Below are 142,137 nucleotides of genomic sequence, written 5' to 3'. Positions count from 1 at the left end.
AGGTGGAAAAAGGCTGCCTAAGTATGGTTCCTAATCAGAGACAACGATAGACAGCTGCCTCTGGTTAGGAACCATACTCGGCCCAACACAAAGAAATACAGAACATAGAATGCCCACCCCACACCCTGACCTAACTACATAGAGAAACAAACCCTCTCTCTCAGGTCAGGGCGGGACACCTGTCTTGAATCCATCATTAACCTAGGCCTAGGTGTGTGGAGACACCCATATTATACAATATGAGGAGGAAATTATAGTCCTAAATAAGCTTTACACTTTCACTGAGTCACACAATGATGCACAGCTCACTCACCCGTGATTGCTGATGCCCTTATGTAAAACAATGCTGTTGAAATATTGTGAAAGGTGTCACGCTGTATAATGATAGGAGACAAGTGCAGGAATACGTAATAGGGTTTTTTATTTTCTCCACCCAAACAAAAGAGCGAGGTGTAAACCTCTAAATAATACACGGGACGAGACCCGTAAAACAAGTGCACAATAACACGTAGCATGGAAGCCGATACAACAGCACAGGTGCTCTCAAGACCAATGGACATGGTCAAAATAACCGATGGACAATGGGGAACAGAGGGCACATATATACACATACTAATCAGGGGGAATGGGAACCAGGTGTGCGTAATGAGACAAGACAGTCCGGGGTTGGTGGTAATGAATCCAGTTCAGTGACGCCTAGAAGGCCGGTGACGTAGACCTCCAGAGCTGGTGAATGGAATGAGCAGCAGTACGGGGATCCGTACATGATCAGTGCATGTTCACTGACAGATTTTCCACACTTTCCTAACTGTAGGCATACCTTGTGATTTGGATACACACAATTCACAGCTAGGATATTTTTTTATAATCTATTGATCCTCTGTGGCTAAATTATAGGCCTACTCCTGGTGTAGTCTTCTGAATTATTTCATTTCTCTCTTAACAGAGAGCAGTCATTCTATAACTTTGACAAATGTATTTAAATTTATCAGGGGTGCTGTGGCACCTCCAGCACCCTTCCCGTGGCTATGATTCTGTAAGGAAATAAATGAAGTGCAATGCTGGAGAGATGAGAGTTGCAAGCTCATGTCTATCAGAGAGAGCGAGAGAAAGTGAATGTAATTCTAGTTATGTGAGAGATACAGGCACGCTTCTCTCTCTCACCACAGCAATGGCCACACGTTGGTCTATAGGTATTTCAACTTATTATGGATCCCCATTAGCTGCTGCCTTGGCAGCAGCTACTCTTCCTGAGGTCCAGCTAAATTAAGGTAGTTTATACAATTTTAAAAACATTACAATACATTCAAAGATTTCACAAAACACTGTGTGCCCTCAGGCCCCTACTCCACCACTTCCACATATCTACAGTACAATCCATGTGTACGTGTGTTTATAGTGCGTATGTTATCGTGTGTGTATGTATGCATGTGTCTGTGTCTATGTTTGTGTAGGAATCACATAGGAACATAGGAATCACTACAAAACTTATTGTATGACCTCTTATACACTATATTAGGCCCAGCCGTTGGAACTTTGGTTTTCCTAGATATGGCTACTATATTGTGATCACAACATCCGATGGATCTGGATACTGCTTTCAAGCACATTTCTGCAGCATTAGTAAAGATGTGATCAAAACATGTCGATGATTTGATTCCTGTGCTGTTTGTAACTACCCTGGTAGGTTGACTGATAACCTGAACCAGGTTACAGACACTGGTTACAGTTTGAAGCTTTTTCATGAGTGGGCAGCTTCATGAAAGCCAGTCAATATTTAAATTACATACATTATCAAGCATTTCACAAATGTTATCCAGACACTGAGTGTTAGCAGCTTCCCACCAGAATGGGCTTTAGGTGAGGCAGATGAACCTGTAGCCATATTACTTCAACAGTATTTAACATGAGAACCTCTCTAATCTTTACAGGAATGTGGTTCTGAATATAAACAGCAACACCTCCACCATTGTACATTTTATAACCTTGTATTATTTTATTTATTTTATTTCACCTTTATTTAACCAGGTAGGCAAGTTGAGAACAAGTTCTCATTTACAATTGCGACCTGGCCAAGATAAAGCAAAGCAGTTCGACAACATATAAAAACACAGAGTTACACATGGAGTAAAACAACATACAATCAATGATACAGTAGAAAAAAATAAGACTATATACAATGTGAGCAAATTATGTGAGATAAGGGGGGTAAAGGCAAAAAAGGCCATGGTGGCAAAGTAAATAAAGTATAGCAAGTAAAACACTGGAATGGTAGATTTGTTATTTGAAGAAAGTTCAAAGTTAAAATATAAATAATATGGTGCAAAGGAGCAAAATAAATAAAATAAATAAATACTGTAGGGGAAGAGGTAGTAGTTTGGGCCAAATTATAGATGGGCTATGTACATGTGCAGTGATCTGGGAGCTGCTCTGATAGCTGGTGCTTAAAGCTAGTGAGGGAGATAAGTGTTTCCAGTTTCAGAGATTTTTGTAGTTCGTTCCAGTCATTGGCAGCAGAGAACTGGAAGGAGAGACGACCAAAGGAGGAGTTGGCTTTAGGGGTGACCAGAGAGATATACCTGCTGGAGCGCGTGCTACAGGTGGGTGCTGCTATGGTGACCAGTGAGCGGAGATAAGGGGGGACTTTACCTAGCAGGGTCTTGTAGATGACCTGGAGCCAATGTGTTTGGCGACGATTATGAAGCAAAGGCCAGCCAACGAGAGCGTACAGGTCGCAGTGGTGGGTAGTATATGGGGCTTTGGTGACAAAACGGATGGCACTGTGATAGACTGCATCCAGCTTGTTGAGTAGGGTATTGGAGGCTATTTTGTAAATAACATCGCCGAAGTCGAGGATTGGTAGGATGGTCAGTTTTACGAGGGTATGTTTGGCAGCATGATTGAAGGATGCTTTGTTGCGAAATAGGAAGCCAATTCTAGATTTAACTTTGGATTGGAGATGATTGATGTGAGTCTGGAAGGAGAGTTTACAGTCTAACCAGACACCTAGGTATTTGTAGTTGTCCACAAATTCTAAGTCAGAACCGTCCAGAGAAGTGATGCTGGACTGGCGGGCAGGTGCAGGCAGCGATCGGTTGAAGAGCATGCATTTAGTTTTACTTGTATTTAGCAGCAGTTGGAGACCACGGAAGGAGAGTTGTATGGCATTGAAGCTCGTCTGGAGGGTTGTTAACACAGTGTCCAAAGAAGGGCCAGAAGTATACAGAATGGTGTCGTCTGCGTAGAGGTGGATCAGAGATTCACCAGCAGCAAGAGCGACATCATTGATGTATACAGAGAAAAGTGTTGGCCCAAGAATTGAACCCTGTGGTACCCCCATAGAGACAGCCAGAGGTCCGGACAGCAGGCCCTTCCGATTTGACACACTGAATTCTATCAGAGAAGTAGTTGGTGAACCAGTCGACGCAATCGTTTGAGAAACCAAGGCTACTGAGTCTGCCAATGAGGATGTGATGATTAACAGAGTCAAAAGCTTTGGCCAGGTCAATGAATACGGCAGCACAGTATTGTTTCTTATCGATGGCGGTTACGATGTCGTTTAGGACCTTGAGCGTGGCTGAGGTGCACCCATGACCAGCTCTGAAACCAGATTGCATAGCGGAGAGGGTGCGGTGTGATTCGAAATGGTCGGTAATCTGTTTGTTGACTTGGCTTTCGAAGACCTTAGAAAGGCAGGGTAGGATGGATATAGGTCTGTAGCAATTTGGGTCAAGAGTGTCACCTCTGTCGTGTCTTTGGGTTACCATTAAACGGAAGATATGTTTATCAATTAGCTCCCTGTAATTATTATCACGCGATTAAACTGATTAATCGTTTAATTGTAATTAACTAGGAGATCGGGGCACCAAGGAGAATATTCAGATTACAAAGCTATAATTTTCCTAATATAACTTTCCTGTACTATAATATTCTATTCTATTATAATATAGGCCGATTATCTTCTAGTTTCAATGGTGTATTTTACCTCTAGTCCAGTCTCATTCCAAACGTCGTAAATTGTTGTATCTGCACGAACCCAGTCTTTACTAAAATCATCCATACATCAATTGTCTTAAAATCATTTATTTACTACACTAAGTAATTAACAGAAAAACATACAAACAGTAATTATCGTCACAAAGGATTGGTATAGGAATGTGCCCTTGTGGGCTAAACAGGCAGGTCGGCCTGTTGAACAATGGATCATAAAAGGTCAGCTGTGGCAGTTACACAGAGTTCATTAATATTAACAATTGAAGGCTCACTCATTCGGGAACAATTGCAATCAATATATATTTACGCTCATGTGTGTTGTGATCCTTGTTCGAGAGTTCTGTTCTGTTGGGGAGTTTTGTCCGCGTTCTCTCTCTCGGTTAGAATGGATCTTTCAGAGCGACATTCATTAATGTCGTCATCGAATGGTTGTTTCGTTGGTCTTCGCGTTCAATGATATAATTTACTTAGCTGCCGACTAATAATTAATATCAAAGACTTGTTCTTATTCTGTCAGTATCAATAGTCTAAAAGTCAACCACGTGGTATGGTTCACTTTCAGTAGAGGAATTGGAAGGTAAAACCTATTAGCCAACGGAGTGTAGGCCTGGTCTGAAGAAATGTACATCAGGGGGTGTTTTATAGTGCCCATAGAACAGCTTGTCAAGGGACGCCTGGTCCTGTATGGGTCCCTGGGGGCGTGCCTATGACTGAGTTAGATTTGGTTACAGAAATACAATTCTATCACATTACATCAGTACATAGCATCTCAATGTCTTACAAAAGCTTTATCCTTATTAATACATTATATACAACCATTATGATGGTATTATATAAACAGTTTTATGGTAATATGGCTATATTGTCTCTTCTGAGTATCACAAAATTGTACCAAGCGGATCAGTTCGTAGCTGGATTCTTCACCAATCTTCCATACCTTCTCCAGAACACAAAATGTCGCTTGGCTCTCCAATTCTATGAGTTGGAAGAATTTCCTGTGTCTCTCTATGGGCCATGTGGCCAGAGACTCTCCTGGAATTTTAGAGTTTTTACGACCCTTTACACACAGGGTGGATTGGGGGGGGGGGGGGGGGGGGGGGTCGGGGGGGGTAGGTTGGGTGGTGCTGCAACAGGGAGGGGGTCAACTGTCCTCCCTGTACCAAAAGAGGCCAACGTCATGACACCTCCTTTGAAGAGGGGGATGACAGCAGCTGCTTTCCAATCTATGGGAATCTCAGACGACACGAAAGAGAGGTTGAACAGGCTAGTAATAGGGGTTGCAATAATTTCGGCAGATAATTTTAGAAAGAAAGGGTCCAGATTGTCAAGCCCAGCTGATTTGTAGGGGTCCAGATTTTGCAGCTCTTTCAGAACATCAGCTGAATGGATTTGGGAGAAGGAGAAATGGGGAGGCTTGGGCGAGTAGCTGTGGGGGGTGCAGTGCTGTTGAATGCAGTAGGGATAGTTAGGTGGAAAGCATGGCCAGCCGTAGAAAAATACTTATTGAAATTCTCAATTATAGTGGGCTTATCGGTGGTGACAGAGTTTCTTATCCTCAGTGCAGTGGGTAGTTGGGAGGAGGTGTTCTTATTCTCAATGGACTTTACAATGTCCCAGAACTTTTTAGAGTTTGAGTTGCAGGAAGGAAATTTCTGTTTGAAAAAGCTAGCCTTAGCGTTTCTAACTGCCTGTGTGTATTGGTTTCTAACTTCCCTGAAAAGTTGCATATCGCGGGGGCAGTTCGATGCTAATGCAGAACGCCACAGGATATTTTTGTGTTGGTTAAGGGCAGTCAGGTCTGGGGAGAACCAAGGGCTATATCTGTTCCTGGTTCTAAATTTCTTGAAAGGGGCATGCTTATTTAAGATGGTGAGGAAGACATTTTTTTAAATAACCAGGCATCCTCTACTGATGGGATGAGGTCAATATCCTTCCAGAATACCAGGTCCAGGTCGATTAGAAAGGCTTGCTCGTTGAAATGTTTCAGGGAGCGTTTGACAGTGATGAGTGGAGGTCGTTTGACCGCTGACCCATTACGGGTGCATGCAATGAGGCAGTGATCGCTGAGATCTTGGTTGAAAACAGCAGAGGTGTATTTAGAGGGCACGTTGGTTAGGATGATATCTATGAGGGTGCCAGTGTTTGAGGCTTTGGGGTTGTACCTGGTGGGTTCATTAATAATTTGTGTGAGATTGAGGGCATCAAGCTTGGATTGTAGGATGGCTGGGGTGTTAAGCATGTCCCAGTTTAGGTCACCTAGTAGCACGAGCTCTGAAGATAGATGGGGGGCAATCAGTTCACATATGGTGTCCAGAGCACAGCTAGGGGCCGAGGGGGGTCTATAGCAGGCGGCAACGGTGAGAGACTTGTTTTTGGAGAGGTGGATTTTTAAAAGTAGAAGTTCAAATTGTTTGGGTACAGACCTGGATAGCAGAACAGAACTCTGCAGGCTATCGCTGCAGTAGATTGCAACACCGCCCCCTTTGGTCGTTCTATCTTGTCTGAAAACGTTGTAGTTAGGGATGAAGATTTCAGAGTTTTTGGTGGACTTCCTAAGCCAAGATTCAGACACAGCTAGGACATCCGGGTTGGCAGAGTGTGCTAAAACAGTGAATAAAACAAACTTAGGGAGGAGGCTTCTAATGTTAACATGCATGAAACCAAGGCTATTACGGTTACAGAAGTCATCAAAAGAGAGCGCCTGGGGAGTAGGAGTGGAGCCAGGCACTGCAGGGCCTGGATTCACCTCTACATCCCCAGAGGAGCAGAGAAGAATGAGTATGAGTGTACGGCTAAAAGCTATAAGAATTGGTCGTCCGTGACGTCCAGAATAGAGAGAAAAAGGAGCAGGTTTCTGGGGGCGATAAAATAGCTTCAAGGTATAATGTACAGACAAAGGTATGGTGGGATGTGAATACAGAGGAGGTAAACCTAGGCATTTAGTGATGATGAGAGAGATATTGTCTCTAGAAACATCATTGAAACCAGAAGATGTCATAGCATGTGTGGGTGGAGGAACTGAGAGGTTGGATAAGGTATAATGAGCAGGGCTAGAGGCTCTACAGTGAAATAAACCAATAAACACTAACCAGAACAGCAATGGACATGGCATATTGACATTAAGGAGAGGCATGCTTAGCCGAGTGATCAAAGGGTCCAGTGAGATTCAGACAGCTAGCCGTGCCATAGGTAGCAAGCTGGTGGAAGATGGAGGGAGGTCTGTTTTTAGCCACCTCGTGCGTTTCCGTCTGTGGGTTAATGGGGTTCTGTGTGGAAGGGGGGACCAGTCCAAGCTGGCAAAATAGTTAGTTATAGTGGCCCAAGAAAAGTGTCCGATAGACCTATACAGATCGCAGCCGATAAGACAGCTAACGATTAGCGGGCCACAGATGGGCGATCAGGTTACGTCGCGACGGAGGGGCCAGGTGGATAACTCCCTCGGGTAGATAACGTCGGTGGTCCAGTCGTGAAGGCCCGATGGGGCTCCGCATCGGCAGTAAAACGGGTCAGGATAGGTGATTGTAGCCCAGGAGACACTTCAGCTGGCTAGCTCAGGAAAAGTCCACGAGTGGCTGACGGAACTCTTCAGCTGGCTAGCTCCGGAATAATGTGTGTTAATTCCGGGACCGACGTTGCCAATAGTCACTCAGGTAGCAGCTAGTTAGCTGCAAGATCCAGGTGTAAATGTCCAGAGCCTGCGGTAGAAATCCGGGGAAAGGAGAGAGAATAGGTCCAGTATGCTCTGGTCTGAGTCGCGCTGTACAAAAAACTGGTGATAGCTTTTCGAGCTAATGGATAGCTGAGGACAGCTAACCGTGGCTAGCTGAACTCCAACGTCAGCCAGTGAAAATGGCTAACCTCTGGCTAGCTTCTGTTGTGGATTTCAGATTTGAGGTAAATAATACTTTCTTTTTTAAATTGGTGAGGCGGGTTGCAGGAGAGTGCTTTGAGGTTGAGTTTGCAGAAGAAAAAATGTAAAAAGATATGCGAAGACAAATATGTAAATATATATATACACGGGACATGACAAGAGGAGGGTAAAGGACGTCTGAACTGCTACGCCATCTTGGATGAATTGCTCCCACTGTATCATCAAAGGTATTATCTAAGTGAGTTTCAGAGATAGTCAGAGTATGAATGCCATCTGTTACTAGCAAATTATTGATTTCATGAACATTGTTTCTTAAGCTATTAACGTGGGATATTTTGAGCAATTGTCTTCTGGGATGCTTACTTATCTTTATTGCTTTACTGGGAAGCTCAGCAGAAGTAGATATGCTCATGTTATTTATGTTAGTGCAGGGTAAGCTGCACACAGTGAACTTCCTCCTAGGGCACACTGGCTCAGTGCTAAGAGTATAAATCTGGTTCATAGGCACATGATTACTGCATACAATAGCTGTAGGATCGGCAGAGGCATTCAGGACAGTTAGAAGAACATACATTAGGTAATTTACATTGTGTCTACCAGTGCCTCTGGTGTAATGTACATTTGTTGAAGCTTTATGACAACTCTGCGTCACAATGGTAGGGATTAACTGAGCTGAGCTTGGGTCATTGATAAGTCATTGTCTCAACGCAGCCTTATAATGCTGTAAAAGGATCCAGGAACCCAAATTATTTGGGTGGATCCAATCCTCCTTATAATCACGTAGCTAGTTGAAGAGAAAGAATCCTACTAAAGCATTCAATGCCATGATTCAGAGAGGGCACAGGGACAGATATTATGGGTATTTTGTGTCTAGCAGAGTCAATCAGCTCTTTAAAATCCAGTTTCAACTGTTCAGAGCTGCCCTTCATAATGTCATTAAATCCCACATGGACTACGATAGAATCGATGTCCATGTCCTGATGTAATACATTCGGGAACAGCTTAGTAATGTAATTTACTCGCGCTCTGGGGTAGAACATTGTTTCTGCACCCGGAATGGTTACCATGTAGCTGCCCAAAATCACGGCTGGCGAGAATGACCTGGAAATCCGCCCACTCCCACGCTTCACAGGATTCGGAGAACTCTTTATGAACAGGTGAGCGGCAGGATAACTTGAGCCCGTCTCTCCCGGCACCTGGTGCAGGCCTTCCGACAGATGGAGAAGCCCCGCTCGAACCAGAGCAGGGACGAAAGGTTGCCGACGTCGACTTCGAAATCATAGTAATAGGCACTGCGGCCACAGACACAGGCACACCCAGTGACATGGGTGCAGGAAGATCAGGCTCCAGGACGGCGAAGCTATTCATTTTTTTTGTATCCGCTCTGGGCCACTCGTTGGGAGTGTAGACTGCTTTGCGAGAGGCCGCTGTCTTTCGGCTTCCACGGCTCGTGCCATGCAACCATCGTTGATTGCCTTTCTCCTCTTGCTGTGCTCCTTTAACCCCACTATCAGATGGGGGAGCTCCGGGAAACACCGGCCAGTCGGATAACGACAAACTACAAGGTGGAGATGCATCTAACAAGTGTGAACGCCGTCCAGCCACCGACATAGAAAATGTAAACATTCCACTCTGCGTTTTCCCCAGTTTTTTACGCAGGCTGGCGACCTGCATGATCAAGAAAGCCACTTCAAGCCTATAGAAATTGCTGCATTGGAACTCCCAGTGATGCGGTTTGTCCCGAAACAAAGCGCAGTAGATACAGCTCCTACAGTGTTGGAACCGTTCATTTATTTCTCCAGACAAAGAGGGCTCCATTACAAAACTCATCTGGTACCAACTTCATTAGCTCGATGGCTAGCAGCAGAGCGTCTCTGTCAAGCAGGCTTCAACCTGCCTGCTAAGTGGGATTCCGAGACAAGAAATAGCAGTCCTAGCTGTTAAAAGCTAACTGCGTCATGGAATCCATGCAAAAACAAGTTCTGTATTCGTATTTGAATGAATAACGGTTTTGTTTTAATCAAAAATAGTAAACCAAGTGTTTTCCAGCATACAATATTGAGCTGCACACTCTGATGACGTATGAATGACTGCCATAAAGAGATCCACCGGAGAACTCTTTATGTTGCGCAAACTGTAAACCCGGGCCGGCCCAACTCTAATCAATTCTTAGAATATCAGGCACATTTTCACATTACGTTTTTTTAGGGGGCTGGAGAACTACAGAGGCAACTTGAATTAACTCTGATTGCTTTTATTATAATTTTGACATTGCAAACAGTGAAAATAATTTTTCATGCCACGAAGGGTATTGGATCCTGGCAAATGGGTACTGGAACGAAACGGGTTGCAGCATCCAGCTTAAATTAAGCACTGTAGCTAGCAAACGTTAGCTGACTACCTTTGCTTGTACGGGAGCACTAAGTCTAGGACCAAAATGCTCCTTAACAGCTTCTACCCCCAAGCCATAAGACTGCTGAACAATTAATCAAATGGCCCCCGGACTATTACATTGACCCCTCCCCTCCATTTGTTTTGCACACTGCTGCTACTCGCTGTTTATTATCTTTGCATAGTCACGTCACCCCTACCTACATGTACAAATTACCTCAACTAACCTGTACCCCCGCACACTGACTCGGTACTGGTAACCCCTGTATATAGCCTTACTTTAGTTTACTTGGTAAATATTTTCTTAACTCTTCTTGAACTGCACTGTTGGTTAAGGGCTTGTAAGTAAGCATTTCATGGTAAGTTCTACACTTGTTGTATTCGGCGCATGTGACAAATAAAGTTTGATTTGATTTTAATTTGCTAAATTGTCCAGCAGAATTAATGTATCCAAAAAAGAAAAACAAATTGCATGGAAAAAATTACTTTCCCTCTCCCATGTTGACTTTTTTGACCTACAACACTTTGTTTCTTTCGCAGCAATCTTTCATGTCTGTATTTTACACACTGACCTTTTTCTCAACCCTGTTCTTTGCACACTGTTACTACATGATGTCGTCTTCTTCTTTGGTATTTTGGTGGTCTGAAAACACATATTATAGGTGCATGCCGCCACCTACTGTATTGGTTGTGTAGCCGCCTACTATTCTGTAGTATGAATTCATTACACTTTGTGAAAAATTGCCCTACTAACCCTGCACCCATTAAAACCTCACCACTACTGTACTACTTTAGCCCTATCTGATCCTACTACAGGCCAGCAGCCTGGGAGGACGGGACACTATTGTTCAAAACATCTTTTGAATCTTCTGCAAGGTGACTGCGATTGTAGTTGAAAACAAACAGTGCAGTTATTCCCTCCGTAAGGCAATCAAACATGCAAAACGTCAGTATAGAGACAAAGTGGCTCAGATAAGAGACGTATGTGGCAGGGTCTACAGACATGCGGATTACAAGGGGAAAACCAGCCATGTCACGGACACCGGCGTCTTGCTCCCGGACAAGCTAAACACCTTCGCCCGCTTTGAGAATAACACAGTGCCACCGACGGGGTCCGCTCCCAAAGACTGTGGGCTCACATTCTCCGTGACCGACGTGAATAAGACATTTAAGTGTGTTAACCCTCACAAGACTGCCGGGCCCAGACAGCATCCCTAGCCACATCCTCAGAGCATGTGCAGACCAGCTGGCTGGAGTGTTTACAGATTATATATATCAATCAATCAATCTCTCCCTATCCCAGTCTGCTCTCTCCACATGCTTCAAGATGTCCACCATTGTTCCTGTACCCAAGAAAACAAAGGTAACTGAACTAAATGACTATCGCACAGTAGCACTCACTTCTGTCATAATGAAGTGCTTTGAGAAGCTAGTTAAGGATCATATCACCTCCACCTTACCTGACACCCGAGACCCACTCCAATTTGCATACCACCCCAATAGATCCACAGATGTTGCAATCGCCCAATACCATCTGGTCAAGAGAAATACCTATGTAAGAATCTTGTTTACGCCTATAGCTCAGCCTTCAACAACATAAACAACACAACAACACATCATTAAGCTAGGGGCCCTGGGTCAGAACCCCGCCCTCTTCAACTGGGTCCTGGACTGCCTGACGGGCCGCCCCTAGGTGGTGAAGGTAGGAAACAAAACCTCCACTACGCTGATCCTCAACACAGGGGCCCCACAAGGGTGAGTGCTCAGCCCCCTCCTGTATTCCCTGTTCACCCATAACTGCGTGGCAACGGACACCTCCAACTCAATCATCAAGATTGCAGACGACACAACAGTAGTAGGCCTGATTACCAACAATGATGAGACAGCCTACTGGCGGAGTGGTGCCAGGAAAATAAACTCTCCCTCATTGTCAACAAAACAAAGGAGCTAATCGTGGATTTCAGGAGACAGCAGAGAGGAGCACGCCCGCATCCACATCGACTGTACCGCAGGGAGAAGGTTAAAAGCTTCAAGTTCCTTGGCTTACACATCACTGACAATCTGAAATGGTTCACCCACACAGACAGGTGGTGAAGAAGGTGCAACAGCGCCTCTTCAACCTCAGAAGGCTGAAGAAATTCGGCTTGGAAATTCGGCTTGGACCCCAAGACCCTCAGAAACTTTTACAGATGCACAATTGAGATAACTGCACTGCAACTGCACTGCACGCAACCGCTGCACTGCACGCAACCGCTGCACTGCACGCAACCGCTGCACTGCACGCAACCGCTGCACTGCACGCAACCGCTGCACTGCACGCAACCGCTGCACTGCACGCAACCGCTGCACTGCACGCAACCGCTGCACTGCACGCAACCGCAGGGCTCTCCAGAGGGTGGTGCGGTCTGTCCGACGCATCAACGGGGGCACACTGCCTGCCCTCCAGGACACCTACAGCACCTGATGTCACAGGATGGCCAAAAAGATAATCAAGGACATCACCCACCCGAGCCATGGCCTGTTCACCCCACTATCATCCAGAAGGCGAGGTCAGTACAGGTGCATCAAAGCTGGGACCGAGAGACTAAAAAACAGCTTCAATCTTAATGCCATCAGACTGGTAAATAGCCATCACTAGCTGGCTACCAACCGGTTGCTCAACCCTGCACCTTAGAGGCTGCTGACCCATGTACAGAGACATGGAATCACTGGTGTTGGATTCTAGCTTGAAATATATTTATTAATGTTACCATTCTAGAAATGATTGATTACTTTACATGTATAATGAATGTATACAGCTCTGGAAAAAATTAAGAGACCGCTGCAAAATATCTGTTTCTCTGACTATTGACAACATTTCTCCCAAATTCCAAATAAAAATATTGTCATTTAGAGCATTTATTTGCAGAAAATGACAACTGGTCAAAATAACAAAAAAGATGCAGTGTTGTCAGACCTCGAATAATGGAAAGAAAATCATTTCATATTCATTTTTAAACAACACAATACTAATGTTTTAACATTAGTTTTAACATCAGAAATCAATATTTGGTGGAATCCGAGGTTGTGACTAGGGGGGGGGGGTTCTAGATAGTATATTTCTATGTTGGTGTATGTGTATGGTTCCCAATTGGAGGCAGCTGATAATCATTGCCTCTAATGGGGATCATACTTAGTGTGTTCCTTTTCCCACCTGCAATGTGGGATATTGTTTTGTATGTGTGCGCTACGTATTTCACATCATTATATCTTTGTTGTTTTGAGAAGTTTCACTATTATTAAAATGTGGAACTCTACTCACGCTGCACCTTGGTCCAATTATTTATCGTGACAGAGGTCTGACAACACTGCATCTTTTTTGTTATTTTGACTTGTCATTTTCTGCAAATAAATGCTCTAAATGACAATATTTATTTAAATATTTTTATTTGGGAGAAATGTTATCAGTAGTTTATAGAATAATTATTTTACTCATACATACATATAAACAGTGTCTTCGAGTGAAGTTGTGTGTCTTCAAGTGTCTTCGCGGGAAACAGAATGGCTTACCTCTGGATTACATTAACGAACTGGAGGCAGTGGAAACCAATGGCTACAGCGGTCCGTCCATTTTAAATGACATCACCGTGTTGAAACCTGCTGGAAAAGGAAAGGCCTGTAGATGCTACCAGAGGAAGCATTTAGTGTGAATTAAATTCACAAGGTTATTTAGAGGTGATAAAGGTAAAACTTTTACATAAGACTCAATTATCCTGTTGTACCCTTTTGCAACATAATCAGCTGGAGTAAAAATGCCCTAGAGGTTAAAACAATCTGCACACTGGTAAACACTCCCATGTGTTCAGTGTATTAGTAAAAAATGTGAGCCATTTATTTTAGATGCGATACCAAATAAAGGACAAATGGATGACATTGTTTCCCTGCCTGGCATAGCATTTTGTTTCACCAAAGTTTCTCTATTTTGCTTGGGAAGCCTGACACACGTGTCAGATCTTTGTGGGCTATACTCGGCCTTGTCCCGGGATGTATGTTGGTGGTTGGAGACATCCCTCCAGTGGTGTGGAGGCTGTGCTTTGGCAAAGTGGGTGGGGTTAAATCCTACCTGTTTGGCCCTGTCCGGGGGTTTCATCGGATGGGGCCACAGTGTCTCCTGACCCCTCCTGTCTCAGCCTCCAGTATTTATGCCGCAGTAGTTTATGTGTCGGGGGGCTAGGGTCAGTCTGTCACATCTGGAGTATTTCTCTTGTCTTTTCCGGTGTCCTGTGTGAATTTAAATATGCTCTCTCTAATTCTCTCTTCTTCTTTCTTTCTTTCTTTCTTTCTTTCTTTCTTTCTTTCTTTCTTTCTCTCTCTCGGAGGACCTGAGCCCTAGGACCATGCCTCAGGACTACCTGGCTTGACTCCTTGCTGTCCCCAGTTCACCTGGCCGTGCTGCTGCTCCAGTTCCAACTGTTCTGCCTGCATCTATGGAACCCTGACCTGTTCACCGGACGTGCTACCTGTCCCAGACCTGCTGTCCCAGACCTGCTGGAACCCTGACCTATTCACCGGACGTGCTACCTGTCCCAGACCTGCTGTTTTCAACTCTCTAGAGACAGCAGGAGCGGTAGAGATACTCTCAAAGATCGACTATGAAAAAGCCAACTGACACTTACTCGTGTTACTGACTTGTTGCACCCTCGACAACTACTATGATTATTATTATTTGACCATGCTGGTCATTTATGAACATTTGAACATCTAGGCCATGTGCTGTTATAATCTCCACCCAGCACAGCCAGAAGAGGACTGGCCACCCCTCATAGCCTGGTTCCTCTCTAGGTTTCTTCCTAGGTTCTGGCCTTTCTAGGGAGTTTTTCCTTGCCACCGTGCTTCTACACCTGCATTGCTTGCTGTTTGGGGTTTTAGGCTGGGTTTCTGTACAGCACTTTGAGATATCAGCTGATGTAAGAAGGGCTATATAAATAGATTTGATTTGACATGTACTTGATTCGGTTGATAATGTGTTCTAGTGTTATCACTTATTCTTCAAGCTGCGGTAACAAAGGGTTTTCAACACTTCTGAATTAGTCAGACGAAGTTCTGCCTCCATTCATTTTCAGCGGAGGCATGGTGCTGCGAGAAAAGGTGCTGCGAGAAAGGTGCTGCAAGAACCCAACTACCAGAGCGTTTGAAAAAGTTCAGTTCTGCCAAAGATTATGGATATACTGACAATATACACGTTTCTCCACCCTAACAATGGGAGACGTAAAAAAAACGGCACGGCGGGCTGTCTAGCTCCTGCCTATCCTTTCTTTGGATTGGTGGATACATCTCATTATTGCAATCCTTTATTGAATATTTGATGAGGGTTGTTGATGTTAACTGCCGGTATTCAATGGAGAGAAACGCTATCCTACTAGCCTCATAACATTACAGTTTTTCCCAGTTGTTTACACACTAAAACTGGCCATGAGGCACAATGACTCAAACCTGCAACTTATTTAGCAGAACCATTGTCACGGATCCCTCCGGAACTTTCATTATGCACACCTGTCCCCTATTCCCACGGATTAGTGTTTGTATAAGTGTGCCCTTTGGTTTCCATTAGTCTGTCGTTTATTGTTACTATGTCCGTTGGTGCGTGTGAGTACCTGTGCTGTGTGTTTTGGGCTTTTGTGCCATTGTGGATTGCGCAGATGATTACGGGTCTTGTCCCGTGTGTTAATCATTGTGCGCGTGTTATTATTATTTACTCCTCGCTCTTTTGTTTGGGTTTCTACCCAGTGTTTTGTTACGTGTTTGTTTGGTCTTCGTCCCCGTGCCTTTACACTGCACGCCGTAATTTGGGTTTAATAAAAAAAACTATTAAGCATTACTGCGCCTGTCTCCCGAATCTGTTCATACCAACGTGACAACCATACACCAAATCTGCAATACTACTGGCACATATTTTACTTTACACTCAGATTGCAATTCTATAACAAACATTTGGCTTAAAACACACAATTCTCTACCTTTGGCACAACATTCACAACTAAACTCTATTGTGTGCAAATGAAAAGCAACACTGTGCAACACGCTAAGCTCAATTACCAATTGATCACTTTCTCTCTTCACATGTGCAAACACTAATTGCGTAAATGTTCACTTTGAAATCAGACTTTTGGTATGGATAAAAAGACTACAGGTTAGTACTCCTGTGTTTGGAGAACAATGGAAGTAAACTTAGCAGGGAGAGGTAGAGGTAGAGATGGAAGAAATCAAATAAAAAGTTATTCATCACATGCGCGGAATACAACAGGTATAGACGTTACCGTGAAATGCTTACTTACAAGGCCTTAACCAACAGTACAACATAAAGCACAGTAAAGACTGTAGATTCCAATACACACTATAACGGGATACAAAGTCAATGTATTACTGTATGTATGAAATTGGGAACTACACTATTTTGTAACATGTTTATCTTGTATACTGTATTACTGTAGTGTTTACTGTACTGTATGCTATTTTGTTTTTGTAGAACTGAATGACGACCACCACGTGATGGTAGAACACGTCAATTTACAGACGAAAAGGATGCTGCCATTGTGCAAATGGTGGCTGAAAATAATGCCATAAGACAACGGGAAATCCAACAACAGATTATTGAAAACCCTGCCATCTTCCATAACATCATAGTGAGCTTATCAATTATCCATTTCCGGATGAAGCAAATCTACAGAGTCCCATTTGAAAGGAATTCCCCAAAGAGTGAAGGATAAACTGTACAAATATGTGCAAGTAAGTAATGTACTAGTATTACACTCTTAAAACAGAGACTCATTGATGTTGCCAGTGCACTTTACTATACAGCAATTACAGTATTTATTGTCATTTCAGAGACTTGTGGAGTCCCGTCCCCCAGGAACTCATATTCATAGAGTAGGCTGGATTCAATTTAGCGAAGAAGAGGAGGAGAGGAAGGAACATCATTGGTCAACGCGCCGTCATTGAGGTACCTGGATACATTGGGGGAAATGTCACAGCTATGGGCCACAATGGAGCCCTCCACTGCCATGCCACCCTTGGACCATACAACACTGCCCATCTCCTTAATTTCCTGAACACCTTACATGACAATCTTTTTCAGCCAGAGCAGAGGGGGCCAGGTGAGGGCCATGTTCTAATTTGGGACAATGTGAGTTTCCGTCGGGCTGCTCAGGTCTGCAACTGGTTCCATGACCATCCCAGGTTTACAATTCTCTATCTCCTACCATATTCCCCATTTCTCAACCCTGTTGAGAAGTTGTTTTCTGCATGGCGGGGGAAGGTGTATGATCACAAACCCCATAAACGTATGGCCCTTCTTCAGGCAATGGAGGAGGCCTGTGGTGACATTACAGCAGAGTCCTGTCAGGGGTGGATGCATCATGCCGGAAGATATTTCCCCTGCTGTCTGGCCAAGGAGAATACTGCTGTGAAAATCTGTAGGTGGACCAAAACACAAGACATGAAGGATTTTGTTTTCGCAATGGAGTATTTGTTTCTTGACTTATGATTTTACTGTATTTTGACAGTTTATCTATTTCGTACAATTGATCTAACATATGGTACTGTAGTAAAAAAAATAAAAAAATAAAAAAGCCTATTTTTCTTCCTTTGCATATGCAAAATATATTTACTGTATTTTTGCATTGTTTCTGTATGTGTGCTTACAGTATGCTATGACATGTATTGAGTCATGTTGAAATATAAAACAAAACATGTTGCATTTAAGTTCCTTTCTTGTGTAAGTACACACAAACAATATACAGTATAACAACAAAATCTTAGTCTTTAGACTGAAATAGGTTCTGACTGTAGTGTTTTGATTATGTCACATTAGCGTGATCTCGGTTGCCGTTTTGAGCAGGGAGTACATGATTTTGATTGCTGCGTTTCATTTTGAAAGATGTCTGGGCTTAGGGGAAATTGCTAACTTTTGTGTTTAGAGTTTTGAGAACCTGAGATGAAGTTTCAGCAAACATGTGTTAACAATTGGGAAAAACTGTAATATGCATAGCCATCTCAATATATAAATTGTTTTTTTTAATCAAAGTTTCCTGGATGTCATGTGTCCTACTTATATCAGTACACATGTAACAACGTAAGCATTACGAAACATATATTCGATCAAATAAACATAAAGAAGCAAATAAAGCTTACATTTTTTGTTGACATCCATACAAAAACTCCTTGCTGGGTGCGAGAAAGAACGAAAAAACGCCACCTGCTGGAGGGAGACAGATTTTCCACTCTTCCTCTCTGGCTCTGCTGTACTTTATGAAAATCTCACTCGGCCACTGCAGTTAACCAATCAGGTGAGGAGCAGATGTTTGCTTGAACATCTACTGTTCATGTAACATAGTTCTTGCCTGTCATTACTTCTGGGCAAGCAAAACCAAAAGAGATGGAGAAAAGCCAATCGTCGCTGTGTCTGGTTTTCCAATTCTATATGATGTCGCTTTTCTAGAATACAGAGACAAAGTCAGAAGGTCAATGGTTTGGAGGATTGCACAGATTACTGGTGTTGATGGTGGGTGTGTAGAGATTTGCTCAACAATGTTTGCTTGTGCTGCTAGCTAGCTATGAACATCAATCAACTTCATCTCAAATCTGTGATCTAAGCAACCATTTGTGACTGATGACTAAATTAAATTGTGAAATTTGCCCACCAAAGGATAGAAAAATCACCAGTAACACACGTTATAGCATTGTAAATGATACAGTAAACTTACATTTCTCATGTTTTTTTTATTTGATTTTATTTCACCTTTATTTAACCAGGTAGGCTAGTTGAGAACAAGTTCTCATTTACAACTGCGACCTGGCCAAGATTAAGCAAAGCAGTGCAATACAAACAGTTACACATGGAATAAACAAACATACAGTCAATAATACAATAGAAAAAAATCTATATACACAGTGTGTGCAAATGAGGTAGGATAAGGGAGGTAAGGCAATAAATAGGCCATAGTGGCAAAATAATTACAATATAGCAATTAAACACTGGAGTGATAGATGTGCAGAAGATGAGTGTACAAGTATAGATACTGGGGTGCAAAGGAGCAAAATAATTAAAATAAATAACAGTATGGGGATGAGGTAGTTGGATGGGCTATGTACAGGTGCAGTGATATGTGAGCTGCTCTGACAGCTGGTGCTTAAAGTTAGAGAGGGAGATAAGAGTCTCTAGCTTCAGTGATTTTGCAGTTCGTTCCAGTCATTGGCAGCAGAGACCTGGAAGGAAAGGTGGCCAAAGGACGAATTGGCTTAGGGGGTGACCAGTGAAATATACCTGCTGGAGCGTGTGTTACGGGTGAGTGCTGCTATGGTGACCAGTGAGCTGAGATAAGGCATGGCTTTACCTAGCAGAAACGTATAGATGACCTGGAGCCAGTGGGTTTGGCGACGAATATGAAGCGAGGGCCAGCCAACGAGAGCATACAGGTCGCAGTGGTGGGTAGTATAATGGGCTTTGGTGCTGAAACGGATGGCACTGTGATAGACTGCATCCAATATGCTGAGTAGAGTGTTGGAGGCTATTTTGTAAATGACATCGCCAAAGTCAAGGATCAGTAATGTAATTGTAACATGCTATCAATTTGTAACGGTTTTGACTTGAGGTTATAATTTATAGGGGTGCCAGGTAGGTTGTGCCTACCAGAGAAAATATTCGTTTCTCCTTTTAGTTTGATAGGGAATGAGTCCCATCTGGTCCGTCAAGTCTACACCAATACAAAGGACTCATGTAAATGTCAGGATGGAAATACACTTTTCATGAAGCCTTAAAACAATGGAAATAACTTCAAAACAACTATTCTTTTGCGGGGATGTATTAACAACATAAAATGATCACACACACACACAACAATATAACAATAATGAGCTTTAAACAGCTCTGGTTCCTTCAGAAATGTCCTGTACCTCGGGCCTAAAAAGAGTCCAGCCCGGTAAACAAGTTCAGGGAACTCAACTGACTTTAGTCACGCAATGGTTGTCCGTCATACAGTGTAGCGTAAACCCAGTGTCAATCATACAATGAAAAGAACAAATATTTTACCACACATTTCAATAAATCCTCAACTAGAACTACATAAATCATCACAGTATACATCACACCAAAACAAATGAAATACCGTATACAAAAAAGGTTGTAGTCAGTCGGTCAGTCAGAGAAGCCAATACGCCGACAGATCTCCAGCGGAGAAAGGCCACGAAAACCAACGGAGAGGTGTAGTCCACAGATGCAAGAGTGGATCCGATCCTGGGTAGATTTTCTATTAGGCTACACAAAGCACACTTTTACAGCAACACAACAAACGGAAGAGAGAAGCTTCAGAACTGAGGGTCGAACACATCCTCATTCATGTTTCCATCACAACTCCACTTTTGCGCAGCTGATGCTGGCTATTTAATTGGGAATTAAAGGGGAAGCGCCCTATTGGAAGAAGCACTAATTAATTGAGAATTAAAGGGAAAGCGCCCTATTTGAAGGAGAAGCACTGAGACGGTTCAGAAACATTCAGGGCCGTCACAAATTGGATTATGATGTTTTAACATTATGATTCTTATATATTATAGTTAGTGGGTCTTTCATTGTACCTGTGTCATGACAGTGATGACTATAGCTGACTTCCTATAAAATATATAGGCCGACATGTAAAATGCACATGAATGGGTACTTTGGGTGAAGGAAATTGTGTCTTTGACTTGCAAACATTGTGGTGCAAGTCTCTCTTCACCCACCATCAACACTAACAATCTCTGCAGTCCTCCTCCATGTCATTGACCTGATTTTCTCTCTGTATTCTAAAATGATCCTCAGCAAATAAACAATGTATAATTGCACAACCTGTGGTGAAGTAAGCAAAGGCTCCACCCCTCAGATCAGAAGATTCTGTCCTTCAAGGGCCCATGAAGAGGGACCCCAGGCTGATCTTCTATTTTATTTAACCTTTATTTTATTTAACTAGGCAAGTCAGTTAAGAACAAATTCTTATTTTACAATGAAGGATCTAAATTAGAGTAAAGTTTAAACTGGGAATTTCTGAAGCTATACTTATTTCTACCAAGTGCATTGAACTATCAAATGAATACACCAACACTGACAAACATTTGTATTGGTTTTATTTCATTAAATCAGTGGACAAGACAAGCATCTGTAGGCTATGGGTAATTCATGTTAAATTGGCAACAGTAATGCAACACGATAGATCGGATGCTTTAAAAACGGATTATAAATAAAAAACATTTAGTCTCAGTAGCAAGTTGACATACATTTGCTACGATGGGTTTGTGTCACATCACACTGGTAGCTAAATCGTATTTTTTGTTTGGTTACGAGTGAGTACGTTTACATGCACAGTAATAATTTGATATGAAACTGATTGTGACAATATTATGCAATAGTCATGTAAACACCTTACTCTACTTATTTTAATCGGCGAAAGGTGAATTCGAAGTAAGCATATGCTGATTAAAACACCTGGTTTTCTAAGCAATCTTTCGAATTATTAGGACATGTTTGAGAAATCTTGATTTACCGTGGAGCAATTACAAGTGGCGAAAACCCTGTATAAAAAGAAGCAGTCAACAGCATGCCAAAAGCGCGGTCGCAATTCGAGGCGAAATTACGCGCATCCGAGGCTGTGTTTGGTTTCTGTTGGTGCTGACATCTTCAGGACAGGAATACCGGTTTACTTAACGGAGGAATAAACACACATGTTCATCATTGGTGTTTTAACCAGAACGGGGGAAAATGCACTTTATTTATTTTCGCACATGCGCAGTCATACATCTCTCATAGGGCATGACTGTACCAGTGTAAGAACACAATTCAACAACATATTAGTCCACATGCCAACACCCCCACTTGCTCTTATACTGTACAAGTCGTATTCAACCTAACTTTATCAACACATTTAGCTTACAGTTATTCATCTCACAAATGTCAGTTTATATTCCAAACATGTAACCCAAGAATTTTTCATTTTTGAACTTCGTTACAGGTTTAGTCAAAACATCTGCAGCCATGTCTGCCGTTGGACAATATTCAATACTTATTTTACCATCACTGAGTGCAGATCGAATGAAATGATATCTGATGTCGACATGTTTACATCTCTGACGACATACTGGGTTCTTTGACAGAGCAATTGCACCTTGGTTATCTTCAAAGATTGTTACTGGTGTATATTGGCACTCACTATCCATCTCGCCCAATAACTGTACAAGGTACAAACTTTCTTGTGTAGTAGCAGCCAGTGCCATGTACTCTGCTTCACATGTAGATAAAGCTACTGTTGGCTGCTTCTTAGACCTCCATGAAATGACAGGTCCACATTTAGTTAAACTAAAACAATACCCTGTTATGCTTCGTCTGTCACTTTGATCTGCTGCCCAATCAGCATCACTATATGCTACGAGGTTGAGTTTTTCCACCCCCTTTTTGTAACACAACTCCTGATTCATTGTTCCCTTCAAGTACCTCAACACATGTTTAGCTGTTATCCAGTGTTGCTCTTTTGGTTCTGATAGGTATTGTGACAGCTTGCTGACAATCCAACTGATATCCGGTCTTGTACATGTCATCACATATATCAAGCTGCCTATCACTTCACGATACCTTTTTGAATCAATAAGTTCACCATCACCATCAAAGTTTAGTTTTTGTTCACATGGTGTTGACCTTGTCTTACAGTCTGACATACCAAACCTTTCCAGTATCTTTGTTATGTACCTTGTTTGGTTCATCGTTATTTTCCCTTCACTTTGTGTAAAATCAATGCCTAGGAAATTTCCAAGCCTCCCAAGATCTTTCATCTTAAATTTTTCACTTAACATTTCTTTTACACTTGTGAGTGAGTCACTATCACTAGCAGCGATAATTAGATCATCGACCCAAATTATCAAAATGATCCTTTCTGTTGCAGTTTGTTTGTTATAAACACAGTGATCAGCTGGGTTCTGTGTAAAACCATTTTCACTAAGGTGATCATGCAACATTTTGTTCCAGTTCCTTCCTGACTGTTTCAGGCCGTACAATGACTTGTTCAGTTTACAGACTAGTTGCTCACCTGTATCTGACCTGACTTCGAAACCCTCTGGTTGCTCCATGTACACTTCACAGTCAATAGGAGCATGTAGATATGCTGTTTTGACATCCATCTGATGTAACTCTAAGTCATACTGAGCTGCTAGCTGCATCAAACAGCGTACTGATGTCATATTTGCAGTTGGAGAAAAAGTCTCCTTATAGTCTATTCCTGCCACTTGACTATACCCCTTTGCAACATATCTTGCCTTGTATGTCTCAGTCTCATCTGAATTGTTTTTGACCGCATAGACCCACCTGCCCCCCACTGCATTTTTACCCTCTGGCAGTGTGGTTAATGTGAATGTATCATTTTCCCTAAGGGAATCCATCTCCTCCTTCATAGCAGTAGCCCAAATCTCTGATTTTGGTGAAATCATTGCTTCTTTGAAGGTTTGTGGTGCATTGCACATTACTCTGTAGCAGTAGTCAACACTAGGTGATATCTGGTCATCACATTTCACTTTACACTCAGTCTTTTAAGTACTGGGGTTTCTTCCTCGCTCTGTCTGGATAGCGTGGACTCTGACCATCTGAAGTCTCAATTTGCACATCTTGTGTCTCTTCTGAGTTTTGATCTGCCATCTTGGCTTTCGGCATGGGGTTTTCAAATCTCTCCCCATGAAGATCATCACTGTTTTCCAAATCTGTCTGAGTTTGGTGTTCGACTACACCTTTTGTAACACACTTGACTAATCTGTTTTTAAGAACTTTCCCAGTGTCTGGGTAGTAGACTAGGTATGCTGGACTATTTTTATCATACCCGACAAAAATACCCTTTTCACATCTTGAGTCTAACTTTTTCTTGTTCTGTCTATATGCATAGCAAACAGATCCAAATTCTTTCATCTTTGAAAGATCAGGCTTTCTCCCAGTAAACATGTAGTGTGGAGTCTGTCCTACACGCTTATTGTAACACCTATTGCGAATTACTGCAGCAGTCATTACAGCATATGTCCACAAGTTCTTTGGTAGGTTGCTTTCAAGTAGCATGCATCTTGCCATTTCGAACAGTGTTCTCCAATTTCTCTCAGCGGTCCCATTTTGATGGGGTGAGTAAGGGGCTGAAGTTTCATGTCTTATGGCGTTCTTACTGAGCAGTGACTGGAACTCTTTGGCTGTGAATTCTGTGCCATTATCTGACCTGACACACTTTATTTTCCCATAAGGGGCCACATCAGCAATAAACTTCTCAGTAGCTTTTACAGTATCACTCTTTGCTTTTAGGAAATACACAAAAACTGCCCCTGAATAATCATCCGTAAATGCTAGAGTATATCTGAACCCATCTTTCGCCTCTGGCTCAATAGGGCCAGCCAAATCAGTGTGCACAAGCTCAAGAGCCGCTTTTACCTTTTCATCAGGCTCTCTGTTTCTGCTCTGAACAAATTTTCCCTGAGTGCAGATTTCACAGTTGAGGGTAGATTTGTCAATCTTACCTGTGATTTTCATTCCCTCTGTCACATTTTCTAACTTTGACACATCCTCAAAATTACAGTGGCCAAGAATTTTGTGCCATGTGTGAATATCATAGCACCCATGACATCCATCATCATTTTCATCACTTACAGTGTTAAGATAGTAAAGTCTATCGTACTCCTTGACGTCAAAAGTGGTACCGTTCTTGTGGATGAGCTTGTTACACCCCTGTCGAAAGTTGACTGAAGCTCCGTTGGCTGTCGCTGCTTTAACAGAGAAAATGTCCTGTGGAAACGACAGCACGTACAGCGCCTTCGTCAGCGTTGTTTTTACCCGACGACCCGTGTTGTCTCTCAGGTAAACCTCCGCTGCACCTCTCCTCTCCGCGACACCATTCGTTCTTGTTCCGTCAGCCAGCTCCACGGAATGTTTTTCCGGTTTGAAAGTCTCGTCAAACTCCTTAAACTTCCCGATGTCCGTGACTATATGTGACGTTGCTCCCGTATCAACCATCAGCCCTTTCTGTTTCAGTCCACTAACCTGACAGTCACTTATTCTGAATGCAAATGTGTGGCTTTCAGCATCTGTTGCTTGTTTCACATTGTCTCTTCTTTTTCGTCTGCAATTTGCGTCAGTATGAGTGGATCTCTTGCAAAAACTACACCACTGTCTCCGTTCTTTGCGCTCTCCAGTAACGGTACATTCCCGGGCCTTGTGCCCTTTCTGGCCACAGTTGAAGCAGGTTATCTCGGTCCCTTTATCTCTCCCTCTTGGCCAGCTAACTTTAATGTTACTTGCCTTCATCACGTTGTCGTCAGTGGAAATGGCGCTAAACTTCTCGGTGCTTTCATAGCTCCTCAACTTGGTTTTGAACTTGCCAAAAATTGTCGGCTCGTCACTCTGCGTAATGTGGATGGCAAACGGCTTAAATGATTCGGGCAAACCTTTCAGAATCATTGCAATCAACAGCCCATCACTTAAAGTCTCTTCAGCATTTCTCAGTGCTGTAATAGCCGTCTCAGCACGAATGATATAGTCCGTAACACTTTCGTCAGCGGCTTTCTGAAGAGAAGTTAGTTCAGTGTAGAGGCTAATCACACGTGGCTTCCCTTTACCTGCATAATGTTCCCTCAATATCTTCAACGCTTTTCTCCCATCATCTGCTGCTTCTCTCATTATCAGGGAAAGACTTTTATCATCCAAAACCTGTATCAATTCGGCGTAGGCTTCTTCATTTTTCTCTCCGTCTTCTTCATCTTCATCCACGCTCAATATGGCGGCCTTTAGCCCAAGCAAACGCAAGTGCCCCAAAAACTTTGTCTCCCATAACTCGTAGTTTTTTTTCATCTCCGTCGAAATATAATCTATTCCATCGGCTTCCATGTTCCCTCCTGGGCCCATAACCTGTTGGTGCTGACATCTTCAGGACAGGAATACCGGTTTACTTAACGGAGGAATAAACACACATGTTCATCATTGGTGTTTTAACCAGAACGGGGGAAAATGCACTTTATTTATTTTCGCACATGCGCAGTCATACATCTCTCATAGGGCATGACTGTACCAGTGTAAGAACACAATTCAACAACATATTAGTCCACATGCCAACAGTTTCACTTCCTCAAAGAACCAGTACTGTGTTCAGTGTTTTTTTCCACTCCTGACATTGTTTGAGACGAGACTAGATTCCGATTCAAACGGTCCTAGAGAAACGTTTTGTTATTATCCGGTCGTACGCTATTTAATGGTTTAATAACCAAGACTGGAGTTTGTTTTTGAAGATAGCCGTAGTTCCCGAGTTTTTCCGCCGCGGACTAGGACAGCGCGGATAAGAACAATGTTATCAAAGGTTCTGAAGGTATGTATAGGCAGCCCATATACGTATATCGTACCTGATAGCCATAGATTACTATAATGTCTTTTATCCGTACTGTTGGATCATTTTCTCCTAACTGATTATCTGACTAGAATTCCTTCTTACATTTATTTTCCAGTAAATGCAGGCAGCTGAAGCCATGTATATTATGGGCTCCAGTGCCGAGGAAGCCCGTTCTGGACTAACGGGCCATGTGTCCACTGTCCAAATGCTCACCTTGCACCGTGAGCTACTGGTTTCCCATGTGAAGAGCACGCAGTGCATTATGGATAACCTCTTAGAAAGTGGTTTTCTGTGTATCGAGGATGGTGAAATCATCCAGCGCGCAGCCACCAAGACAGACCAGGTAATTTACCATAGGAGGGTTTCAGAGAGCATACATGTCAATTTGGACCACAATATTAAATGACAAAGCACCCATCACAAAGACATGTTCTTGCATTCACAAGTAGCCTACTAGGCCCTAACTAAAATGGACAAATTGATTTTAAAATGAGAAAATATAAAGACAAGACTTGATTTTGCAATACAATGGCATTTGGTATGTTGCCAGTATCTTATCTGTGAAAAATCCTGTTCAGCCAAATTAATCAAAATGTGGGAAGTAATATTAATTAAATATGAATCACTGGTAAGTAAATATGATTGCCATCGTGCAGGTGTGTAAAAGGGGGAAACTGTTAGCTGTCAAATTATTATTAAATATTGAATCACTGTAAAGTAAATATCATTTACTTATGATTAACATTGCACAGGTGCGTAAAATCCTGGAATTGGTCCAAAGCAAAGGGGAGCAGGCATGTGAATACTTCCTATATATTCTCTACAAAGTTTATGATGCATACATAGACCTCCAACCATGGCTTAAAGAGATCAACTACCAGCCACCAGACTTCATACGGCACATACCAGTGAAGAACACGGACCCTAGTAAGTATGTCAGTAGACTGTATTGTGCAGCACTTCATATGTGTTATTGGAATTTTACATAACAATAAAATACAGTGCAACTACTGTATATTTTGGCTGAATATCAGTGGTTGAGAATGAGACTGCAGTGTATTCTCCCTACCCCCCTCTCAGTTAGTAGGTACTGTGAGAAGCTGAGGCACGAGCTGGGCCGAGACACACGCTTCATTGCATCCTACACCAAGCGAGAGGAAACCCTGCTGGAGGAGCTCTATACAGACACCCTGATGGAGCTCCTGAATGACCGCAATGAGAGCCTGGGCCAACTGGAGGGTCTGGAGCAGCTCTTAGGAGAGCAGGGTGTCTTTAACCCACAGGCAGAGACGGTGCTCATCACGGGGGACGCTGGGGTGGGCAAGTCCATCCTCCTCCAGAAGCTCCAGAGACTGTGGTCCAATAGGGAGCTGGAACAGACAGACGCCATGTTCTTCTTCAAGTTCCGTTGTAGGATGTTCAGCACGTTCAAGGAGACAGACGAGATCTCACTCAGGGACCTGCTTTTCAAATACAACTGCTACCCCGACCAAGATGCGGACAATGAGGTGTTCAGCTACATCCTCCGCTTCCCCAAAAAGGTTATCTTTACTTTTGACGGCTATGATGAGATCCATGCTGATCTGGACCTGGAGAACATGCCTGAGGTGGTTTCTCCAGAGGAGAAGACTCACCCTCTTCTGGTGCTCATTAACCTGCTCTGTGGGAAGCTGCTCAATGGTTCTCGGAAAGTCCTTACTGCTCGGACAGGCACTGAGGTCCAGAGTAGGGTGATCCGGAAGAGGGTGGCACTGCGTGGGTTCTCTCTGGCCCACCTTCAAATCTACACCAACCTGCACTTCAAGGACCAAGAGCACCGGGACTTGGTCTCAGTCCAGCTGGATGCCAGCCCCCACCTCTGTGGCCTCTGCTCCATCCCCCTCTTCTGCTGGATCGTCTTCAAGAGCTTTAAACACATGCACTCAGTCTATGACGACTTTAAGTTGCCAGAGGCTTGCGTGACCCTCACTAACATATTCCTTCTGCTTTCTGAAGTCTTCTTCAGCCGGGGGGGCGCTCCCCCACCGGGCCTCCTGAAGAGAAACACCAGGTGCCCCGCTGATACCTTCAGGGCAGGGCTGAGGCCACTGACAGCCTTCTCCAAGCTGGCTCTGCTGGGCATGGAGAGAGGAGGCTTTGTGTTCGACCAGGAGGAGGTGGCCTCCTGTGGCCTGACTGAGGAGGACCTTCAGGTGGGTTTCCTACGACCAGTCAGCTGCTACGATGCCTGTGGAAACCCTTCCACCTTTGAGTTCTTTCACCTCACCCTGCAGTCCTTTTTGGCTGCATTCTCCCTGGTTCTGGACGAACAGGCCAGCGTAGGAAACATCCTCAAGTTCTTCACCGAGTGCAGCAGGAGGGACAACACATCTTGTTTATTGTTTGTCTTCCCCTGCATCGGTGGCTCCTCCAAACCAAGGGGAAAGGATCCATTCAAGACCAACGAGCATCTCCAGTACACCAACCTCTTCCTGTGTGGATTGCTGTCTAAGACCAACGCCGGCCTGCTGGAGCACATGGTTCCTCCAGCGCTACTGAAGAGGAAGCGGGCGGTCCTCAAGTCCTACCTGTCCACCAGCGTTCGGTCCCACCTCCGTGGCCTGCCACTCCACAGCACAGAGCAGGAGGGCAGCAAGGTGCATGTCCTTCCCAACTTCCTGTGGATGCTGCGTTGCATCTTTGAGACAGGAAGTAAAGAGGTGGCCCAGCTGACTGCGAAGGGCATCACAGCTGACTACATCAAGCTGGGCTACTGTAATATGTTCTCTGGCGACTGCAGTGCCCTCAACTTTGTGCTGCAGCACCGGCGGAAGAGGCTAGGGGTGGACATGGACAACAACAACATCAGTGACTATGGGGTCAAGCAGCTCAGGCCTTCATTCAGTAAGATGACCGTGGTGAGGTGAGGAATTCGGAATACATGCAGATGGAAACAGTTTGTATTTGATGCCACTGTTTACATGAAAGGTACACTTGTTTACAAATAACGTAGACAAATCATTTCTTACTGCTATAAAAAGTACTAGTATAACTTTAAAGTAGAGGTCGACCGATTTAATCGGAATGGCCGATTTAGTTTTCATAACAATCGGTACCGGCCCTTTTGGGTCCTCCAATAATCGGTATCGGCGTTGAAAAAAAATCATAATCGGTCGACCTCTACTTTAAAGTATAACTTTTCATCTAAATTAGTTTTTCCATTTCAGATTGTGTGTCAATCAGATCTCAGACAGCAGCGTTGAAGTACTGGCTGAGGAGCTTATCAAACACAGAGTGGTGGAGGTTCTGGGGTGAGTCAGTGTCTATCAGGGTCAGCTTGCCTGTCAAACTTTAGTACTGTATTATGCTGTATGACAAATTCATATGACGTGACTGTATTTCTGTTGTCTTGATTTTGCAGACTTTACAATAATCTCATCACGGACATCGGTGCCAAGCTAATCGCTCAAATCATTGAGGAATGTCCTAAATTAAGAGTCGTCAAGTATGTAAATGAGTGTGTCCAATCAATTATATAATTACTTGTTTATAAATGTAAATGTTTATTTTTGGCACTTTGATTTGTACAAAGGGTTGGCAGCAACAAGTTCACCAGTGTGGGTGGCAGGTATCTGGCCAGTGCCATTCAGAAGAGCTCATCTATCTTTGACGTGGGGTAAGTGCACTATTACAATATTTTATTTATTTATTTGAGTGCATGGAATGGATTGTTCCTGTTTTTCAGAATGTGGGGGAACAACATTGGTGATGAAGGAGCAAGAGCATTTGCAGAGGCCCTGAGGAATCACCCAAGTCTTACCAACCTCAGGTGAGATGGATGGCAAGATATGTCATCGTTATCACTTTTCTTAATAAGTATGTGGCACTGATTGTGCCATGTCTTTTTCAGTTCTCCCACAACTGCGGTTGAGGTCAGAAATGAAGAAGCATAACCCATTGGTGTATCATTTTACTAACGCACATTCAGCTACAGTATGGGTTATTGAACTCCCTTACTCACAAACACTGAAACAACAGTATCTCTTTTACAGTATATCACTTTGCCTCATAGTAATATCATTACCTAAAGTAATACAGTATACTTATGTACTACTAAACGTAATTATATTTCTATGCTCTTCTCTCCCTTAGCCTCTCAGCCAATGGCATCACTTCAGAAGGTGGGAGGAGCTTGGCCGAAGCACTGAAAGGCAACACAATGCTCAGAATCTTCTGGTAGGACAATCTTATTCATACATCAAATTTCTGTGACAGTATTTGTCTCTGTATATTTAATGTGTATTTGAGCTTTGTAGTTAACACAGTTTAAATGTGTGTTGTGGTGTTCTAGGTTGGTGCAAAACGAGTTGTCAGATGATGTAGCACCAGACATGGCAGAACTGATCAGATCCAACACGGGTCTATCTCACCTCTGGTAAAGCAGACCCCAGTCTCAACACACTCCCAACAACCAATAATGAAGTTTAGCTTCAGAATGAATGAACCAAAGTTATTTCTGAATGTGAATAAAAGTTAGCCGGTTAACCTAGTGATCCCTCTGTTCCACTCTGCGCAGGTTAATCAATAATCAGCTGACAGTGGATGGAATCAGACAGCTGTCAGAGGCTCTCTCCCACAACACATCACTCAAAGAGATCTGGTGTGTGTACGCAATGTCGCTCACTTAAAGGCACATTACACCTTTTTTTTTCTATCAGGTTAATAATTGTCATAGGCGTCGTAAGGATTGGACCAAGGTGCAGCGGGTAAAGTGCTCATCGTCTTATTTTATTAACCTCTTGACGGTCGCCTAGGATAGGGGGCGCCACAGCGTATTTTGAAAAAAATGTGTGCCCATTTTAAACGGCCTACTACTCAAACTCAGAAGCTAGGATATGCATATAATTAATTACTTGTGGATATAAAACACCCGAAAGTTTCTAAAACTGTTTGAATGGTGTCTGTGAGTATAACAGAACTCATATGGCAGTCAAAACCCCGAGACAGATCGAAACAGGAAGTGGAATTCTGAATTGCGAACTCAAATTCATCACGTTGCCTATTAATCACACCGTGAGCTATGGTTCATTGAGCACTTCCTATTGCTCCCACTAGATGTCCCCAGTCTTTACAAAGTGATTTGAGTCTCCTACTGTGAAAACTGACAGAATGACACGCTGTGGAACGTGGTCACACGGAGAGGGCCATCACCATTATGACGCCGGCGCCCCTGGCTACCCTCCCCTTTCGAAACGTTTTGAAACACAATGCAATCGTCCCCCTCGAATCTTATTGGAGCTCTCGTTGAAAAAGGCCCTACAGATTTATGTTATACAACGTTTGACATGTTTGAACGAACCTAAATAAGAAAAAAATGCATTTTGTTGAAAGAGTAGCCCCGCGCACGTCGGAACTTTTTGTGAAGCCTTCAGAACGCGCTAACAAGAACAAGCTATTGGGACGTAAAGGATTAACTTTTTCGAATGAAAATACATTTGTTGTGGACCTGGGATTCCTGGAAGTGCCTAAGGATGAAGATAATCAAAGGTAAGGGATTATTGACAATAGTATACAAGACTAGATGTGATATGCGATTGTTCCAAGATGGCTAGCCTATTGCTAGCCTATTGTTCTGAGTATCGCATCCCCTTTTATCGCAAAGTGTGATTACCCAGTAAAGTTATTTTTAAATCTGGCATTACAGGTGCTTTGAAGAAATATTCATCTATAAATCTTAGAATGACAATATTACATTTTAAAAATGTTTTCGAATAGTAATTTAGTAAATTGTAGCACTGTTTCACCGGATGCATTTGAGGGAAAATAGTTAGTCAACGTTACGCGCCGATGTAAAATGCTGTTTTTATATATAAATATGAACTTTATCGAACAAAAGAATGCATGTATTGTGTAACATGATGTCCTAGGAGTGTCATCTGATGAAGTTTGGAAAAGGTTAGTGCTGCATTTAGCTGTTTTTTGGTTATTTGTGATGCATGTGGTTGGTTGGAAAATGGCTATGTGGCTACTTTTACGATATACTCCTCTAACATAATCTAATGTTTTGCTTTTGCTGTAAAGCCTTTTTGAAATCGGACAACGTGGTTCGATTCAGGAGAGGTGTATCTATAAAACGATATAATTTGAGAAAAAAATTGAAGAAAAAAAAAGTATTACATTTTGTTATGCTAATGGAGATATGATTTTTCGCTGGATGTCCGTCCCGTGGCCGCACAGGGGTTAAAGGAAAAACACTTAAACAAAACAAACGACGAAAACAGTCCAGTAAGGTGCACAGACTATACTAGAAACAACCACCCACAAACACAAGTGAAAACAAACACAACTAAATATGGCCTCCAATTAGAGACAACCACAACCAGCTTCCTCTAATTGGAGGTCATTGCCAAAACTCACATAGAAATAGAAAAACTAATGTAAACAGAAATAGGAAAACTAGAACCTAAACCCAAAATACCCTAACACACAAAACAAACACCCCCCTGCCACGCCCTGACCAACTATAATGACAAATAACCCCTTTTACTGGTCAGGACGTGACAATAATAGTATTTGATATATTCCTTAGACACGTTTTTATTTCAAAACATCTTTCACCATTTCCATTTTGTGATGGTTGTGGGTCTTTTATTGTATTGCTGATTATCATGTGCTCTGTCATCACCCACCCACAGTTTGAAAGGAAACTGTCTTTCTGAAGAGGAAGAGAAGCTGTTTGAGGCTGAGGGAAGGCTACGCTTCCACTGAGACAGAACTGCGCTGGAGCGTGTGTAGATTGGTCACGTCTGTTACCGAAACTTAAAGTTCTTTGTGCGTTTTATTGCATAATACATTTTGTAAATATTTGAACATGCTGTATTAGCTAGGTGATTCTGCCATATGAGTAAAAGCCTTGACTACTGGCTGTAAGCGAATGAGTGATGCGTGTTTGGAGCAATACTGGCTGTATCCAAGGCTCAGCCAATCGTTCACACAACAGAATGCAGCACGCGACGGAAGAGACGAGACAACCAAATTGCTAGTTACAGCATTAGCGCGCGCTCCCTGGAAAGACCGCAGAGAGTAGAAAGGCAGTTTGTCGGTTACAGCAGCACGTCCCCTGGACGATAAAGACGAGATAGGTGAGAAGCCTGACCACGGAGATGGGGGTGATAAGGTGATGAAGCGTACTTCATGAGCTGTAACAGAAAAACAGCTGTCATTTGGGAAGTTTGAGGTGAGGGAGAAAGTGTGATGGAACAAGTATTAGCATTGTTAAGTATCTTACTATCTGGATCGAAATCTCCGTTAGCTAGCCAGAGAAATGTTGAGCAACATTAGACAACTTAACTGATCAAATAATTGAGTTTATGGTGTGAAAATTTGCTCACTAATAAAGTCAGACAGCAATAGGCCTTCCCTGTAGCTCAGTTGGTAGAGCATGGTGTTTGCAACCTAAGGGTTGTGGGTTCGATTCCCACGGGGGGCCAGTACGAAAAAAAAAAAAATGTATGAAATGTATGCATTCACTACTGTAAGTCGCTCTGGATAAGAGCGTCTGCTAAATGACTAAAATGTAAATGTAACATCAGATGAACTAACGTTAACGTTAGTATTATAGCGAATTGGTTAGGTTACTAACTCGTATACGACTCCTTGCCGTTCAAGTTATAACGCGTTAGTTGCTTACTGGACCCTGGCAATCCGTGAAATGTTACTAGCTAACGAACTAACTGCTATCTGTGAACTAATGTTTTACCTCTACATTATGTGGTTCATTTTCAGAATGAGAGAATTAGGTGAAAATGAGGTGTTGCTTGTTAAACTGTTGTGTTGAACTTGATAGTAACACGTGAGTGAGGGGGATTAAAATGTTTACTCAGTGAACATTATTTTTGGAAGTGTGTAACCTTGTGCACTTGATCAATGTCTACTATAGTGGCCACAATAATAGAGTGAAAATAGAATGCCTGTTTGTTTCATTCTATTTCTACTTGAAGATGCTTTTTTTGTTGTTGAAAATGCAATATTTAGCTGTGTGTGAGGTCACAAATGTTCTATTATAAAGGCTGTCATGGCTAACTGCAATATTAGTGTGTTGTTTTTTCCCAATACTTGTTTGCAGTAAAGTCTAGGCAACAAATATGATTAAATTGCTTTCTTTACATTTTTTTAGCTGTGAGTTAGGTTCACATTAACCACTTTTTATTTTACACAGACTGATCATGTAGATCACATTCTTTGTAGTTTAATTAGTTAAACCCTGCATTTCCCCCTAGCAGGGATTTTTTTTGCATGTTTCAGTACAAAAAAAGTGTCACCTTTTTGGGCCCTCACCAGTTTGCATCCCTGATCTATGCATAGTCACTTCACCCCTACCTACATGTACAAATGACCTCTAACCTGTACCCCCGCACACTGACTCGGTACAGGTACCCCTTGTATATAGCCTCGTTATTGTGTTACTTTTTATTATTTTTAACTTTAGTTTATTTGGCAAATATTTTCTCAACCAACAGTGCAGTTCAAGAAGAGTTAAGGGCTTGTAAGTAAGCATTTCACGGTAATGTCTACACTTGTTGTATTTGGGTCATGTGACAAATACAGTTGGATTTGAAACTGCTTTTGTTGACCAAAGGAAATCCTTTACTGGTGCTGAATTGCAGTATTGAATTTCTCCTGCACCACAACAGAGCACAGTGTAAATAAACAGAATTGTATGCAGTGCCTGCAATTAACTGGAGACTAGGCCACTGCTCTCAAACCTCCCTTATCATTTGCCCTAACTCTCTGCCTCATTCCCTTATTCTTGTATACTGGCTAGAACTGTATCTGTATGACATATAACAGACAAGTGTAGACCTTACCGTGTTATGGTCAGTTTGTGGTCATGGTGACTAAGGAATAGGTTAGCAGGCGATGACAGGAACAAACAAACAAATAGAGGAAGACAGGACTTTATACAACTTCCTTATACACTACCTACCGGTGAAAAGTTTTAGAACACCTACTCATTCAAAGGTTTTGTCAATTGTACCGCAGAAATGGAACCTAAATCAGAGGATAGATGTTGTGGTAGCAGCTGCAGAGAAGTAACTGGGTGTATGAGATTGTACTGCTACCCCCCCACCCCAAAGAGATATATATATATATACACTGCTCAAAAAAATAAAGGGAACACTTAAACAACACTATGTAATTCCAAGTCAATCACACTTCTGTGAAATCAAACTGTCCACTTAGGAAGCAACACTGATTGACAATAAATTTCACATGCTGTTGTGCAAATGGAATAGACAACAGGTGGAAATTATAGGCAATTAGCAAGACACCCCCAATAAAGGAGTGGTTCTGCAGGTGGGGACCACAGACCACTTCTCAGTTCCTATGCTTCCTGGCTGATGTTTTGGTCACTTTTGAATGCTGGCGGTGCTTTCACTCTAGTGGTAGCATGAGACGGAGTCTACAACCCACACAAGTGGCTCAGGTAGTGCAGCTCATCCAGGATGGCACATCAATGCGAGCTGTGGCAAGAAGGTTTGCTGTGTCTGTCAGCGTAGTGTCCAGAGCATGGAGGCGCTACCAGGAGACAGGCCAGTACATCAGGAGACGTGGAGGAGGCCGTAGGAGGGCAACAACCCAGCAGCAGGACCGCTACCTCCGTCTTTGTGCAAGGAGGAGCAGGAGGAGCACTGCCAGAGCCCTGCAAAATGACCTCCAGCAGGCCACAAATGTGCATGTGTCTGCTCAAACGGTCAGAAACAGACTCCATGAGGGTGGTATGAGGGCCCGACGTCCACAGGTGGGGGTTGTGCTTACAGCCCAACACCGTGCAGGACGTTTGGCATTTGCCAGAGAACACCAAGATTGGCAAATTCGCCACTGGCGCCCTGTGCTCTTCACAGATGAAAGCAGGTTCACACTGAGCACATGTGACAGACGTGACAGTCTGGAGACGCCGTGGAGAACGTTCTGCTGCCTGCAACATCCTCCAGCATGACCGGTTTGGCGGTGGGTCAGTCATGGTGTGGGGTGGCATTTCTTTGGGGGGCCGCACAGCCCTCCATGTGCTCGCCAGAGGTAGCCTGACTGCCATTAGGTACCGAGATGAGATCCTCAGACCCCTTGTGAGACCATATGCTGGTGCGGTTGGCCCTGGGTTCCTCCTAATGCAAGACAATACTAGACCTCATGTGGCTGGAGTGTGTCAGCAGTTCCTGAGGAAGGCATTGATGCTATGGACTGGCCCGCCCGTTCCCAGACCTTATTCCAATTGAGCACATCTGGGACATCATGTCTCGCTCCATCCACCAACGCCACGTTGCACCACAGACTGTCCAGGAGTTGGCGGATGCTTTAGTCCAGGTCTGGGAGGAGATCCCTCAGGAGACCATCCGCCACCTCATCAGGAGCATGCCCAGGCGTTGTAGGGATGTCATACAGGCACGTGGAGGCCACACACACTACTGAGCCTCATTTTGACTTGTTTTAAGGACATTACATCAAAGTTGGATCAGCCTGTAGTGTGGTTTTCCACTTTAATTTTGAGTGTGACTCCAAATCCAGACCTCCATGGGATGATAAATTGGATTTCCATTGATTATTTTTGTGTGATTTTGTTGTCAGCACATTCAACTATGTAAAGAAAAAAGTATTTAATAAGATTATTTAATTCATTCAGATCTAGGATGTGTTATTTTAGTGTTCCCTTTATTTTTTTGAGCAGTGTATATACACAGTACCAGTCAAAAGTTTGGACACCTACTCATTCAAGGGTTTTTCTTAATTAAAAAAATTATAATTCTACATTGTATAATAATAGTGAAGACATCAAAACTATGGAATAACACATTTGGAATCATGTAGTAACCAAAATAGTGTTAAATCAATTAAAATATATTTTATTTGAGATTCTTCAAAGTAGCCACCCTTTTCCTTCGATGACAGCTTTGCACACTATTGACATTCTCTCAACCAGCTTCATGACGTAGTCACCTAGAATACATTTCAATTAACAGATGTGCCTTCTTAAAAGTTCATTTGTGGAATTTCTATCCTTCTTAATGCGTTTGAGCCAATCAGTTGTGTTGTGACAAGTTAGGGGGGTATACAGAACATAGCACTATTTGGTAAAATACCAAGTCTATATTATGGCAAGAACAGCTCAAATAAGCAAGAGAAACGACAGTCCATCATTACTTTAAGACATGAAGGTCAGTCAATACGGAAAATGTAAAGAAGTTTTAAAGTTTCATCAAGTGCAGTCGCAAAAACCATCAAGCGCTATGATGAAACTGGCTCTCATGAGGACCGCCACAGGAATTGTCCTTTCAACAGGACAATGACCCAACAGGCTGTGTAAGGGCTATTTTACCAAGAAGGAGAGTGATGGGGTGCTGCATCAGATGATCTGGCCTCCACAATCCCCCGACCTCAACCCAAATTGAGATGGTTTTGGATGAGTCGGACCGCAGAAGGAAGGAAAAGCAGCCAACAAGTGCTCAGCATATGTGAGATCTCCTTCAAGACTGTTGGAAAAGCATTCCAGGTGAAGCTGGCTGAGAGAATGCCAAGAGTGTGTCATCAAGGCAAAAGGTGTCATCAAGGCAAAAGGTGGTTATTTGAAGAATCTCAAATATAAAATGTATTTTGATTTGTTTAACACTTTTTGGGTTACTACATGATATGTGTTATTTCATATTTTTGATGTCTTCACTATTATTCTACAATGTAGAAAATAGTACAAATAAAGAAAAAGCCTTGAATGAGTAGGTGTTCTAAAACTTTTGACCAGTAATGCAACTTTTTCAATGACTGTTGAGAAAGCTTCTGCCATAATGCATTGAAAGTGAAACACTCATCCACCAAGACACACACTGTAAGTCACACTGGTACAATTAAAAGAATGTGCTCCAAAAATGTTGCTATTTTAATTTCAAATTCTGTACATATTTTTACATAAATGGAATGTTATAACATACTGTATGTCTAAAAAGTTTCTAAAATAACATTTCTAGTTATGTACTGTTGGCCTGTCTCTGAAGTACCTTGGGAGGTATTACCCAAATAAAAATAGTTTCCTTCACCTCTCAACTATTACATGAATGCCCTACTACACCTCCACATTCATTCAAGCAAGCTCATCCCCAACTAATAATCATCTACAGTATGTTCGCTGTCATGGTATATTATAGTATCATGAACGGAACATCAAGTATAGCTACCTGATGACATGTGTGTTCTCTAACACATCCCACATTCATGTATGTTGACTGTTTTCAACACTGCATCCTCACAAGTCCATCCATATGGAGCTTTTCAACACTGCATCCTCACAAGTCCATCCATATGGAGCATTTCAACACGGTAGATTTGGATAGACATCGATCCAATTGGATTGATATGGGCTCAAATTGGCAACTGTAGCATAAGCAGCAAAACCAAAACATTTACACAAAATTACCATTTAACCCCCCTCCTTTACCACTGGCCTGACATCCAAACCAATATTATCTACAGTAAAACATAACGAAATCAGTTTAGGTGCTAGGCTGCCTCCCCACTCGCCCCCCAAAGAAACTCAAATATCCAAAATAAAAGACTGACAAAACTGAAATGGGGGGCAAATGTGATTTAAAACTGATTCTAGCTACAGTAGCTCATATAAGGCTGTTCTGGTAGGCTAGCTAGGGAGGATCCTCGTGCTACACACATACCTATGACAATAAGGGCATATTGTACACATACAGTTGTATGCTTCACAATCGTGAGCCATTCGACAACATTTCAATACATTTACAGTACAGTAGCCATGGGACAAACCATGCAGTTAGACTAGACATTCTAGTTTCAGACCAGACATTCTAGTTTCTCCCTCACTGATGTGCAATGAGGAGAAACTTCCATCTGGATTTAGATGAAACTTTATTAGCTATAGTACATGATGACAAATGGGGAAACAGTCCATTTGGGTGTGGTATTTTTATTGTCCCAATTCCAAAGTGCTTTATGCCTCGCTGTACTTCTTGAAAAATAAATTGTTAGCAGCATGTTTTAGAGGCATGATGAGGGCTCTTTTGGAGAAACCACAGTTAATATGGTGTAACTGACCCAGTAGCCATGGTAACACTATATTTAGTATATCCATACCATAATACCCAGATCCCCTATTAATGCTCTTTGTTAATTTGTCTGACTGGTCGTTACAAGTTTGAATTGGGCAACCAATATAAACACTATTGATCTTATTCCTAGATATGTCATAATAATATCCTATAATCTAAAATCTCTAAACTGTGGAGATTGAAAATCCTCCACAATGATTGTGAAAAGCATAGCCAATAAATCCTTTTGTCTTATTCATTGAATTTGTCTATCAGTTTCTTACTCTGCCCTTATTCGCAACCCAATGGTGAAGATGGAGGTCTAGTATACTAATTAGCAGCGCATCCTGGGAAAGCTCTCAAAACATTAAAGAGAACAACATCAAGGCCTTGTTTAAATATTACAACACAGGGTTGCTGGAAGCTGAAATGTATTAGATAAGAAATGTGTATAACCTTCAAACACGCTGACAAAGTTTCAGGGGATCCAACATTCTAATGATAACTTTTTTGAAGACATCAGTCTTCCCCTTATTCTGATTGGCTTTGGCATGGAGCTCCATCAATCGCCTACCTCCTGCCCCGCCCTCTCACCTCTACTGTGATAGGTTGATTGGTAGATGATTATGATTGGGTAAAAAGTGTGCTAGCTCAGGCAGCTATTTGAAACAGCACTGAAATGGACAAACATGAATAGAAGACATAGTTATTCATGTCATTCTCTTGCATTAAGGCCTGACTTAGTTTCACGATAACTCACACATACATACACAGATATGCAATTACACCATTATGTCAAAACCGGCACACTTAAAATAAAATAATTTGCATAATAATAACTGCTAAGTCTCATAATGATAAATAACGATTAAAAGTCAAAGTGAGTGAGTGAGAGAGAGAAGAGGATGGGTGTGTGAACCCTGTAGAAGGCTAGAGTATATACACCACATAATGTCACCTGGCCCCTGGGGGAGGGGGATATCTGATCTGGGGTCAGCACATTGTAGCCTGGATCCCAACTGAATTGCTCCTCTTTACAATTGCCAAACTGAAGATGTACAGTAAAACAATTGTGAAACACAGTAATTCAGCTGCGGATTCAGGCTAAGCACAGAGGGCCTCATCTCCCAGTCAGACAGCTATTGCTGCTACAAAAACTAATTAACGTTCTCACTCCAGAGAAGTGCCTGCTGGGAGTTGTAGTTGCCACTAGCCGAGCCACACGCTTCTGGTAGCACAGTCCAGTTCACGTCTTGTTGCTACCACAGAGGCATTGAAGGTTGTGAGTTAGATAGCTAGTCAGGGGAAAGGAGAGAGTGAGAAAGAGAGAGCAGGACAGCATATAGCAGGGCACTTCTAATTTCAGTGTGGCTAGCAGCCAGGGCCAGTTCCAGTTCCAGTCATGTCCCAGTGGAGTAAAGGTTAGAGTTAAGAAGAGTTTCACATTCAGCTGAGTCTGACTCTCTGCTGGGTCTCTCTCCGTCTGTCGTCATCCAGTCAACAACAAACAGGGGGAAGGGTTAGGGAGGGAGGATTTAGTATAGACTGATACCTGACCTCCTGTCCTCTGTCCCCCACCCACCAATCACACTGTTCTGTTGTCCTGACTTTGCCCTGGTAGGCCATTAGGATCTGAAGGTGAAGGCACTGGTAGACACAGTTGGTGAGGATGGGGAAAGAGTGGGAGAGGGGTATGAGGACTGACTTCCCCTTGCCCCTTCTCCCCTCAGCTTGCTCCCCGAAATGTCCAGGTGTACAATCACTCAGACCAAACAGATGGGAGGAGACCTGAATCTGCTGTCCAATAACACAGGAGGAGGGAATTCCAAGTCACAGTAGCCCTGGAGCTCAGCCAATCACAGCAGCTGAATCACTGAGGCACGGCAAATGGGATGGAATGCAAAACGTCTGTGGGTGGCATATACAGCCGTTCCATTGATCCAGCAGAGAGTGAGAGGGCGTGTTGAGAGCAACAGCTTTTCCTGATTGGATAGTTGTGCAAAAAAGGTGTTGTGTCTTCCCCTCAACATCAGGCTGGCGGATAAGCATGTCTGTCTGTCTGTCTGTCTGTCTGTCTGTCTGTCTGTCTGTCTGTCTGTCTGTCTGTCTGTCTGTCTGTCTGTCTCTTTGAGGACAAAGCAGAGGTTGGTTGTGTTTGTGAGTGTGTATTTGTGTGTCTGTGTCTGTCTGGTCTTGGAGCAGATTGTGTGTGTGTGTGGAGATAAATAGATAGATCAGCATTAAATGTAGTTTCCCTGAAAATTGCTTTTAATGAGTTTTGGCACACTGCGGTACTTGACTGGTTTGAGTTGAGGTGTGTTGAGGGCTGTTGAGACGTACTGGAGGTGATGGGGGTAGAGGGGTAGGGTCAGGGTGAGGTGTGTTGAGGGCTGTTGAGAGGTACTGGAGGTGGTGGGGGTAGAGGGGTAGGGTCAGGGTGAGGTGTGTTGAGGGCTGTTGAGAGGTACTGGAGGTGGTGGGAGTAGAGGGGTAGGGTCAGGGTGAGGTGTGTTGAGGGCTGTTGAGAGGTACTGGAGGTGGTGGGGGTAGAGGGGTAGGGTCAGGGTGAGGTGGGTTGAGGGCTGTTGAGAGGTACTGGAGGTGGTGGGGGTAGAGGGGTAGGGTCAGGGTGAGGTGTGTTGAGGGCTGTTGAGAGGTACTGGAGGTGGTGGGGGTAGAGGGGTAGGGTCAGGGTGAAGTGTGTTGAGGGCTGTTGAGACGTACTGGAGGTGGTGGGGGTAGAGGGGTAGGGTCAGGGGTAAGTTCTGTACTGGCCACAGAGTCACAGTGTGTCTGTCCAGAAGTCTCCTTGGTCGACGGGGAAAGGGAGGGGATTCACATTGAGGACTGTTGTTATTGGAGCAGATCACTCTTCTTATCGAGGGAGTAAGAAACCTGCAGCTAGGAAAAACATCAGAAATCTGAATATACTGAGGGCTAACATGTGATGCTGAAACAGAACAATAGAAAGAAAGAACTCGACTGTACTAAAAGGTATAATACTGTAATCATATTTTTCCTGTTTTGTGTCAATACAGTACTGCATTTCCGTTTGGGGAATTCTACGGTGGAAACTTTTAAGTTTCCCACAGAATATTTAAGTGACTTATCACAGTAATGCATCAACATCAACAACACTCAGGAAATGTGGAATTTACCTGTGGAGAAAATACATATTAATCTAGAATTTACCTGTGGAGAAAAGTAGCGAGGCCCTTTAGTCTGAGGGATGTTCTGGACACGATCTGTTTACCTCAAACCACTCATCAATACAGCTGACAGAGAGAGAACATCAGACACAGTCAGGGAGAACATAGCACATACTACATACAGTGCATTCGGAAAGTATTCAGACCCCTTTTTCCCCCCAAAACGATTCCACGTTACAGCCTTATTCTAAAATGGATGAAATTATTTTTTTCTTCATCAATCTACACACAATAACCCATAATGACAAAGTGGAAACAGGTTTTTAGGGATAGGAGTCCCGCTAGCGGGACACCAGTCGACAACATCCGGTGAAATTGGAGGGTGCGCAATTCAAATAAATAATCGTAATATTAAACATTCATGAACATACAAGTATCTTATATCATTTAAAAGCTTACATTCTTGTTAATCTAACTGCGTTGTCCGATTTACAATAGGCTTTACAGCGAAAGCATACCATGCAATTGTCTGAGGACGGCGCCCCACATCAACATATTTTTCAACCAGCACAGGCTTCATAAAATCACAAATAGCGATTAAATAAATCACTTACTTTTGAAGATCTTCCTCTGTTTGCAATCCCAAGGGTCCCAGCTACAACATGAATGGTCATTGTGTTAGATAAAATCATTGTTTATATCCCAAAAAGTCTGTTTAGTTGGCGCCATCGATTTCAGTAATCCAGTCGTTCAACATGCAGACAAAGGAGTCCAAAAAGTTACCGCTAAACAAGTTAAACGATGTTTCTATTTAAATCCTCAGGTACCCTAAAATGTAAATAAACTATAATTTTTCATGCGGAAAGTAGTATGTTCAAAAGGAAAGTAAAATTAGTAAGCGGTGTGCTCGCGCCGAAAGACTGATATTGTTCCGGTGCCCTCTTCACCAAAACTCCAAATTCTTGCTTGTTTTTCAAGAAACAAGCCTGAAACCTTGAATAAAGACTGTTGACATCTAGTGGAAGCCATAGGAATTGCAATCTGGGAGCCGGAATTACATAGGACCCATAGCTTTCCATTGTAAGAGCCTGGGACCTAAAAAAAAAAAAAGACATCTGGGTTTTTCTTCAGATTTTTTCCAACCATATCAATTCTGTTATAGTCTCAGACATTATTTTAACAGTTTTAGAAACTTCAACGTGTTTTCTATCCAATGCAACCAATTATATGCATATCCTGGCTTCTGGGCCTGAGTAACAGGCAGTACTTTGGGCACGTCAGTCAGGCGGAAAATCAGGAAACTAGACCCTATCACAGAGAGGTTTTAACATAAATACCATTTACATAAGTATTCAGACCCTTTGCTATGAGACTCAAAATTGTGCTCAGGTGCATCCTGTTTCCATTGATCGTCCTTGAGATGTTTCTACAACTTGATTGGAGTCCACCTGTGGTAAATTCAATTGATTGGACATGATTTGGATAGGCACACACCTGCCTATATAAGGTCCCACAGTTGACAGTTGATGTCAGAGCAAAAACCAAGCCATGAGGTTCAAAGAATTGTCCGTAGAGCTCCGAGACAGGATTTTGTCGAGGCACAGATCTGGGGAAGTGTACCAAAACATTTATTCAGCATTGAAGGTCCCCAAGAACACAGTGGCCTCTATCATTCTTAAATGGAAGAAGTTTGGAAACACCAAGACTCTTCCTTCCTAGAGCTGACCGCCCGGCCAAACTGAGCAATTGGGGGAGAAGGGCCTTGGTCAGGGAGGTGACCAAGAACCCAATGGTCACTCTGGCAGAGCTCCAGAGTTCCTCTGTGGAGATGGAAGAAACTTCCAAAAGGACAAGCATCTGTGCTGCACTCCACCAATTAGGTCATTATGGTAGAATGGCCAGACGGAAGCCACTCCTCAGTAAAAGGCACATGACAGCCTATGAGAAACAAGACTCTCTGGTCTGATGAAACCAAGATTGAACTCTTTGGCCTGAATGCCAAGCATCACATCTGGAGGAAACCTGGCACCATCCCTACGGTGAAGCATTGTGGTGGCAGTATCATGCCATGGGGATGTTTTTCAGCTGCAGGGACTGGGAGACTAGTCGGGATCGAGGGAAAGATGAGCGAAGCAAAGTACAGAGAAGTCCTGGATGAAAACCTGCTCCAGAGCACTCAGGAACTCAGACTGGGGCGGAGGTTCAACTTCCAACAGGACAACGAGCCTAAGAACATAGCCAAGACAACGCAGGAGTGGCTTCGGGACAAGTTTTTGAATGTCCTTGAGTGGCCCAGCCAGAGCCCGGACTTGAACCCGATCAAACATTTCTGGAGAGACCTGAAAATAGCTGTGCAGCGACGCTCCCCATCCAACCTGATAGAGCTTGAGAGGATCTGTAGAGAGGAATAGGAGAAACTCCCCAAATACAGGTGTGCCAAGCTTGTAGCATCATACCTAAGACGTCTCAAGGCTGTAATCACTGCCAAAGGTGCTTCAACAAAGTACTGAGTAAAGGGTCTGAATTCTTATGTAAATGTGATATTTAAGCAACAATTTCCTAAAACCTGTTTATGCTTTGTCGTTAACAGGTATTGTTTGTAGATTGATGAGGGTGAAAAAAACAATTTAATACATTTTAGAATAAGGCTGTAACGTAACAAAATTTGGAAAAGTCAAGGGGTCTGAATACTTTGTAAATGCACTGTATACAGAACAAAAGAAGGGAGGGGGAGGGAGACAGAGAGAGAGAGAGAGAGAGAGAGAGCAGGATAGATGATGCATACATACACCGGTTGAGAAAAACAGGAGAGATCCCTCTTGTCGTAGGTTGTACAGAAACATTTTGTGATAGAGAGAGGGGGAGAGAGAGGGGGAGAGAAGGACAGAGGTATATAGAAAGAAGGGGAGAGAGAGGGATAGAGAGAGGGGGACTTACCCTTTGTGGTATATGCAGAGACAGGGCAGGCGAGCAATGGTGTCCCCCTGTACCAGCTCCTCTAGGCAGATTGCACATTCCCCTGCATCCTTACTCAGGACATCCTCTGGAGGGAGAAAGAGAGAGCAAGAGAGAGAGAGTGTGAGTGAGTGATAGAAAATAGAGCTAGACTGCCCATATAATCAACCAGGCCAAAGCTAGCTGCACTCTCCACCTCCACAGCATTGTCAAAGCCTGCAAACAGCCCTACTCACAGCCTGCAAAGAACCACAGGGCTTAAGCGTGGAGGCTGGAGAGAGAGAGAGAAAGATAGTGAGAACACCTATGAGGATCAAAACACACACCAACATGATACTGCCACGATTGGCTAAGAATGATTGCATTTACACTACATTTCCTGAAGGGGGAGCTCTATATCCATGGTTAAACCCTATTAGTCTATATGGACCAAACTGGCATTGGGAGTAGGCTCTAATGCAGTGGGACATGTGATGTGATGCTGAGAGGAGATGGAGAGGTGCATTTGGTCTTTCTTCCTTACAAACAACAACACACATAGTTTAAAGCAAGTGCTGTTCTGCATCAAGCTCTGTATAGTGTGGAACTATAGGAGGAATCCCACTACTACAGTGTCTATTATGGCTCCAGACTGACAACACAGCACTTCTCTGTCATAGGATCCCTTCTGAGGTCACGGAGCTGCATTACAACCATCTATTCTCTATATTAATCTATTTACTCTACTCAGGGAATAATTCACCCAGTCAAACTACACTGTCTAGCACAACCAAATCAATGGATTGTCAGTCAAGGTTAATGTTTAGTGGTTGATGACTGTTTCAGAATGAGCAAAGGGGATATTCCCAATAACTCCCAATAACTGTCGCCTAAAATAATGAATTTACTTATGCCTTCACACAACACAAGGTTGAGTCCAAAATGGCACCATATTCCCTATTAGACAGGAGACCTGGTCAAAAGTAGTGTACTATATAGGGAATAGGGTGCCATGTCAGACTCACACAAGTGCTTGCATACTTGTACCATTGTGTCTGCCTGGGTTAATAATTTGCATAATTCAACAAATCTCTCCATAAACAGAGCGACTATCTTTATTTCAACAGTTGGTTCTGTGGTTGTGTATGCCATGTTATCTACCGCCCTCAGACCAAATCCTGCTTCAATAATTGATTATTTACTCATGCTGGAAGGAAGTGAGAAGGAAAACTGCTCACATGCAGAGTTCATTGTGTGCAGTATGTGTACACGCACGCACCTACTTAAATACACACAAACCCACACACGCATACACAACAACTTGCGCAAACTTGCTTCCACTGTGAAGGTTAACCCAGGACTGAGCAAGACAGGGGTATGCGTGGGTCCAGTCAAAGGAGAACTCTCTCTCTCAATTGATGGTTATTTTTATCTGATGTGTTATAGAAACACATGTTACTGGCACAGCTGACAGCTACAGAAAACACAGATGAAGGGACTCACACATGTACACACACACCGGAGGGTTGTGGCCTCATTAAAACGCCAGGCTACTGTTCCTGTAAAAACTGATCAACACACAATGTGTGTGTGTTAAACAGAGAGCAGGACAGCAGGCATATATACACTGCTCAAAAAAATAAAGGGAACACTTAAACAACACAATGTAACTCCAAGTCAATCACACTTCTGTGAAATCAAACTGTCCACTTAGGAAGCAACACTGATTGACAATAAATTTCACATGCTGTTGTGCAAATGGAATAGACAACAGGTGGAAATTATAGGAAATTAGCAAGACACCCCCAATAAAGGAGTGGTTCTGCAGGTGGGGACCACAGACCACTTCTCAGTTCCTATGCTTCCTGGCTGATGTTTTGGTCACTTTTGAATGCTGGAGGTGCTTTCACTCTAGTGGTAGCATGAAACGGAGTCTACAACCCACACAAGTGGCTCAGGTAGTGCAGCTCATCCAGGATGGCACATCAATGCGAGCTGTGGCAAGAAGGTTTGCTGTGTCTGTCAGCGTAGTGTCCAGAGCATGGAGGCGCTACCAGGAGACAGGCCAGTACATCAGGAGACGTGGAGGAGGCCGTAGGTGGGCAACAACCCAGCAGCAGGACCGCTACCTCTGCCTTTGTGCAAGGAAGAGCAGGAGAAGCACTGCCAGAGCCCTGCAAAATGACCTCCAGCAGGCCACAAATGTGCATGTGTCTGCTCAAACGGTCAGAAACAGACTCCATGAGGGTGGTATGAGGGCCCGACGTCCACAGGTGGGGGTTGTGCTTACAGCCCAACACCGTGCAGGACGTTTGGCATTTGCCAGAGAACACCAAGATTGGCAAATTCTCCACTGGCGCCCTGTGCTCTTCACAGATGAAAGCAGGTTCACACTGAGCACGTGTGACAGACGTGACAGAGTCTGGAGACGCCGTGGAGAACGTTCTGCTGCCTGCAACATCCTCCAGCATGACCGGTTTGGCGGTGGGTCAGTCATGGTGTGGGGTGGCATTTCTTTGGGGGGGCCGCACAGCCCTCCATGTGCTCGCCAGAGGTAGCCTGACTGCCATTAGGTACCGAGATGAGATCCTCAGACCCCTTGTGAGACCATATGCTGGTGCGGTTGGCCCTGGGTTCCTCCTAATGCAAGACAATGCTAGACCTCATGTGGCTGGAGTGTGTCAGCAGTTCCTGCAAGAGGAAGGCATTGATGCTATGGACTGGCCCGCCCGTTCCCCAGACCTGAATCCAATTGAGCACATCTGGGACATCATGTCTCGCTCCATCCACCAACGCCACGTTGCACCACAGACTGTCCAGGAGTTGGCGGATGCTTTAGTCCAGGTCTGGGAGGAGATCCCTCAGGAGACCATCCGCCACCTCATCAGGAGCATGCCCAGGCGTTGTAGGGAGGTCATACAGGCACGTGGAGGCCACACACACTACTGAGCCTCATTTTGACTTGTTTTAAGGACATTACATCAAAGTTGGATCAGCCTGTAGTGTGGTTTTCCACTTTGATTTTGAGTGCGACTCCAAATCCAGACCTCCATGGGTTGATAAATTGGATTTCCATTGATTATTTTTGTGTGATTTTGTTGTCAGCACATTCAACTATGTAAAGAAAAAAGTATTTAATAAGATTATTTCTTTCATTCAGATCTAGGATGTGTTGTTTAAGTGTTCCCTTTATTTTTTTGAGCAGTATATATATATATATATAGAGAGAGAGAGAGAGATGTATATTGTTGTAACACTGTACATAGCCATAATATGACATTTGAAATGTCTCTATTCCTGTTTTGTGAATGTAATGTTTACTGTACATTTTGATTGTTTATGTTACCTTTGTTTATTATCTATTTAACTTGTTTGGCAATGTAAACATATGTTTCCTATGCCAATAAAGCCCTTTGAATTGAAATGAGAGAGAAAGAGAGGGAGAGAGAGACAGGGAGAGAGAGAGGGAGCAAGCGAGAGAGAGATGGAGAGAGAGAGAGCGGGAGAGAGAGAGAGAGAGCATTCCTTTATAAATAATCTACTACCACGTGGGTTTTTGATGTTGGTGACCTTGCACATACACGCACACACGTACACACACGTACACAAATACACACGTACACACACGTACACACACACACACCCATCCCACACACTGCAGGAGGTGTCTTGGGCTGGAATATGATGCAATTTTGAGAAAATTGTTATTCTATTATTTAATTAGAGTCCAATCCAAAATCTTGAAGAATTATGTATTGGAGATATCTGACCCCTTAAATCCCACAGTGTTAGTTTCCTTGTTAAATTGTCAGTTCTTCCTTAACTCCAGACAATTAGAGAAGAACAAGAGAGTCTTCACACACAGAGACACGTATAAAGCTCTCCCTCGCCCTCCATTTGGCAAATCTGACAATAATTCTATCCTCCTGATTCCTGTTTACAAGCAGAAAATTAAAGCAGGAAGCATCAGTGTCTCGGGATATAAAAAAGTGGTCAGATGAAGCAGATGCTAAACTACAGAACTGTTTTGATATCACAGACTGGAACATGTTCCGGGATTCTTCCGATGGAATTGAGGAGTACACCACATCAGTCACTGGCTTCATCAATATGTGCATCGATGACGTCGTCCCCACAGTGTCTGTACGTTGTGACGGCCGTGAATGTTTCTGAACCGTCTCAGTGCTTCTTCCAATAGGGCGCTTTCCCTTTAATTCTCAATTAAATAGTGCTTCTCCTTCCAATAGGGCGATTTCCCTTTAATTCCCAATTAAATAGCCAGCATCAGCTGTGCAAAAGTGGGGTTGTGATAGAGACGTGAATGAGGATGTGTTCAACCCTCAGTTCTGAAGCTTCCCTCTTCCGTTTGTTGTGTTGCTTTAAAAGTGTGCTTTGTGTAGCCTAATAGCAAGTTTACCCAGGACCGGATCCACTCTTTGCGTACGTGGACTACACCTCTCCGTTGTTCTTCGTGGCCTTTCTCCGCTGGAGATCTGTCGGCGGATTGGCTTGTCTGACAGACCACAACCTTTTTGTATACGGTATTTCATTTGTTTTGGTGTGATGTACACCATGATGATTTATGTAGTTAGTTGAGGACTTATTAAGATGTGATACGCTTTATAGTTGTGGTAAAATATTTGTTATTTTGATTGTATGATTGACACTGGTTTACGCTACACTGGTATGAAAGGACAACCATTGCGTGACTAAGGTCACTTGAGTTCCCTGAACTTGTTTACCGGGCTGGACTCTTTTTAGGCCCGAGGTACAGGACATTTCTGGAGGAACTAGAGCTGTTTAAAGCTCATTATTGTATATTGTTATATGTGTGTGTGTGTGTGATCATTTGTTAGTAATACAACCACGCAAAAGAATACAGTTGTTTTGTAAGTTCTTTCCAATGTTTTAAGGGTTTCTGAAAAGTGTATTTCCATCCTGACTTTTACATGAGTCCTTTGTATTGGTGTAGACTTGATGGACCAGATGGGACTCATTCCCTCCCAAACCAAAAGGAGAAACCAATATTTTCTCTGGTAGGCACAACTTACCTGGCACCCCTATAAATGATAACCTCAAGTCAAAACCGTTACAACGTACATACCCCAAACAGAGGCCATGGATTACAGGCAACATCCGCACTGAGCTAAAGGGTAGAGCTGCCGCTTTCAAGGAGCGGGACTCTAACCTGGAAGCTTATAAAAAAAATCCCGCTATGCCCTCCGACGAACCATCAAACAGGCAAAGCGTCAATATAGGACTAAGATCGAATCGTACTACACCGGCTTCAACGTTAGTCGGATGTGGCAGGGCTAGAGTAAGACCTTTAAACAGGTCAACATTCACAAGGCCGCAGTACCAGATGGATTACCAGGACATATACTGCGAGCATGCGCTGACCAACTGGCAAGTGTCTTCACTGACATTTTCAACCTCTCCCTGTCCGAGTCTGTAATACCAACATGTTTCAAGCAGACCACCATAGTACCTGTACCCAAGAACACGAAGGTAACCTGCCTAAATGACTACTGACCTGTGCACTCACGTCTGTAGCCATGAAGTGCTTTGAAAGGCTGGTCATGGCTCACATCAACACCATTATCCCAGAAACCCTAGAGCCACTCCAATGTGCATACAGATCCACCGATGATGCAAGCTCTATTGCACTCCACACTGCCCTTTCACACCTGGACAAAAGGAACACCAATGTGAGAATGCTATTCATTGACTACAGCTCAGCGTTCAACACCATAGTGCCCTCAAAGCTCATCTCTAAGCTAAGGACCCAGGGACTAAACACCTCCCTCTGCAACTGGATCCTTGACTTCCTGATGGGCCGCTCCCAGGTGGTAAGGGTAGGTAACAACACATCCGCTACGCTTATCCTCAACACTGGGGCCCCTCAGGGGTGCGTGCTCAGTCCCCTCCTGTACTCCCTGTTCACTAATGACTGCATGGCCACGCATGACTCCAACACCATCATTAAGTTTGTCAATGACACAACAGTGGTAGGCCTGATCACCGACAACTATGAGACAGCCTATAGGGAGGAGGTCAGAGACCTGACCGTGTGGTGCAAGGACAACAACCTCTCCCTCAATGTGATCAAGACAAAGGAGATGATCGTGGACTACAGGAAAAGGAGGACCGAGCATGCCCCCATTCTCATCGAGGGGGCTGTAGTGGAGCAGGTTGAGAACTTCAAGTACCTTGGTGTCCACATCACCAAAAACTAACATGGTCCAAGCACACCAAGACAGTCGTGAATAGGGCACGACAAAACCTATTCCCCCTCAGGAGACTGAAAATATTTGGCATGGGTCCTCAGATCTTAAAAAGGTTCTACAGCTGCACTATCGAGAGCATCCTGACGGGTTGCATCACTGCCTGGTATGGAAACTGCTCGGCCTCAGACCGCAAGGCACTACAGAGGGTAGTGCGTACGGCCCAGTACATCACCGGGCCAAGCTTCCTGCCATCCAGGACTTCTATACCAGGCCCTAAAAACTGTCATAGACTGTTCTCTCTGCCACCAAACGGCAAGCGGTACCGGAGCGCCAAGTCTAGGTCTAAAAGGCTTCTAAACAGCTTCTACCCCCCAAGCCATAAGACTCCTGAACATCTAATCAAATGGCTACCCAGTCTATTTGCATTGCCCCCTCCCTCTTTTATGCTGCTGCTACTCTCTGTTATTATCTATGCATAGTCACTTTAATAGCTCTACCTACATGTACATATTACCTCCAATTACCTTGACTAACCGGTGTACATATTACCTCTTCCAACATGTACATATTACCTCTACCAACATGTACATATTACCTCAATTACCTTGACTAACCGGTGTACATATTACCTCTTCCAACATGTACATATTACCTCTACCAACATGTACATATTACCTCAATTACCTTGACTAACCGGTGTACATATTACCTCTTCCAACATGTACTTTCTCGACTAACACATTGACTCTGTACCGGTACCCCTTGTATATAGCTTCATTATTGCTATTTTCCTGCTGCTCTTGAATTATTTGTTACTTTTATTTATTTCTGGGGGGTATTTTTCTTAAAACTCCATTGTTGGTTAAGGGCTTATAAGTAAGCATTTCACTGTAAGGTCTACACCTGTTGTATTCGGAGAGAGAGAGAGAGAGAGAGAGAGAGAGAGATGATGACATCAGCACTTTATATTTATTATCTCCTAGAGACAATTAATGTATAAGAATTACCAGGGGAACGGCAGGTGCCTGATAGACTGTGTGTGGTTGTGTATATGAGAGAGACACAGAGAGGGACGGAGAGAGAGAAGAGTGAGTGGGAGAGAAAGAGAGAGAGAAAGAAAAAGAAAGTGAGCGAAAGAGAGTATATGTGCAAGCAAGAGTATGTGCAGTGCAGTATGTACAGTATATTCCCTATATAGTGCTTGCTCTACAGTATATGGGCCCTTGTCAAAAGTAGTGCACTATAGAGGGAATAGGGTGTGATGTAACCAGAAGCTACAGTTCTTCATGATCTGAATAGGGTGTGATGCAACCAGAAGCTACAGTTCTTCATGATCTGAACAGGGTGTGATGCAACCAGAAGCTACAGTACTTCATGATCTGAACAGGGTGTGATGCACCCAGAAGCTACAGTACTTCATGATCTGAATAGGGTGTGATGCAACCAGAAGCTACAGTTCTTCATGATCTGAACAGGGTGTGATGCAACCAGAAGCTACAGTACTTCATGATCTGAACAGGGTGTGATGCACCCAGAAGCTACAGTACTTCATGATCTGAACAGGGTGTGATGCAACCAGAAGCTACAGTACTTCATGATCTGAACAGGGTGTGATGCAACCAGAAGCTACAGTACTTCATGATCTGAACAGGGTGTGATGCAACCAGAAGCTACAGTTCTTCATGATCTGAACAGGGTGTGATGCAACCAGAAGCTACAGTACTTCATGATCTGAACAGGGTGTGATGCAACCAGAAGCTACAGTTCTTCATGATCTGAACAGGGTGTGATGCAACCAGAAGCTACAGTACTTCATGATCTGAACAGGGTGTGATGCACCCAGAAGCTACAGTTCTTCATGATCTGAACAGGGTGTGATGCAACCAGAAGCTACAGTACTTCATGATCTGAACAGGGTGTGATGCACCCAGAAGCTACAGTTCTTCATGATCTGAATAGGATGTGATGCAACCAGAAGCTACAGTTCTTCATGATCTGAACAGGGTGTGATGCAACCAGAAGCTACAGTTCTTCATTATCTTAGTCTATGCCGCTCTGACATTGCTCGTCCATATATTTACAGATTCTTAATTCCATTCCTTTACTTAGATTTGTGTGTATTGGGTATATGTTGTGAAACTGTTAGATATTACTGCACTGTCGGAGCTAGAAACACAAGCATTTCACTTCACCCGCAATAACATCAAATTAAAATTATTTTACAATACAATGTTCTCTCTGATCTGATTCCGAGGTGATAAAATTGTTTTAATTTCACTTTAGTTAGAGTTACAGGGACATAGATATGTGAGGTAGCATTGGTTCTTAAATGGAGTTGAACCTAAATCCATGGCTGAGCGTTAGTGACTCAGTGTGTGTGTGATTTATCGGTGCCATTAGTCATGACAAGAGCTGAGTGTGATGTAACCTTTAAGCCTGCTGGAGCTGCTAACTGTTGGGCTCTAGACTCCATCCAATAGGAGATCAGTGACAGGGCAGCTGCTGTGGTGTGTACTGTATGTGTTCAGCTTAGCCTGGACTCTGTTTCCACTGCTACAGGAATAGACCGGGGCTGCATAGCTCCGGAGACCAGCTGTGTGTGTGTGTGTGTGTGTGTGTGTGTGTGTGTGTGTGTGTGTGTGTGTGTGTGTGTGTGTGTGTGTGAGAAAGATTTGGCACGGTGTGTGTACGTGCATGGTAAACAGAGCTAAACAGCAGTGTTTCTGGTGTACATGACATTGGAGCGGTGGGTATGTGTTGGGCTGCAGGCAGCAGGCTGCTCAGAGCTGAGACTGGAATGGTCAGTGCTTTAGACTGGATTTATGACATCCTCTCAGTGACCTTGACAGAGAGGGAGGGACAACACACACCGTGCACAGCACCACACACACACATAACCGCACATACACATTGTGTGTACAGTTAACTGCCAAAATAATGGAAACACGTGAGTAAATGAGGGATACAAAGTATATTGAAAGCAGGTGCTTCCACACAGGTGTGGTTCCTGAGTTAATTAACATCCTATCATGCTTAGGGTCATGTATGAAATGCTGGGCAGGCCATTATTTTGGCAGTTATTTGTATATACTTGTATAACAGCATACAGCATTGTTGTGTCCCAATCCAAAGGCAGCTGCCTGCAGCCTATTTGCTTAAAAAGGCACCTACCTTTGTTGGTAGCATTTTTGTCAGAAGGTAACTGAAAAGGAATCTAATTTGAGAGGGGATTTGAAGCCAGCATCACGTGATAACGCATAACGTTTGTTTATATTGTATCTACTGTAGTAGCGTGAACAGTACAAAGCCCTATGAGATCCTCAAAAGGTTATACAGCTGCACCATTGAGAGCATCTTGACTGGCTGCATCACCACTTGGTATGGTAACTGCTTGGCATCTGACCGCAAGGCGGAGTGCATTCGGCCCCAGTGAGCTCCCTGCCTTCCAGGACCACTATACTAGGCGGTGTAAGAGAAAGGCCCTAAAAACTGTCAAAGACTCCAGCCACCCAAGTCATAGACTGTTCTCTCTGCTACCGCACGGCAAGCGGTACCGATGGGTCTGGAACCAGCAGGACCCTGAACAGCTTATATCCCCAAGCCATAAGACTGCTAAATAGTTAACCAATAGCTACCCGGACTATCTGATTGACCCTTTTTGCAATAACTCTTTTGACTAATCACATACGCGGTGCTGCTACTGTGTATTATCTATCCTGTTGCCTAGTCACTTTATCCCTACCTATATGTACACATATACCTCATTTGTCGAACTGCTTTGCTTTATCTTGGCCAGGTCGCAATTGTAAATGAGAACTTGTTCTCAACTTGCCTACCTGGTTAAATAAAGGTGAAAAAATAAATAATAATAATAATAATAATTTACCTCTTACCCCTACACATCCACTCTGTACTGGTCAGGCAGGTCACCCGTGATTCAAGTCAGTATTTGACGTACATCCATGTCTGAGGACGTTGAGAGATGACATGGAAACCGGCTACTAGGGGCAACAATGATCGCTGTTACCTTCAAGTTGGTATGTCGGATAGGTGTAAGCATCTGCTTATGGTTCCAAAAGTTAACCCTTACCTTAACCATTCAGAGTTAATGCCTAACCTTAAGAATTCAGAGTTAATGCCTAAACTTAAGAATTCAGAGTTAATGCCTAAACTTAACCTTGGAACGATACAGAGAAGTAACCAAACACTTAGAAATGTGATATTTGAAACGACTTTGAAATTTGACATCTGAGAAACATGGATGAATGTCTAATTCTGACGTGAGACTGTGAGAGCTAGTTGGTACTGGTACCCTGTGTATTCAGCCAAGATATCCTTACTCACTGTGTATTTATTCCTTGTGTTATTATTTTTCTATAATTTGTTTTCTTCTCTGCTTTGAAGGGCCTGTAACTAAGCATTTCACTTAGTCTACACCTGTTGATTACGAAGCATGTGACAAATAACATTTGATTTGAAACGGACTAGCCAATGCAGGACCTTGGAGTGATCAGACCAAAGCACCAGCAGGGTATCAGACAATATATCAACATGACCTCTGACACTTTCCGACCCAACCCAGGTCAAGACTTCCTCTGCTCCCTTCCTGCTCTGGTTCCCTCAGTAGGGGACCTCAGCAGCAGGGTGGGAGGGGGAAGTGTGCAGGGTAAGCCTTCTTTCCTCCACCTGTTTCCTCCTCCACCTGTCCTCCTCCCTTTTATGATAACAGAGTGCTTTTCTCTCTCTCTCCTCTGCCCAGACTACAGCCCACAGCACAGCCCCCCATTTATACTGAACAAAAATATAACCGCAACATGCAACAATCTCAATGATTTTACTGAGTTAGAGTTCATCTGAGGAAATCAGTCAATTTAAATGAATTCATTATGCCCTAATATAAAGATTTCACACTGAGCAGGGGCGCAGCCATGGGGGAGCCAGCCCCAGCCAATCAGAATGAGTTTTCTCCACAAAAGGGCTTTATTACAGATAGAAATACTCCTCAGTGTCATCAGCTGCCTGGGTGGCTGGTCTCAGACGATCCCACAGGTGAAGAAGCCGGATGTGAAGGTCCTGGGCTGGCGTGGTTATACGTGGTCTGCGTTTGTGAGGTCGTTGGACGTACTTCCAAATTCTCTAACATTAAATTCTCTGGCAACAGCTCTGGTGGACATTCCTGCAGTCAGCATGCCAATTGCACATTCCGTCAAAACTTGAGACATATGTGGCATTGTGTTGTGTGACAAAACTGCACATTTTAGAGTGGCCTTTTATTATCCCCAGCACAAGGTGCACCTGTGTAATGATCATGCTGTTTAATCAGCTTCTTGTTATGCCACAACTGTCAGGAGGGTGGATTATCTTGGCAAATGAGAATGGGGAGGTTGGGGTCTGTATGGGGAGGTTGGGGTCTGTATGGGGGAGGATGGGGTCTGTATGGGGGAGGGTGGGGTCTGTATGGGGGAGGGTGGGGTCTGTATGGGGAGGGTGAAAGCTTTTCATGCAGAGCTAATCATTGAGACCCATTGAGACACTCCTCTCCTATTCCCTTTAAATAACACACCAGGGTTTCTTCACAGGATGGTGTATCTGTATGAGATGGCTGTGTGTGCCCTAGAAAAGCCTGTGTGTGGGACATGCTTGTTTTACTTAACACTCCATCTGTATTATGCCTGTTGATGGCAGTAGGATACCTGGACAAGACAAGACAATACAAGACATGCATGCAGTCTATACTTGTTTGCTTAAACAAAGAGGAGACAGTGGCAATGTCATGTGTTTCAATTCCAATAGTACTGATTGGTATGGTATGAGAGGATGGGGAGGAGGAGGGACGAGGTAGAGGTTGGGGGAGGGAGGAGAAGGATGATGGGGGAAGGAGAAGGTGAGAAGGAGGAGGAGGATGATGGGGGAAGGAGAAGGTGAGGAGGAGGATGATGGGGGAAGGAGGAGGTGGGAAGGAGGATGATGGGGGAGGGACAAGGAGGCGTGGGGGCTATTAGAGACGGTCCTTGAGGTGCACAAAGCAAACAGCTCAGAAGCACATGAACATGCTGATTAAACACTTTCAGGATGTGTGTGTGTGTGTGTGTGTGTGTGTGTGTGTGTGTGTGTGTGAGATAGCGTGAGTGAGTGCTAAAAGTCAAAGATTACAGCTTCTAAACTCTGTTAGTGCGTGTTGTCTGGACTGAGCTCAGCTAGTCATAGTCTCAGGACACACAGACAGGGAAAAGGCTCAATCAACATTAGACTACACAGGCCTCATAAAGACATTGTTAGCATCTCCCTCTACACAGACCACTGGCCACTCATTTCAATCACTTCCCGACACATGCAAGCAGTTGCACGCACGCAGGCACGCACACACGTGCACACACACACTAACCCTCGTTATCATGCGCAGCTGATTCACCATCTCTGAGTCTAACGACAGGTCAGAGGTGTCGTGATGGAGGACCATGTTACTGTGGTAATGGGGTTGGTGACGTTAGCGCGTGTCATGGGTCATCTATATACCAGACAGACACAGAACGGATGATTAGCAAAACAATCACTGGAAAAACTGGCTAGAAACTGTAGGAAGAAAACGTGACACTAAGTGTCTGCCCCAAATGGCAGCCTATTCCCTTACTTTTGACCAGGGCCCATTTGGGACTAGGCCTAATTTAAATCATGGGCGCTGACCAAGAGAAGGAATGGCATATTAATACAGTGTATTATTAACCTGAATGCACTCTAATGTAGGCGACAGATAAATATCATCATCAATAGTGTTCAGAATGTATTCTACTTCTCTCAAAAACACATTATCTACACCAATGTGACTGCATTAGGCTAGATAACGAATAATGTCTAGTATAATACATTCCCTGCATCCTTTCTCTACCCAGCTCATACACAGAGAGCACTAAACCATGGCTAAAGATGAATATAGACAATCCCACAGGATCAGTGTTGAGCCTCCTGTCATTCTAAACAGTGAACACAACACACCACTGAGTCCTGAGTCTAATCCAACAGCACAGAGCCTGGGCCACTCTAAAGCCACATGGGCCACTCTAAAGCCACATACATACACACACACACACTCACACATACATACACACACTCACACATACACACACTCACGCATACGCGCGCACACACACACACACACACACACACACACACACACACACACACACACACACACACACACACACACACACACACACACACACACACACACCGAAGTCCTGTCTGTGTGTCACGGGCTGGGCAGGAAGCCCCTATAGGCTAATTAAAGTAAGGACAGGGAGATAAAGCCATGATGATGAGTCACTGTGGACAGGTATCGATTAGTCCCTGCTTTTCAGGCTCTTCTGTAATGTTTTTGCTGAAAAGGAAGTTGGCAGTAAGTTGGAATGTGGAGAGAGTCCCAGCAGAGAACCCTGCTCTGACACTGAGCCAAGAGGACCAGCTTTAACATGCAGGGCAGCAGGCAGGCAGGCATACCCAGAGAGGGAAAAGAGAGGAGAGAGCAGAGAGAAAGAGAGAGGGGGGAACAGAAAGAGAGCCAGACTGCCCATTTAATCAACCAGGCCAAAGCCAGCTGCACTCTCCCCCTCAGCCAGCTGCACTCTCCCCCTCCACAGCCTTGTCAATGCCTGCAAAGAACCACAGGGCTGGAGTGTGGAGTGTGGAGGCTGGAGACAGCCCTCTCTTGGCGGTGATCAGAGAGTCTGTTGGTCTGACAGATAGAGATAGATAGGCCACATTTTCTACGGTTTGTTCCATGTTAGAATAGGGTTTCACTGTTTGATTTATGGTAATATTGTACCATGATTGAGACCTCCCACCACTCCTGTTTTTCTCTGTTATTCTTGGTTGGGACATGGTGGAAATACAAAGTTACAAAAGGGCGTGAGAACCTGTGTTTTGATCTTCTTTGCTGATGGAAAACACCTTTACTTGTGTGTGTGCATTTCCATGACTATAGAAATCACCTGCTGAGAAGGCGTCTAACAGTTCTGTGCTCACTAGTTTCCCTGTCCTAGCATTGTCTCCATCTATAGTACACTACTACAGTACACTTACACACTATTCCCTAATATACTAATACTAGCTAGGCTACCCCTGCCTTTCCCTCTTAGGTAGACACACACACAAAATGTCCCCCTGCCCCCCTCATAAAAAGACAGACAGACAGACAGACAGACAGACAGACAGACAGACAGACAGACAGACAGACAGACAGACAGACAGACAACCAGTCTCCATCACTAACAGCAGTACTGCAGTGTTCTCAGAGTTCAACACCAACACCCCTCAGCAGCAGTACATCTGGCAGGCTACTGTATTGTGTCTCTATGTGAGTGTGTTTTGTGCTGTCTTCTCCCTGAGTCGTTAGTACAGTGTCACACAACACAGGACTATGATACAGTAACACACAGACAGTGAGGGGGCTGGGCAGTAAATGCAGTATCTGGAGTGTCCAGTTTGAGTGCCTGGACTGTGGAGGGAGAGTCCCCTCTCTCACTATCATTGGTTGCTCAGGCCTACTGCTACTTCCTGTTTCCTGGTCCAATCAGAGTGTCTCAGGAACAGGAGAGTGTAGCGTGTTGACGTGGCCCTCTTTGGGTATAGCGAGTGCCTTCCCCCTCTCTCTCCTGTCCTACACCCAGGTTCTGTTATCTCAGGTCGTAAATTCCTGGAGGAGACTCTCCCCCTGGCCATGCAGAAGGAGACACATAGAGAGAACAAAGGAACTTCTTCTACATCACAGAACTGAACAATATCCATGTTTTGGAGAATGTGTAACCGGTCGGTGGAGAAGCCAGCTACGACCGGGTCCGTTTTGTTTCATGTTTGTGACCTCATGAAAGACAATACAGCCACATTACTATAACTCTGTTTATACAGGTGCTTCCATTATGAGGTTTGCGTCTAATTATTGTATAAAATGAATGCGTAAAGATGAAACTATTTGTGAAATGATGTAATGATGTTAATGTGAGAGAATTGTATTCCCTTTAAAGTTTAACTAAGTCATTGGCCCACCCCCATGAACACAGACATGATCTGGCTCATGGGACAGCCCTTTTCTACTGTTCTGAATAAAACCCTCACCTAAAGAAATCCTCTTCAGACCATGCATACCTCGGTCAGCTGAGGGGCAAAGGTTTGAGTAGCGACCACAAAAACCTCAGTTTAAGCTAAGGTTGTAATGGTTGTTGAATTCCTAACCATACCACGTGGAGCATTGGCTACACGGCAGGAAATGGTTAGGGAACCTCCCCTATCATTTCCTTGTAACCATATCTACTGTTTGTTTGTTTATGCATTTCTGTGATTATTTAGTTAGTTAGTAAATAAATGATTAAGACAATTGGTGTATGGATGATTCATTGTAAAGGCTGGGTTCGTGCAGATAACCAACAATTTACGACATTTGGAATGAGACTAATGTGAGGTAAAGAATAATTAATTAATTAATTAGAAGACTAATTGATCAGATATTAAAATATCTGAAGAGTTTTATTAGGAAAATTATAACTTTGTAATCTGAAGATTTTCCTTGGTGCCCCGACTTCCTAGTGAATTACATTTACATAATAATAATAATTACAGAGAATTGATTTGATAAAATAAGTCTTCACTTTAATGATGCCAAAGACACGACAGTAGGTAGATATTTCCTAGGGCGTGGGGTCACGTCATGTGACAGGGCTGTAGAGTGGTCCATAGGATGTCCTGCTGCAGCTCTGCAGCTCTGAGCATACCCTTCCCCTAGCACGTCTCTCCCACTGTGTGTGTGTGTGTGTGTGTGTGTGTGTGTGTAAACAGAATGCAGCTAGGTCCTCCCTGTCTGCAGTACAGTGGGGGGCATACAGTATGAACAGCATCACATTCTGTATGTATGGACGGGAGGGCAAGAGAGAGAGAGAGTACAGAGAGGGAGGGAGAGAAAGAGAGAAGGAGAGAGAAAGAGGGCAAGAGCGAGAGAGAGAGGGTAAGTGAGAGAGGTAATGGGATTCGCTTCGGGAGTAGAGCCAGTTGTGTGAAAAAGAAGCTTCCTCTCTCGCCCTCTCTTTCTCTCCCTGTCCCGTACGGCAGAGGAATAGAAGAGGTAGAAACACAGAGCTGGCTGTCAGAGTGGTGCTGAGAGAGGAGAGAAGAGAGGAGAGGTAGAAACACAGAGCTGGCTGTCAGAGTGGTGCTGAGAGAGGAGAGAAGAGAGGAGAGGAGAGGTAGAAACACAGAGCTGGCTGTCAGAGTGGTGCTGAGAGAAGAGAGAAGAGAGGAGAGGTAGAAACACAGAGCTGGCTGTCAGAGTGGTGCTGAGAGAAGAGAGAAGAGAGGAGAGGAGAGGTAGAAACAGAGCTGGCTGTCAGAGTAGTGCTGAGAGAGGAGAGAGGAGGAGAGGAGAGGTAGAAACACAGAGCTGGCTGTCAGAGTGGTGCTGAGAGAGGAGAGAAGAGAGGAGGAGAGGAGAGGTAGAAACACAGAGCTGGCTGTCAGAGTGGTGCTGAGAGAAGAGAGGAGGAGAGGGAGTGGAGGGCTCAGTGATAATCTCTCCTGTCCAGCTCCATTACACTCCTCCCCACATGACTGATGAGCCAGACCAGACCTGCACAAAGGGAACACTAACAATCATCTCTCTCTCCATATTCAGACACATAAACATACACACTCTTTACTAAAACTGTAGACTAGTGTATCTCTCTCTCTCTCTATTTTCCTTTTCTCTCCCCACCACCCCCCTCTATCCCTGTCTCTCTCATACTCTCCCTCTCTCTCCAAACACAGAGATTAGCTAGAGAGGAGTGGAGAGTGCAGAAAGCCTGGAGGACAGCATAGGACACAGTGCTCAGGAAGAGAATGACTGGCTGAAAAGGGGCTGTCTACAGGGGTACCAGGGCAGGCCAGGACGGGGAGAAACCTATTCAGAGAAGGATGGGAGGGGGGAGTAAAGAGAGTGAAAGTCATGACTCACCACTCATACCCCAGCCAGTCTTCTCTAAGGTCTATTAACATAGTAAATTGGCTTCCATTACTGGAGAATGTCATCTCCGATGACCAGCAGGTTTTTTTTTAAACGCTGTTGGGCTGTTTAAAACCTGGGGATTATCTTTAAACAGCAGCATTTGTCCTCTCTGTCAACTGGGTGTGTTAAAAAAGCCCTTCTTCAGGCTGAGGGAGACAAAACAAGCGGTTTAAAGTCCACATGACTGATACATCTGTCTGGGGCTTGACTCATACTTGGTCTCTTGTGATGCAGGCAGGCAGGGGAGAGATTGTGTCACAGACAGCACATAAACACAGACAACCACAATATCAGGAGTGAAGCACACACACGCAAACACACAGAACGGGCCACCACCCCTTAATTCATCCCCCCACTGTGTTTGATGATGGATGACTTTCCCTCAGTCTTGTTGATGCATGAGAAACCAGGTCTACTGACCTTCACCCATCATCAGCCCAATGCTGTTACATCACAGTTGCACTAAAAACAAGCAGACACAGAGAAAGTGCTGCTGCCACCCTTACCCACTCCTGAGCCATGATGAAGGCCTGTTTGACTAGGCTTTTACAGCAAGTCACTGTGGACTGAAGCTCCATGATCCAATAATATAACAGTTATAGAAGTGTCCAGAATTTGACCTCTGCTGAAAAATCTAATATTGGCCACATGAGCTGCCAGAGGCATGTGAGAGGACTGCTCAGAGAAGAAAAACAGACACATATTATTGCATCAGAAGTCGCTATGTCTCAGTGTTGAATGTACACTGGGCTATGTTGTTGATGTTGAGGAAGACATGGAGTATACAAGAGCTAACAATACATTTGTGTGATTATTATTAATCTTATCAGTAAACTTCAGCCAAATGGCCTTCTATTCCCTATTTGGTACACTACTTTTGCCCAGGTCACATAGGGCTCTAGTCAAAAGTAGTGCACTATATAGTGAATGAGGTGCCATTTGGGACGTAGACAACATGCAGTCATTTGTTTTCTGACTAACTGAATCCTACATGCTGACTTAGTGCTTAGAAGGGGCCACTACAAACTCCTCATTAGGGCTATTAGGCAATGACTTCCAGAGCCTGGGCCCAATGTAGGAAGTATTTCCCCATAGAGTTGGAGTGGAAAAGAGAGGCAGGGAGATACAAGTGTGTGAGGCAGAAATGACTCAGCCCTGAGTGTGTGTGTGGTGTGTGTGTGGTGTGTGTGTGGTGTGAGTGTGGTGTGAGGTTTGTTTGTGTGTGTGTGTGTGTGTGTGTGTGTGTGTGTGTGTGTGTGTGTGTGTGTGTGTGTGTGTGTGTGTGTGTGTGTGTGTGTGTGTGTGTGTGTGTGTGTGTGTGTGTGTTGAACTCTGCTTCTTCTCAACCAGGAATGTAAACAGGGCTAAAAGTAAGTTGGGGGGCTCCAACTTTCCCCTCTCACTGCTGTATCCTAGTTTACATCTCCCCTGCAGAGATTACAGTATCAAATACAGGACATGTTTTCACTGTCATTCACATAAACACTGTCCACTTAAGACTTGCGACCTGCTCAGTTTGTTTATGAAGATATGGCCCATAAATCAATTGGACCAGTCGTCAGAAAGAGATTAAGAAACCACGGGGAGATGCAATTGATTAGGAAACCTTAGATTACAATTATTTATGGAGTAGATCACTCATAACCATAGTAATATGACTTGTTCTTCCATTGAGCCCCTACCCAGCCTGTTATGATGTACTTGGCTGTGTGTTGGCATCATAGTAATTCCACTGTGTGTTTATATAGACTGACAGTGTCTGAAAACGTGCAAAGGCTGATTAAGGCATTAAAGCGGCAACACAATGGGAGACAAATGAAAGATATAGAGAGAGAGTTTGTGTTTGAATTGAACTGCAGCGAGAGGAGAGAGTTATTTTGATCAATTTAGGCAGACGGTATTGGACAGATCAGGGAGTCCAGTGACCGTCCCCTCTGTAACAGATCTGCCATAAAACGCTGTCTTGCCATTAAGATTACACAGACACAGAGCTAACACCTGCCGTGACACCAGTCACATTAGTCACTGACGGGGAGGAGTGGTATTTTAACTGTCAAACAACAAGCAGCTCATTCAGACACTGTCTGACAGCAACCATGTTGCAATAAATGAGCTTGTCAATGAATGTCAGACGGCCACGGCAACATCTTGTCTGGCCACACACACTAAGCCCTCCCCTTCACAAGCACCAGTTCAGCAAAGGAGAACAGTCTAGGGGTAGAGTTCGCAGTCTTACCGTTATACGTCACTCTGGGTTTGGTCAAGCACATGACGATGTGTAGATCTATCTCATCCGTGGAGACGAACTTGGAGCAGACAGGACACATGAAGCCTGCATGGAGGGAGAAGGGAGGAGGAAAGGAAGACAAAGTGGTAAATATCAGAAAACTAATTCTGTACAGGGTAATCATGAAGTACCTATACTGTTACCATAACACAGCATCCCACACCCGAACCCCTCCACCCAGCCATCACAACATTCTCTCTGACATTACAAACTGAATTCGCCCTATTACATTCTCCTGCAATTACATTCTATGAGTCACACTCAATAATCTCCCTGTGATATTAACAGCAAATATGAATTAAAATGAGGTGATATTTAACACTGATTACAAAGCTTGTCTTGACATTATCACTATGATGCAGCAGATTGCCGAGACGCCCTTTAAACTGAGATTATTCATGATCGTGTTTGGTAGCTCTGCACTAAACAGTTAACACAACTAGACAGCCAAACAGACTGACAGACAGGGTTAATGTTGTTATCGATGATGTGGTATGATAACGTGTGGTTAGTGTAGGACTGATTACACTATTACTGACTGGACTAGCAGCTGGGCTTATGACAACCACCTCTGGTGGGAGTGTGTGCATGTGAGTGAGAGTGTATGAGTGAGTGTGTATGTATGTGTGTATGTATGTATGTATGTATGTATGTATGTATGTATGTATGCATGCATGCATGTATGTATGTATGTATGTATGTGAGTGAGTGAGTGAGTATGCATGTGTGTGTGGGTGTATGTGAGTGAGTGTGTGTATGTCTGTGTGAGTGTGTGTGTGTATGTATGTATGTATGTGAGTGTGTGTTTGTGTGAGTGTATATATGTATGTGTGCGAGTGTGTGTGTATGTGTGTGTATGCGTGAGTGTGTGTATGTGTGAGTGTGTGTGTATGTATGTATGTGAGTGCATCAATATTAACACCTGCTCACCATCCATCCCTCGAGTCCAGCCAGGCCAAACTGATAACAGCCCTTTCCTGCTGTCAATGACCAAAAGCTCTTTGGCCTCATGGGTGGAATGTTATTAATAGTTTATCATTTCATCATTAATAAAGATAATTTCTAAAAACCAGACAGAAATCTGGTGTTTCTATGTGAAAGATGTTCTATTTCAGTCTTCTGTGATGTATATAAAGTGTAATATTGGGATGCAAACTCACAAGTTAATACATGTCAACTCTATATCTGACATGATACAGGTGTCTTCTTTTTAAAGCCCATAACCATGTGTGTGAGGTGGATACTTTGGTTTCAAAGTAGAATTGTTTAAGATTACCAGAAAACACCCTGTGTGACCCTGATTTAGCACACTGAAGTAAAAGGCTAATGCAACATTGTGTGTGTGTGTGTGTGTGTGTGTGTGTGTACAGTATGTGTGTGTGTGTAGTATGTGTGTGTGTGTTTAGTATGTGTGTGTGTTTGTGTGTGTGTAGTATGTGTGTGTGTGTGTGTGTGTGTGTTTAGTATTTGTGTGTGTGCTTGTGTGTGTGTGTATTGTACGTGTGTGTAGTATGTGTGTGTAGTGTACGTGTGTGTGTGTGTGTGTGTGTAGTATATGTGTGTGAGTGTGTGTGTGTGTCTGGACTGATCGAGTCTGTCACCTTGGTCTACAAGGCTCCTGGTATAAAGAGATTATTCAGCCAGTGGCCAACAGGTTCTCACCTCAAGGCCCTGTCCCCTCTGCCTATCATACCCATTATATCCTGCAGCTCACTATAGTATACACTGTGTGTGTGTGTGTGTGTGTGTGTATTTCCAGATTATTTCCTGTAAAATACATCCATATAATATACGAGTCATCCTGTTGTGTGCATGCAAACAGACCCACAGGCACATTAACCAGGTTTCCATCTAACCATTTCATGCAGAAGAATTACCTGTCGCATAAAAACGACAGTCATGTCGGTACAATTTGATACATTAGGACAGACCATTTGTTTGTTCCACAAGGTGGGATCTTGTGTCGGTAAAATGAATTATGTGAGAAATGGCGTTGGTAATGCCTTTATGTGCAAACATTGATATAATAATCATCATATCGAAATAAACGCATGATAGGCGCCCACCGTCACAACGTGAAAAAGCATTTCAAGTTCATAAGCAGATGAAATAAGTTATGATGTACTTCACATTGTGGTTAGGTGCATGTAGGCTATTATTTCAATGCTGTTGACATAATGATCGGTGCTTGGCTGCCAATTCTTAAATAAAATGATCTCGCTCTTATCAATATCTAATCATATAACCCCCTGTCCACTTTATCAGCCAAGTCTTGTCTAGAGAGAGAGCCTGAAGCAAAACTAGATTGTGCATGTTTGTGTGACAAAACCACCTGTAGTTGAAATTGTGATTGAAACCCATGTAACTTAAGTCTTTTAATTGGTACATGGGAACTTAACTGCAGAAGTAATTTTTGAGTGCACTTCGTCATCACGCAGCCTTTTGTCCACAACAAGTGGTTGGGACATGCACATCTTGTTTATATGCAGATTTTAGAATATTCGTATGAAAATCTGTCTCCAATTGGATGGAACCCCAGCTATGGACATACACACCAGGATGACTGATGTATTACGAGGATGCCCTTTCCAGGAAATGAATCTGGAAATACTCAGTCACAACACACACCCCTGTAGACCCTGCACTCCTACAGGCAACAATCAATCTCTAGCCCAACTCAACTCTGCAGGGGGTACAGTTACGTCTACAGATCTGAAGACAATACTGTAGAAAATTTGGGGGGGTAGCCCCATCATAGCTGGAGCCCCATCTGGGACTCACCTTAACCATTAGACCAAGAGGTCCGAACCTCTTGGCGAGGTTGCTAGGTGTTGGGTTAAGGTCGCTACATTACCCCCTTTCCTTCGGGAGAGCGTGTCCCCACATTTCTCTTTACCAAGTCTCTCACATCACATGTGCACGCCTCTTCAATGGCTTCACGGGCGCAATCCCACTTCTGACACCAATGTGTGTGTGTGTGTGAGTGTGTGTGTGTGTGTGGTGTGTGTGTGCGTCCGGGTATTTTCAGAATAATTTCCTGGAAAATGCCTCTTCATAATATATGACTCATCCTGGTGTGTGAGCGTACAAACAGACACCAGTGTGTGTGTGTGTGTGTGTAGATATTGGCTGTACTAAATGCTAATCCCTTTCTGTGGGGAGGGTATTGGAGAGGAGGAGAGGAGTGTCCCACTTCCAGCAGGGACTAGAGGAGATAACAAGAGGTGAGAAATTCAAAGCTGATCTACTACACTACTCCCTCAGCATAAGCCTCAACAGACCCATTCAAATTGGGAAAGCAATCCTCCTCTGACTAACTGAGGGGGTTAATCATCTCTCCTTTACTCACCTCCTCTTCCCTCCCTCCATTTAGACACCAAGCTGACACCCTGCTGCTCTGGCACAGCAGACTAGCAGACGAGGCAGACCATGACGGGGAGAAGGGCAGCTGTGACCGTCTCTGTGTCTGCCCAGTGCACACAGAGTAGGGAGGTGTACTAGCATGGTATGTCTGCCAACTAGGCCTATAGGGCAGAATGGAGCACAGTGGGACTGTAGTATGGCCTGTCTGGCCAGCTGTAGGGACTAGGGGTCAGGTCCAGCCAGTCTGGACTCTGGATGTACTGAGTCAATACAGACCATCTAAAGGTGACGCAGACCGTCACATACTACGTGTTAATGCTGTCTGTATGATTGTTCACCTGACATCTCCAGCCTTCGCAAGAGAAGCTATCTATCTGTCTGACCACATGCAGCGTAATAGAAACCCAACACGGCTGCTTGCTTGGTGTTAAAGGTAACACACTCCTATCTAATGACTGTCCTTTGTGTGTGTATTTGTGTGTGTGTGTGTGTGTGTGTATTTGTGTGTGTGTATTTGTGTGTGTGTGTGTGTATTTGTGTGTGTGTATTTGTGTCCTCTCTTTGTCTCTGGGTTATTTACTGTAAACCATGGCCACAGGAGGGGAGCAGCTGCATAATAACCAATGACCACATCAACACAGAGCAGGCCAGGGCTAGATCCAGGACCAACGGCCAGAGAACAGCAACTCAAACGTCTTACACCAACACACACAGACCCCAGTACTCCTACAGGCAACAACATACATCAAGCCTAACTCAACTCTGGGGGAGAGCGAGAGCGAGAGCGAGAGCGAGAGAGAGAGAGAGAGAGAGAGAGAGAGAGAGAGAGAGAGAGAGAGAGAGAGAGAGAGAGAGAGAGAGAGAGAGAGAGAGAGAGAGAGAATAACATAGTCTACATCTTTTCTCTGGGTAATTCGATTTCAGGGCTCTGATCTTGCGTCATGCTGCATATAAAAAACATACATTCTCAGATCACGGTGTTGTTTAATTGACTGGAATTAAATTCAATTATAAGTGAATGTTGAGAGAGGGACATTTAATTGAAGGAATGACTATGGAGGAATGGAGGAGAGCTGAAGTGGAACCTTTATCTTGATAAACAGACTAGAGTTAGTGACATCATCAGACCAATAACATGAGGTGACAGTTTGACAGTCAGATAATCAGCATGATAAAGTAATAAAATGATGGCAGGCTATAAAAGCCAGAGTTGGTATGCATGGCCTTAAGGGTGATGACGTTCACACATCAGCCTGATAGAGCCCATACAGGATGGTGGTAAGGAAGAACCCCCCGTCCCCTCTTTTATACATATGCTTAGTCGAGGTTACTAAAACATTGATCTCAATATCATATTTGGTCAAATACAAGTAAAGGAACAGAACAGAAAACAAAAAGTGGAAAGTAAAAAACATCCTCAAGCCAATGTTCTGAGAGTCAGTCAGTCCCATGGGAAGAGGAGAGAGGCCAGCTTCCATTTGCTCAGTGGAGAGGCCAGCACCATTAGCTAAAGGCAGATAAGGAGAGAAGGAGATGATGAGGAGGAAATGGGGAGTAAAGGAGGAGATGACAGGAGGAGATGGGGAGTAAAGGAGTAGAGGAGGAGATGAGAGGAGGAGATGGGGTAGAGTAGGAGATGAGTAGAGGAGGAGATGAGAGGAGGAGATGGGGAGTAAAGGAGGAGATGAGAGGAGGAGATGGGGAGATGGGGGGTAGAGGAGGAGGAGGAAGAGATGGGGGGTAGAGGAGGAGATGAGAGGAGGAGATGAGTAGAGGAGGAGATGAGGAGATGAGAGGAGGAGATGGGGAGTAGAGGAGGAGTTGAGAGGAGGAGATGGGGGTAGAGGAGGAGATGAGAGGAGGAGATGAGGAGATGAGAGGAGGAGATGGGGAGTAGAGGAGGCGATGAGTAGAGGAGGAGATGGGGAGTAGAGGAGGAGATGAGTAGAGGAGGAGATGAGAGGAGGAGATGGGAGTAGAGGAGGAGATGAGGAGATGGGGAGTAGAGGAGGAGATGGGGAGTAGAGGAGGAGATGAGTAGAGGAGGAGATGGGGAGTAGATGAGAGGAGGAGATGGGGAGTAGAGGAGGAGATGAGAGGAAGAGATGGGGAGTATGGGAGATGAGAGGAAGAGATGGGGAGTAGAGGTGGAGATGTAGCAATGTCACATAGATCATTGCATTTAATTTTCGACAAAGCCGTTAAATGAATACTCTCCCAAGTAAACAAATACTAATGTCCATTCATATTCAAATATTTGGTACTGCAGCAACAAATAGCATTAGGAACATCATGCTCTGTTTTGTATTAGGAACCCCTTCCTTATCTCAGGATCTCCTATAAACCAAACCAAAGTCCTGAGTCAGCATCGATCCCATCTAGCCCCCATCCTCGATCTTATTAAATCCCCTTTATGTATTACATTATCCCTTTATGGATCGGCAGGCTAGCTCTAAATGGGATGGTGCGCGGGGCCTGGCCTGAGAACGTCCTTCTCCTCTCACAGCCTTGCAGCGCTATTGTCACTATTTCAATAATTTATTTTGTTTTATCTTTAACTTTGCATTGTTGGAAAAGGAATCATAAGTAAGCATTTCAAGTTCGAATTTCATTGATTCGACTTGTATGTCACCAGGACACCACACACACACACACACACACACACACACACACACACACACACACACACACACACACACACACACACACACACACACACACACACACACACACACACACACACACACACACACACACACACAGAAGAGTGGAGAAGAGGTCCAGTCCTCCAGGGCCCCAGTCCAGCTTTTTCATCCTTGTCTGTTGACTATGGTATGAAGGGACAATCACTACATCTAGCTCCTAAACGGTATGACATTTGTTGTAAAACACATCTCAGAAAAAGGAGAACCCCCTTTCTCATGGGCTGTTACAGTCTTAAAATAAAATGCAGAAATAGAATTGTCTATGGTAAACAACAGCTTGTCATGAGCACCAAAACAATCCTTGTCAAAATGTCCCCATCCTTGTGATGTAGGTACCCATAATCAGTCACCAGACTAACACGCTGGACAGGACAGCCAAGCAGAGACAACCAACCTGACGATGACAACAAAGATGACGCAACACACAGTCAGTCTTTTAACCATCAGATTATTGCATGAAGAGACTAGGTTATGTTCTTTTATTTCAACGAAAAACCTTCAAAACGACAGGATTTTATGATGATACTGAACAGGGACAATGTCGTCCTATTCGTACAATATGCTGTGGATTATTTTCAAACCTCACCAAATACATAGTGACAGCAGCCTAAAATGTGGACTTTTCCATATTTATCATCGGCGGCCTAAAAAGCCTTCTAAAAGCCAGTGCTGCCATGCAGCCTGGAGTCTGCCACCAAGCAAGGGTCTGGCCAAGGAGCTGTTCTCCACTCCCCAGTCCCCTGTCCTAAACTCTCTCTGCCACATCAATGATTGATTCTGAGGGCTGGAGCCCCAGGAGAGAGCAGGGGGAAGAAGCATCTCTGCCTGGCGATGGAGGGAGGGATCTGGGCTGAGCAGAGCTAGCGTCCCTGGTCCCTGGGACTTCCTCGATGCTGCTGGTGATGATAACGTCACCATAGCTTTAGCATGATAAGCTCTGTGGTACATACAGTTCCTCTGGCTGGGTAGACCGGCTGACTGGTTGGGACATTATTACACAGACAGACATGAATGTTGTATGATTACTGCTAAAAGTATGAGTATAGACTGAGATAGAGAGAGAGTGAAATAGAAAGAGAATGTGTAGAGAGAGAGAGAGAGACAAAAATAGATTATACACTGAGTATACTAAACATTAGGAACGCCTACCTAATTTTGAGTTGATGAAAATGATTATCAGCTGAAGTTGAATTGAACAGTGTTAAACAATCAGAATGGAGAAAGACTCATTAAAATCAGGTAGAATGTATGTGTTGCTACTCTAGGGCCACACTACTCATACTGCATGTTTAGAGATTTTATTATTCAAAAACATCAAATACCATCAAATTACCGTCCTTTTTTTTTTATACCTGTGATTTGATATTTTGGCCATATCGTCCAGCGTTTGTTGACTCCATTGCTTCCCACAGTTGTGTCAAGTTGGCTGGATGTCCTTTGCATGGTGGATCATTCTTGATGCACACGGGAAACTGTTGTGTGAAAAACCCAGCAGCTTTGCAGTTCGGGACACAAACAAGTGTGCCTGGCACCTACTACCATACCCCATTCAAAGGCACTTCAATCTATTTTCTTACCCATTCACCCTCTGAATGGCACACATACACAATCCATGTCTCAATTGTCTCATGGCTTAAAAATCCTTATTTAACCTGTCTCCTCCCCTTCATCTACACTGATTGAAGTGGATTTAATAAGTGACATCAATAAGGGATCATAGTTGTTACCTGGATTCACCTGGTAAGTCTATGTCATGGAAAGAGCAGGTGTTTCTAATGTTTTGTATAGTCAGTGTAGAGCTTAAATATAGGGGCCAGGTTAACCCTGCCAACGGGCCTGACTGCTACATCAGTCAGGAAGTAAGGCATGGCACTGGGCTGTCACCACACACAAAGTTTTAGCTACTCTAGTTACAGAGAAAGATGTGATATCCATAAAGAGTCCAGCGAACCATTGTCTAATTACGCAATAAGGCACCTCAGGGGTTTGTGGTATATGGCCAATATACCACGGCTAAGGGCTGTTCTTATGTACGACGCAACGCAGGGTGCCTGGATACAGCCCTTAGCCTGTTTTGTCATTCCCATGGTATACGGTCTGATATACCACGGCTGTCAGCCAATCAGCATTCAGGGCTCGAACCACCCAGTTTATAATCTTCTGTTTGTGGCACAACCCTATTTTAGGGCATTTTTATTAGAGAGGTGAAGTGATGACACTCTTTGGACGAGCTCTCTGAGAGGAGGAGAGCGGAGAGAGGAGGGGTGAGGAGACGAGGAGAGAAGAGGAGACGAGGAGAGGAGAAAGATGATAAGAGAGGAGATATGAGGAAAGAGGGGAGGGTAATATTAGAGAGACACTATCACCAGCCACCCATCTGCCAGACGGCCTCACTCTCCCCATGTGTCACAGTCTGACGTGTCAGGGACTACAATTAAAATCAGAGAACAAGGACAACACTGATGGCACATCAGACGGGCTCTCTATTTACAGAAATATAGTATGGGAGGGAGAGATGGTATTAGGGAGGGAAGGAGGGAGGAGAAAGAGAAAAAGAAAGCCTGTAATTTCCTCTGTTTTTGCTAAAAGGAGGGAGGAAATGGATTGTGTCTGGGGGGCTTGGCTGGGTTTGGATCTGGAAAGACAGAAACAATCAGCTCCAGGGAGCAGACAGACAGAACAGACAGAGTATCATGACAAGAAGAGAAAATAGAAAGAGAGATGATAGAAGCTAAACCGCCCACAGCAGCCACTGCACCATGCCCTGTTCTCTCTCATCAGCTCACATGCCCTGTTGACTGTCATTGACAGTAGAGCAGTGTAGGCCACAGAGGGCCTGGGAGGATATAAACATGACCATATTAACCCTATTACCCTGATTAATACATGGGGGGTGGGGTTAAGGACCTGAAACTACAGCACTTGGGATAAAGTTTCTATGATTCTGGGCCTGACCTGGTCTTGACCCCAGCATTCTGTTGTTGGACCGGGCTAAGCTTATGTCTGGGTCTCCACTGTGGCTGTCACACACAGACCCACACAGGGAGAGGAGGGGGAAGACGGGGAGGGAGACCTAGATCAATGGGACGATTAAGGGTCATCCTATTGAGTGAAACCCTGAGCCAGAGAGAAAGCGAGACAGATAGAGGGAGAGAGAGAGTGGAAGAGGGGTCCTGGCACCATCACACAAGGGGAACAGGAGGAGGGTCAAAAAAGAGGAGGAGAAAGAAGAAGGGAAAGGGAGGGGAGAGTGGGGAAGAGTTGAGTATAAATAAACCAGCTTTCAGTCACTGGAGGAAAGTAGAAGTAGGGTACTTTCTGACGAGTTGACAAGTGAAGGTGATGATGATACTGGAAGGTTGAGGAGATGGGGTGTCCTTCCTCTCTGACTGTTCACATCTCAATTCCTCACAGACAGACAGACAGACAGACAGACAGACAGACAGACAGACAGACAGACAGACAGACAGACAGACAGACAGACAGACAGACAGACAGACAGACAGACAGACAGACAGACGAGCAAGGCCCTCGGAGCAGATAGCAGAGGGCTATGAAGAGGAATGTTGTGTTCAGGACAGGCAGGCCTAGGCCCTGAAGTGTTTGTATAGGCAGTTAGCCTATCTATCATCAGCAGGCTTTCTTCTTTCTGTTAATTATCATCATCTGTCTGTCTGCCATCCCACGTCAACCAGCAGATGGTCAACACTCAGAAAAAACAAAGGAGATGAAAAATAGTCGAAGCAACGAAAAAAAGCGAAGGTAGAAAACAAAGCCACAGACCCTGGCAGGCCGGCACTGCAACTAAAGAACTGTGTTTGGAGTGCCCACTCCAACAAGCAGAGGCTGCGTGGTGAGTGGCACGTGGGCAAACTGTGCTGTCTCTGTGTGTTGTTACAATAAGGAGTGTGTTTTTAGCGCTCTGCTCCCGGCTGCTAATGACCCACATTCACAGTAAACTGTCCCGGTGAGTTCCACCCTGCACGGCAACCGTATCCATGGTGTCCATACCGCTGCTCATTAGTCCTGCAAGCCTGAGCTTATCAGTAACACTCAGTAACACAGGGCTCACAGAGACACTGCTAGGCTATACTGCACTGTACTACACAGGGCTCACAGAGACACTGCTAGGCTATACTGCACTGTACTGCACAGGGCTCACAGAGACACTGCTAGGCTATACTGCACTGTACTGCACAGGGCTCACAGAGACACTGCTAGGCTATACTGCACTGTACTGCACAGGGCTCACAGAGACACTGCTAGGCTATACTGCACTGTACTGCACAGGGCTCACAGAGACACTGCAAGGCAATACTGCACTGTACTGCACAGGGCTCACAGAGACACTGCTAGGCTATACTGCACTGTACTGCACAGGGCTCACAGAGACACTGCTAGGTTATACTGCACTGTACTGCACAGGGCTCACAGAGACACTGCTAGGCTATACTGCACTGTACTGCACAGGGCTCACAGAGACACTGCTAGGCTATACTGCACTGTACTGCACAGGGCTCACAGAGACACTGCTAGGCTATACTGCACTGTACTGCACAGGGCTCACAGAGACACTGCTAGGCTATACTGCACTGTACTGCACAGGGCTCACAGAGACACTGCTAGGCTATACTGCACTATACTGCACAGGGCTCACAGAGACACTGCTAGGCTATACTGCACTGTACTGCACAGGGCTCACAGAGACACTGCTAGGCTATACTGCACTGTACTGCACAGGGCTCACAGAGACACTGCTAGGCTATACTGCACAGGGCTAACAGAGACACTGCTAGGCTATACTGCACAGGGCTCACAGAGACACTGCTAGGCTATACTGCACTATACTGCACAGGGCTCACAGAGACACTGCTAGGCTATACTGCACTGTACTGCACAGGGCTCACAGAGACACTGCTAGGCTATACTGCACTGTACTGCACAGGGCTCACAGAGACACTGCTAGGCTATACTGCACTGTACTGCACAGGGCTCACAGAGACACTGCAAGGCTATACTGCACTGTACTGCACAGGGCTCACATAGACACTGCTAGGCTATACTGCACTGTACTTCACAGGGCTCACATAGACACTGCTAGGCTATACTGCACTGTACTGCACAGGGCTCACAGAGACAATGCTAGGCTATACTGCACTGTACTGCACAGGGCTCACAGAGACACTGCTTGTAGTATGCTCACCCTGTTAACTCAAAAAGGCAAAATTACACATTAGATTCAGAGGTCTGCATGAGGCCAAGTTACCAACTTTACAACTATTAATATGAACTGTTTAGTGAAACAGACGACACACATCCACTGTACCATCTATATCTGTGACGGTATGAGGTTATCTGAAGGCTGTCTACTCTGCTGGGCAGACCAGGGCAGACAGTACATTGATTTTGTGATCTTCTATGCAGTGTGTTGAATAGGGGTTTCCCCCAGTCGACATTAGTCTTGTTTTCTCCCAGTCAGCTCACATATAACTGCCATCAAGTACTGACCTAGTGGGGCAGTCTTACACAATGACCCTGACACTATGAGACAGGAAGGTGACCTCTCTCTCCCACTGTCTGTCTCTCCCTCCCTTTCTCTCCCCCTCTCGCGCTCCCTCTCCATCTCAAGCCCAAAAACTTGAAGATATGCTGAGGATTTGTGTGTCATTGAACCAATAAAGCCTCTGGCCTCCATGACCCTTGCTCTGTGTGGAGGGGTCAGTGGAAAGAGATACAGAGAGAGAGAGGAGAGAGAGAAGAGAAGAGAGAGAGGAGAGACACTTGTGCCACACAAACACACACCACACCTGCTCCATCCAGATGGGAGGACTGAGCAGGCAGCAGAGAGAGAGATTAGACAGGCAGGAAAGCAGCTCACCCGGCAGGAGCACAAAGGAGAACCAAGACGCACGTATCTATCCATCCCTCCCTCCCTCGCTCCCTCCCTAACCCATCCCTCCATCCACACAGGATCCTTCCACACAGGATTAACTTATCAAGGTGGCTTTCTACTAAACCGGAGGGAAGGGACTGAGACATAGCAACAGCCACAGTTCTACAGCCACAGCCCAGTTAGCCTAGCTCCCCATATCTACAGCCACTGCCCAGTTAGCCTAGCTCCCCATATCTACAGCCACAGCCCAGTTAGCCTAGCTCCCCATATCTACAGCCACAGCCCAGTTAGCCTAGCTCCACATATCTACAGCCAAAGCCCAGTTTGCCTAGCTCCCCATATCTACAGCCAAAGCCCAGTTAGCCTAGCTCCCCATATCTATAGCCACAGCCCAGTTAGCCTAGCTCCACATATCTACAGCCACAGCCCAGTTAGCCTAGCTCCCCATATCTACAGCCACAGCCCAGTTAGCCTAGCCCCCCATATCTACAGCCACAGCCCAGTTAGCCTAGCCCCCCATATCTACAGCCACAGCCCAGTTAGCCTAGCTCCACATATCTACAGCCACAGCCCAGTTAGCCTAGCTCCACATACTGTAGGTGTTGTGTAGTCTCAACCTACCAGTGACTAGGCTAAACGTCTTATTTTGAGCAGGATTTTTTTGCTCAGCTCATTTCCGCCACTATGCTTATCTTTGTCTCTGGAGGACACACTGTGTGGTTTGAGTGTGTGCAGTACAGTCCTTCCTCATGCAGCTTAATGACAGTCACAGTGGAAACATGTGTGACTGTGTTGTTCCACACAATTGAAAAATGTGTGACTGTGTTGTTGGCCCACACTGGAGCTCTCCTGGTTGATCTCTTTGGCTCCCACACGGAAGCTGGCTTTAGGTAGTCTGAACAAACCCACAGCAACCCCCCTCTATGACAACACCAAGGCTCCGTCTCATATAGCAACCGTTTCCCTTTATAGTGCACTACTATTGACCAGGGCCCATAGGGCTCTAATAAAAAGTAGTGCACTATGAAGAGAATAGGGTGCCATTTGGAATTCCCACAAGCCTTAATACAGAGGACATAGCAGCAGCAGTAAAACTACACAACATTATTACCAGCCTGACCGGAGTCAACTCACGTTTTTATTCTATAGGCCAAACTAATCTCTCTATGCAAGATTTTGGTTCTAAGTTAACCGAGATGAAGTCCAAACAAACTTGGGTCAAACACCTCAAACACTTTTGCAAAATCTGAGGTAAATAATTGAAAGTATTTCTGACTTGTATTTGACCCGGTACTGTATGCCACAACCACCGCAAACAGACTCCTATGTTTCAGATTTTTTAGTACAATGACTCACGGTGTCACTGCTACTACATAAACAGTTAAATGCTGCTAGGATCCTGTAATACAATGCAAGGTCTGGCTTTACCTCCATCTCTCTCAACGTCATAGCAACATTAAATCACACTGCTGCCCGCTCTGCAATTAGTGTATGCATGACGTGTGTCCGTTGAATGCTAGTTTATCAGGGGCGGCAGGTAGCCTAGTGGTTAGGGTGTTGGGCCAGTAACTGGCCAGTAACCGAAGGGTTGCTGGATTGAATCCCCGAGCTGACAATGTAAAAATCTGTCATTCTGCCCCTGAACAAGGCAGTTAACCCACTGTTCCCCGGTAGGCTGTCATTGTAAATAAGGATTTGATCTTAAATGACTTGCCTGGTAAAATATCTGTCTCATTCACATCTCCTTATCACAGGACAGTGTTTAAGTCACACTGCCCTCTCCATGTATTGTGTGAGTGTGCTATGTACCGTACGGTGTGTGTATGTTATGTGTCTGTTGAATGCTGTGTGATGGTAACTGGGAACACACACATAATCACTTGCATGTTACCATGGTCACCCTACAGGGCCCTCCACCAGCACAAAGGGTTAGTGGTAACTAACAACCATGTACAAAGCAGCAGTAAGGAATGTAACACAGGCGAGCAAGCACAGACATTTTAATCTTCCAGCTCAAAGTGATGTTGAACAGCCATTTCACACCATTTAAAGCCGCAGCTAGGTTTGAGTCAGACTTGATACCATCAGACCTGTTCTGTGAACAGTGAGGCACAGCTTTGTCAAAGTCCAATTTAATTACCCAGAAAGCTATTGTGTGAAACTCAATGGAGTGTTAACTCTGAAAGGTGTGATTTCAGTCACATGTGAGAATAGCCTACATGAGAGCGAGGACTGAGCTCATTGTATGGGAGTGACACAGCAATATCATTACAGTAACAGACAGAATAAATCTGCATATGAGAGTGTGAGATTCCAGTGTAAGCCTACACTGCCCTACTTCTGACCAGAGCCATATGTACCCTGGTCAAAAGGAGTGCACTATAAAGGGTAGCATTTGGACGCAGACAAAGACTAAAGAGCTCAAGGTACAACTGGAGTTAATGAATCAGTATCAATTGATCCCTAGAGCCATGAGGGAAGAGATTGAAATGGCCATCTGTGACATGGAATGGTAATAATGACATTGGTACAACCTGACTACAGTGCCTAAATAGAAGCTTTGGCTTAAGTCTTCACTGATAAGGAATCTTCTTAAGGGGAAAGAGGATACCTAGTTAGTTGCACAACTGAATGTATTCAACTGAAATGCGTCTTCCACATTTAACCCAACCCCTCTGAATCAGAGAGGTCCGGAGGGCTGTCCTAATCCACGTCATCGGCGCCCGGGGAGCAGTTGTTGTTTGGGGGTTAACTACCTTGCTCAAGGGAAGAACGGCAGATTTTGCCACCTTGCCGGCTTGGGGATTCGAACCAGCGACCTTCCAGTTACTGGCCCAATGCTCTTAATAATGTTCAGTCTGATTTGTATTTTTTTTATCTCCTCTGTAATATTATTAGCATGTGATCAATTCTGATCAGTGAAGTAATTAAAAGTATCCAGCACATTTAATAAAGCTTGAGACATGTGGTGGTGTGTGTGAGAGAGAGAGAAAGAGAGAGTGTGTATGTGTGTTTTGTGCGTGCAAGCGTGCCAGAAAGTAAATGAAAGGAAACCTCTAGTGAGAGCTGAAACAGTGTGATCTGTGTGTGCCCTGACATGTCTTCTGTAAACGTAGAGACAAACAGTCATCAGCATCATGCAGGGCATAAAGTCCGTCTGGTCTGTCTCAACTATCTTTCACTGCTACCACACACAGGAAGTCAAAGACAACGCATTTAAGCGATCAAATGACTGTTTTATAAGTAGTTCCTAAGTAACTATAGGAACAAGTATGTAGACATTATTTCAGATTACTTATTATTATGATATTATTATTCAAAGCATCAGAGAGTATTTTAAACAGGCTGGTTAAACAGATCCAAACCTATTACGTTAGGTTGATGTTGGCCTATGGCCTTGGTCGAATTGTTAAACACAGTTCAGGGCTATAGCCTACACACCAATGATTTTCAAACCTCTCCCCGGGGACCCCCAGACATTTCATCATTTTGTTGTAGCCCTGAACTAGCTCACAAATCAAGGGCTTGATGATTAGTTGACAAACTGAATCAGGCGCGCCGCGCGCTAGTTTAGGATAGGGCTGAACGATATGGCCCAAAAATCACATTGCGGTATTTAAAAAACATTGGACGGTATTTGGCTGTATTTTATGTTTTTTTATAATAAAAGTTCTACATTTGCTTTATGAGTAGTGTGTGACCCTAGGGTGGCAACACGTACAGTACATTCTAAGTGATTTCAATGGGTCTTTCTCCATTCTGATTGTTTAATACAATCTAGGCCTTATTTTTAACCAAATGTTGCATTTGCGATTTGACTCGCGATTTCGAGCAACACATGGGTGAACTGTTGGAATCATGGAAATATGATTATTCTAATTATATAGTTAGAATATAATAGGGGGCACTTTGAATACAGTGTTGTTTGACATGGCAATGAATGGAGATGCCAGGGAGGAGTTATTGTGACAGGGTAGGAACCAGTGTTTCCTAGGGGACCCTAGAAACTTTGGCTACATTGAAAGTTCAACATATTCATGCTTCTTGTATTACTCTTTGATTTATAAGATACTGTTGCACAAACAACATGCTGATTTAGGTCTACACCATCACTGGTATTATCAGGCTATATAGCTAATTATGTTTGCTCTGACTCAGTACATGTATTAGCTAGCTAGCCAGCTAACTAGCGATTAGCATTCGCGGATAATACGATTAAGGTACAACTTGCAAAGAAAATACAAACTAACTGTTTGCAGATGTAAATTATAGAACGCTGGTGGATTTAAATTAAGAAGCAATGTGAAAACAGCATCGTTGTCAATGTCATCAACATTGTCGCTTATGCTGCATTGACCATGCACACTGAACGGAAGTGTCTCGTAGTCGAGGAAGAACAAATGCGCTCCTTGAGTGACAGGGGGCGCGGATGGGTCTGTGTGGTAAGCGGCATGGAGAGAGACAGATGACTCAAGTAGCGAAGTAAACTATAATATGGACGTTACACACAGCGTATCACATTTAACAAACCAAACATTCAAATACCGTTATAGAACGTCAAGTAAAAACCAAAACCGGTCCATGCATCAACACCAGTATATTGTAAAAGATTCCCTAGCCCAGGAATAGTTAAAATACATGGAACGGCTGGGGGTCCCTGAGGAAAAGTTTGAAAACTCTTGGTCTGTACCACCTACCTATTGACAGATTCATCATCACCCTCCTGTAGGCGTTTAAAAAAAAAAAAGATTTACTTCGAAATTCTGTTAAACATAATGACACAGAGAATGAATAGTGTCTAATTAAAAGAGATATAGCCTAACTAGCAGCCAATGATTTTGTATACTTAATTCAGTATAGAGAGAGAGGGTGGGTGGGAGAGAGAGAGAGAGAGGGGGGGGGGGGGGGGTAGAGAGAGAGAGAGCAAAAGAGAGAGAATCCCTGAAAACACAAGACCTGACTACCCTGGGAGTGCGTCACAATCTATGGATAGATCGCTTCAAAACAGGGAATCTAGACTCAGGCTTATAGACAAAAGGAGAAAACACCTAGTGTAATAACCCAGTGCAATAAGAGCCTCATTCCTAACATAACACAGATAATCATGTCTTTGTAACTTTTTAATAGGATCGTAAAGCAGTTAAGGACATGTTCTGCTACAGTTGCTTGTAAAAAATGACCGCAGTTTTCCCAGGCATTCCAGTGGTACTATACTGCAGACCGCCAGTCACCTTCAGTACAAGGGCAAACACAGCATCTTTTATATGAAGTTCGGTACCCTGGTTCGGTTTCCTGGAGCGTTTGTGAGAATTCTACAAATACATTTTGCTTTCACAAGACCTGAAAATAACCGTTTCATGGTAGGATTAGCAGACACACATTTTACATGACGTTAGCGAGCTTACAATGGGCCAAAAAGTTCCATGCGACTTCTGCTGCCGTGTCACAATACCTAGTACCGATATTCACACAGGTCCAGGATTCATTTCAGCCAGGGTTTGTTTGCGTTTCACACATGCTTTATAGCGTGGATCAGGGTATCAAACGCTCCAGGATCCGGATCATAAGGGGATATATGACAACGTCCTCAGTGTAGAGTAGCACACGTAAAGCAGGTCTGTTTTAACTACTAGGACATACAGTACTCAGCATACAGTAGAGAACACATGTAGCCTAAACCAGGCCATGACATCTTAGCATTACAAGGATAAAGGGAACAGCTGGAACACATGTAAACCAAACCATATTGTAGCATCATGCGTGACATTCAGCAACTGTTTCTTTGACCCAGATGGAAAACTTACTGGATGTATCGTCTTACTCAGATCGAGTCAACTCAAACAGTGCAGTACATGAGAAAGGAACAAAAGAAAACCCAGCACACTTGTAGTATTTTCTGTTTAGGCCTAGAGTAGCTTAGGTGTTAGGCAGCAGTACAGCATTACACAATGGTAATATGGCAGAACAGTAATTTCTAGTCAAATTCAGTGTCCTTGGTTAACATGCAGCCCTACAGGAGATATGAAAACAGAACAGTCAAAAGAGGCAAAACAACTCCTTACATCTAGGCGTTCCGCCAGCGGAACCCCTAGCCAACAGCCAATGGGATCGCATGGCGCGAAATACAAAACCTCAAAAATCCAATAATTTCAATTTTTCAAACATACGACTATTTTACACCATTTGAAAGATAAACCTCTCCTGAATCCAACCACGTTGTTCGATTTCAAAAAGGCTTTACAGTGAAAGCAAAACATTAGATTATGATAGGAGAGTACATAGACCAAAATAACCACACAGCCATTTTCCAAGCAAGCATATATGTCAATAAAACCCAAAACACTGCTAAATGAAGCACTAACCTTTGATGATCTTCATCAGATGACACTCCTAGGACATTATGTTATACAATACATGTATGTTTTGTTCAATCAAGTTCATATTTATATCCAAAAACAGCTTTTTACATTGGCGCGTGATGTTCAGAAAATGTATTCCCACCAAAAACTCCTGGTAAATTTACAAAAATACTCATCATAAACGTTGACAAAATACATAACAATTATTTTAAGAATTATAGATACAGAACTCCTTTATGCAATCGCTGTGTCAGATTTTAAAATAGCTTTTCGGCGAAAGCCCATTTTTCAATATTCTGAGTACATTGCTCGCCATCACGGCGAGCTATTCAGACACCCGCCAAGTTCGGGTGTCTGAATTAGTATTAGAAATATTGTATTACCTTTGCTGATCTTCGTCAGAATGCACTCCCAGGACTGTTACTTCCACAAGAAATGTTGTTTTTGTTCAAAATAATCCATAGTTATGTCCAAATACCTCCATTTTGTTTGTGCGTTCAGGTCACTATCCAAAGTGTAACGCGCGAGCGCAATTCGAGACACAAAAGGCAAAATGTTCCATTACCGTACTTAGAAGCATGTCAAACGCTGTTTAAAATCAATTTTTATGGTATTTTTTACGTAAAATTGCGATAATATTCCAACCGGACAATAGTGTATTCAAGGAGGAAAAGAAAAAACAGCGTGCTCGCGGGAACGCGCATATCCAATCTCTTTGTCCTCAGGCAGACCACTCAGTAACTGAGCTCCTATACTCTGCCCAGAGACAGGAGAAGGCTCAATCCACTTTCTGAGGGCTTTAGACAGCCAATGGAAGCCTTAGAAAGTGCAACGTAACAGCACAGATACTGTAGTTTCGAAAGGGACTAGAAAGAAGAACTACATTTCTCAGATCCTACACTTCCTGGTTGAATTTTTCTCAGGTTTTTGCCTGCCATATGAGTTCTGTTATACTCACAGACACCATTCAAACAGTTTTAGAAACTTCAGAGTGTTTTCTATCCAAATCTACTAATAATGTGCATATTCTCGTTTCTGGGCAAGAGTAGTAACCAGTTTAAATCGGGTACGTTTTTTCATCCGGCTGTGAAAATACTGCCCCCTATCCATATCAGGTTAACTGAGAACAGCTACGGTGTTAGTATTGTACAAGCAACACATATCGTGAATGACAAAAACAACAATATTGTACATGTCGTGGAGAAATGTACAGATTTACAGCCCTGTGTTTTGTGCAAGAGATGGGCTTCTCAAACCACTGACCCTGTGGGAATGACTTTTTCCAGGAGGGAGGGATGGAGGGAAGAAGGAGGGAGGGATGGAGGGAAGAAGGATGGAGGAGCGAGGTAAAGAGACGGTACACTACATAGCTGACTGGATGAGTGGAAATTCTTTGATTAATCTACCTCAACACAAAATAAATAATCATACACTCAAAAAACAGGGTTGGGGTGGGAGGGAGAATAAGAGAGAGAGAGATTGAAAGAGAGAGAGAGAGAGAGAGAAAGAGAGAGAGAGTACGCTTTGGCAATGTGTACATTGTTACGTAATGCCAATATAGCAGGGGGGCAGAGAGAGAGAGACAGAGAAACAGGGAGGGATAGAGAGAGAATGAGAGAGAGAGACAGAGAAACAGGGAGGGACAGAGAGAGAGAGAGAACGAGAGAGAGACAAGGGCCAAGGTCTAGCACTTCTGTCTGGGTAAATGATTTCCCCTGCCACACACAATATTTTGATATTGTTTCAATACTCGTGCAGCATGTTGGCTTTCAAATGGTTAGAGAAGCAGAGTTAGTGGAGCAGAGCATGTTGAGGCCCTGGAAGTGGGATGTGGTGGTGCTGTGGCAGGGTGGTCTGCTCATGATTGCTCACCATTTCTTCTCCAACTCTTCATCCCAAATGGCACTCTATTCCCTATATACTGTAGTTCACTACTTTTAACAAAAGTAAAGACCAATTAACACCAGCGAGCGCCGACGAAGACCAGTGAGGGAAATGGGATTTACAGTCGTGGCAGAGCAGAGCTGTGTCCATCCTGCTGCCGTAAATAGGCTAAGTGGTAGGAAGTGTCATTTTGTGTAATCCTCTCTCTCTCTCACACTCTCTCTCACTCACTCTCACTCTCTCACTCTCACTAACTGTATGCATGAAAATCTGGCTTATTAAGGACCACCTTATAGCTATTTGACAGTATCTGGTGTTTGGGGACTTGTAAGAGCCCAGATTGAGTACTGTCTCTAACCATAAACAGGAAGAGGACTGGTGTAGTTTCAGCAGACAGTCAGCAGACAGTCAGCAGCAGTAGTATATCTCTACAGTTGTCCCCTGTAGGAGAGAGAGAGAGAGAGAGACAGAGAGACAGAGGATTACACAAAATGACACTTCCTACCACTTAGCCTATTTACGGCAGCAGGATGGACACAGCTCTGCTCTGTCACGACTGTAAATCCCATTTCCCTCACTGGGCTTCGTCTGCGCTCGCTGGTGTGGGAACAGTGTTTGGGCTTTAGGCCCAGCAAGACGGTAAAGTTACCTTCAACATGCTGCAGAATGTTATTACTACATAGAGCCACATAAGCAACTTCCTCAGAAGCATACAAACCCACATGCTGTGCCTTTCTCTAATATGAGTTTTGAGTGTACATTGAGTTGACCCCAGTCACTCTCATAGGGCATATGTAGTCCAGAGTTAGCTGTATTCCCGCCAGTCTACTACTAGTAGACCACTTTGAGTTGACGTTTGTGAAGGCAACATGCATAAACATGCTATGCAGGGTCTCAGGGACGTGAGTGACATTAGCCATCCTATGGTGCTAGACTGGAGGAACTTCCCTATCATGTAACTTCAGCTTAATAACTAACTCCATTTGTTGAATACCTTACACTCTGTCATGCTCTGACTGGGCTCGGTATCACAGCTTACCTTACCTGCCTGCACGTCCAGACATGCCTGTCTATGTGTGTGCGTGTGTGTGCACGTGTGTGTCAAGCGGACGAGGCGGTGGTGTAGTTCATCACACGATGAGGAGGAAGATTGACTATTGATTCCTGGATGGATGGTCTGGTGTGTCTACGTGGACTTCATACAGCAGCAGGAACACAGACAGGGCCAGAGCGTGAGAGGGACATACTAAACGACTGCATGGACATATTATAGGCCTTCATCTGAGCAAGTTGAAATGGTCGCTCCAATGGCTCAGTGTTACAACATGGTGATAAATCTGGCCATTTATCACCAACACAGCAGCCATCTAAACAGCCCTAGTCCCTGTACTTTTCCAGAGTGGAAAAACACAGACCCCAAAAAACAGAGACACATCATCATTACACAAGACAAGTATCCAGCCCTGAATATAACACACTGCACACAAACACCTGAACACATTGCACACAAACACCAGAGCACACTCTACACAAACACCAGAGCACACTCCACACAAACACCAGAGCACACTCCACACAAACACCAGAGCACACTCCACACAAACACCAGAGCACACTCCACACAAACAAGAGGACACACTACACACAAACACCAGAGCACACTCCACACAAACACCAGAGCACACTCCACACAAACACCAGAGCACACTCCACACAAACACCAGAGCACACTCCACACAAACACCAGAGCACACTCCACACAAACACCAGAGCACACTCCACACAAACACCAGAGCACACTCCACACAAACACCAGAGCACACTCCACACAAACACCAGAGCACACTCCACACAAACACCAGAGCACACTCCACACAAACACCAGAGCACACTCCACACAAACACCAGAGCACACTCCACACAAACACCAGAGCACACTCCACACAAACACCAGAGCACACTCCACACAAACACCAGAGCACACTCCACACAAACACCAGAACACACTACACACAAACACCAGAGCACACTCCACACAAACACCAGAGCACACTCCACACAAACACCAGAACACACTACACACAAACACCAGAACACACTCCACACAAACAAGAGGACACACTACACACAAACACCAGGACACACTCCACACTGCCCTTTCCCACCTGGACAAAAGGAACACCAATGTGAGAATGCTATTCATTGACTACAGCTCAGCGTTCAACACCATAGTACCCTCAAAGCGCATCACTAAGCTAAGGATCCTGGGACTAAACACCTCCCTCTGCAACTGGATCCTGGACTTCCCGACGGGCCTACCCCAGGTGGTAAGGGTAGGTAACAACACATCCGCCACGCTGATCCTCAACACTGGAGCCCCTCAGGGGTGCGTTCTCAGTCCCCTCCTGTACTCCCTGTTCATCCACGACTGCATGGCCAGGCACAACTCCAACACCATCATTAAGTTTGCAGACGACACAACAGTGATCACTGACAACGGTGAGACAGCCGATAAGGAGGAGGTCAGAGACCTGGCCGGGTGGTGCCAGAATAACAACCTATCCCTCAACATAATCAAGACAAAGGAGATGATTGTGGACTACAGGAAAAGGAGGACCGAGCACGCCCCCATTCTCATCGATGGGGCTGTATTGGAGCAAGTTGAGAGCTTCAAGTTCCTTGGTGTCCACATCACCAACAAACTAGAATGGTCCAAACACACCAAGACAGTCGTGAAGAGGGCACGGATAAGCCTACTCTCCAAAAATATTTGGCATGGGTCCTCAGATCCTCAAAAGGTTCTACAGCTGCAACATCGAGAGCATCCTGACTGGTTGCATCACTGCCTGGTACGGCAACTGCTCGGCCTCCGACCGCAAGGCACTACAGAGGGTAGTGCGTACGGCCCAGTACATCACTGGGGCTAAGCTGCCTGCCATCCAGGACCTCTACACCAAGCGGTGTCAGAGGAAGGCCCTAAAAATTGTCCTAGACCCCAGCCACCCCAGTCATAGACTGTTCTCTCTACTACCGCATGGCAAGCGATACCGGAGCGCCAAGTCTAGGACCAAAAGGCTTCTCAACAGCTTTTACCCCCAAGCCATAAGACTCCGGAACAAGTAATCAAATGGCTACCCAGACTATTTGCATTGTCCCACCCCCCCAACCCCTCTTTTATGCTGCTGCCACTCTCTGTTTATCATATATGCATAGTCACTTTAACTATACATTCATGCACATACTACCTCAATTAGCCCGACTAACCAGTGCCTGTATATAGCCTTGCTACTAGAGGTCGGACGATTAATTAGGGCCGATTTCAAATTTTCATAACAAACGGTAATCAGCCTTTCAGGACGCCGATTATGCCAATTACATTGCAATCCACGAGGAAACTGCTTGGCAGGCTGACCACCTGTTACGCGAGCGCAGCGTCAAAAGGACCTTGTGGCTGTAAACTTATCTTATAAAAAACAAATCAATCTTCATATAATCACAAGTTAACTACACATGGTTGATGACATTACTAGGTTAACTAGCTTTTCCTGCGTTGCATATAATCAATGCGGTGCCTGTTAATTTATCATCGAATCACAGCCTACTTCAACTTCACCAAACGGGTGATGATTTAACAAAAGCGCATTCGCGAAAAAAGCACTATTGTTGCGCAAATGTACCTAACCATAAACATCAATGCCTTTCTTAAAATCAATACACAGAACTATATTTTTTTTAACCTGCAAATTTAGTTAAAATACATTTATGTTAGCAGGCAATATTAACGAGGGAAATTGTGCCACTTCTCTTGCATTCTGTGCAAGCAGAGTCAGGGGATATGCAACAGTTTGGGCCGCTTTGGCTCGTTGCGAACTATGAACTAATTTGCCAGAATTTTACATAATTATGACATAACATTGAAGGTTGTGCAATGTAACAGCAATATTTAGACTTAGGGTTGTCACCCGTTAGATAAAATACGAAACGGTTCTGTATTTCACTGAAAGAATAAACGTTTTGTTTTCGAAATGATAGTTTCCAGATTTGACCATATTAATGACCAAAGGCTCGTATTTCTGTGTTTATTATATTATAATTAAGTCTATGATTTGATATTTGATAAAGCAGTCTGACTGAGCGGTGGTAGGCAGCAGCAGGCTCGGTAACATTCATTCAAACAGTACTTTACTGCGTTTGCCAGCAGCTCTTAGCAATGCTTAGAGCACAGCGTTGTTTATGACTTCAAGCCTATCAACTCCCGAGATTAGGCTGGCAATACCAAAGTGCCTATAAGAACATCCAATAGTCAAAGGTATATGAAATACAAATGGTAGAGAGAAATAGTTGAAGCGTCATAATTCCTATAATAACTACAACCTAAAACTTCTTAACTGGGAATATTGAAGAACTGGGAATATTGAACCACCAGCTTTCATATGTTCTCATGTTCTGAGCAAGGAACTGACACGTTAGCTTTTTTACATGGCACATATTGCACTTTTACTTTCTTCTCCAACACTGTGTTTTTGCAATATTTAAACCAAATGGAACGTTTCATTATTTATTTGAGACTAAATCAATTTTATTTATGTATTATATTAAGTTAAAATAAAAGTGTTCATTCAGTACTGTTGTAATTGTCATTATTACAAATATATACATAAAAATCGACAGATTAATCGGTATCAGCTTTTTTTTTGGCCCTCCAATAATCGGTATCGGCGTTGAAAAATCATAATCGGTCGACCTCTACTTGCTACTATATGTAGCCTCGCTACTGTCATTTTTCATTGTCTTTTTACTGTTGTTTATTTCTTTACTTATCTATTGTTCACCTAATACCTATTTGTTACTTAAAGATTGCACTGTTAGTTATGGCCTGTAAGTAAGCATTTCACTGTTAGGTGTAAGGTTGTACCTGTTGTATTCGGCGCATGTGACAAAATACTTTGATTTGATGAATTGTCTTACTCTCACAGGGGAAGAGGAGGAGGAACTGTCTTACTCTCACAGGGGAAGAGGAGGAGGAACTGTCTTACTCTCACAGGGGAAGAGGAGGAGGAACTGTCTTACTCTCACAGGGGAAGAAGAACAAGAGAGAAGAGAAACAACAGGGAAAATACAGATGTAATTCTCCTGTAACAGCAGAGCTGAGGAGAACTATGTTTTCTGCTTTTTGGTCAACCACCACTATTTCCCAAAATAAATGTCAAAGGTCCCACTTCCTCTTCAGTGTAACTGTGTCTGTTATTGGGCAGGAGGACAGATCATATCCTAAATGATACAAACAAACCCAGTCTACCCCATGACAGACAAAAGTCAGGAAACAGATGGATGTGAACAGCATACTGTAGGCAGTAGGCCTTTAACACTTGTACCCTCAGGAGAGTGCAGTGCAGTCTAGTAATAATCAGGTGAAGAACTGAAGACCCAGATTAAGATCCACCCCCTTTCATAGTGAAAGACAAAGTGATCGTCAGTTAAATCATGGGTCTTATATATCAGGGAATTTTGTGTGATGAAGAAATAAAATCCTGCTTGGGCTATTAGATAGTCACTCAGTAAATATTGACTAACCGAGTAGAGCACAGACAGACCAATTGAATGCAAATGTGTGGAACCATTAGAATATAGTTGACTTTGCTGCAAGTTGTGGGCATTTCGCCACGGTGACTTGTCGAAAGCACTTAGATGTAATCCTTGATGCTAATTATTTACAAAATTAAGACTGTCAGCAACAGTTTGTGCGGCTTAAAAAGGGGAGGAAACTGCTTAGCCGTCGATATAAGAAGCGAAACTGCTTAGTATGAGAATAATACTCCTACAATAGATATCTAACCGAGAGAGCGTGTGGCTTTCTCTACTGGAATGTGGCTAAGATGGGTATACGACATTTCAGCATGGTTTGTCATAATCATCTTCAGGTCATGTCACGGCTGTTTAAAGGATCGGACCAAAGTGCAGAATGGTTGTAGTTCCACATATTTATTATTACCGTGAAACGTTGCAATACACCAAATACTTGAAATAACAAAATAACAAAATTGTGACGCAGAGAGAAATACACACTACTCAAAAATGTATCGCCCACAAAACCCAGGAAGAAAAACCCCTACTTAAATATGATCTCCAATTAGAGACAACGAGGACCAGCTGCCTCCAATTGGAGATCATCCCAAACAAGCCAACATAGAAATACAAAAACTAGAACCTAAGAACATAGAAATAGAAAATATAGAAAAACACAAAACACCCCGTCACGCCTTGACCTACTCTACCATAGAAAATCACATCTTACTATTGTCAGGACGTGACAGGTCAAATCCTTTTTTACTGCTGCCTATTACTGGAAAGGAGCAGGAAGTTAAGTGAGAAGGTGATAACTAAGTGCAGCAAGAGCAGTGAACACATGGCAACACACAGTCACACGCCTACACACACAAACACACACACACAAACATTTCCTCACTATCAGAGAGTACCATCAGACCATTTTACGTCTCTTCTCATCCACTGTCGTTTGATTCTGTCCATGTTTGCAGTGGTTGTCTGCGATTCTATGTGTGTGTATGTAGACTATGTACACATGCATGAATGTGTGCATCGGAAAGTATCGGAGCAGAAGCAATGGAAGCTGGTCAGCTCTGACTATGCTGTATAACAGTGTAGTGTAGAGTGTCTGTCCATTAAAGATGCGTTATAAAGGTTTTTGGATAATTTCAGCGAGTAGTTTTGAAAGTATTGCTCACAAGCCAAAACGGGTCCCCGAAAATTGAGCACAATTGTGTAAAACGTCATCCATTTTGTATGATATGTAACATCCTGGAAAAAGGGACGTACATTTTTGTTTGCAATTTGCATGAAACGTTACGAATGTGTAACTGCTTCAGACATAAGCCTTACAACCAGACTGCCAAACAGCCATCCATCCAAGCCACTAACCCGTCCCTGCCCCCATCCTAATCTGTTCTCATGTGTTCCCTGCCTGCCTCATAACCTGAGCTTGACAGTGGCACCTTTCATCCCTCCTGCCCTAATCTTTGCTCCCTGATCCCTTGCTCTGGCCTCACTGTCCTCTATCCTCCATCCTCTACCCTGGCCCCCTGGCCACTTGACCCCTTAAAGTGGAACTGAAAGCGTTTTACAACATGAAATCGTATTCATATCTGTTCATATACGCTCCCAGCAAGCACTTTTCACATTTTCATACTTCCATAGAATGTTTGGGAATTACATATAGTAAGGCATTTGTGAAAATTCTATAGCAATATAGAGTGGGACAATTAATAGACACTGCAGTAAATAAAACGTGTCAGTCTTGTTCAGGACCGGACTCTAAACAGACCCATGCACCATAGCCAATCAGAGCTACAGTAGGCCTATATGCAAATAATGATGCTGCCAACACCATGCTTCACAGAAGTCAGATTTAGCACCAGCATACAAACCACAGACACCACAGAACCTCCCTCTCCCCACCCTTTCTCCTCCCTTTCCTCCTCTCCTCTCCTTTCTTCAAATACACCACAGTACCCTTCGTCTCCTCCCCTCCCTCCCACTCCAGACTGCTCCTCCTGCAAAACAAACCCACTGGCTGGTGGACTATCCTAGTACTGTATGTCTAGTGGTGAGTGTTCACTGGGCGGAGGGCAGGAGTGTTCTGGTTGGTGCACCAGCACAATACCTGCTGACAGCAAACTGTAGACAACACACACACACTTCCTCCTGCCTGACACTCTTGTCCTGCTCCCTCTGTTCACAAGTGTGTGTGTGTTTGTGTGTGTGTGTGGGCATGTGTGAGTGTGTGAGTGCATTTCCATGTGTGTTGACTCACAGCCAGTTGAGTGAGCAGCAGGTGCTGACGTTGACAGTTAACTGACTCTACCTCCAGCCCTCCTCCTCTGGTCCCCTGCCATCGCAGCAAGATGAGCCTCCACATCTAGTTCCCCAGAGACCACCAGACGCTCCTGTCATTAAGTGTGTCACTCGTAAAGACAAAACGGCATCTTTAAAAGGTGGAATGACAGTTTTACAGGTGCAGCCAGGACCATGTGAGTTAATGACGGGACAAATGAGACATGTTGCCACATTAACACACAGCCCTATCAAAAGATGACACGGCTCAGATGGATGACTGTCAGGCCTGGGGCGGAGAGGGGAGACCAGCTGCTGGCTAACGGACAAACAGACAGACAGACAGACGGATGACTGTCAGGCCTGGGGCGGAGAGGGGAGACCAGCTGCTGGCTAACGGACAAACAGACAGACAGACAGATGGATGGACAGGCCTGGGACGGAGAGGGGAGACCAGCTGCTGGCTAACGGACAAACAGACAAACAGACAGACAGACAGACAGATGGATGGACAGGCCTGGGACGGAGAGGGGAGACCAGCTGCTGGCTAACGGACAAACAGACAGACAGACAGATGGATGACTGTCAGGCCTGGGACGGAGAGGGGAGACCAGCTGCTGGCTAACGGACAAACAGACAGACAGACAGATGGATGGATGGACAGGCCGGGGACAGAGAGGGGAGACCAGCTGCTGGCTAACGGACAAACAGACAGACAGACAGATGGATGACTGTCAGGCCTGGGACGGAGAGGGGAGACCAGCTGCTGGCTAACGGACAAACAGACAGACAGACAGATGGATGGACAGGCCTGGGGCGGAGAGGGGAGACCAGCTGCTGGCTAACGGACAAACAGACAGACAGATGGATGGATGGACAGCCAGACAGACGGACAGACAAGACAAATGCAGGCAGACACAAACAACCAGCGTCTAAACAGAACAACAGCCTGCGTTCATCACAGAGAGGAAACTTAAAGAGGCAGGTTAATAATTAGGCAGAGCCTTATGCATAGTCACATCCACAAACTAACAACCTGTTGTTGGGACACACTAACCAGCGATATGGTATAATGGAGTGTCAGTGTGTGTGTGTGTGGGGGGGGGGGGGATATGTGTGTGTGTGTGTGTGTGTGTGTGTGTGTGTGTGTGTGTGTGTGTGTGTGTGTGTGTGTGTGCGCGGTGGGGAATCTCCATTTTAATGACAGCGTGGGTTGTCTACAGGTGACTAAGGTGAGGCAGGGCTCGGTATAGATTAGCTGTCACTGTGGTCAATGATTGAGCGAGACCCACCTTGCTCTAACTGAGAAAAGAATGGCAAGGTAGCTCGCTATGTCCCATCATCATGTCATCTATCACTCCCCCAAATCACCCATTCTGTACTCCATACTCAACAACCCATAGTGCATTCTGGGACATCCTGTTTGTCTTTTACTCTATCCTCTCCTGATCACTTCCTTCATCATTCTATCTATCAAGCTGAAGGAATTGCCTTTCTACCATCTCTCTCCCCCTCCCTCCCTCCCTCTCCCCAATCCCTCTCTCTCTCCCCTCCCCCGACTTTCACTTTGAGCTCTTGCCTCTACAAGTTGAGAGCAGAAGAATGTGCCAGTCTGAAGAGAATGAAGGAGAGCCATCACAAATTAATTAATGTATGCAGCCAAATGCACTGGGCGTCAGGCAGGCAGGCACAGAGACGGGCATGAAATATCAAGCGCACGCTGTGCTGGAGAGGAGAGACGAGGGGTGAGAGGAGGAGTTAACGGAGAGAGAGAGGCCTCTCAAGCATTTCTTTATGCTAGTATTGCTAGATTATTATTACATGGGAATAACACAGGACAGTCATCAGGCAAAACAAGACAGTGACACTCTCTATCTCTCAGTCAGTGAGTGTGTGTGTGTGTGTGTGTGTGTGTGTGTGTGTGTGTGTGTGTGTGTGTTTCACATGACTGCAGTAAGTGAGTGGTGAGAAAGGCATTACCCATGCTCCTGTACTTTGATCACTGTCACATGAGAGATTACATGACAAAAATAATTCCAGAAGAAGTGATTTGTTGTTCAGGGTCAGCTTGAGTCAATCTGGGAAGCAGTATTTTCACTGCTGATTTGACATAAAATCCATTATTATACCACTGTAGTTTCTCACACACACATAAGCACACACGCACACACACTCTCTCTTGACCAGGCCTTCCTCTGTAATCAAACCATGCCGGTTATAGGAGACAAATGCTGATATATTCAGTCCATAATAAATATGTTTACTCCCATCGGCAGCTCAACCGCAATTGATTTTTCAATTTGTTAGCTCTGCACTGCAGCCATTTCGTCAGATGTACTCCTCTCCTCCTCTCTCTTTCTCGCTCTCTCTCTCACACACACACACACACACACACACACACACACACACACACACACACACACACACACACACACACACACACACACACACACACACACACACACACACACACACACACACACACACACACACACACACACACACACACACACACCACTTCTTTCTTTCACCTTTGATCACCCTTATTCTTCTCATTTTGACCGCTCATGAATTTATTCATTTTATTACTCTGCCGTTTTTTAAGTCATGCCCCCCTCCGTCCTTGACTTTTCCTAAATAAGTCTATATAACACACTGCCTCCTGACAGTAGGCCTTCTCCGCTCCGTCCTTGACTTTTCCTAAATAAGCCTATATAACACACTGCCTCCTGACAGTAGGGCCTGCTCCGCTCCGTCCTTGACTTTTCCTAAATAAGCCTATATAACACACTGCCTCCTGACAGTAGGGCCTGCTCCGCTCCGTCCTTGACTTTTCCTAAATAAGTCTATATAACACACTGCCTCCTGACAGTAGGGCCTGCTCCACTCCGTCCTTGACTTTTCCTAAATAAGCCTATATAACACACTGCCTCCTGACAGTAGGGCTTGCTCCGCTCCGTCCTTGACTTTTCCTAAATAAGCCTATATAACACACTGCCTCCTGACAGTAGGGCCTGCTCCGCTCCGTCCTTGACTTTTCCTAAATAAGCCTATATAACACACTGCCTCCTGACAGTAGGGCCTGCTCCGCTCCGTCCTTGACTTTTCCTAAATAAGCCTATATAACACACTGCCTCCTGACAGTAGGGCTTGCTCCGCTCCGTCCTTGACTTTTCCTAAATAAGCCTATATAACACACTGTCCTAAATAAGCCTATATAACACACTGCCTCCTGACAGTAGGGCCTGCTCCGCTCCGTCCTTGACCTTTCCTGACAGTAGGGCCTAGCTAACACGCTGCCGTCCTTGACTTTTCCTAAGTAGGGCCTGCTCTCACTCACGTCGCCTCCTGACAGTAGGGCCTGCTCCACTCCGTCCTTGACTTTTCCTAAATAAGCCTATATAACACACTGCTTCCTGACCGACAGTTTGAAAGCACATTGTCCAGCTGATAATCACCCGATAATTGCCTTCAACCTAAACCCTACCGAAACTAATTTCACACATATAACAACATATTCAATTATTTATATAAAGTATGATGGGGAGAAAGAGGGAGAATGGGGTGAGTTGATGAGCGAGGGGAAGCGAACGATCATAATTATGTAATCACCAATTGTGAACGAAGAACAGGGCAGGTCATTCTACTGTATTGATCCATTCTAAATCTAATCTTCAGATGGTATGTACCCAATATCAGTCCACCGAACCAAAGCAGTCTTATCAGTCTACTCTGACCTACTTGGAGCAGGCTACACAGTGAGAGCGTGCGTAATTGTACATGCTGAACGGCTTTCAATATCTGGGAAAATATCCACATCGGCAGCAGGTGAGCCAGTGTCGAAGAACGTGGTGATGAGGCTTGTGGAACCTTGCGTTGGCAATGGGAGAAATGTCACCATGGACATTTTCTTCACTTCACTGTCATTGGCGAACAAGTTGCTTGCAAAGAAAACAATTCTGCCGGTACCATGAACAAAGTGAGATGGGAGTTCCCTCCCTCTGTGCAAAATAAGGCACCTGCACAGCCGTTGTACTCCACAACGTCTAAGACGACGGGACACAACAAGAGGAAACCGGAGACTATTACGCCCTACAACCAAACAAAGCATGTCAAAGTGTGTCAACCAAGTGAAAGGTATGAATATTGAGTCAACTGTTAGGACAAGTGGATAACAGCTAAATTAAATCCAACTGATGCCATTGCGTGAAGACGCACACAAGCCCGAGCTGACTATGTTTGACTGCTGTCATACCGACACTACTCATTATAATGGCATTATTGCGTTTGTGCTGCGTTTCACTATTTAGGCTACTGATATTTTCATCATTTGACCGCACGTCTTGGTGTTTGGGGTATTGGTATTTTGTGGTAATAAAAATAAACTGTTACCGTGATCCAACACAGATGCATTCTGTTTCATAGTTGTAACAATCTCAATCCACCAAATAAATTGATCGAACACTTGAAAACATTTTTTTTTTTTTTTATGTAGCCAGTAGTAACATAAACTAATGAACATGCTATTGTGTTATTTGAAATCAAATAAAAATAGTATTCTAAAGTTACCCAAGGCCTTCATAAAGACAACTAAAGTATTATTTTTGCGATAGCATATATGAAATGTATTAATTGCACTGCTAGAATGTTGCAGTCAGAATGAATGAATAAAAACAGAAATACCTTATTTACATATGTATTCAGACCTTTTGATATGAGACTCGAAATTGAGCTCAGGTGCATCCTGTTTCCATTGATCATCCTTGAGATGTTTCTACAACTTGATTGGAGTCCACCTGTGGTAAATTCAATTGATTTGACTTGATTTGGAAAGGCAACCACCTGTCTATATAAGGTCCCACAGTTGACTGTGCATGTCAGAGCAAAAACCAAGCCAAGAGGTCGAAGGAATTGCCTGTAAAGCTCCGAGATATGATTGTGTCGAGGCACAGATCTGGGGAAGGGTACCAACAAATTACTGCAGCATTGAAGGTCCCCAAGAACACAGTGGCCTCCATCAGTCTTAAATAGAAGAAGTTTGGAACCACCAAGACTCTTCCTAGAGCTGGCCGCCCGGCCAAACTGAGCAATCGGGAGAGAAGGCCCTTGGTCAGGGAGGTGACCAAGAACCTGATGGTAACGCTGACTGAGCACCAAAGTTCCTCTGTGGAGATCAGAGAACCTTCCAGAAGGGCAAACATCTCTGCAGCACTCTACCAATCAGACGGAAGCCATTGCTCAGTAAAAGGCACATGACAGCATGTTTGGAGTTTTCCAAAAGGCACCTATGACTCTCAGACCATGGGAAACAAGATTCTCTGGTCTCTGGTCTGATAAAACCAAGACTGAAGTCTTTGGCCTGAATGCCAAGAGCACGTCTTGAGGAAACATGGTGGTGGCAGCATCATGCTGTGGGGATGTTTTTCAGCGGCAGGGACTGGGACACTAGTCAGGATCGAGGGAAAGATGAATGGATGATGCTCCAGAGTGCTCAGGACCTCAGACCTCAGACTAGCGCAAAGGTTCACCTTCCAACAGGACAACTACCCTAAGCACACAGCCAAGACAACGCAGGAGTGGCTTCGGGACAAGTCTCTGAATGTCCTTGAGTGGCCCAGCCAAAGCCTGGACTTGAACCAATCGGACATCTCTAGAGAGACCTGAAAATAGCTGCGCAGCGACGCTCCACATCCATCCAGACAGAGCTTGAGAAGATCTGCAGAGAAGAATGGGAGAAACTCCCCAAATCAAATCACATTTATTTGTCACATACACATGGTTAGCAGGTGTTAATGCAAGTGTAGCGAAATGCTTGTGCTTCTAGTTCCGACCATGCAGTAATATCTAACAAGTAATCTACCAATTCCACAACAACTACCTTGTACACACAAGTGTAAAGGAATGAATACGAATATGTACATAAAAATATATAATTGAGTGATGGCCGAACGGCATAGGCAAGATGTAATAGATGGTATGGAGTACAGTATATACATATGAGATGAGTATTGTAGGGTATGAAAACATATACAGTGGGGGAAAAAAGTATTTGATCCCCTGCTGATTTGTACGTTTGCCCACTGACAAAGAAAGGATCAGTCTATAATTTTAATTGAGTGTTTATTTGAACAGTGAGAGACCGAATAACAACAAAAATATCCAGAAAAACACATGTCAAAAATGTTATAAATTGATTTGCATTTTAATGAGGGAAATAAGTATTTGACCCCCTCTCAATCAGAAAGGTTTCTGGCTCCCAGGTGTCTTTTATACAGGTAACGAGCTGAAATTAGGAGCACACTCTTAAAGGGAGTTTGTTACCTGTAAAAAAGACACCTGTCCACAGAAGCAATCAATCAATCAGATTCCAAACTCTCCACCATGGCCAAGACCAAAGAGCTCTCCAAGGATTTCAGGGACAAGATTGTAGATCTACACAAGGCTGGAATGGGCTACAAGACCATCGCCAAGCAGCTTGGTGAGAAGGTGACAACATTTGGTGCGATTATTCGCAAATGGAAGAAACACAAAAGAACTGTCAATATCCCTCGGCCTGGGGCTCCATGCAAGATCTCACCTCGTGGAGTTGCAATGATCATGAGAACGGTGAGGAATCAGCCCATAACTACACGGGAGGATCTTGTCAATGATCTCAAGGCAGCTGGGACCATAGTCACCAAGAAAACAATTGGTAACACACTACGCCGTGAAGGACTGAAATCCTGCAGCGCCCGCAAGGTCCCCCTGCTCAAGAATACATATACATGCCCGTCTGAAGTTTGCCAATGAACATCTGAATGACTCAGAGGACAACTGGTGAAAGTGTTGTGGTCAGATGAGACCAAAATGGAGCTCTTTGACATCAACTCAACTCGCCGTGTTTGGAGGAGGAGGAATGCTGCCTATGACCCCAAGAACACCATCCCCACCGTCAAACATGGAGGTGGAAACATTATGCTTTGGGGGTGTTTTTCTGCTAAGGGGACAGGACAACTTCACCGCATCAAAGGGTCGTGGATGGGTATTCCAGCATGACAATGACCCAAAACACACGGCCAAGGCAACAAAGGAGTGGCTCAAGAAGAAACACATTAAGGTCCTGGAGTGGCCTAGCCAGTCTCCAGACCTTAATCCCATAGAAAATCTGTGGAGGGAGCTGAAGGTTTGAGTTGCCAAACGTCAGCCTCAAAACCTTAATGACTTGGAGAAGATCTGCAAAGAGGAGTGGGACAAAATCCCTCCTGAGATGTGTGCAAACCTGGTGGCCAACTACAAGAAACGTCTGACCTCTGTGATTGCCAACAAGGGTTTTGCCACCAAGTACTAAGTCATGTTTTCCAGAGGGGTCAAATACTTATTTCCCTCATTAAAATGCAAATCATTTTATAACATTTTTTACATGCGTTTTTCTGGATTTTTTTGTTGTTATTCTGTCTCTCACTGTTCAAATAAACCTACTATTAAAATTATAGACTGATCATTTCTTTGTAAGTGGGCAAATGTACAAAATCAGCAGGGGATCAAATACTTTTTCCCCCCACTCTAAAGCAGCATTGTTTAAGGTGGCTAGTGATACATTACATCAGGATGGCAAGATGCAGTAGATGGTATAGAGTACAGTATATACATATGAGATGAGTAATGTAGGTTATGAAAATATTATATAAAGTGGCATTGTTTTAAAGTGGCTAGTGATACATCTAATTACATCAAGATGGCAAGATGCAGTAGATGGTATGGCGTACATATGAGATGAATAATGTAGGTTATGTAAACATTATCTAATATAAATAAAGTGGCAAGTGATAAATTGATTACATCAATTTTCCCATTATTAAAGTGGCTTGAGTTGAGTCAGTATGTTGGCAGCAGCCACTCAATGTTAGTGATGGCTGTTTATTAACAGTCTGATGGCCTTGAGATTGAAGCTGTTTTTCAGTCTCGCAGTTCCAGCTTTGATGCACCTGTACTGACCTCGCCTTCTGGATGTTAGCGGGGTGAACAGGCAGTGGTTCGGGTGGTTGCTGTCCTTGATGATCTTTTTGGCCTTCCTGTGACATCGGGTGGTGTAGGTGTCCTGGAGGGCAGGTAGTTTGCACCCGGTGATGCGTTGTGCAGACCTCACTACCCTCTGGAGAGCCTTCCGGTTATGGGTGGAGCAGCTGCCGTACCAGGCGGTGATACAGTCCGACAGGATGCTCTCGATTGTGCATCTGTAAAAGTTTGTGAGTGTTTTTGATGACAAGCCGAATTTCTTCAGCCTCCTGAGGTTGAAGAGGCACTGCTGTGCCTTCTTCACCACGCTGTCTGCGTTGTGTTGTGGATCAGCGGTGTGGAGATGTTGTTACCTACCCTCACCACATGGGGGCGGCCCGTCAAAAAGTCCAGGACCCAGTTGCACAGGGAGGGGTCGAGACCCAGAGTCTGGAGCTTAATGATAGGTTTGGAGTGTACTATGGTGTTAAATGCTGAGCTGTAATCGATGAACAGCATTCTTACATAGGTATTCCTCTTGTCCAGATGGGTTAGGGCAGTGTGCAGTGTGATGGCGATTGCATTGTCTGTGGACCTATTGGGTCGGTAAGCAAATCGGAGTGGGTCTAGGGTGTCAGGTAGGTTGGAGGTGATATGGTCCTTGACTAGTCTCTCAAAGCACTTCATGATGACGGAAGTGAGTGCTACAGGACGGTAGTAATTTAGCTCAGTTACCTTAGCTTTCTTGGGAACAGGAACAATGGTGGCCCTCTTGAAGCATGTGGGGACAGCAGACTGGGATAAGGATTGATTGAATATGTCTGTAAACACACCAGCCAGCTGGTCTGCGCATGCTCTGAGGACGCGGCCGAGGATGCCGTCTGGGCCTGCAGCCTTGCGAGGGTTAACACGTTTAAATGTTTTACTCACGTTGGCTGCAGTGAAGGAGAGCCCGCAGGTTTTGGTAGCGGGCCGTGTTAGTGGCACTGTATTGTCCTCAAACCGAGCAAAAAACTTGTTTAGTCTGTCTGGGAGCAAGGCATCGTGATCCGCGACGGGGCTGATTTTTCTTTTGTAGTCCGTGATTGACTGTAGACCCTGCCACATACCTCTCGTGTCTGAGCCGTTGAATTGCAACTCCACTTTGTCTCTGTACTGACGCTTAGCTTGTTTGATTGCCTTGCGGAGGGAATAGCTACACTGTTTATATTCGGTCATGTTTCCGGTCACAATGCCCTGATTAAAAGCAGTGGTTCGTGCGTTCAGTTTTGCGCGAATGCTGCCATCAATCCACGGTTTCTGGTTGGGGAATGTTTTAATAGACGCTGTTGGTACGACATCACCGATCCACTTGTTAATGAACTCTGTTGTTCGCAGCAATGCGGAACATATCCCAGTCCACGTGATCGAAGCAATCTTGAAGCGTGGAATCCGAATTGTCGGACCAGCGTTGAACAAACCTGAGGGCGGGAGCTTCCTGTTTTAGCTTCTGTCTATAGGCTGGAGCAACAAAATGGAGTCGTGGTCAGCTTTTCCAAAGGGAGGGCGGGGGAGGGCCTTATATGCGTCGCGGAAGTTAGAATAACAGTGGTCTAGGGTTTTGCCCGCCCTGGTAGCACAACCGATATGCTGATAGGATTTGGGGAACCTTGTTTTCAGATTAGCCTTGTTAAAATCCCCGGCTACAATAAATGCAGCCTCAGGATATGTGGTTTCCAGTTTACATAGAGTCCAATGAAGTTCTTTCAGGGCCGTCGATGTGTCTGCTTGGGGGTGGGGGTATACACCGTTGTGATTATAATCGAAGAGAATTCTCTTGGTAGATAATGCGGTCGGCATTTGATAGTGAGGAATTCTAAGTCAGGTGAACAAAATGACTTGAGTTCCTGTATGTTGTTATGATCACACCACGTCTCGTTAATCATAAGGCATACACCCCCACCCATCTTCTTACCAGAGAGATGCTTGTTTCGGTCGGCGCGATGCGTGAAGAAACCAGGTGGCTGTACCGACTCAGATAGCGTGTCTCGAGTGAGCCATGTTTCCGTGAAACAAAGAACGTTACAGTCTCGGATGTATCTCTGGAACGCTACCCTTGCTCGGATTTCGTCTACCTTGTTGTCAAGAGACTGGACATTGGCGAGTAGTATGCTCGGGAGCGGTGCGCGATGTGCCCGTCTATGGAGCCTGACCAGAAGACCGCTCCGTCTGCCCCTTCTTCTGCGGCGCCGTTGTTTTGGCTTGCCGGCTGGGATCCGATCCATTGTCCTGGGTGGTGGGCCAAACAGAGGATCCGCTTCGTATTTCTGGTCGTAATGTTGGTGAGTTGACGTTGCTCTTATATCCAATAGGTTTTACTACATACAGTCGGGAGGAACTAAGATTACCTGGGGTAACAATGTAAGAAATAACACATAAAAAAGCAAAATACTGCATAGTTTCCTAGGAATGCGAAGCGAGGCGGCCATCTTTGTCGGCGCCGGAAGTCAGGTGTGCCAAGTTTGTAGCATCATACCCAAGAAGACTCGAGGCTGTTCTCGCTGCCAAATGTGCTTCAACAAAGCAGTGAGTAAACGGTCTGAATACATATGTAAATGTGATATTTCTAAAAAGCTGTTCATGCTTTGTCATTATGGGGTCTTGTGTGTAGATTGATGAGGGAATTATTTTTTTAAATCAAATTTAGAATAAGGCTGTAACTTAACAATATGTGGAAAAAGTCAAGGGGTCTGAATAAGAGTAGAGGATAGCAGCTGAGCTTTAGTAGGCTTTTAACTACTGATTATTACCAGGAGCTCCAAACTGAGAGGACAGGGATCATGGATTGAGATGCTCCAGTTGTTCACTGAGTCAACAAATATGTAGCCTATCTTCTAATATAGGCTAACTTCTACAGCTTGTAGATGTGTGCTCTGTCAAATGAGCTAAACTTCAAAATGAGAAGCTGTCAAAACTAGCTTTCTGGACCACCACTATAGACCAAAGCACAGACCAAGACACAGTCTAAATCACAGACCAAAACAGACCAACACAGACCCAGAAACACGCAACCAACAGCACATGCTCAATACAGACCACAAAGCTACTAGCACTTTAGACCAAGACAGCTTTAACCTTTCTGGCGCAGGCGTTCCGCTAGCGACCCACCTCGACAACATCCGGTGAAATTACAGAGCGCCAAATTCAAAATACAGAACTAGTCATAATAAACATTCATAAAAAATACAAGTGTTATACATCGGCTTAACGATGAACTTCTTGTAAATCCAGCCGCTTTGTCAGATTTCAAAAAGGCTTTACGGCGAAAGCATACCATGCGATTATCTGAGGACAGCGCCCAGCTTACAAAAGCATACAAACATTTTACAACCAAGTAAAGGAATTACAAGTCAGAAATAGTGATAAAATTGATCACTTACCTTTGAAGATCTTCATATGGTTGCAGTCACAAGAGTCCCAGCTACACAATAAATGTTTGTTTTGTTCGACAAAGTCCCTCTTTATATCCCAAAAACTCAGTTTTGTTGGTGCATTTTGTTCAGTAATCCACTGGCTCAAAGGCGATCAAAACATGCAGACGAATACATCCTAATAGTACCGGTAAAGTTCGTCGAAACATGTGAAACGATGTTAATAATTAATCCTCAGGTTGTTTTTGTCTAAATAATCAATAATATTTCAACAGGACAATAGCGTATTCAATAGAAAGGAAAAACAATGAAGGGCGCACACTCGGTCACGCACGCAAACCAGCACTGCATAATTCTACAGTCGACTGACAGAAAGGTCTCATTCTTCTTCATTTTTCAGAAAATAAGCCTGAAACAATGTCTAAAGACTGTTGACATCTAGTGGAAGCTGCAATCTAGGTCCTAACCCATTAGATACTCTAATGGGTTAACCCATTAGATACTCTAATAGGAACTGCAATCTGGGTCCTAACCCATTAGATACTCTAATGGGTTAACCCATTAGATACTCTAATAGGAACTGCAATCTGGGTCCTAACCCATTAGATACTCTATAGGCATTCAATTGAAAACTACCCACATCAAAAAAAATCCCACTTCCTGGATATATTTTCCTCAGGTTTTCACCTGCCATATTAGTTCTGTTATACTCAAAGACATTATTTTAACAGTTTTGGCAACTTTAGAGTGTTTTCTATCCAAATCTAATTATATGCATATCCTAGCTTCTGCGCCTGAGTAACAGGCAGTTTACTTTGGGCACGCTTCTAATCCAGACGTCGAAATACTGCCCCCAAGCCATAAGAAGTTTAAACCTTTGCTGACCTCCCATCAATGCTCATCTCCTCATCCCACCTTTCCTCTGGTTCATTATGCCCTCCAGCGTTCAAGGCAGTTCAGGGATTTACATAACACAACCAGCCTAGACTTTACACCATCAGAAAGCAGTTATGAGACAATGACAAATCAACGTCCCAAATGGCTCCCTGTTACCATAGGGCTCTCATCAAAAGTAGGGCACTACATAGCGAAAAGGGTGCCATTTGGGACGCAACCAAATAAATCTTATTGGAGATTGAAAATATTTTATAATTCTTTCTACTTCTATCACCAAGAAAATATGGATTCCCTGACTCTTTTGTCTTGCCTTGTTGACACCTTAGGGATCTTCCATCACTGAGGAAGGAACAGGAAACTACAGTTGAATATTTCACCCAGGAGACAACTCTCTCTAATGCTCTCCTGTTCTTCCATCTGACTGGGCTTATAGCTGGGGGCCATTTGTAACGGCCGACGTTGAATGGAGAAATGGACCAAAGCGCAGCGTGGTAAGTGCTCATGATTCTTTATTATCGCAACACATTCAAACATAACAACAAAAGGCGAAAAACCTAAAACGTACAGTTCTGTCAGGCAACAGAGGCTAAACAGAAAACAACCTCCCACAAACACAGGAAGAAAACAGGCTGCCTAAGTATGATTCCCAATCAGAGACAACGATAGGCAGCTGCCTCTGATTGGGAACCACACTCGGCCCAAAAACAAAGAAACGGAAAACATAGATTTTCCCACCCGAGTCACACCCTGACCTAACCAAACATAGAGAATAATAAGGATCTCTACGGTCAGGGTGTGACACCATTGGCAGCAGCCAGCCAATACGCTGCAGGACGGTGGTATAGCACTATACCTTCAGTAGTGCAATCTTAGTGAATACTCACAGGGAGACAATCTTCCTTCGTTTCAGCCTGTAAATCAAACCAGCTCGTCTCCAGCTTTCAAACAAAACTTCTCCATGAAACTGCTACTCCATGAAATATCTATTTCAAGTTATTTACTATTAGCTGTCAATAACCACTGTCTGTCTCCCAGCAGTCAGTCATTCACCACACAGAGGAAGACTGTAGGTAGCGCCATGAGGACTCCCCTGAGATGAGTTTCATTGGCAGGACACTAAAATTACAGCCTACTGAGTCTTCTGAAGCTTGTCTTCCCTCCTACCATTCATGTTATTTACTCAGACATCACTGTGTTTTAAGAGGTAGAGAACAAATATATACATTGGGAATTCAATCTGATGAAATGGGAAGGAAATATTTCAAAACAGACGTTTTCTTTCTGGGTGTCTGGGCTAGACGTTGGATCAGGTCGGACGGTTGACCCCTTTATTACAGCAGGTGTGTGGACCTGTTCATCTGCTCCAGGCACCTGAACGTCTTAGTGGGGGCAGGAAAGGTGTGACTCTGATTAAACAATGTGATACATGACACCACCTGACACACTTTGTACTACAGGTTGTCCCTGACGACATAAACACAATATTACAACTAGCTAGTCTTTAAAAAAAGAAACAAAAAAGACAAAATTGTATATTTCCTGTATGTTCTTTCTCTGTTCCAGAATTAGGACCCTCCTGCTTTCAGACAAACACATTTACAGTAACTGAGCAATCTTTTCAGACACAAACAGGTGACTGTCGTGCACACACTTGTGTACTGGTCTTATTTCCGCCTTATGTGCCTTTTTAAGCTTCCCTCTTACTCAGTGGTCAAAACTGCCTCCCCGCATAGTCTCACAAGGCAAGTTGTGCTTTCACTTCTTTTCAGAAATCAAATAAACACATCTATTATTGCTCTTGGCAGCCATGTCATAGGTAAAGTAGGTGTATCTGTGGTGTAGAAGAGCATATTCAAAGAAACGACCAGCAGCACTGCTCCCCTGGGTAAGTTAAAATGTGTGGTAAGGTTAAACAGAAGAGTCGCCAAGCAGCTTTCAGTGGGAAAACCGCCTACTAACTGTATAAATAACTAAAAACAGTTACAGAACACCTGTACCCAAGACACACCTCACCCGGCTGCAAGGTGCTTGCGGGGAATGAACAGGGTCAAGTTTTTCTTTCATGATAATACTGTATTAACATGACCCTGACTCAGCCACTAAACTATTATTTCATTATCATTAGAGAGAGAGAGATGAAGGGAGAGAGGGAGAGAGCGGGGGGTGAGAGAGACGTGTTCAAACAGCCATAGACAGAAAGCTGCTTGGTACACTGTGCCTATATATCTCTCTCCTTCCAAGGACAACAACATTCTCTCACTCACTAACACCAGTGAAAAGAGCAATAGAACCAAATATAAACACTTATAGCATTCATGGAACTATGCCTGAAATAAACATGGTTTACAAAACTGTGTCTTCAACTCATAAAACATGAAATACTCATTGACACGAATAAAGAAAAGAAAATGCACTGTTGTTGAATCTCAAAAAGCAGAAGTAGATCCCAGCCAGTCAAAATAATGTGTATGTGTGTGTGTGTGTGTGTGTGTGTGTGTGTGTGTGTGTGTGTGTGTGTGTGTGTGTGTGTGTGTGTGTGTGTGTGTGTGTGTGTGTGTATGTGTGTGTAGGCATGTGTGTGTGTGTGTGTGCGTGTGTGTGTGTGTGGCTGTGTGTGTGTGTGTGTGTGTGTGTGTGTGTGTGTGTGTGTGTGTGTGTGTGTGTGTGCATGTATGTGTGTGTGTGTGTATATATGCATGTGTCTGTGTGTAAAACAATATTCCCCCTCTGCTCTCAGACACACAGGAGTCTAAATTCTAACTGTGTTTACATCTGAGTGGAGGTGATGTGGTTGAGGCTCACCCTGACATGGCACGCCACGACACGGGTGCAGGAAGAAGGTTGACAGCAGAGAACAGGCAGGCCTCTCAACACAGAACACAAGAGCTGCCGGGAAATTCCATCTGAGCAACCAACAACTCAACCACTCAACGACATGGCTGCTCTGTTTCCACCACAGGTGCTCCAGCTGTGTGAAGTATTAACTTACACCAGACATGATACCCAAGGCATATACTGTCTGTAGGCTATATTGTGTGAGAGTGAATAGCTGGCCTGTGGTGCATTAAGATTATTAAGTGACATCAGGGATTCTGGAGGCTGGGTAGTCTATTCTATTATGAGAGTGAAGAGTGTAGCTGAGGTGAATACATCTGTGAAGTCTGAACCTAGTTGTTTCCTATGAAATGATAGCAGGGCTTCTGCAGGCTGTGTATATAATCTGAGAGTGAACAGTGCAGCTGAGGTGAGTGGAGGACAAATCCAATTAGAGTTTTAATTTAATTGCAGCTTGAGATCAGGGTGAGTGTATCAAAGAAGGCACAAGGGAGAGGAGAAGCAACGTCTGAATGAGCAGGGCTGCAGAATGTGGAGAGAAATTCAATGGGTTGAGTTGATGATTGAATGGTTCAATTGGTTGGTGCTCGATTGTTTAGGTCTACATTCTAATGGGATTCATGGAACTATGCCTGAAATAAACATGGTTTACAAAACTGTGTCTTCAACTCAGAAAACATGAACATGGTCCATCACAGGACAATCACATGTATGTAACCTTACAAACATCATGGTACGTCCCAACTGGCAACCTATTCCTATAGTCAAAAGTAGTGCACTATATAGGGAATAGGGTGGTTATCGTGATACATCCCGTGTTGGACTTGATTCATTACTTGAGGCATGTTAGATGAGGCATGTCGAAGCTTCCCTTTCTGAAAGTTAAAGAAGGAGAATCCAGCTAATGGATTTAGAGTGGCAGTGGCAAGTGAACATTCAGAGCCACGAGAATTGCTGAGCAAATATTCCCCAGACCCAGATAATCCATGTAATTTCTCCCTCCCTTTCTCTCTGTTTTATGATGATAATTCCCCTCAGAGATGGGGAGAAAGCAGAGTGAAATTACTTTCTCTAAAGTAATCTCTCTTTTTCCCTCTATCCAGCATGTCTGCATATTTAGCAGCTCAATGCAAAGTAACCACAATCTTTTGGGTGGTTTTCTGGACCTAATCTGTTAAATTCCTAGACCAAACTAATCCTCAAACAGCATGTCGGAAGAGAAAGGCAAACATGCCAAGCCCTGCTGATACTGAGTTGACGGTCTGATCTGGACTAGGCGCTCTCACCTTAGACTGGACACAGACAGTAGCCTCATTTAGGCGGAGTGATTCTCATATCACTAATTAGCTTGCTCTATAACTACAGTAGTAGGCTATAACCAACTTTTAACCAACTACAATACCTTTGCTTCTTCAAGCAGATATCAATGTCACTCTGTTAGATACATCAGGGTCTGCTGAAACTGGTGGTGAGAGTTAGTCTACCGTAATTTCCGGACTATTAAGCACACCTGAATATAAGCCGCACCCACTGAATTTAATAAAAAATATTATTTTGAACATAAATAAGCCGCAGGTGCCTACCGGTACATTGAAACAAATGAACTTTACACAGGCTTTAACGAAACACGGCTTGTAACAATAATAAATAGGCTTTAACGAAACACGGCTTGTAACAATAATAAATAGGCTTTAACGAAACACGGCTTGTAACAAAAATAAATAGGCTTTAATGAAACACGGCTTGAAACAAAAAATAAAAAATGAGCAGTAAACAGTAGCCTACCAAGAAAGTCATTGGTCACTATCTTCCTCCTCCTGTGCAGTGAAGTCATCTCCTTCGGTGTCGGAGTTGAATAGCCTCAGAATTGCTTCATCCGATATTGGATCATTTTCATTGTCGCTCTCGTCACTTTCATCCGGAGGCAAATCCCCCGCTGAGCCCTCTTCAACACGCAGCAGTCCAGCCTTTCGAAACCCGTTGATGATAGTGGATTTGCCTCCACGCAGCTCCACGCTGTCAGGACCCACTGGCAGACTTGACCATAAGTTGCTCTTCGCATGCGGCCCGTTTTAGTGAATGTGGTTTTTATTTTATTTTTTTTGAAAGCGGGAAAAATCCATATATTAGCCGCGTCATTGTTTAAGCCACGAGGTTCAAAGCGTGGGAAAAAAGTTGCGGCTTATAGTCTGAAAATTACGGTAGTCTGTCTCCCCGACAACTATATGTCATGTCAGGTCGCAGTTGTAAATGAGAACTTGTTCTCAACTTGCCTACCTGGTTAAATAAAGGTGAAATACATATTTTTTTTTTTAATGTGGGATGATCATTGACAGGGATGTATCATACTGAAGTGGATATGATGTGGGTTGTGGTTGCACGGGGGGCCAGTACAAAAAAATGCATGAAATGAAATTAAATGTATGCATTCACTACTGTAAGTCGCTCTGGATAAGAGTGTCTGCTAAATGACTAAAATGTAAATGTAAAATGTAATGAATGCTCTCCATTGCTCCAAAAAAAGGCTGTTTGGTATCACATTCACTGATGATAATGAACACTCCTTACTATGGTGTGCACTGTAAAAGGAAATGATGGTGATAAGGAGGAGGATGAAGACGGGGAAGATAAGGAGGAGGAAGAGGATGAGGCGGGGGTTATTGAATCATAGCCTATGCATTATGACTGTAAACTATGATCATCTTTGGACACTGTGTTAACTAACCTCCAAACGAACTTCAATGCCATACAACTCTCCTTCTGTGGCCTCCAACTGCTCTTAAACGCTAGCAAAACCAAATGCATGCTTTCAACCGTTCGCTGTCCGCACCCGCCCGCCCGACTAGCATCACTACTCTGGACAGTTCTGACGTAGAATACGTGGACAACTACAAATACCTAGGTGTCTGGCTAGACTGTAAACTCTCCTTCCAGACTCATATCAAACATCTCCAATCCAAAATCAAATCTACAATCGGCTTTCTATTTCGCAACAAAAACTCCTTCACTCACGCGGCCAAACTTACCCTAGTAAAATTGACTATCCTACCGATCCTCGACTTCGGCGACGTCATCTACAAAATAGCTTCCAACACTCTACTCAGCAAATTGGATGCAGTCTATCACAGTGCCATCCGTTTTGTCACCAAAGCCCCATATACTACCCACCACTGCGACCTGTATGCTCTAGTCGGCTGGCCCTCGCTACATATTCGTCGCCAGACCCACTGGCTCCAGGTCATGTATAAGTCTATGCCAGGTAAAGCTCCGCCTTATCTCAGCTCACTGGTCACGATAACAACACCCACCCGTAGCACGCGCTCCAGCAGGTATATCTCACTGGTCATCCCCAAAGCTAACACCCCCTTTGGCCGCCTTTCCTTCCAGTTCTCTGCTGCCAGTGACTGGAACGAATTCCAAAAATCACTGAAGCTGGAGACTTAAATTTCCCTCACTAACTTTAAACATCAGCTATCTGAGCAGCTAACCAATCGCTGCAGCTGTACATAGTCCATCTGCAAATAGCCCACCCAATCTACCTACCTCATCCCCATATTGTTTTTATTTACTTTGCTGCTCTTTTGCACACCAGTATCACTACTTCCACACCATCATCTGCTCATCTATCACTCCAGTGTTAATCTGCTAAATTGTAATTACTTTGCTACTATTTATTACCATACCTCCTCATGCCATTTGCACACACTGTATATAGACTTTCTTTTTTTTCTATTGTGTTATTGACTGTACACTAGTTTATTATGTGTAACTCTGTGTTGTTGTTTCTGTCGCACTGCTTTGCTTTACCTTGGCCAGGTCGCAGTTGTAAATGAGAACTTGTTCTCAACTAGCTTACCTTGTTAAATAAAGGTGAAATAAATAAATAAATAAATAAATAAAACAATCTAAAATGTTGTTACAACACTATTATTATACAGTTATTACTACAAACATGTCATCCAAGTTGCATGTAGCTGTAAAACTGAGGTTAGGACCCATTTGGTCCACACTGGTGAGTGATAGGTATAAAACCCATTTAGACAGAGAAGGTGACATTTCCGTGAATAAAACTGAGAATCAACATTACACAGACACAAGTTGCTTGCTGCATGTTGCTACCTTATTGTCAGCCAGTCTCTTACCTCCAAAAAGGTGAGGCGATAGGTGTGCTGGTAATGATCCAATCAACAACCGGGGACCCCCTTGCCCCCCGCTGGACCTGTCCCTCTCGGCCTCCTCCGGGGTGCTGCTGCCAGACTCCTGCGAGCTGTAGGCTCCACTGCTGTTGGGGATGTTGATGCCTGACTGGGGTCTTGGCCCTGACCCTCCAGAACTGCCTCCCACGGACCTCGTCCTGGGGCCAATGTGTTGACTGGAGGTCACTGTGGTTCCCGAGGCCCCGTGAGCCGACTGGCCGTAGGAGTGATAGCTCATTGCCATGGCTGCAGTCCTACCGTTCCCATTGCTGGTAGTAGAGGTGCTAGAAGGTAGATCCGAACCCGAGTAAGCCCTGGTCCGTCCGTTAGCGGCTGGGCTGCTCTGCTTAGCCCCCATGTCGGTCGCTGGTGCCAACTCACGTCCACAGATTTACCCTGAATTATTAAAGGACTCGTGCAGCACGGCGGCGGTCAGTGAGTGTGCCACATTTAAAACGCAAAGGACAAGTACACGACCACGCAGTCCAGGACAGTGATTCAAATTTCAATTAATAAAAGTAACTGACAGCGATACAAAATAGCGGTTTGGAAAGCTGTCTTTATGGTGCGCTAAAAACAAAGTAAATATGCATGACATTAAAACTTTGCGAAGAGTTCATAACATGTCACGACCATAATCCAGAATAAGTGGTTGTTGCCATTTTGCAGTTCGAATTTCTCCTCGTCCCGGTTGCTTGTTTTGGATTAATATGCTTCGGCTGTTGTTTTCTGAATAATGACTGTCCGCCATACGCCCTCTCTACGAAAGTGAAGAGCCACGCTCCCCACGCTTCCTTGTTAGCCGACCGCAGGCAGTCACAGTGAAACTATTATAATGTAGGAGGAAGTGATGGAGGGAAGGGGATGACAGAGAAACAGCAGAGCAGAAACGACAATAGCGGGGACGGGGCTCCGTGCGCACAGCACTGAGCACTGACTTGGTTGCCGAGTGAGTCGAGTTTGGAGGCGGATCCTCTGTCTTTGTGCGTCAGGTTACGTCAGCACCAGCAGTGCACAAGCCAAGCGACATCAATAACAAGAGCAAGCCTCATTCAGGAGTGGCAAGTCTGGGCAATAGGATCAAGGACAGTGGGAAAGGACTGAGTCCACTTTTAGTACCTGTAAATTATACGCATTTGTTGCTGGAAACGAGCGACAAATACATCTAGGCAAACCTGCAAACTCAGTTATGGTTCATGCCCCTCTGACAGAGCATAATAAACCATAGCCTCTAGGAATAAAATGGTAAAATACAGTTTCAAGAATCCATTCACATGCAGGACATTCAATTATTTTTGGTGACATTTATTGCATAGGCCTACAGCCATACTCACCGAGAATAATAGGTCAGATGTAACCCAGTTAACACATGACTATCATTTAACCTACAAAGGGTTAATCCAGGATCAAAATAACCTATTCCACAACATTTTGCTTATCATTCATTGTCTGGAACATGTAAAACATTATACAATGTTTCAATTTGTTGATGATGTCACAATGATGATGATGATGATGATGTCACATATTTCTTGTTGATTCATATTTGGGTCTATTCAATTAAGTACACACACAGCCATTTCAACAAAAAAAAATACATTACACATAATCAACATTATTGCATGCACATATTTTGAAAACTAAAATCCCAGTGTCTACATGCATAGAGAATGGTGCAATATGCCAATTGTCTCTGCTTTATTCAAATATATCACTGACTGTATTGCTATCTGAACGCTGCTATTGCTGATAATATGGAGAGAATTCTGACAGAGAGAGAGAGAGAGAGCACACTGATATGTTTCCCTGGTTCGAATCCCCAAGCCGACTATGTGAAAAATCTGTCGATGTGCTTAACCCTATTTGCTGGATAAGAGCGTCTGCTAAAACGCAAATAATTGTTTTGGCTCATGTACAGTACCAGTCAAGGGTTTGTCTTTATTTTGACTATTTTATACATTGTAGAATAATAGTGAAGACATCACAACTATGAAATTACCTTTTGACTTCATAAAATAAATATTATGAGACATAATTTGAGACATTCTCGACATAGAAACATCGTACTTTTCTTTCTCAAATTGTTTGAAATTGGACTACATGATCTTATGCTAGAGACAGGGTATTGAACATACTCTTGTGTTCATCATTCAATCAATCACATTTGAATGGAGAGCTTATACCTATGGAACATGCCAGGAATGCTGCAACTAGCTCTCACAGTCAGAATTAGACGTTCATCCATGTTTCTCAAACGTCAAATTTCGATGTTGTTGCAAATGTCAAATTTCAAAGTGTTTATCTTTATTGTTTATTTCACTTTTGCATATTATCTACTTCACTTGCTTTGGCAATGTTAACATATGTTTCCCATGCCAATGAAGCCCCTTGAATTGCATTGAATTGAGAGAGAGAGAGAGAGAGAGAGAGAGAGAGAGAGAGAGAGAGAGAGAGAAACAGAGAGAAAGAGAGAGAGAGAGAGAGAGAGATAGAGAGAGAGAGAAGAAGGAGATCAATCGATGGTCATGCTGCAGGATTTCCACGGCAACCCTCTGTCATTATGTTCAATGTGATGTCGTGATCAGTGCGAGAGGGAGGGAGGTCACCCAGAGCTCAGTTACCCAGACAATCAGCTCATTGATATTCAGAATCTCAAAGTAGCAAAGTCAACAACTCTTACTGGGTTTTAGATAGTGAGATCCAAATCAGTATCACTTTAAATATTGTTACTTTATAAATATAGTGTGTACTCAAGTACATCTATGCATGGACAAAGTTCATGGGCATACCGACAATCATACAGACAATCTAGTTTCACCAGAAAATCTCCATAGGGCTGTTTTGTCTGAGAGACATGCAGTAAAGGTGCATCAGAGCCATATAGATCCATTCTGAGACATACATCAGGGCCATATAGAGCCATTCTGAGACATACATCAGAGCCATATAGATCCATTCTGAGACATACATCAGACACATATAGATCCATTCTGAGACATACATCAGGGCCATATAGATCCATTCTGAGACATACATCAGAGCCATATAGATCCATTCTGAGACATACATCAGAGCCATATAGATCCATTCTGAGACATACATCAGAGCCATATAGATCCATTCTGAGACATACACCTGTCATGTCCTGACCATAGAGAGCTCTTATTTTCTATGGTAGAGTAGGTCAGGGTGTGACTGGGGTTTTTTCTAGTTATTATTTTCTATGTGGGGTTCTAGTTTAGTTTTTCTACGTTTGGGTGTTTGGTATGATTCCCAATTAGAGGCAGCTGGCTATCATTGTCTCTAATTGGGGATCATACTTAAGTAGCATTTTTTCCACCTGTGGGTTATGGGATATTTTTTTGAGTTAGTGCACGTAGTATCTCTGCAGTCACGGTTCGTTGTTCGTTTATTGTTTGTTTTGCTAAGTTTCACTTTCTAATAAATAATGTGGAACTCAACATTCGCTGCGCCTTGGTCCGACATTTATTCCAGCGAATGTGACAACATCAGATCCATATTGATCCATTCTGAGGCATACATCAGAGCATATAGATTCATTCTGAGACACAAAATAACCCTAAAGATCCATTCTGAGACACATCAGAACACATATAGATCTATTCAGAGACATACCGTATACGGAAGTTTGATCAGAACTATATATTTTTATTTTATTTAACCTTTATTTAACTAAGCAAGTCAGTTAAGAACAAATTCCTATTTACAATGACGGCCTACACCATAGATCCATTCTGAGACACATCAGAGCCCTATAGATCCATTCTGAGACACATCAGAACCCTATAGATCCATTCTGAGACACATCAGATACATATATATCTATTCAGAGACACATCAGAACCATATATATCTATTCAGATACATATCAAAACCCTATAGATCTATTCAGATACATATCAAAACCCTATAGATCTATTCAGAGACACATCAGAACCCTATAGATCTATTCAGATACATATCAAACCCCTATAGATCTATTCAGAGACACATCAAAACCCTATAGATCTATTCAGAAACACATCAGAACCCTATAGATCTATTCAGAGACACATCAGAACCCTATATATCTATTCAGATACATATCAGAACCCTATATATCTATACAGAGACTCATCAGAACCCTATAGATCTATTCAGAGACACATCAGAACCCTATATATCTATACAGAGACTCATCAGAACCCTATAGATCCATTCTGAGACACATCAGATACATATATATCTATTCAGAGACACATCAGAACCATATATATCTATTCAGATACATATCAAAACCCTATAGATCTATTCAGATACATATCAAAACCCTATAGATCTATTCAGAGACACATCAGAACCCTATAGATCTATTCAGATACATATCAAACCCCTATAGATCTATTCAGAGACACATCAAAACCCTATAGATCTATTCAGAAACACATCAGAACCATATAGATCTATTCAGAGACACATCAGAACCATATAGATCTATTCAGAGACACATCAGAACCCTATAGATTTATTTATTTTTTATTTTATTTCACCTTTATTTAACCAGGTAGGCAAGTTGAGAACAAGTTCTCATTTACAATTGCGACCTGGCCAAGGTAAAGCAAAGCAGTTCGACACATACAACAACACAGAGTTACACATGGAGTAAAACAAACATGCAATCAATAATACAGTAGAAAAATAAGTCTATATACAATTTGAGCAAATGAGGTGAGATAAGGGAGGTAAAGGCAAAAAAGGCCATGGTGGCAAAGTAAATAAATACAAATGCAAAGTAGAAATAGAAATAATGGGGTGCAAAGGAGCAAAATAAATAAATACAGTAGGGGAAGAGGTAGTTGTTTGGGCTAAATTATAGATGGGCTATGTACAGGTGCAGTGATCTGTGAGCTGCTCTGACAGCTGGTGCTTAAAGCTAGTGAGGGAGATAAGTGTTTCCAGTTTCAGAGATTTTTGTAGTTCGTTCCAGTCATTGGCAGCAGAGAACTGGAAGGAGAGATGGCCAAAGGAAGAATTGACTTTGGGGGTGACCAGAGAGATATACCTGCTGGAGCGCGTGCTACAGGTGGGTGCTGCTATGGTGACCAGTGAGCGGAGATAAGGGGGGACTTTACCTAGCAGGGTCTTGTAGATGACCTGGAGCCAGTGGGTTTGGCCACGAGTATGAAGCGAGGGCCAGCCAACGAGAGCGTACAGGTCGCAGTGGTGGGTAGTGTATGGGGCTTTGGTGACAAAATGGATGGCACTGTGATAGACTGCATCCAGTTTATTGAGTAGGATATTGGAGGCTATTTTGTAAATTACATCGCCAAAGTCGAGGATCGATAGGATGGTCAGTTTTACGAGGGTATGTTTGGCAGCATGATTGAAGGATGCTTTGTTGCAAAATAGGAAGCCAATTCTAGATTTAACTTTGGATTGGAGATGTTTGATGTGAGTCTGGAAGGAGAGCTTACAGTCTAACCAGACACCTAGGTATTTGTAGTTGTCCACATATTCTAAGTCAGAACCGTCCAGAGTAGTGATGCTGGACGGGCGGGCAGGTGCAGGCAGCGATCGGTTGAAGAGCATGCATTTAGTTTTACTTGTATTTAAGGGCAGTTGGAGGCCACGGAAGGAGAGTTGTCTGGCATTGAAGCTCGTCTGGAGGGTTGTTAACACAGTGTCCAAAGAAGGGCCAGAAGTATACAGAATGGTGTCGTCTACATAGAGGTGGATCAGAGAATCACCAGCAGCAAGAGCGACATCATTGATGTATACAGAGAAAAGAGTTGGCCCAAGAATTGAACCCTGTGGCACCCCCATAGAGACTACCAGAGGCCTGGACAACAGGCCATCCAATTTGACACATTGAACTCTTTCAGAGAAGTAGTTGGTGAACCAGGCGAGGCAATCATTTGAGAAACCAAGGCTATTGAGTCTGCCAATGAGGATGTGGTGATTGACAGAGTCAAAAGCCTTGGCCAGGTCAATGAAAACGGCTGCACAGTATTGTTTCTTATCGATGGCGGTTACGATATCGTTTAGGACCTTGAGCGTGACTGAGGTGCACCCATGACCAGCTCTGAAACCTAGATCTATTCAGAGACACATCAGAACCCTATAGATCTATTCAGAGACACATCAGAACCCTATAGATCTATTGAGAGACACATCAGAACCATATAGATCCATTCTGAGACACATCAGAACCATATAGATCTATTCAGAGACACATCAGAACCTATAGATCCATTCTGACACATCAGATACATATAGATCTATTCAGAGACACATCAGAACCATATAGATATATTCAGACATACTGTATACGGAAGTTTGATCAGAACAGTATAGATCCACCCCCCCCTTCCTCTGTCAGAACAGCCCTGGCTGTTCTTCTCTCCTCGGCCTTCCCTCGCCCTCCTCGCCCCTGACTGCGTTAGAACAGTCCTGGCTGTCTGCCCTCCTCGCCCCACCCTCCACCCTCTATCCGAATGGCCATGCTGTCTTCAAAGATAAAGACGTAAATCAGAAACAGACCTAGATCTGTTCATCAACTGTTTATTATGGTTTTAATGAGGTAACCTCTGTTAACCCATAGGTCAAATCTTGCATAATTGAGAGGGTATTGTGGACTGAGGGCTGGATCTGTTTGGAATGTCAAGCATGGGTCAAATTTCTCCTGGCTGCTGTGTTTATTTCTGAAATTGTTTAAAGCTCATATATGACTTCATGAAAAAGCCTCTGTTGTACTGTAGTTATATCTAGCAGATCCAGTTATGCACCAGATTGTCTAAGTCAGTCTTGACATATTTCCACTGTGCTGTGAGTCTATTACAATAAAGTAATTGGTGGGAGTAATGAGGACAACCTGGGGAACATATGGAGATCATGTGCTTCATGGGAAGCATAGCAATCCAATGACAACTTGTAAGAGTTCTTAGATAAATCTAGCATACTACCTTCCCCTGCTGGCCAGTGTAAGAACTACAACTAGAGAACACCATGACCTGATCTATCTGAATGTAATTAGTGAGTACATGGAGCCAGTGGCGATTTTAGCATGTACATCTTGGTGGGGCAAAAAATAAACAAGTGGGATGCATGCCAGCAAAGCCACTACACAACACTAAACAATACAGTAATTACACTATAAAGGTGACAAAAGGTGCCCACAAACTCTGGGCCTACATAAAGCTGTCCCAACAGCAGTCCCAGCATCTTACCACTGTTACACCTGGCTATCAGCGGTGCCTTGTCTGGCAGTGAAACAGTTCATTAAGCCTCATGTACTGCCTTTAATAAAACATAGCTGATATGGCTGACTTGCTTAAACAAATGTGGTTTCTAATGACAATTGAGATGTACAAACTATAGCACAAGGCGACGACATGCGGATAAGAGGCAATCTGTAATTTCAATTAAGACATTAATGAGTGAGCTAGGACAGAGGTTTTATTTTAGATTTTTAAAAAACATTTATTTAACTAGGGAAGTCAGTTAGTCAATATAACAATTTGTTAAGCACTGTGAAATGTACAGTACCAGTCAATAGTTTGGACACACCCACTCAAAGGTTTTTCTTAATTTTTACTATTTTCAATATCGTATAATAATAGTGAATATATCAAAACTATGAAATAACACATATGGAATCATGTAGTAACCAAAAAAGTGTTAAACAAATCTAAATAGATTTTATATTTCATATTCTTCAAAGTAGCGACCCTTTGCCTTGATGACAGCTTTGCACACTCTTGGCATTCTCTCAACAAGCTTCATGAGGTAGTCACCTGGAATGCATTTCAACTAACAGGTGTGACTTCTTAAAAGTTAATTTGTGGAATTTCTTTCCTTCTTAATGCGCTTGAGCCAATCAGTTGTGTTGTGACAAGGTAGGGGTGGTATACAAAGGATAGCCCTATTTGGTAAAAGACCAAGCCCATATTATGGCAAGAACAGCTCAAATAAGCAAAGAGAAATGACAGTCCATCAATACTTGAAGACATGAAGGTCAGTCAATTCGGAAAATTTCAAGAACTTTTAAAGTTTCTTCAAGGTCAGTCGCAAAAACCATCAAGCGCTATGATGAAACTGGCTCTCATGAGGACTGCCACAGGAATAGAAGACCCAGAGTTACCCAGAGTTGCTGCAGAGGATAAGCTCATTAGAGGTAACTGCATCTCAGATTGCAGCCCAAATAAATGCTTCACTGAGTTCAAGTAACAGACACATCTCAACATCAACTGTTTAAGGGAGACTGCGTGAATCAGGCCTTCATGGACATATTGCTGATAAGAAGCCACTACTAAAGGACACCAATAATAAGAAGAAACTTGCTTGGGCCAAGAAACACGAGCAAAGGACATTAGACCGGTGGAAATCTGTCCTTTTGTCAAGTGTCAGTGTGCAGCGGGTAGGACGGAGTCAGGCGCAGGACACAGGTCTGAGTTAAAATGTACTTTACTCGAAAATAAATCACAAACTAATTCCATACAGGGAAAACAATCCAGCTCAACACAAAAGAGCGACCACTTAACAAAGAACAAACATGCACAAAACCATGTGGGAACCAGAGGGTTAAATAGGGAATAAATTATAACGTAATGGAAACCAGGGGTGTACAATCAAGACAAAACAAATGGACAAAGAAAAGTAGATTGGTGGCAGCTAGAAAGCCGGTGACGTCGACCGCCGAACGCCGCCCGAACAAGGAGAGGCACCAACTTCGGCGGAAGTCGTGACACCTTTGGTCTGATGAGTCCAACCGCCATGTCTTTGTGAGATGCAGAGTTGGTGAACGGATGGTCTCTGCATGTGTGGTCCCACCGTGAAGCATGGAGGAGGAGGTGTGATGGTGTAGGGGTGCTTTGCTGGTGACACTGTCTGTGATTTATTTAGAATTCAAGGCACACTTAACCAGTGTGGACACCACAGCATTCTGCAGCGATACGCCATCCCATCTGGTTTGCGCTTAGTGGGACTATCATTTGTTTTTCAACAGGACAAAGACCCAACACACCTCCAGGCTGTGTAAGGGCTATTTGACCAAGAAGGAGAGTGATGGAGTGCTGCATCAGATGACTTGGCCTCCACAATCACCTGACCTCAACCAAATTGAGATGGTTTGGGATGAGTTGGACCGCACAGTGAAGGAAAAGCAGCCAACGAGTGCTCAGCATATGTGGGAACTCCTTCAAGAATTTTGGAAAAGCATTCCTCATTAAGCTGGTTGAGAGAATGCCAAGAGTGTGCACAGCTGCCATCAAGGCAAAGGGCGTTTTTGAAGAATCTACAATTTAAAATGTATTTAGCACTTTTTTGGTTACTACATGATTCCATATGTGTTATTCCATAGTTTCTACAATGTAGAAAATAGTACAAATAAAGAAAAACCCTTGAATAAGTAGGTGTGTCCACACTTTTGACTGGTACTGTACAGTTATAGAATTCAGAACATGGGCCGTTCTTACAGTGTTCTCCCTGTACACCAAGTCTGAATCGTAGGATAAATAAAGGGGGCATATAAGCAGACAATGAAAGCTCTTACAATTTTCGATGATTACATTTCTCTAAAACAGGTTGAAGGCTACATGTGCACCACTCAGTCAGAACATTAGGTGAAATTAAGAGGGATAAATAGACCAAATTATTTGGGTGAGGCACATGGGCTACTAACATCTTACTACACAACATACACTTAGTATTACTTTCTCAGCTACAGTATACATATCTCCCTGGCATATTATATCATTTATGGAACAGCATACAATACATTTTTGGACTCAACTTGTTGTGCTGTGCTCACTTGAACAGGAAGGTGGAGCTTTGGGCCTTCGTGGGCAAATTTTGTCATCAAATTCTGGCATTCTCTGGATTTATGGTACTTCCAAAACATCAGAAGGCCGGATTTACAATTCCGAGTTGGATGACGCTCAAAACGTATTTTCCAAGTTGGAGCTCGTTTATTCCCGATTCACCAGTTGTTTTGATCTCACTGAAGTCAAGTTTTGCAGTTCCGAGTTAACAGTTGTTTTGAGCGCAGGACAAATCATGCTTCATTGACAGCATGGCCAATGTTGAATGTTTATCATTTTAAACTTGAAAAAAGCCCCTTAATCCCAGATTTGAGACCACACAGACACTGTCACTGATTCCTTCCAAACCACTCGTTGAATTTGCGATTTCCAACTTTTTGTGTAATGTTTATGTCCAATGGCAGATGAGCACTGATACGTTTAATCTATAATTTCTCTTCATTATTTCTCTTCATATGACAAGGATTAAAAAGGATTTGCCAGTAGATTGTCGACTTGATTCATGACTGCTAACTAAGATTTCGAAAGTATGATGTTGACATGATCAGTCCAATCAAAGCTTCTGTACATATGTTATTTGACGTCATTTTATCTGTGACCAATGACCTTCAGCCTTCTTGGATGGCCACTTCTAATGTAACTCTATGGCAGCACCCAAAAGGTTTGAATTTCCGAGGTCTCCTCTTAGACTTTGCGGTGACGTAGTGTCCCCATGAGTGACAGAACACTGAGCCAATCACGGCGCAACGCTCTGTATTTTCTGCTGGCGTGACCCACCACCACAGAAAGCGCTGAACAAGGCTGAAACACCTGCATTTTGGAGATGCCTTACTCAAGAAAACAAAAAAGAGATAATGTTTGTATGTGGCTTTATTAACTCAATGATATATTATTTTTTACATTGTTTGCCAACTGATATGTGACACGTATTAATGCCAAAATAACATGCAAAACAGGCAAGCCCCCCCCCAAAAAAGCCCTGAATGACAGGTCACCACTGAATGGGGCATCTGCAACAACCCAGCACACAGAGTAAAAATCATATCTAACCAGACAGAGGAAATCATTTTAATTTGATAGAGGTCAAAGTAGAGGATATGATATCATTGTTCCTTTAGTACTGAGGAAGAAGTGTCTGGTACTCTTAAGGATGTGGGGAAAGTTTTTTCTGATGACGTCGCCCAAATCTGTCCCTCCTGCACAATCAGAGGGCAATGTGTTAACATTTAAAAAGGAGAGTATGGCAGAAGAGGTGGGGGAGGAGGGGAACATTGGGGAGGTGGGAGGAGGAGATGGGGGATGAATCTAGGGAAAGGAAAATGTTCACTTCCTCAAAACATGTATGTTAAACAGATCATAAGCTGAATGTGTGTGCAAAAAAATGAAAACAGGTAATAAATAGCTATCATCACCTTGTTTATATTGAGCCTTCATGTTTACAAAGGGAGCAAGAATATATTATACATTTTCAGCAGAACTATCAGCCACTATCACCATCAGTGTGTGCATGTCTGTGTGAGTGTATGTGCATGTGTGCATGTCACAAGCGTCGTTAAAGGTAGACCAAAACGCAGCGGGTATGTGAATGCTCATCTTCCTTTTATTGAAGAAAAACCCAAAATACACTTACACAAAAACAAATGATGAAAAACAGTCCCGTAAGGTGCTCAGACTATACAAGGAAACAACCACCCACAAACACAAGCTGAAAACCCCTACTTAAATATGGCCTCCAATTAGAGGCAACGAAAAACAGCTGCCTCCGATTGAAGGCCAAACCAAAACCTGAACATAGAAATAGAACAACTAGATAACCACATAGAAATAGATGACATAGAACAGTACCCCCAAAACCCAACAACACACAACAAACACACCCCTGCCACGTCCTGACCAACTACAATAACAAAATGACCCCTTTACTGGTCAGGACGTGACAGTGCATGGATTCTGTAGGGGGTGCGTACTGGCGGCAGAGAAGTCAGGCGCAGGAGAGCAAAAACTGATTTATAACGGCGCAGTTTAATAAATAAAACCACCGTTACAGAACAATAAATCAATGGGTAAACAAAACCCGTTACACACCAGCATAACGTGCACAAGCACTACAATAAACAATTCCGGACAAGGACATGGGGGGGAACAGAGGGTTAAATACACAACATGTAATGATGGAATTGAAACCAGGTGTGTGTGAAGACAAGACAAAACAAATGGAAAATGAAAAGTGGATCGATGATGGCTAGAAGACCGGCGACGCCGACCGCCGAACATCGCCCGAACAAGGAGAGGAAACAGCTTCGGCAGAAGTCGGGACAGATGCATATGTGTGTGTGTGTGTGTGTGTGTATCTAACAGTCAGATCAAACAGTGTGTAGAGGTTGGAGGTCGAGACTCTCTGAGGTGAGCCTACCTGGAGACACAAAAGCACTGTAACTGTCACGCCCTGACCTTAGAGATCCTTTTTATTCTCTATTTTGGTTAGGTCAGGGTGTGACTAGGGTGGGTACTCTAGTTTTGTATTTCTATGTTGGCCTGATATGGTATCTCGTTGTCTCTGATTGGGGATCATATTTAGGTAGGCTTTTCCCACCTGTTGTTTGTGGGATCTTATTTTGAGTCAGTCCATGTAGCACCTCTGTTGTCACGGTTTGTTGGTTGTTTCTTTTTTTGTTGGTTGTTTCTTTTTTTGTTGGTTGTAAAGTTTCACTAAAATAAAATGTGGAACGCAGAGCAAAAACTTAGGTTGACAGAAGTTTGGGCCAAATTTAACCAAAAATTTGAGTAAATTAAAAAAGGCTGTGGAACAAGTTACTTAATAATAATTAGTTGAAACAACTAGAATTTTATTACAGTGAGCAGCGGGATTGGGGTGGGGGCCGGGGAGATTTGTTTCAGGGTTTCAGTTACCCCACATTCTACTAGACTCAGCCGGTGCCTGAGGGGTTAAACAAAGACACAAAGCAAGAAGTGTTCAGATCAGACAAACATCCTTACAGAAAACACAGTTAATCAATAAACAAATCCCCCTCAGGAGCAGAGTATAACACATTAATAACACATAAAGGCCCCTATGAGGTTAAGGTATAGCTTACACCCAGGACTCACTGAGATAAAGAGCATTGTTCCTATGACCTATTAAGACATACAGTATACAGCAGGGTTGGGATCAATTCCATTTTCATTCCAGTCAATTCAGAAAGTAAGCCAAATTCTAATTCCAGATGTTCCTCATTGAAAAGCATAGAAGATAATTAGAATTGGTATGTCAGTTACACTTCCTGAATTGACTGGAATTAATCTCAACCCTGGTATACCATGCCTAGGGGTCTTTCCAAAATCAACCTCTGTTAGGGTCATTTCTTTACTGTGTTTCCACATACACTGAGGTGTGGAATCAGTGTCCAATGGTTGGTAAAGCGATTGCATGCCATGCTCAAGTTAGTCCACTAGATGGCTGTGCTGGATAAATGAAAGTAACCCAATCGCATCAATACAACAGTGGGTCATCATTCTCCACGGGTACCCATAGCAACAGATGGAGAAAACTTCCTCTACACGCTAGTCACGTAAGTTCAAGATATACTGGCACCCTATAGTGCACCAATTTTGACCAGAGCCCCATGTGGGCCCTATGGTGACAGAGAATAGGGTGCCAGTCTTTAATATTCCGCACTAAATTATATACTAAGCCTAAAGCCATTGTTTTGTTATCTACCGCTGAAGGAAGATAAAGAGATATGACTGGAGCAATTACCACAAATGAGATTAACATTAGACTGTCAGAGAAGGTTATGAGTACACAGTAGTGGGATTCAGACAGTGGCGGTACATGCCGTTTAAAAACCAGGCTTCCAACTGGAATTGTTTATTTATGTCTGAGAAAAAAACACGTTTCAACCCATTGATCTAGTACACAATAGTACACAATAACAATATCATAAAACATATGCAAATATGATGATATGATAAATTAAATGTGACTGAATAAGCCTTTTCATACTTTATAATATGTGCATATATACAGTTGAAGTCGGAAGTTTACAAACACTTAGGTTGGAGTCATTAAAACTCGTTTTTCAAGCACTCCACCAATTGTTTACAGACAGGTTATTTCACTTATAATTAACTGTATCACAATTCCAGTGGGTCAGAAGTTTACATACACTAAGTTGACTGTGCCTTTAAACAGCTTGGAAAATTCCAGAAAATTATGTAATGTCTTTAGAAGCTTCTGATAGGCTAATTGACATCACTTGAGTCAATGGGAGGTGTACATGTGGATGTATTTCAAGGCCTACCTTCAAACTCAGTGCCTCTTTGCTTGACATCATGGGAAAATCAAAAGAAATCAGCCAAGACTTCAGAAAAATAATTGTAGACCTCCACAAGTCAAATCAAATCAAAGTTTATTTGTCACGTGCGCCGAAATGCTTACTTACAGGCTCTAACCAATAGTGCAAAAAAAGGTGTTAGGTGAACAATAGGTAGGTAAAGAAATAAAACAACAGTAAAAAGACAGGCTGTAAAAGTAGCGAGACTACATACGGACACCGGCTAGTCAGGCTGATTGAGGTAGTATGTACATGTAGATATGGTTAAAGTGACTATGCATATATGATGAACAGAGAGTAGTAGCGTAAAAGAGGGGTTGGTGGGTGGCGGGTGGCGGGACACAATGCAGATAGCCCGGTTAGCCAATGTGCGGGAGCACTGGTTGGTCGGCCCAATTGAGGTAGTATGTACATGAATGTATAGTTAAAGTGACTATGCATATATGATAAACAGAGAGTAGCAGCAGTGTAAAAAGAGGGTATGGGGGGGTAGGGGGGGCACACAATGCAAATAGTCTGGGTAACCATTTGATTACCTGTTCAGGAGTCTTATGGCTTGGGGGAAAAAACTGTTGAGAATACTTTTTGTCCTAGACTTGGCACTCCGGTACCGCTTGCCATGCGGTAGTAGAGAGAACAATCTATGGCTGGGGTCTTTGACAATTTTTAGGGCCTTCCTCTGACACCGCCTGGTGTAGAGGTCCTGGATGGCAGGCAGCTTAACCCCAGTGATGTATTGGGCAGTACGCACTCTGTAGTGCCTTGCGGTCAGAAGCCGAGCAACTGCGGTACCAGGCAGTGATGCAACCAGTCAGGATGCTCTCGATGTTGCAGCTGTTTGGACCATTCTAATTTGTTGTTGATGTGGACACCGAGGAACTTGAAGCTCTCAACCTGCTCCACTACAGCCCCGTCGATGAGAATGGGGGCGTGCTCGGTCCTGCTTTTCCTGTAGTCCACAATCATCTCCTTAGTCTTGGCTACATTGAGGGATAGGTTGTTATTCTGGCACCACACTGCCAGGTCTCTGACCGCCTCCCTATAGGCTGTCTCGTCGTTGTCTGTGATCAGGCCTACCACTGTTATGTCGTCTGCAAACTTAATGATGGTGTTGGAGTCGTGCCTGGCCATGCAGTCGTGGGTGAACAGGGAGTACAGGAGGGGACTGAGCACGCACCCCTGTGGAGCTCCAGTGTTGAGGATCAGTGTGGCAGATATGTTGCTACCTACCCTCACCACCTGGGTCGGCCCGTCAGAAAGTCCAGGATCCAGTTGCAGAGGGAGGTGTTAAGTCCAAGGATCCTTAACTTAGTGATGTGCTTTGAGGGTACTATGGTGTTGAACGCTGAGCTGTAGTCAATGAATAGCATTCTCACATAAGTGTTCCTTTTGTCCAGGTGGAAAAGGGCAGTGTGGAGTGCAATAGAGATTGCATCATCTGTGGATCTGTTTGGGCGGTATGCAAATTGGAGTGGGTCTAGGGTTTCTGGGATAATGGTGTTGATGTGAGCCATTACTAACCTTTCAAAGCACTTCATGGCTACGGATGTGAGTGCTACGGGTCTGTAGTCATTTAGGCAGGTTTCCTTTGTGTTCTTGGGCACAGGGACGATAGTGGTCTGCTTGAAACATGTTGGTATTACAGACTCAATCAGGGACATGTTGAAAATGTCAGTGAAGACACCTGCCAGTCTGGTTCATCCTTGAGAGCAATTTCCAAACACCTGAAGGTGCCACGTTCATCTGTACAAACAATAGTGCGCAAGTATAAACACCATGGGACCACGCCGATGTCATACCGCTCAGGAAGGAGACGTTTTCTGTCTCCTAGAGATGAACGCACTTTGATGTGAAAAGTGCAAATCAATCCCAGAACAACAGCAAAGGACCTTGTGAAGATGCAGGCACAAAATACTCTGATCTGATGAAACAAAAATAGAACTGTTTGGCCATAATGACCATCGTTATGTTTGGGAGAAAAAGGGGGAGGCCTGCAAGCCAAAGAAACCATCCCAACCGTGAAACACGGGGTGGCAGCATCATGTTGTGGGGTGCTTTGCTGCAGAAGGGACTGGTGCACTTCACAAAATAGATGGCATCATGAGGTAGGAAAATTATGTGGATATATTGAAGCAACATCTCAAGACATCAGTCAGGAAGTTAAAGCTAGGTCGCAAATGGGTCTTCCAAATGGACAATGACCCCAAGCATACTTCCAAAGTTGTGGCAAAATGGCTTAAGGACAACAAAGTCAAGGTATTGGAGTGGCCATCACAAAGCCCTGACCTCAATCCTATAGAAAATATTTGGGCAGAACTGAAAAAGCGTGTGCGAGCAAGCAGGCCTACAAACCTGACTCAGTTACACCAGCTTTGTCAGGAGGAATGGGCCAAAATTCACCCAACTTATTGTGGGAAGCTTGTGGAAGGCTACCTGAAACGTTTGACCCAAGTTAAACAATTTAAAGGCAATGCTACCAAATACTAATGGAGTGTATGTAAACTTCCGACCCACTGGGAATGTGATGAAAGAAATAAAAGATGAAATTCTCTCTACTATTATTCTGACATTTCACATTCTTAAACTAAAGTGGTGATCCTAACTGACCTAAGATAGGGAATTTGTACTAGGATTAAATGTCAGGAATTGTGAAAAACTGAGTTTAAATGTATTTGGCTAAAGTGTATGTAAACTTCTGACTTCAACTGTAGTTATAATCTGTTTTAGGAACATCTATACAAAATATTTCACCTTCTTTATTACTTTACCAAACATATCATGACATTAGTGATAGTCAAAATCTGTTACATTTGTGAACGTCTAAATCAACATTTGGGCAATTTAATAACCTCTTGAGGATACCCTAGGATAGGGGCGCAGCGCATTTTGAAAATAAATCGTTCCCATTTTCAATGGCCTACTAATCAAACTCAGAAGCTAGGGCATGCATATACTTATTATATATGGATAGAAAACACCCTAAAGTTTCTAAAACTGTTTGAATGGTGTCTGTGAGTATAACAGAACTCAAATGGCAGTCAAAACCCCGAGACCGATTGAAACAGGAAGTGGAATTCTGAATTGTGGACTCGACTTCTCATCTTTCCCTATTAATCACACCGTTAACAATGGTTCAGTGAGCACTTCCTATTGCTTCCACTAGATGTCGCCAGTCTTTTCACAGTGGTTTGAGCCTTATACAGTCGAAACTCAGTGAATGACACGCATTGGAAATTGGTCACAGGGGATGGGCCATCACCATTATGACGCCAGCGGCCATGTCTACCCCCACCTTTGTAAACGGTTTGAAACACAATGAAATCATCCCCCTCGAATCTTATTGGCTCTCTTGGTGTTACAGGCCCTGAAGATTAATGTTTTACAACGTTTGACATGTTTGAACGAACCTACAGGCGGGAAAATCTCATTTTACTTCAGGCTGCGCACGTCGGAGAATTTGGAGAGAGCCCTAGGACGCGCTACCAACAGCAGGCTAATGGAACGTGAAGGAAGGACTTTTTCGACCGAAAATACATCTGTTGTGGACCTGGGATTCCTGGAAGTGCTTTCTGATGAAGACAACTAAAGGTAGGCGATTATTGACAATATTATACAAGATGAGATGTGACATGCGATTGTTCCAAGATGGCGCCGAGCTCTGTATATTAGCTCATTTTCTGAGTATCGCATCTCCTTTTATCGCAAAGTGTGATTACCCAGTAAAGTTAATTTAAAATCTGGTATGACAGGTGTTCTCAAGAGATATTCATCTATAAATGTTAGATTGACAATATAAATTTAAAAAATCGTTATCGGATAGTAATTTAGGGAATTGTAGCATTGTTTCCCGGGACGCATTTGAGGGGAAAATAGTCAGTCAACGTTACGCGCCGATGTAAAATGCTGTTTTTATATATAAATATGGCCTTTATTGAACAAAAGAATGCATGCATTGTATAACATGATGTCCTAGGTGTGTCATCTGATGAAGTTTGTAAAAGGTTAGTGCTGCATTTAGCTGTTTTTTGGTTATTTGTGATGCAAGTGGTTGGTCGGAAAATGGCTATGTTGCTGCTTTTTACGATGGACTCATCTAACATAATCTAATGATTTGCTTTTCCTGTAAAACCTTTTTGAAATCGGACGTGGGTCGATTCAGGAGAGGTGTATCTATAAAAAAATAAATAAAAAAGTAATTAAAAAAATATAAAATTATGATTTTTTTTTAATGCTAATTGGCGATATGATTTTTCGCTGGATTTTGATCACGCTAACGGGATCAGACGCTGAAGAGGTGTACGTCCCACCTATAGACAGGGGACAAGGATGATGTAAAGGCATCGATTTTGTCATTCTGAGAATATGCAATGTGTCTGCCTCCGACGTAAAAAATGCATTCTTTATCGTAGAGCTATGTAAGTTATGTATTTAGATCCGCCTGCTCGAGACAAATTTAGCGATTGCTTTGTCATGTCTGTGCCGTGAAGCAGTTGAGCTGGATAAATGTTTTTCTAAGACCGCCCTTTTGAGGTAACTTTGTAGTGAAGTGATATAAATGGATGTAATGATGCAGCCTACCACTAGAGAGAGGCAAATGCAAGTTTATTTGACAGAGGACATTAACATGGTCCTATAATCTAGGTTGTAATCATTAGCCTGACAGTTGCAAATTAGAGTTTTGATTGGACAAATTCAGGTATATTTATCCCCGTTTCTTTCCATTTGCTTCAGTTTAAGAAAAGTTTTTCTACAGAATTGGTGGAATGAATACACCCCTGATCACATGCAAACACAGAACTAGCAGCCACATATAAACTTCATGATCACTTTGCTCGTTGTATATTTAGTTCCTTTTCGCATTTTCGCTCTCTCCTCCTATCGCCTTTTCCCTTCGCTTGTGGACTTCAGAGCACAATACAACAGCTGCCTCTGGCCTGGTGAATAAACCTTTCCAAGCCAAACCTTCATATCATAACAGCTAACCACTACACACAGCCTACATCGTTTTCACCATATTAACGTCATAGTCATCATAACTACTAGAACTAACGCGTTTGTAAACACACTACAATCATACAGTACAGTGTACAGCAAGCAGTTTAGAAGTTACACCGGCGGGCCCTGGTGGCAATAAATTAATAAAACCAAAAGCTTACCTTGACTTGGAAGAGTTCATTTTTAGGATAGCCATAGCCAGCTAATTGTTCGAGCCGGGTGTTTGAGTAGGCTAAACTAACTAGCTTCATTCATTAGCTGAGTAAGTGAAAGTTAAAATAAAATAGATATACACTACGAAATATAGCTGTCTCTCTCTCTCTCACTCTTGCTTCTCCTTAATTTTGGAAGAAATGAATTTGTTCAAAACTGTTCAACTATTGTTTTTCTATCTATTTGAGTCAACTACTCACCAAATTGTATGCGCTGCAGTGCTAGCTAGCTGTACCTTATGCTTTCAGTACTAGATTAATTCTCTGATCCTTTGATTGGGTGGACAACATGTCAGTTCATGCTGCAAGAGCTCTGATAGGTTGGAGGACATCCTCCAAAAGTTGTCATAATTACCGTTTAAGTGTATGGAAGGGGGTGAAAACCATGAGCCTCCTAGTGCTTGTATTGAAGTCAATGTACCCAGAGGAGGACGGAAGCTAGCAGTCCTCTGGCTACACATGGTGCTACCCTACAGAGTGCTGCTGAGGCTACTGTAGACTTTCATATCGAAACAGTGTGTTTTAATCAATTATTTGGTGACGTGAATATATTTAGTCATTTTTTAGTAATCTAAAAAGGATTTTAATGTTTCATTATTTTTATTTTTATGAAATTCACTGAGCAGGATGGTCGTCCCCTTCCTCCTCTGAGGAGCCTTCACTGGATTCAGGCGACTGTTCACAGAATCTCTGTCTTTGTTTACATTGTCTCTACTCTGTCTATCCTCTCTTTGTTGGTTCTTCCTACATATCCATTCTATACTCTCATTCGATGCTTCTGGTTAGTTTGGTCTGTGCCAAAAGCCAACGTACAGTATAAACGATGTAGAGCTGTTGACGTTCTAAATACATCTGCAAGACGTCTTGCCAATTAGCAAACAATGTCAAAACTACATCTTCCCGGGATCCATCGTGCCTATGTTTGGCAGAGGTTTGTGTGCTATGTGGGGTAGAGCTGAAAAGTAAGATAGGAGAGAAGAGAAGATGAACAGAGATCAGTCAAACTCTGGAAGCCCTACTACACTCTCAGTGTGCTGCAGCCTGCAGGCTCTGATGCCAACCCTCTGTCTGTCTCTGACCTGCGTCTGCTGTCTGCACCAAGCGCTCCAAAACACCTGCAGCAACTCATCCAAAACTTCATAAACAAAACCCAACAACATAACTTTCTATTTACTGAGCTGCCAGCTGAACACTCCAAAAGTTGTTCTCATCATCAAATAAATGATGGTTGGAGTGCTTTATTTTAATCCTCTCTCCTATTTCCCACACACACACCTGCCCCTGTTACTGTGACCTTTACATTAGGGTGTGGATGGATGCGTCTTTAGGGGTCAGCTGATAACTAAGCCCTTTCCCCTTTAAGGAACCAGCTGTGATGATGGACTGACAGCATTACACTCTGCTCAGGTATGTGAGGTTGGTTGGGTGTGTGTGTGCATGCGTGCGTGCGTGCGAAACGTAAGAGGGGACTAAAGTTCAATTAAAACACTGATGACCCCTGACAACCTTATTAATGCAGAAACATGAGCCTGGTTCAAGTCTAATGACATCCTGTCTCATGAGCAAGCTAGCATAATGAATCTGTGCCTCTGTGTGTGCAGTGTCCTATGTTTCCCTGCTACATGCTGAGGCAGAAAGGGATCCCTGTAGTGCTCTATATACAGTACTGTATCAGAAGTATCATAATGATCCAGAACTGATACGTACAGTGTGTATATTGTAGTTAAGCTATAGCCTACAGAGGTAAGCTGTGAGTACAGATCACAGGTGACCATTCTGCGACCTCACTAATACACCAACAATGCCTCAGTCAGTCAATCTCTCACCTCTATAACTACATCACCAAAGAACATTCCAGACTGGCTTTCAAAAGAAAGAGAAGAATGCACTTATTAATTGCCTGAAATATTTTGAAGTCTTTTCCCAGCCAATTTAGTTTGGAGATGTCAATCAGAGGGATTAGGCTTGTTTTTCGTCAACGTTCTGCTGACAGTGGAGACTTATTAAATGGGGAGATTATGTGACGGGAAATTTGTGCTGATATCATTAAACTTTCATCATGGCCCGGGTTTAAAGCTTTAAATTGCTTATTAACTTGGCTTTTTATGGCTGTTCGCCTATCAACACTTCAAATAAGCCAGATATCAGAGCCACTTTGCGCCTTCGTTTTTGTTCTGTTATTTTGTTGGTGAAACATGGTTGGCATACCTTAGCTATATGTACACATACTATTCAGTTTTCATGGGTAACATTTAAGTAAATACTAATAATAGTACTATTAAGTGCCTTATTAGAAACAGATTTCCATTCAAATGGGCATAAAAAGCTTTTCAGCAAAAAAATATTTCTCAAGCGAGAATTTTGCTAGGATTGTCTGGGAGTGTTATGAGGGGGGATGGGAAAACTAAAAACGAACTGCTATTGGCAGAGGGGTTTGGAACTCTTTTTCTTATTGGTCTATTAACCAATTTACAGCATGGTGATGTCACTATGGAAAGCCAAAACTCTTTCCCATGCAAACCTGCTGATTAGAAGCTCCTGTGTAGATTGTACTCTGAGTGTACAAAACATTAGGAACACCTTCCTAAAATTGCGTTGCACCCCCTTTTGTCTTCAGAAAAGCCTCAATTCGTCGAGGCATGCACTCTACAAGGTGTTGAAAGCATTCCAAAGGGCTGCTGGCCCATGTTGACTCCAATGCTTTCCGCAGTTGTGTCAAGTTGGCTGGATGTCCTTTGGGTAGTAGACCATTCTTGATACACACGGGGAACTGTTGATCGTGAAAAACCCAGCAGCGTTGGAGTTCTACTAAACTAACATATGGAATTGTTTTAAGATGGTCATACCAAGGATCATTTAGCTCTTTGATTATTAATTTTAGGACCCCTTTTGATGAAACACTGAATTTGGCCTTACTGCAATTAGCCCATAGAAAAACTTGAATAACAGATTCATACATGGAAAACAGATAGTCAAAACATGTTTTAAAAGGAAGATTGTTTTAAAGTGCCTGTCCTCTATCAGAGAGATAGAAGAAATATCAGGATTTTTGTAACAAAAACAAAATGACCCATATTTAACCTCTTTTTTTTATTGCTCTAAACTACTTCCATATTTACTTCCGTTAGTTACCGGTACCGGACTACCTTCAGACGAGTCTTGTGAGGCTTGTGGGCGTTCTAGAGCAAAACAACTGACATGTATGTGTTCGTAGGCTAAACCGTTCGGACACCACAGACAGATGTTAGCAGATCAGTGGTACCGACTTCAGACGAAAACTGTGATGCGGAAAGTCGCCATTGGCGGATGCGGTGGATTGAGACGCAGCCCATGCCCATGGCTATAATAACAACAATGAGAGAGAAATGTGTTCTGTGTGATCTTAACATTTCTATAGCTTAAACCGATGGATTTTGATGGGTATTTTTGTATCATGCTAATTAGATTTCCACGGGGGCGCGGACATCGACTCTAGGGGGTTAACCTCATTCCCCATTACTCTTCACTGTCTCCTGTGTTGATGGACAGCTCACTCACACACGCACACGCATACACACACCAGCATCACTGCAGGTCACAACATAAATAATCATAAATAGTCTTGCAGCGGTTAGAAACACCTTGCTAGTAATAGCCAGAAGTGCAGGGGGAAAATCAACAAACTAGGGGAGAGCAGATGGATGGAGGTGGGGATATGGAGGGAATATGTCTGTCAATGAAGACCAGAGGAGGCACTGAGGAAAAGCAAACAAACCCTGAGCAACAAACATGCACATTTTACATCCCGCTATGCTGCACAAACATGGAGTGAATGGGGGTGCATGTTTCATGTCTTAGTATGGGTTCCGAGACGTCAACCAACATCACATCAACTCCATCTGCAAAGAACAGAGAACCCTGGAACTCATTAGTAATGACACAGTTTACCAGCTAGACTACACCCTGCTCCATGATGTTCAAATACTGAACTGAGAGCCTCTATGGTTGTCGTTACACTTTATTGAGCAGGCTGTTGGGTCAGGAGCCCATCGTAATACCCACATCCATGTTGGCATGGTGCAAGAGTGTTGGGTTGGGGCCATTGTCATATGTGTGATTCCCCCCCTCTCTGTTTATGTATCTCTCCTCTCTCTCTTATCTCTCCTCTCTCTCTTCTCTCTCCTCTCTCCTCTCTCTTCTCTCTCCTCTCTCTCCTCTCTTTTCTCTCCTCTCCCTCCTCTCTCTCTCTCCCCCCAAGCAAAGAGAAGGTGTAATAAAAACAAGCCATTTATTATTATTACATTTCAATTTGCCTGACATGCTGTCTGTCTGTCAATGCCTAGCAAGGCTAATGTTTATTTTCTGTCTGTGGAAAAAGATCACACCTCCACTTGGGAGAGTGAATGGAGCCAGTGTATATAGGAGGGATGGGAGATTCACTGTACACTGTGTTAGAAAGTGCAGAGAGAGAGATATGCTATTTTACTGTGATAAATATTCCTCACCAAGCGATTCATTATTCATAGAAATTACTACATTTATTCAAAATTCTTACTTATTAAACCCAGAGGAAAAACAAAAAATACTCATTGGCGAAGGAGCAATGGCTCCTCTTGCAGCCAAATATGTATTTGCCTGCCATAGCCTGAGGGACACTGGATAATAACATCTGCATAGTAAACAGTAACTTAGTTATTATTATTATTACTATTATTATTATTATTATTACTGATGGTAGTTGTAGTACTGATGTAATGGTGAGGATGACAGTTAGTTAGTTATAGTTAGTTATAAGTTAGTTAGTTATAGTTTCATTGTCCATGTTTAGCCTTTTATATTTATTCTATTTCTACTACTGACTGTTACCATTTTATTTTTGTTATTTAATTGTTATTTACTACCATTTTATATTATTTTTTGTAACTCTTTATTATTTTATTTCAATGTATATTGTATACATTGTTGCTTTGGCAATATTGACGCACTGTTTTTCATGCCAATAAAGCAGCTTGAGAGAGAGAGACAGAGAGAGAGAGAGACAGAGAGAGAGAGAGAGAGAGAGAGAGAGAGAGAGAGAGAGAGAGAGAGAGAGACTTCTAGTAGCCTTAAGAAGACATACGTCTGTCTCTCTGTCTGTGTCTCTCTGTCCCCTCCCTTTCCCCCTCACTCGCACGCCCCTCTCTCTCTTCTCTCTTTCCCTTTCTTGCTCTCTGTCTCTCACTCTCTCTCCTCCTCTCTTTTCCATCATTCCCTCCTATTCTCTTAAACCTCTCTCTTCCCCCCTTTCTTCATCTCCCCTCTCCCCCTCTCTTACCCTCGCTGGTAACTTTTCTCCTGTAAACTGGTAACCTACAGTGAAATGTCCTGTACTACAGTATGTAAACCTGACAGAAAGCAATAAAGATGTCCACATATACAGGTGGTGTTACTGTACTTGAAATAGGTCAATGTGATATACGTCATACAACCACTTGTCTAGTAAATCTGGTCTTATTGAATGTGTCAGTAGCAGACAGGGGTGGTTGCTGAGAGAGTGTGTGAGCCGTTCCTCCTCTCACAAACTTTCTTTATGGTAACGCATGCACGCATGCACGACCGCACGCACGCACGCCCCTAGTGAGGGAAGCACAGGAACACGATCCAAGCTGTTTTCATTGGCCCAGAAAATCATCTGCCCCTACCTACAGTGTAATGAACGCCACAGCCATCTCTTAAAACAGCATCCTGTCTGTGTGTCGCCCCATTAAATGATAACATCACAGAACAACATACTGAATTCCACTGTTCTACTGACAGATGTGACCCCTGCTACTCACCTTTATAAGGGGGCAGAAAGCACAGCAGTGGTGTGATCTCATTCCTTCAGCTCTACTAAATGGGAAAGTAGGGCTACATCCCAAATCCTCTATAGAGTGCACTACTTTTGACCAGGTCAAAAGTAATAGGATGTAGGGTGCCATTTGGGATGCAGGCTAGTGGCATGCTGGCCTCAGTAGACCTCAGTAGACTTCCTATCCTGCTATGTGCACGTGAAACACGGGGGGGGGGGGGGGGGGCGGGGGGCTGGCTATAATAACAACAATGAGAGAGAAATGTGTTCTGTGTGATCTTAACATTTCCTTTCATGACCCACGGTTTAACCACCGTGAAAAGCAGCAATGTTGAGTGACAGATAGAGAGAGGCCAGAGGCACAAACCTGTCATTCAAACTAAACATACCTAGGAGTGTGTGTGGAACATCTGTGTGTGTGTGTGTGTGTGTGTGTGTGTGTGTGTGTGTGTGTGTGTGTGTGTGTGTCATAGACCAAGATGACCATGGCATACATATTGATTATGAAAGTGTCATAACATAGCTATAACATTGACATAACTTAGTATAAATAACAACCTTGCCCTTTTTACATTGCCCTTTCTGCAGTTCATTTAAAGTCAGTAGGACACAGACATTATGGAAAGTCAGTGACTCACCGTTCCCGTGTCAGTGTCCTCAGTGTCCTCAGGCATCAGACAGAGTGGAGAACCGTGAAGCATGTGGAACTCAGTCAGGGAAAAGGATATCATTAAACTCAATGTGGTTCATTCTAACATCTGGAACTTCCCATCACTACATACAACAACACAAACATAATTTGGCGCTGAACTCTATGTGTGTGTGGATAAGATTCAGCATTGCTTGTTTATAATTCATAATTGCCTTGGGAGATGCCAGCTGGTAGGAATCTCTCTCTCTCTCTCTCTCTCTCTCTCTCTCTCCTCTCTCTCTCTCTCTCTCTCTCTCTCTCTCTCTCTCTCTCTCTCTCTCTCTCTCTCTCTCTCATACAAAATCAAATTTTCCCTAACCCTTACTGTAACCTTAAACCTAACCACTAACCTAAACTCTAAGCCTAAAATAGCCTTTTTACAAGTGAAGACTGGCAAAATGTCCTCCTTTCTCTGAATTTGAGTTGGTTTACTATTCTTATGAGGACTTCTGGTACTCACAAGTATAGTAAAATGTGTACACACACACACATGCACACATGCGCACACATGCGCACACACACACACACACACACACACACACACACACACACACACACACACACACACACACACACACACACGGAGGGCATGTGGAGAAGTTCACGTCTTCTGCTACATAGACAGACTCAGTGAGGAGCATCAAAGACTACTCTCTGTGGAATAAAGTATTAAATCCATGCAAAGTGATGAGCTGTACGGCTGCATGGGCCAAGTACATCAATCATCCATGTGCTGTTGGCCAACCAACCAGGGGCAATTCTAGGATTTCTTTGATGGGGTGGCCAATGGGGGATCAAGAACCATTCATGGGTGGCAATGCGAAATCATAGAATTGCGTTGAAAATTAGCTACGATTCATTGTAGTGAACAACTGATCCATATTGATCCATAGTGATCCATAGTGATCCATAGTGATCCATATTGACCCATAGTGATCCATAGTGACCCATAGTGACCCATAGTGATCCATAGTGATCCATAGTGATCCATATTGATCCATAGTGATCCATATTGATCCACAGTGATCCATAGTGATCCATAGTGATCCATATTGATCCATATTGACCCATAGTGATCCATAGTGACCCATAGTGACCCATAGTGATTCATAGTGATCCATATTGATCCATATTGATCCATAGTGATCCACAGTGATCCACATTGATCCACATTGATCCATATTGATCCATAGTGATCCATATTGATCCATAGTGATCCATACTCAAGTTGAAGACGATTTACTGCATTTCTAATATGCTATTTTGAGAACAGCAAAAACAAGCAAAAATGACTCTAGACATTATCACCGTAGCTGCTGTAGCTTCATTCACCACAGTCGATAAGAGACATATGGGCACTAACATGTGAGGTTCATAGGAGCATTTAAAATTGTGTGTCAAAATGAAAGCTAAGAATCTATATTTAAAATTAGGAATAAGCAAAGGCTTTGATTTCTGGTGAAACAGGGGTCTAAGACAACATAATTATACCAGAAAAAGCATTATGATTTATTGGAAATACATCTAAACCCAATAATGTTGAAGTAAATACCCCTGCCAACTAATATCAACACTTGTATTTCGTTTTGGAGACATTTTTCTGCCTTCTGTAAGGTTAAGAAACATTGCCTTGTGTCTTGAAATTCTGGTACCAACAACCCCCTTATCTTAAAGATATTTTTTTATTTATCTTCCTCATGAGGAGGGACGATACTGAGAGTTCACAGAAGTTACAAGGTTGACCTACCAGAAGTAAAGGTTGACCTACCAATTAGTTAAAGTGTTTATACTGATATCAAGTATATTTATTAATTAATAAGTAATTAAAACTGGTAATTCTCTCACCAAATCTATAAATTACTGCAGTTGAATTGACTACAATGGGAAATCATAGTAGTCACCAACCACAGTCGGGTCACCTGCTACTGTCCTCCCTTCCACTTGCATACTGTCATGTCTAAATCATAACTGTTTAAAAAAAAATAATCTTTCTGACGTTTGGTGGTCAAACCAAGACTGTGAAAACAGTCTGAACAACCTCCCTCCCTCCCTCCCTCCCTCCCTCCCTCCCTCCCTCCCTCCCTCCCTCCCTCCCTCCCTCCCTCCCTCCCTCCCTCCCTCCCTCCCTCCAGTTAATGTCACCTCTCTTAGCTCTTACTGACAGCTACCATAACACCTACCACCAATCCTCTTTCCATTTACTGTAGCAAGTATCCTCACCCACTGAGCACAGACTGACACCGGACGTCCATTTGGTCAGTTCGCCCTGGTCGGACCAAATCTGAACCCATCATAGGTGTCTATGTTTCACAAGTTTGGACATCACAGTCCAATACAGTTCAGTACCCTAGAACATAGTAAAGAACAGTACAGTAAAGAAAAGTAGAGTACAGTACTGTTCTCTAGAGTTCAATACAGTAGAGCCCATACGTAACATTTTAGAATAAACATATGCCATAGCCTACAGCAATTAGCAATTAGATATCTCAGCAACGAGATACCAACTAGTTTAGTTTCCTGTCAAGTCAAACAGCAGTTACCTAGCCATCTTCCACTTCCGCACTGCTTTTGTCAACTGAGAGAAAAGTGACACTGTTCGATCACTGCAGCTGCACTCTCCAAAGTCTAAAGCCAGCCAATCAAACAGTCTTCCGGCCGTCTCTGAGCCATCCACATGGTCCTAAAGCCAGCCAATAATACTGCTAAACTGCCAGAACAACGCACATTTTTTCTCTCCAGTCTGAGCCAGATTGATAGCCCTCTGGCCCAATGAGAACAGGGGGGTACTAAGGGTGGCCAATCATATTTCAGGGGCGGGGGGGGCGGTGAGTTGCCATCCCTTCCACCACTCTAAAACCGCCCCTGCAACCATCCAATGTCCATTTCCGTGTTATGCTTTTGTAAATTCACAGAATCACAGCACAACATTCAACATTATCTAAAACTAAAACAGCATACAGCGTCAGCGCAATATAACTTTAACACATTTACCAATTTTGACCATGAGTCAAAATTCAACCTTTCATCTTTTATCTAGTAACCCAAAACGTACTATAAGCAACGAAAGAGCAGCAGTTGATACATGAGAAGTCAAGGGTCTGGTATGAATATCGACAGTAACTTGCGGCTCTATCAAACTTTTGACTTTTGAGCATACAGCTGCTATTGGCGCCATCTACTGTGGGGATGACCACATATTACAACCAGGATAAGAAAGCTAGAAATATGTCTCCAATTACCAAATAATTGAAAACATGTAGAAGTTGTTATCTTATGTCTCAAATGGTCTATTGAAGCTGTTCATTTTTCAGCAAACAATTTACCAATTTTACATGGATAAAAATCCATATATTTTTTATATAGCCTGTTGAAAGTGTACAGTGCGGCATATATTTAAAGTGTCATTTAACAAGATGTATGGTGAAGTAATGTGATATGTTATGCTGCTCCTTTATCTAACAATGGAGGCCTTTTTGCAAAGTCGTCTAAAATATGGTTCATATTAAAGCTGATTTTACGATTTTCAGAGAAAAAAGTTCCAGGCAAACGGTTCA

The 142,137-nt window shown here is 43.5% G+C and overlaps 2 protein-coding genes across 2 annotated transcripts; one reads left to right on the top strand and one right to left on the bottom strand.

Annotated features, from left to right (window-relative positions):
* The first annotated feature begins 25,712 nt into the window (after positions 1-25,712).
* Positions 25,713-34,719, top strand: LOC106579390 (nucleotide-binding oligomerization domain-containing protein 1). Its single transcript, XM_014159237.3, has 12 exons — positions 25,713-26,631; positions 26,768-26,995; positions 27,405-27,579; positions 27,733-29,554; positions 29,859-29,942; positions 30,053-30,136; positions 30,224-30,307; positions 30,377-30,460; positions 30,784-30,867; positions 30,983-31,066; positions 31,208-31,291; positions 33,327-34,719. Exons 2-12 carry the CDS (start codon positions 26,771-26,773, stop codon positions 33,397-33,399), a joined length of 2,883 nt encoding a protein of 960 aa, XP_014014712.3. The 5' UTR covers positions 25,713-26,631; positions 26,768-26,770; the 3' UTR covers positions 33,400-34,719.
* Positions 34,720-38,542: 3,823 nt separating this feature from the next.
* LOC106579397 (E3 ubiquitin-protein ligase znrf2) lies at positions 38,543-113,675 on the bottom strand. Its single transcript, XM_014159250.3, has 5 exons — positions 112,671-113,675; positions 65,307-65,402; positions 45,821-45,926; positions 42,927-43,009; positions 38,543-42,635 (listed from the first exon to the last, which is right to left on the bottom strand). Exons 1-4 carry the CDS (start codon positions 113,080-113,082, stop codon positions 42,952-42,954), a joined length of 672 nt encoding a protein of 223 aa, XP_014014725.1. The 5' UTR covers positions 113,083-113,675; the 3' UTR covers positions 38,543-42,635; positions 42,927-42,951.
* Between the last annotated feature and the right edge of the window lie 28,462 nt (positions 113,676-142,137).

The sequence above is a fragment of the Salmo salar genome, chromosome 02 (assembly GCF_965601325.2).
Source record: "Salmo salar chromosome 02, fSalSal1, whole genome shotgun sequence".
Lineage (NCBI taxonomy): Eukaryota > Metazoa > Chordata > Actinopteri > Salmoniformes > Salmonidae > Salmo > Salmo salar.
Note: the sequence above shows the minus strand (reverse complement) of the source record. Positions and strands in the feature narration are given on the sequence as shown.

Excerpts from the sequence above, each read along its gene's own strand:
- LOC106579397 (XM_014159250.3), bottom strand. The coding sequence starts at position 113,082 with ATGGGGGCTAAGCAGAGCAGCCCAGCCGCTAACGGACGGACCAGGGCT. Across the intron at positions 65,403-112,670 it reads ATCGCCTCACCTTTTTGGAG|GCTTCATGTGTCCTGTCTGC; the intron begins GTAAGAGACTGG and ends CCCTCCATGCAG. Across the intron at positions 45,927-65,306 it reads ACCCAGAGTGACGTATAACG|AGGATGTCCTGAGTAAGGAT; the intron begins GTAAGACTGCGA and ends TTCTCCCTCCAG.
- LOC106579390 (XM_014159237.3), top strand. The coding sequence starts at position 26,771 with ATGCAGGCAGCTGAAGCCATGTATATTATGGGCTCCAGTGCCGAGGAA. Across the intron at positions 29,943-30,052 it reads AGAGTGGTGGAGGTTCTGGG|ACTTTACAATAATCTCATCA; the intron begins GTGAGTCAGTGT and ends TTGATTTTGCAG. Across the intron at positions 31,067-31,207 it reads ACGGGTCTATCTCACCTCTG|GTTAATCAATAATCAGCTGA; the intron begins GTAAAGCAGACC and ends CACTCTGCGCAG.